Source organism: Pelophylax lessonae, assembly GCF_965119305.1.
Source record: "Pelophylax lessonae genome assembly, chromosome: 13".
Taxonomy (NCBI): domain Eukaryota; kingdom Metazoa; phylum Chordata; class Amphibia; order Anura; family Ranidae; genus Pelophylax; species Pelophylax lessonae.
The window spans coordinates 174,974,981-175,119,159 of NC_138780.1; the positions used below are offsets into that span (position 1 = coordinate 174,974,981).

The 144,179-nt window shown below is 42.8% G+C and overlaps 1 protein-coding gene across 1 annotated transcript; it reads left to right on the forward strand.

Annotated features, from left to right (window-relative positions):
* The first annotated feature begins 49,814 nt into the window (after positions 1–49,814).
* On the forward strand, positions 49,815–100,045 carry LOC309543361 (prostaglandin E2 receptor EP2 subtype-like). Its single transcript, XM_082242830.1, has 2 exons — positions 49,815–51,091; positions 99,512–100,045. Exons 1-2 carry the CDS (start codon positions 50,303–50,305, stop codon positions 99,830–99,832), a joined length of 1,110 nt encoding a protein of 369 aa, XP_082098956.1. The 5' UTR covers positions 49,815–50,302; the 3' UTR covers positions 99,833–100,045.
* The last annotated feature ends 44,134 nt before the right edge of the window (positions 100,046–144,179 follow it).

The window sequence follows — 144,179 nt, forward strand, 5'->3', positions numbered from 1 at the left end:
TCCCAGACGGCCAAGGCACTTGTGGACATCGCTGGATAGAGATGGGGCTCAGGTAAGTATTAGGATGGCTGAGGGAGGCTGCTGCACATGCATTCTATGCATTAGGACAAAAAAACCTGCTGACTTTACAACCCCTTTAATATAATGCCAAGGACATTGGAAGTAATGGATAAAGTATAAAATGTTCAAAATTTCTTTTTAAAAATGTATAATACTTTTTTATAAACATTTTATATTGTTATCAGCTGTCCAGGCTGCAGGGGTTGCAAATACAAAACTGTTACAAATCCATTGTTAAATGGGGACAACCTGAACTGGGGTAAAAAGTCTGTTAGGAAACATATCTATGTCAGTTATTCTCTTCCATTTATGGTTTAATCTTCTCTAAGTGGATGTAATTAATCCCTGTGCACACGGTGTAATTCTGTCTATACAGCGGAATCATTTTCACCCCACGGCACAATAGTTATGTGCTGACTAATAATATCCCACGCCGTTATCCTCTCTTTATACAATATTAGAGAAGATTAGCACCATCAGCACGTTCATGTACAGTAACAGAGAGCTGCCCATCCCACAGCTGCTGACTGTTTACCCTTATTTCTATAGAACCTTTGTCTGGGAGTAAATGGAAATATGTTGGTAGATATCACCTTTGGTACTGCTGAAGCTTGCCAAAAGCTAATCTGAAGTGGTTGTAAACCTCAGACATGAAATATGAACAAAGCATATCTCTCTATATTGTAGTGGTGTCTTCTGTCTGCTGCTTTTGTCCTTTGCTATCGGCATAAATCACTTCTGAGAATTTTTCCTGACACCGAGAGAAAAATGGTGACAGGGGAGGGATCACCAGCTTACTGACAGCCTCAGCTCTGTTCCTGTGTGCTGTTTGAAGAGGGGTGTGTCCCTTCCCTCCAATCAGCTCTCAGACCTCTCCTCACTGAGCTTTGCAGAGTGTAACTTCAGCTCTCCGCCTCCTTTTTTCTGAACCCTCAGACAAGCTTTATAATTCAACAGATGTAGAGGAGAGAGGGCTGCAGGGAGACAGGTTCACATTTTGTAGGACGATTTGTTTAATCACTGTGTATTACCTAGAGGCCAGTCACTTCACTGGATATATGTAAGGGTTTACAACCACTTTAATGGCTTTTTACAACCACCTGCATTGGGCAGTATTTCCCAATGCAGTCCCAAAGCAAGAACAAGACAATCTGAGTTTTACTCTATGGTTTCATTTCACACCAATGCACTACAGGTTGTATTTTTGTACGTTGTGACACACTAATGCAGGGATCCTCAAACTACGGCCCTCCGGCTGTTGCGGAACTACACATCCCATGAGGCATTATAAAACTCTTGACATTCACAGACATGACTAGGCATGATGGGAATTGTAGTTCCTGAACAACTGGAGGGCCAAAGTTTGAAGACCCCTGCACTAATGCATAACAATTACATATGGCTATGAAAACATTTTAACAATGCATCACAGCACATGGAAATGTTCATGCACGCCATTGCATGTTATGCATTCCTTAAAATTAGACTAAAGCTCAAACTTTTTTTTTTTTTTTGCCATATGTGTCTAGCCCATTGGGAAGATTCCCCTTCAATTCTCATAGCTACAACAGGAATTTTCTCCAAAGTGAGGAAAATCCCCTCTTAGAAAACTGTCACCAGTTTAGTGTGTCCATTGGAATATTTCATAGATTTCCCCACTATACCTGTTCTGGGGACAACTCAAAATTTGGGATTCTCTTTCACACCCGGTGTAATAATGGTCACCAGGACAAATGAAGAGGGTGAAAGTCTCTAACAGGAACAAAACCAGGTTTTCAGTTGCGCTGTAATGCACACCCACTGGTGTGAATGAGCCATGTAGACACATACAGCATTGCCATTAAGAAGCATGTATTCAGCCTACCTGGACTAGAGCTGAGGGGTGCTTTATATGGAATGTATAGTGGCTTATGTACATCATTTTTTACTTATTTTGGTCAGAACCAAATAACATTTACAAGATATATATTTTCTTATTCTTTTTTTTTCCAGATAAAACCTAAAATATACTTTTTCAATTTTAATAGTTTGCCTTTTTTTGGAGCTTTAGCCTATCTTTCATGCTTTCCATGCTCTCATTTTGATGACAAGCTGCTTACAAAGTTCACTAGTTTAAAGCAGAACTTAACCACTTAAGCCCCGGAAGATTTTACCCCCATTCCGACCAGGGGGTATTTTGCAATTCGGCACTGCGTGACTTTAACGGACAATTGCGCGGTCGTGCGACGCTGTACCTAAACTAATTTGGCGTCCTTTTTTTCCCACAAACAGAGCTTTCTTTTGGTGGTATTTGATCACCTGTGCGATTTTTTGATCACGCGCTATAAACAAAAAAAGAGCGTCAATTTTGCAAAAATAGCAATATTTTTCAAATTTTTTTATATGAAATTCCCCCCAAAAAAAATGTAAAAATCAAAATTTTTTAACATTTTCGGCCAATTTGTTTTATGCTACCTATGTTTGGTAAAAAAAATCGCAAAAAGCGTATTTTGATTGGTTTGCGCAAAAGTTATCGCGTTTACTAACAAATGGAAAGATTTGTGTCATTTTTGTTGTTTTTTTTTTTAACGCGTAATGGCGGCGATCAGCGATTTTTTTTGCGGTACTGCGACATTGCGGCGGACAGATCGGACCCTTGACTGACATTTTGACACTTTTGGGGTTACCAGTGACATTTCTACAGTAATCAGTGCTATATATATGCACTGTTACTGTAAAAATACACTGGTAGTGAAGGGGTTAACTTTATTTGGGAGGGAGGGAGGGGCTGTGTGTGTCCCTAGGGGCGTGCTTTCTACTGTGATTGGCTGTGGCTTGAGCTGTAAGGACACTGATCGACGGATCTACATAGTAGATCCATGTGATCAGTGTCTTTGCAGCGAGGAGAATGACAGGCAGCTTGTTTACACAAGCTGCCTGACATTCTCCCTCTCCCCCGCCGATCGCCGAGTGGCCGGCGGACATCGGGTCCACTGGTCACACGCGCGGGGGGGTCCGTGACCACGCAGGAGCGGGAGCGCGCCTCCGGGGGCGCGCGCTCGCTCCCTAGACCCTCACAAGCAAGCGACGTAGCCCTACGTTAGTTTGCCTGTGAGGGGCTGACCGCCGACGTAGATAGTCGTGCGGCAGTCGGCAAGTGGTTAAATGTATCTGACAAGCCAAAACCACAAACCAAAAAGGATATGTAATTCATTTTATAATATTTAAAGCAAACTCCCCCAACTATCCATGTCTCCATGCTATATTTTGCTGAGAAATCACTTTGAAAAACACCCCCTTGCAGCCATCTTGAGTAAGGGCATGTGATACATGTAGCATTTTACTTTCTGGAATCCAGCTGCTCTTAGGCCAGGCATGCAGGCAGGAGTGTGTGCAGAAACCAGAAAGTAACTGTAGAAATGTTATAAAGAAATTAAAACAAGTATTACATAGAAAGTTCACTATCTATTTACTAAGGCTAGAAGCATAAGGACTGAAATAGTTAATGTTGATTGAGAACGTAAAGTTCCACTTTAACCACTTGCCGACTGGCAGCAGTACATATACTGTGGCAGGTCGACTCTGTCCCGTGAAATGACGTAACTGTACGTTGCTTCGCAGGACCGCGAGTGGGGGCGTTCGCCACAGGGGAAGCTGCTGGGCACCCGTGATCGCTCCCCGTGGAGACAGAACGGCGGTCTGCCATTGTAAACACAACAAACCGCTGTTCTGTCAGCAATGAACACAGAGCTCCTGTGTTCCTCCTATTTAGGAACACAGGTTCCTGTGTTCATTCCATAAGTCCATCCCCGCACAGTTAGAAAGCATCCTCTAGGCACACATTTAACCCTTTGATCGCCCCTGGTATTAACCCCTTCCCTGCCAGTGTCATTATTACAGTGACAGTGCATATTTTTAGCACTGATTACTGTAGTAATGTCACTGGTCCCCCAAAAGTGTAAAAAATGTCAGTTAGGGGTCTGATCTGTCCGCCACAATGTCGCAGTCCCGCTAAAAATCGCAGATCACCGCCATTACTAGTAAAAAATAAATAAATAAAAAAAATTACATTAATCTTTCCCCTTGTTTGTAGATGCGATAACTTTTGTGCAAACCAACCAACATACACTCATTGGGATTGTGTTTACCAAAAATATGTAGCAGAATACAAATTGGCCTAAAATGATGAAAATATTTGATTTTATTTATTTTTTTTTTATATATTGGGAATGTTATATAGCAGAAAGTAAAAAATATTGGGTTTTTTTTGTCGTTCTTTTTTTGTTTATAGTGCAAAAAATAAAAAATCGCACAGGTGATAAAATACCACCAAAAGAAAGCTCTATTTGTGGGAGAAAAAGGACATTGATTTTATTTGGGTACAACGTCGCATGACAGCGCAATTGTCAGTCAAAATAACACAGTGCCAAATCGCAAAAAATGGTCTTTTCATTAAGGGGGGGAAAACTTCCGGTCCAGAAGTGGTTAAGTTCAAATTTACTTCTTCAAGTGAAGGTCTCATCTTATTGACCCATCCTCATTGGGTGGCTCAATTTCAATAAGCTTCAAAGCAAATGGGATCTTCCAGACTGTGTCTACAGTTAACCCACAATGATCTGAGAATTTCTTGAATCAAATAACTTTTAAAAACAAATTTCAATTGTTTCAAATATTATAAACTAAAAAAGAGCTAAGAAGACGAGCTCTGAGCTTATCAAATGCTATACAAATGTTTTATCCTAATTTGTAAATTCTGAACTAAAGAGTATCAGTTTTATCTGCCAATGTTGGTACATTTGGGGTCTCCATAATCACTTCTTTTAGCTGAATAATAGCAATCCTGTGCTATTTATATAGGCATACAATTCCATACATAACAGTTCAGTAACTACCCCCAACTTTTTCTTATACTTGAGTTAAAAAAAAAAAAATCTCCCAATGGGAGACTTCCCCTCCCTTACTGTCTTAGGCAGGCCATACACAATGCGAATTTCGAACGGAAATCCAAATCGCCAGTGAATTCGAGCGATTTTCGTATTGTTAGAGTGGTATGTGCGACATGCGATTTTCGTACGACAGCAGAAATCCACATAGCCAACATGTTGGGTTTTTCTGAGAAAATTGGACAAATTTCGTATCATTAGTGGTTGAGTAGTGCGATTCCACAGAACAACACACAACTGCGCATGATTCCTGAAAAGGTCGACCCGGAAGGAAAATACAACAGAAACACGAACGAGTGTTCGTCTGCAACATAACGGAATACATCAAATACTATAGGTTACAGCAAACTCTGCTGAGAGGCCAATATGTCTGCATGAAAAGTGGACTAAACAGAAAAGTATGTGTATTGCTAAATGACTTTTCACACCTTTCACACCTGAGAGTTTTTACAGTAGGGGAAGTGCCCAGTGGAGGTGTGGTTAAAAGGTCAAGACAACATTGCATCACTTCCTATACTTGCACAAGAAAATAGTGTTTGGTAGTAAGAATTTCGGATAACATTGATGGTATACTCGCATGATGTACACGAGTGCCCCTTGCGTTTATCGCACGATAAATCGATCTACATTCGCATCATGTGTGGCCTGCCTTAGTAATGATGGCCAACAGAATGACAAGTACCGGTAAGTGGAATTATTCCCAAAACTGACCCAGAAGGCAGCACCATATGACAAAGGTTTTAGCCCTTCCCAACTCTGTACAAAACTAAAAAAAAAAATCAAATATTAAAAAAAAAAAAAAAAAAAATGGAAAAATAATAAACAGAAGTGTAAGCAGAAATCTTTTTTTAGTAAGGAACAAAATTAGTAATTTCCTGTAGAAACTAGTAGTGGTGAAAGATCTGGAAAGAAGTGATAAGAGTCCTGTGGTAAGGGGGGGTTTACATGGCTACATAAATTATACAGAATATAGATGCTGATAATCAGATATTAGATGTTTGGTGCTGAAGATTTTCATGGCCCAGGGTCAATTCAATCTGCTGGGAGAATCTACATAAAGAAGGTACAGAAAACTTTGCAATTTGTATGGGTTTCTGAATTATTATTGTGTTATTGTCTAGCAGAAGTCGTGTAATCAGTCATACATTTGCTTCCTTAAACCTAATGTATAAAAAAACGAAATTTGCCATTTTAATTACCATCTTGGTCTGCTTCCCTACATGAAATAATTACTGTCAGTAATGACAAAAAAGGTCTAACTGCCGCTTCATGCCTAGGGACTAATACATTTTCTTTCTGAGTTATGAAGAGTGGACACCCTCAAAGCGCGTCAGTATTTTTAGAGGTCTTAATTTCAGGACTGCTTTTAACCATAAGACCATGCTGAATGGAGAACTTGGTGGACTTGGACTTTTTACTTTGCTTGTATTTCTTCTTGGTTTGTAAGTTTGCAAAGGATAATGCGCAAGGCTGGAGTGCCCTCTATTTTCAGTTTGTTTTTTTTTTACTGTGGGGATGTGTTTACACTTATAATAATGTGTATTGTACTTCATATGCTCGATGATGGCAAGTCTGCTAGTTAATTAGCTCAAGTTATTGAATCACTGTCATCTATCAGTTGCTAGTGGCAAAGTAGAATACTGTTTGTGTTGGTTGTTCTTTAGATATGGTAATTATATTTCTGTACACAATTTTATTTGCATATGATAATGTAATCAGGCACCTGACATGATGGGGTACTTATTCGGTGTGAGTTTGTTCAATAAATGTTCCAGATCTTATACAAGCTATTCTCGGCTAGTTTTGTATGGGGGCGGGTAGAATATCTGATATGTTCAAGACTGAAGGAAGCGGTATTCTGACGGAAGCACACAATCACATTGTGGGGTTGCAGTTCTGTTACTTTAACACAACATCTAGTTTGAGATGTTGATATGGCCTCTAAATTCTCCAGATCTCAATCCAATCAAGCATCTGTGGGATGTGCTGGAAAAACAAGCTTGATCCATGGAAGCCCCACCTCACAACATACAGAACATAACAGATCTGCTACTGACGGTTTGGTGTCAGATACCACAGCATACCTTAAACATACCTTTACCTGGAAAAATAAAGGTGACAGTGCTGTGTATGTACTTTTAATAATAATTCATCAATGACAACTGCTATATTCTTATCTGTCAGGTTGAGAGGGAGGTGATGCTGTACCACTTTTTTGGCCTATACATCCGATACCCAATGGTTATGCAACTTAGATCCATGCTATTTAATCAGTGGTCACTACTACGTTTTGGACTAACATCGATCTACTGTGGCAGTTCAGTAACCTGCCATTTTAATAACCTGTTACAGAGGAAGTAAACCCTCCTCTACAACCTTTACCTATAGGTAAGCCTATGATAAGGCTTACCTATAGGTACTGTAAATATCTCCTAAACATGTACCGTTTAGGAGATATTTACCTTACATGCAGCCAGTGACATCACTGGCGCATGCGCTCTGAAGGAACGGCCGCTGGTGCGCGGGAGTTACGTCACCGCGGCTCCGGCCAATCAGATGGCCGGATGCCGCGATCCCGGAAGACGGGCGACTGGACATGTCGCCCATCATAGAGGTGAGCGGATGGCACGGCGGGGGCTCGTTCTAAGGTAAATATTGCATAATGAGCTAGTATGCGATGCACACTAGCTCATTATGTGTTTCTCTTTCAGCTTGTAAAAAAAAAAATTGAACTGAGTTTACAACTTCTTTAAAGATAATATTTAGTGAAAATCCATTGTTATTAATATTGGGCCTTTCAGTTTCTCATATTCCCCTGTAGCCTCCATTCCCTGCATAAGGGATGGTGTTGGATTAGGTGCCTGACTGGTCGAGTGTTCAAACAAAATTATCTGACTATGTTTATCTCCCAAGGAAGCAGATTTATTATCTGAGAAATGCGTTAAGAAATGGCTTCATTCCTCTGCAAATATTGGCATGAAAATGTGAAGATAGTTAAACTTTAAAAACAATAGATCTAAAACATATGAGCTGAGCAGTAGGTTTTGGGACTATAGGAGGATATTGGGCTTGTAGTTATCTTTTTTAATGTTTTAATGTTAATGAGGATAAAAATCATTTTTTTTGCATACTTTGCGAGTGTGTTTTTGAATATTGGTACCTTTAAAGTCCTATTTTTTTTAGAAGCAAGTAGTGATGCTGCATTATCTTTTGCACACAATATGACAGCTCTATATGAATTAGGAAAGAGTATGATCAGAAGGAGGAGAGGTAGAATGACAACAGGAAGGAAAAGAATATCTGCAAAACACAATGACCTTATGTTTCCCATGCCCAGCATTGGGGCTACTGGAAAGGTGGCCTCATGTGCTAAAGGGCATGTCAAACCAAACTTTTTTCTGTAGTTTTGGATGGAGTGGCTTAGACCCCCTTACTATGTCATGAGATTCACTTCTCCAGATTTGTCCTGATGACCATTGTGGTGAAAGGAAGTGAGAGCAAATCAAAAATGTTACAGTTGCCACTGAAATAGGAGATGAGAGATAAGCTTCCAATGGGGACAACTGTGTAAGGGGAGATTTCCCACTTGCTCTGGGAAAGGTTCCTTGTACTCCTTTTTGTTCGAGACAGGACATGATGGAAGTATCCCCAATTAGACAACAAAGAAAAACCCAGACAGGCATTATAACTATTTAGTATTCCAGCTAAGGCTAAAAAAAGCAAGATTTGGCTTTAGATACATTTCAATAACACTATGAGGAATCATGTATTACCCTACTTATCCGAAAGTAAAGTTTCGGTTTTAGATTCTATGCCCCTCCCATCAGAGTTAGTTTCCTGCTTGATTGGCATGCGGGATCTTTAAAACTGGCCATAAAGGGTTCGATTTTTGTTTGAACGTTCGAAGGAAATTCTGAACAATCACTCATAATGGAGTCAATGAGTACTCTAAAATGAAAAAATACAGAGAGCGCACCAGCCTAGCGCATTACCTTTGTAACCATTTATTTTGATAAAAACATATACATCATACTCACAAAGGAGATGAAATGACAGGCAAAATAAAAATTGTAAATCCACCAGAAATCTCCACTGAGCATAATCCGCTGATGCAAACAGTAGTGGGATGTGTACCTCCAAATGTAGCTTACGTGTTTTGGGGGTGTCCCCCCCTTCCTCAGAGCTCTCCTTCCACCACTCAGATGCACTCACCAGAAGCCATATAGTAATATGCCTTGTATCCAATCCAACCGAGAGCTGGAAACCTGGTCTGTAGAACCAATCCCTCAGTCACCATGCGCTGGATACACTGCATAAAATGCTAACCAAACAGAGCCAAGAGTCTAGTATTTAATGGAATGCTTAAAAAGTACATGTATATAGATCAAACATGGCCATAAACTCACATTCAGTGAGTACTTGACGCCAGTGATAGGCGGATCCCTGTGAAAACATGTTTGTACAGGAAATGCGTTGGGAGGGGCCTACATGCTGGCGTCTTGACTGCCGTATCCCTGCTTCAGGATCGGCCGTCTCTCTATGTGAGTTTATTGCCATTTTTTGATCTACGTACATGTACTTTTTAAGCATTTTAATAAATATTACACTATAATAGGTGCTCTTTGCTCTGTTTGGTGAGCGTTTTATGCAGTGTATCCAGCGCATGGTGACTGAGGGATTGGTTCGATAGACCGGTTTTTCAGCTCTCGGTTGGATTGGGTACAAGGCATATTACTATATGGCTTCTGGTGAGTGCATCTGAGTGGTGGAAGGAGAGCTCACCCCAAGCAACTGCTTATTTCACGCGTGGTGTACCATTGTTTACTGCAATTTTTTTGCATAAGTCTGGTGAGTGTTCAGACACTGCACATATCATGCAAGTCTTACTCTGCTTTTAGGATTATGGACTATTATTTATATTTGGACTATTGATTTGGATCACAGATGTAGCACATTGTGTTTATCAATTCACTATTGTATATATATCAATAGTATTAGTGCTGCACATATTGTATACATTTATAAAGAGGTTATATATTCATCTTTCTTTGTGGCACTTGTTACAGATTCATAGCGCTCACTTTGCACGTGTTTTAGATTTTCTATTTTGGGTATATTTTAAGTTGAGCAGCTGTGATATTGTTATTATTATCTTACCATGGATATATTTGATGTTAGATCCCAACGACCAAAAATTTCAGAGGAAGTTTTTTCTATGGATTCAGATAAGGACAGTATACAGGGTCTATTTATTCAATTACGTAATTTGATTACCACAGAAATCAAGACTCACTGGGACATTTCCTTCCTTAATAAATATATTGAGGAAAATCCAGTTCCCAGGTCCCTGAGATGGGAATTCCCTTCTGCAATATATGCGGAAATGGGTGGTAATGATACTCAGTGGTTTAAGTATTTTAAACAATGCTGGAATTGATCTATTAAAGTTTCTAATTATAAGGAAAAAGAAAAAACTAGCACGCCTACACACTGACATTAAAGATAAGAGAGGCTTAAAAAGATAATGAAGAACACTGAAGTAGAACAGAAGTTTAAAAAACGAAATAAATATGTGAGAGATATCAGTGATTACAACAATGTTTTCAAATGGCAATCTTTTGCTTAGGATGTTTCCAATAACACAATGGTGTGTGATCAGGAATCTCAACAGGATGCAGCCACCAACAATACAATGACTAACCATCAAGGGTCGGATATAACCAGGGGAGGACTGGGCCAGGGGGCAGGGGGGCAATTGCCCCCCCGGGCCACTCTAATGCCCTGTAAAAAGACTGCACATGCCTTAAGGATTCCTGGTGAAGAGAATTAAAAATACCCCACCGCTAACCTACTGAGTGCGGGATGAAGACAAGGACAGAGCGCAGGCCTCCCCTCCAGCATGGATGGTGTAAACTGTGTCTGAGCAGAGGCCAGTTCCATGCACCACTGGAGAATCCCCCCCCCCCCCCGGCCAGCCCCGAGTTTGGTCAGTGAGTAGAGAGTACCTGGAGTGGAGCTTCAGCCTGGAATGGAGGTCAAGAGGAGGCCAGGAAGAGAGAGAGTAGGAGGGGGGGCCAAGTCGCTGCACCATGGGCCTCTGGTTTGTACTTGCCCCCCAGGCAGAAAGTTGCCAGTCTGCCCCTGGATATAACTCAACGACATAAAGAAAGGTTTATTAAGCCGAAGAGATTTAATAAGAAATCTAAGAAGGGGATTCCCCCCGAGGGACCATCATTATATGGGTGATAGGAACTTTCAGATAGGAATCGATTACTCTATTCCCATCTATAATAGATATAATGTCCTTGGCAAAGGTTATGACCAACCGTATAACGGTAGACATAACGGTCGAGTAACCCATAACAACGGAGGCCCTCACAATGGATGTCCTAACCATAATTTTAACACCCAGAATCTAGCTATCTACCATCCCCCATATAGTAATTCCCCCAGGGGCCCGAATAGATTGAATGGCAATAATCGTTACAATAATTATACACATTCGCCTTATAGACAACCATCTCATAACCCCCCTGGGAGGTGGAAATAGGGGAAACCAAAGGATGAAGAATCAGTATAACAATTATGTGTACTCTCCACATAGACCACCAACAAAGGGACTTCAGGTTATAGTCATCATCCCCAACAATCTTTTTACCGGGGTCCTCCCAGATATGATTACTACTCCCAACCACCCCATACCCTGTACCCTCTAGACAAGATGTGAATGTTGATAATTTTTTAGAGGAGAGCCGATCCCGCAAAAGAAGTATATATATATATATATACAGTGGGTACGGAAAGTATTCAGACCCCCTTAAATTTTTCACTCTTTGTTATATTGCAGCCATTTGCTAAAATCATTTAAGTTCATTCTTCTTCCTCATGAATGTACACATAGCACCCCATACTGACAGAAAAACACAGAATTGTTGACATTGTTGCAGATTTATTAAAAAAGAAAAACTGAAATATCACATGGTCCTAAGTATTCAGACCCTTTGCTGTGACACTCATATATTTAACTCAGGTGCTTTCCATTTCTTCTGATCATCCTTGAGATGGTTCTACACCTTCATTTGAGTCCAGCTGTGTTTGATTATACTGATTGGACTTGATTAGGAAAGCCACACACCTGTCTATATAAGACCTTCCAGATCACAATGCATGTCAGAGCAAATGAGAATCATGAGGTCAAAGGAACTGCCTGAAGAGCTCAGAGACAGAATTGTGGCAAGGCACAGATCTGGCCAAGGTTACAAAAAGATTTCTGCTGCACTTAAGGTTCCTAAGAGCACAGTGGCCTCCATAATCCTCAAATGGAAGACGTTTGGGACGACCAGAACCCTTCCTAGAGCTGGCCGCCCGGCCAAACTGAGCTATCGGGGGAGAAGAGCCTTGGTGAGAGAGGTAAAGAAGAACCCAAAGATCACTGTGGCTGAGCTCCAGAGATGCAGTCAGGAGATGGGAGAAAGTTGTAGAAAGTCAACCATCACTGCAGCCCTCCACCAGTCGGGGCTTTATGGCAGAGTGGCCCGACGGAAGCCTCTCCTCAGTGTAAGACACATGAAAGCCTGCATAGAGTTTGCTAAAAAAACACCTGAAGGACTCCAAGATGGTGAGAAATAAGATTCTCTGGTCTGATGAGACCAAAATAGAACTTTTTGGCCTTAATTCTAAGCGGTATGTGTGGAGAAAACCAGGCACTGCTCATCACCTGTCCAATACAGTCCCAACAGTGAAGCATGGTGGTGGCAGCATCATGCTGTGGGGGTGTTTTTCAGCTGCAGGGACAGGACGACTGGTTGCAATCGAGGGAAAGATGAATGCGGCCAAGTACAGGGATATCCTGGACAAAAACCTTCTCCAGAGTGCTCTGGACCTCAAACTGGGCCGAAGGTTTACCTTCCAACAAGACAATGACCCTAAGCACACAGCTAAAATAACGAAGGAGTGGCTTCACAACAACTCCGTGACTGTTCTTGAATGGCCCAGCCAGAGCCCTCACTTAAACCCAATTGAGCATCTCTGGAGAGACCTAAAAATGGCTGTCCACCAACGTTTACCATCCAACCTGACAGAACTGGAGAGGATCTGCAAGGAGGAATGGCAGAGGATCCCCAAATCCAGGTGTGAAAGACTTGTTGCATCTTTCCCAAAAAGACTCCTGGCTGTATTAGATCAAAAGGGGGCTTCTACTAAATACTGAGCAAAGGGTCTGAATACTTAGGACCATGTGATATTTCAGTTTTTCTTTTTTAATAAATCTGCAACAATGTCAACAATTCTGTGTTTTTCTGTCAGTATGGGGTGCTATGTGTACATTCATGAGGAAGAAGAATGAACTTAAATGATTTTAGCAAATGGCTGCAATATAACAAAGAGTGAAAAATTTAAGGGGGTCTGACTACTTTCCGTACCCACTGTATATATATAGGAGTAAAAGGATACAGAGACCACAAAAAAGGAAAGATGTAGCAGACAGTGGGGTGTTTAACCTTGGTAAGGCTACACTCTCGGCAGAGGAAACTCTGTTAAACAAGGGTTTGAAGTTTGCCCCTCAGGCCAAGCTTAACAAATCTCAATCCTACAGTATATAGATATACTTTGTACATAAGTTTGTCAGAAAGGTATCCCTTAACCACTTGCCGACCGCCGCACGACTATATACTGCCGCGGTCAGCCCCTCACAGGCAGAGTGACGTATCGGTACGTCACTAGCCTGGGAGGGTCTGGGGAGCGAGCGCGCGCCGCCGGCGGTGCGCTCCCGCTCCCGCGTGGTCACGCACCCCCCCGCGCGTGTGACCAGCGGACCCGATGTCCGCCGGTCACTCTGCGATCGGCGGGGGAGAGGGAGAAAGGCAGGCAGCTTGTGTAAACAAGCTGCCTGTCAGTTCTCCCTGTGTAGAGACACTGATCACACGGATTTACTATGTAGAACCGTTGATCAGTGTAACTACACCTCAAGCCACAGCCAATCACAGTTAGAATCACGCCCCTAGGGACACACACAGCCCCTCCCTCTCAAATAAAGTTAACCCCTTCACTGCCAGTGTATTTTTACAGTAACAGTGCATATATATAGCACTGATTACTGTAGAAATGTCACTGGTAACCCCAAAAGTGTCAAAAATATCAGTCAAGGGTCCGATCTGTCCGCCGCAATGTCGCAGTACCGCAAAAAAATCGCAGATCGCCGCCATTACGCGTTAAAAAAAAAACAACAAAAATGACAAAAATCTTTCCCTTTGTTAGTAAATGCGATAACTTTTGCGCAAACCAATCAAAATACGCTTTTTGCGATTTTTTTTACCAAACATATGTAGCATAAAACAAATTGGCCGAAAATGTTAAAAAATTTTGATTTTTACTTTTTTTTTTTTTGGGAGTTTCATATAAAAAAATGTGAAAAATATTGTTGTTTTTGCAAAATTGACGCTCTTTTTTTGTTTATAGCGCGTGATCAAAAAATCGCACAGGTGATCAAATACCACCAAAAGAAAGCTCTGTTTGTGGGAAAAGAAGGATGTCAAATTTGTTTAGGTACAGCGTCGCACGACCGCGCAATTGTCCGTTAAAGTCACGCAGTGCCGAATCCAAAATACCCCCTGGTCAGGAAGGGGGTAAAATCTTCCGGGGCTTAAGTGGTTAAGAAATATTGTGCGCAGAACCCTATTGTAAGAAATACATCTTCAACGTTTAAGAGCTCTGGTTTAGGAAATGCCTCACTTTTTATGTCAAGTAGCCCCCATATTAATATTTTTAAGGACATGGTCATCAAGGACCTGGGAAAATTGAAGGTAAAAACACTAAGGAATAATAGAAATGTTGAAAATAGCATTAAGTCCTTACTCGATAAAAAGAATCTTGTCATCAGGCCTGCTGATAAGGGAGGTGGTGTAGTAGTCCTGGATAAAACAGAGTATATTATCGAATGCTGTCAGCTACTCAACAATCAAGATATATATATTGAGCTCCCCCATGATCCTATCAGAAGATACAAACTTAATTTAAAACAACTGATTAGTGCAGGGTATGAAAGAGGGATCCGTAATAAAAAAGAAACAGATTTTCTTTGCCCATCAGCACCCAGATTACCGGTGTTTTATGGGCCATACACACTATAAGATTTTCTGAAGACTTTTTCCTTTAGATTTACCAAAACCATGTAATATGAGGTCAAACCTAAACACTTTCAATTTGTATGCAATCTGGCAGGCCCTTGCACTACATAGAAAAGGTAAATCTGAAGGAAAAATTCTTCAGAAAATCTTATAGTGTGTATGGCCCTTTATTGTCTGCCCAAGATTCATATACTGTAAGTCTAACACAACCTCCTGGCAGACCTATAGTGAGTTGTATTAATTCTTTACTCTTGGCGAATATTTGGATTTCTTTTTTCAACCTTTGGTATTGTCCACTTCTTCTTTTCTTAAGGACACAAAACAAGTCCTAAAATGATTTGAGGCATCCACCTTTATGGTCACAGCAGACATGGCTGCTTTTAAATAGTAACATTGCTCACCATGATGGTTTGGAAGTGATCAGGTTTTTAATAAGACATGGTAGAGGATATTCTAGTAGAGCAATGATTGTCCCTTATTGAACTGTTGAATTTTGCGATGTCACATAAATACTTCAATAGTACATTTTTCCTCCAAATCAAAGGAGTAGCTATGGAGGCCAAGTTTGCCCCCAGCTTGGCCAATCTTTTTATGGCCAGATGGGAAGAGGACATCATCTATGCCAGGGACTGGCGGGAACTCATGTTCTACCGTAGGTACATTGATGATGTCCTCTGCCTATGGAAGGGGGATACGTTTTCATTGAACAACTTTATGAGTACCTTAAACAATAACACACTCAACATAAAATTGACTCACACCTGTAGTCAGGTGGAAATACATTTTTTGGATCTTACCTTAATGAACAAGGGTTAATCCATTAGCACCAAGTCCTTTTTCAAACCCACAGACAGAAATTAGTATATCCCACTAAAAATTTGTCACCATCCAAACATGTTAAAGAACAATCCTGAGGGCCATTTTAATAGAATGAGACGCAACTGTTCTAATGAAGCAGATTTTTGAGATATTGATGTCTAGGTTCGTCGAAAAAGGACCGTATTTTGGAGGACTCACTACAGACAGGGGCAGGCATAGAAAAGGAGGATTTAGTTGGGGCCAGGGACCCTCCCAAGAATGGTTTTTGCCCTTTTATTACCATATATTCTACACAATATTTTCAAATAAAGAAGACACTTAAAAAGCATTGGGGAGTTTAGAGAAATTATTCTGTTCTCAATTCCATTCCACCCGCTCAACCCCAGGTGGTGTTCAGGAAGATCCCAAACTTAAGGGATAAGTTGGCAACAAATATAGTTAAGTGGCGGCTGGTGCTCCCCGAACCACACCAGGCCGCACACCATACCACCCCCCCCCCTTTCGCCGGCTCACTCACCCTGCCTGAATATGTGGAGGGAGGGCAGGCAGCAGCACTTGGTGGCAGCAGCTTCAGCTTCGGCTTCTTCCCCCTGTCTTCTGCGTCTCCTCCCTCCTCCTCCAGACTCGCTCCAGACCCGCTTCCTGATTGGCCAGGAGGAGGACCCCTGTGACAACAGAGAATATTCATTCGCTATTGTGACACAACTGGGTGGGCGCAGGGCACAGTGCTCTGTGCCCCGAGCCCACCCTTTTTTTTAGCCTATTAGAGCCTCTGGCTCTAATAACATGCTAAAAAAAAAAAAAAAATCCCCATTGAACTTCATGCGTCCAGCGCCCCGCAAGTAGATTAGGGGGCCGGATGCATGGATGGGGGGGTGGCGCCCCTGCACCCCCAATGCACCAGCCGCCACTGATATAGTTGATCCCCCCACTAGAACTTCATTCTTCATGGACATGAACGTTTTTTTCTCCTGCAGAAAGTGTGTTATCTGCAGAGAAACTAGAACTACCACACGTAAATATATGTCAATACCACACATAAAATCTACCCAGTAAACGCCTTCATCACCTGTAATACTAGATATGTTGTATACATGTTGGAATGTCCCTGCCGGAAGCCATATATAGGGAGAACTATCTCCGTGACCGTCTAAGGGAACATGTATACAACAAAAAAAAGAGGTTTCAGGGACCATCCTTTGTCTGCCCATTTCAGGAGATTTCATAGAAGGGATGCAAGCATGCTTAAGTTTGTTGCTATTGATATAGTGGAACATCATTGGACAGGCGGTCTCTCTATGTGAGTTTATGGCCATTTTTTGATCTATGTACATGTATTTTTTAAGCATCAATTCAGGTACTACACTATATAAGTATTCTTGGCTCCGTTTGGTGAGCGTTTTATGCAGTGTATCCAGTGCATGGTGACTGAGGGATTGGTTCTACAGATCAGGCCAGGTTTCCAACTCTCAGCTGGATTGGATACAAGGCACATTACTATATGGCTTCTGGTGAGTGTATCTGAATGGTAGAGGGAGAGCACACTGCAAGCGACTGCTTTATTCACTCGTGGTGTACCATTGTTTACTGCAATTTTTTTGCATAAGTCTGGTGTGTGTTCAGACACTTTGCATATATCACGGGAGTTTTACTCTGCTTTTAGGATTATAGACTATTATTTATATTTGGACTACTGATTTGGATCGTGGATATAGCACATCGTGTTTATCACTTCACTATTGTATATATATCAATAGTATTAGCGCTGCATGTATTATTGTATACATATGATTGAACAGGATTGTCAATTTGTCCCCATTAACCATTAGAAAATCGAATGAACCTTTCAAAAATACATTTTTTTCTAAGGCCTCTTGCACACTGCAGTTTGAAAAAGCTCAGTACAGAGTTTTTTTTTTTTTTACTGAACTAAAATGTAGCCCATTACTTAAAATATGCCTGTGCACACAGGCAGATAAAGAAGCGCCGACTATTCCTCAGTAAAAAAAAAAAAAACAAATCTGCACCTTTCGTAGTTGACAATCAACATTCAGACCCAGATGGCAGGTACCTGTTCCTCTCTGGTACATTGTACGGACGTCCAACCACATTAGCGAATGTATATTTCCCAAATAAGGCACATGTGTCCTTTTGCTCAAGAATTATTGATGAGTTGAAAAGTTTTGCCAGAGGTTGTATCATTTTAGGTGGAGACTTTAATGTCCCCCTAAACCCCCTCCAGGACACATCCTCAGGACATTCATGTATTAAATACCAATCACTAAAAAAAATCAAAAATGCACTAAGATCACTGAATCTGGTGGATTTATGGAGATCGCTACACCCGGACGACAGGGATTTCACCTTCTACTCGGCGCCACACAATAGATACACAAGAATAGACCACTTGTTCATTACTCAGAGGGACCTTCCCAATCTTCTGGATGCTAATATAGGGGTCATCTCTTCATCTGACCACGCTCCGATATCGCTCTCTCTCTCCTCAACCACACATTGCAAACCAGTATTCAATTGGAGATTAAACCCCTCTCTCTTGATAGACCCTAAAATACAAAATGAAATTCAAACAACAATCACAAATTACTTCAATGAAAACAAATCCCCTGATATATCTCCCATGACCTTGTGGGAAGCCCACAAATGTGTGGTGAGAGGTGAATTTATTAAATATGGGGCCAGGAGAAAGAGAGAGAAGGAGCAACAGATGCATGACCTGATCACAAAAATCTCGACCCTTGAGGCTCAACACAAAATGTCATTAACCAAAGAACACCACCAAGAACTATTATCTCTTAGGAAATCCTTATCCGAAATCTTAAATAACAAAATAAAAAGATCCCTTTTTTTTAAAAAGGCAATATACTACGAATTTGGGGATAAAGGAAGCAAATACCTAGCAAGGGCGTTAAAAGACACACAAGCCTCCACACATATCATGTCACTAAAGGACAACTCTAATAAACTAACACACGACTCGAGAAAAATAGCGGATTCCTTCCGATCTTTCTATGAGAAGCTTTACAATCTGCCCCCTCAGAACAGACCCAGCGACCTCATAGGTTCCAGACTTTCAATTATGAAACAATATATTGTTGACAGTGGCCTTCCCCAGATTTCAGACGGGGACGTAGAGGCATTAGAAAAAGAAATTTCCCCAGAAGAAACCAAATTGGCAATCCTAGACCTTAAAAATGGGAAGAGCCCTGGTCCAGATGGACTAACGTCTCAATATTACAAGATGTTTGAAGCATCTTTGACCGCCCCCTTGACAAACGCACTGAACATACTAACCAAACAGCATAAGCCATCACATGATTTTTTGACTGCTCACATCACAGTGATCCCGAAAGCGGATAAAGATCCGACTACCTGCGCCAGCTATAGACCGATATCCTTACTAAATCTGGATGTAAAGCTGTTAGCGAAAATCTTGGCAAACAGGTTGAGACCACTATTACAACAGGTTATGGGCCCTGAACAGGTAGGCTTTATGCCAGGACGTGAGGCTAGGGATAATACTATCAGATCCCTGAATTTAATACACGGAGCCCATAAATTAGGAATCGAAGGTCTGCTAATTTCAACCGACGCAGAAAAGGCTTTCGATAGAGTGGCTTGGGACTATCTGTTGATGATATGCGAACACGTAGGACTGAGAGGCCATATGTTATCTTGGATAAGATCCCTTTACTCTAACCCCACAGCCAAAGTAAAGGTGAATAACATCCTTTCCGCCCCTATTCATCTAAAGAATGGAACTAGACAAGGCTGTCCTCTGTCGCCCATCCTCTTTATATTGGCACTAGAACCATTAATTAGGCATATTAATAGAGATACGGATGTACATGGTTTCACCATTAAAGACAGAGAATTCAAAATTTCTGCTTATGCAGACGATCTCCTCTTCTATATATCACAGCCACATATCTCCATTCCAAAATTGAACTTACATTTCCGCACCTTCAGATACTTATCGAACTTTAAAATCAATCACTCCAAATCAGAAGCCATGGACATTTCACTCCCCGACAAAATAAAACAATTAACTAAATCTAATTGCCCCTACAAATGGGATTCGACCTCACTTAAATATTTAGGTATCAAACTTACTCCAACTCTAGATGCCCTCTATGAGACTAATTTTATTCCAATCCTAAAAAATATCACCAACGACCTGAGTAAATGGGATATCAAACACTTCTCGTGGTTCGGCAGAGTAGCCATCTTAAAGATGGTCATCCTGCCTAGACTACTTTATCTTTTTCATGCTTTACCCATCACAATACCTTCCTCCTTTTTCAGGAAACTGACGACTATTCAAAGGAAATTTATATGGGCCAACAAAAGGCCTAGGATACAACTGAAGTACTTGCAACTACCCAAGTTCAATGGGGGTATGGGGGTACCGGATTATTATAAATATTACCAAGCCACTCACCTCACTAGAGCGATCGACTGGCACTGCCATTCAAGTCAAAAGGATTGGGTGGCCTTGGAGAGGCATTGCTCTCGGTACCTTACTCAATTCCTGCTATGGACGGACCCACACAACTTCCCTCCTGAAGTGAGACACCATCCCCTAATTAACACCACCCTCACCATTTATCACAAGCTGGCGAAGTCACACAATATATCCACTAACCCGAGCCCTCTAACCCCGGTTTCCCACAATCCAGACTTTGTTCCGGGTCTCAATATAACATGCTCTGCTGACCATCCCTTGCTCATTAAACACTGCATTCGTGATCAAAAAATCCTATCTCTTCATGACCTAAACAACCTAAAACCCCAAAACATCTTTATGAACCAATGGAATTATATCCAGCTGCATAGCTTTGTTCAAAATATTAAAAAGAAAACTCCGTGGGCTAGACAACTAACTGCTTTTGAGAGGATATGTGAGAGACAGACCCCAATATCGAAAACGACATCGATGACCTATCAGTGGCTTATAGCCCCGTCGTCTAATTTTGTCGATAAATATAAGAAATTATGGGAACACGAGTTATCACGCAAAATCTCTGACGGGGAATGGGAGAAAGCCTGTGTATTTACACACAAATGCTCTTTGAGCACAAAAACTCAAGAAACATCATATAAAATCCGCACGCAATTGTACATAACCCCTGCGAAGATGAAGGCATGGTCTCCACAGTATTCTGGAAGTTGTTGGAGGTGTCTAGCTCACACAGGCACTTTTCTACATATTTGGTGGAACTGTGACCTAATCAAAACTTTTTGGAATAAAATTGTGCTTTTGATCAAACTTGTCACTGGTTCCACCCTAGAATTTAATGCAGCAAGTTGTCTATTACACATCAACAAACTCTCATATAGGTCATACAAAAAATCCCTAACGAGACATTTACTCAACGCGGCCAAATCTCTCATACCTGTATATTGGAACTCCAAATCCGTTCCCACGACTAAGAACTGGGTAGACAAGGTAACTTCCACATATGAGATGGAGGAAACTCTGGCCATCAAAAAAGAAAATAGTGGACCTTTCCATAACATGTGGAGACCATGGTTGATATTCACTCTTTCCCCGGATTTCAAAAAACTGATTGAGGATTAGTAATCTCATAACCAACTTTCATACCCCACCAGGACCTTCTGTTTACATTTCTAAAATGAGCTATCTGATCAAGTACCACCTGTCAATAATACTCCATCACCTCCCCCTCCCCCTCTCCCCTCTCTTGTTTCCATTTCCTTTTTCTTTCCCTTTATTCTTCTTCTTCTATAATTCTTATCTTCGCTTCCTTCACGGCCCCCTAGTGGCCCTCATTGAGGCAGGCACTTATCTTTCGGTCCTGCCTCTTTTGAGAGAGGGTATCGTGTTCGAATACCCTCATTGTACCTCTTGAGCTGATGTAGATATTTAATGTTGTTGCACTAATTTTTGATTCAACATTACTTGATGTCATAATTTATGTACATGTTGTACAGTTATACCATTTGTCTTATTGCTATTGTTAATGCTGTACATGTTTATTACAGTTGTTCAATAAAGCTTTTATTGAAAAAAAAAAAAAAAAAAAAAGGAAAATTTATGGTCCCGATCAGTTTTTTTGTGCCAGTAAGTGCAAATGCTTACAAATATGCGCATGTGAGCAGAAATATTAATGAATTTTCCCTAGGAAGGTATGGTGTGCACAAATGTGCAAATACGCATATACGTGCAAATACGCACATAAATACACACAAATTCACGCAAAACAAATACCTAAAATTATATCCAAAAAAGCAAAAGCTGAAACATCAGTACAGTGTGCAAGAGGCCTAAATAAGATTGTGTATAGCCAGCTTACTTTGTTTGGGGTTTAATTATAAAGCAGAGAATGTGACTTTTACAAACAATCTCTGATGGAGAACAATTCAGGTCCATGCATTTTAAACAAGGTTGACCAATTCTCCACCAGTGAACGTTTGTGAAAGTCACATTCCATCTATGCCTATAAAAAAACAAAAAAGACAATTGTCTTATGCAGGAAATTTTCAATAAATAGCTCTATCATAACTTTCACTCTGCTTAAAGACAACACAGATGTATGATCTGAATCATTGGAAACACAGCCCATGCCAACAACGCCTCCTCTTTCGTCATAGCTGGCTGCACTCCAATGCATCATTGCGTATTTCACCTTGTTAGCAACAAACAAGAGTTTGTATATGTTTCTACCGGATGAAGTCCCTCAGATAGTTACAGTCAGAATCAAATATTAAATCTTTGTATATACTGTATTTACCAGATGATATTTAAAATGTGAGCGAATGGTTCCTCTTTTTGGTCAGTGGCTCCTATTTTGGGTCAGTGATGCTCTTCTTTGGCAAGTTTTGTATGTCTTAGTAAAAGAGATCTGAAGGATTGACCAATGTTATCTACTTCAGCTCTGAAAGATTTTACCTCCTTCATGGCCAGGTAATTTTTTTCTATTCTGCACTGCGCTACTTTAACTAGCAATTGCGGGGTTATGCAGTGATATTCGCAAACAAAATTTATAACATTTTTTTTTTTAACCACAGATTGAGCTTTCTTTTGGTGGTATTTGATCACCTCTGTGTTTTTTATTTTTTTGCGCTATAAACGAAAAAATGCATACAATTTGAATAAATAAATACATTTATTACGGTTATAAGACCTATCCAATAAAAAATAAAAAAATAAAAATTCTTATTTCTTCATACATTTAGGCAAAAATGTACTCTGAAACATGTCTTTGGTAAAAAAAAAAAATATATAAAACTCGATTCGTGTATATTGATTTTTTTATTTTTAATATTTACTTTATTTTTATATAAAATATTTAAAAAAACAAATACTTAATTGGGGTACATTCCACCCTGTACTGCAACACAGCGGTATGATGCTTAACATGATGTGCGGAAGTTCCTCGAAACACCACATCATGCAAGATGCCCCTTACCCCAAAATGCATACAATTTGATATAAATAAATAAATAAATAAATAAATACATTTTTTACGGTTAGAAGACCTATCCAATTAAAAAAAAAAAAAAAATCTTATTTCTTCATACATTTAGGCAAAAATGTACTCTGAAACATGTCTTTGGTAAAACAATAAAAAATCTTGATTCGTGTATATTGATTTTTTTTTTAAATATTTACTTTATTTTTATATAAAATATATAAAAAAACAAATACTTAATTGGGGTACATTCCACCCTGTACTGCAACACAGCGGTATGATGCTTAACGTGATGTGCGGAAGTTCCTCGAAACACCACATCATGCTAGATGCCACTTACCCCAAAATGCATACAATTTGAAATAAATAAATACATTTTTTACGGTTAGAAGACCTATTCAATAAAAAAAAAAAAAAAAATCTTATTTCTTCATACATTTAGGCAAAAATGTACTCTGAAACATGTCTTTGCTAAAAAAAAAAAAAAAAAAATCTTGATTCGTGTATATTGATTTTTTTTTTAAATATTTACTTTATTTTTATATAAAATATATAAAAAACAAATACTTAATCGGGGTACATTCCACCCAGTACTGCGACACAGCGGTATGATGCCTAACGTAATGTGTGGAAGTTCCTCGAAACACCACATCATGCAAGACGCCACTTACCCCAAAAGCATTACCCATACTGAAATCAAAGCATGCAAAACATGGTACTATACAATTCAATAGGCAGCGGGTGTGATGGGAAGGAAGTGGTAAAGAGGGATAGGGGAGGAGAAAAGAGTTGACAGGCTCAAAGCTTTAAGGAAAGGATGAAGTAAGTGTATATTGATTGGTTTGATTGAAAGTTATACCATCTACAAACTATGGGATATATACTGGAATTTTTATTTTTTCATACTAGTAATGGCAGCCATCAGCGACTTCTAGCGGGATGGCGGGCAATCTGACACTAAGTGGAAACTGTCTAGCTGCTTTTACTAAGGAATGTGCCGGTTTTTATTCCCTGCTTTGTAGGGAAACAGAAACTGGTACTTTGCTGCTGTCAGAAGAGTACTTTGTCCTGTTTACATACACAAAGCTCTCCCTGGCACTCCGGCAATCGCCGGGTCCCGGCCATAAACCATTGGCCGAGAACCAGTGATCGGCATGTGCTGGAGCTCAGTGACAGCACAGCCGCACAGGCGCTACCTGAAAATGCAGAATCAGGTATATATACCTGATTCTGCGCAGCTGGCCCACACTGTAGCAGTAAAACTATAGTGCGCAGTCAGCAGGTGCTTATAGACTGGTCAGCCATAACGTCATGAGCACCCACCATACCCTGTCAAGGCATTGACTCCACTAGACCTCTGAAGGTATGCTGCGGTGTCTGGCGCAAAGCTGTCAGTAGCAGATCCTATAAGTCCTCTAAGTTGCAAGGCAGGAGGTCCATATAGATTGGCCTTGTTTTTCCAGTACATCCCACAGATGCTCGATTGGATTGAGATCTGGATATTTTGGAGGCTCCAAAATTTGAATTTATTGTTGTGTTCCTCAAACCATTCTTGCTCTGTGGTCCAGTTCTGATGCTCATGTGCTCATTGTAGGTGGACATGAGTCAAGTATGGGCACCCTGACCAGTATGCGGCTATGCAGCCCCATACCCAACAAACTGTGATGCACTCAGGGGCTGACTGGCAACTTTCGGCCCAGGGGGCAAGTAGAAACCAGAGGCCCATGGTGCAGCGACTCGGCCCCCTTCCCACTCTCCCTATTCCCATACTCCTCCTGACCCCCATTCCAAGCTGAAGCCCTGCGCCAGGTACTCTCTACTTACCGGCTGAATCCAGGTCCCCTACTTGGCCAGCAGAGGGCAGTAAGGGAGAGCTGGGACAGCTCGGTCGGGGCTGGCCAGGTGAGAAGAGTCTCCAGTGGGGCATGGAACTGGCCTCTGCTCAGACACAGTTTACACCATCCATGCTGGGGGGGGAGTCCTGCGCTCAGTCCTTGTCTTCATCCCACATTCAATAGGTCAGTGCCAGGGACATGCTGAACCCGTATCTACAAAGCACAAGTCAGGTCTTCCATAATCAGATCTCTATTGAATTACAGTTGAAACAGCCAAAGCTGAAGGAATAATGGAAAATCCACTTTTACCAGTAATTCGGCAGAGTGGACCTTCGTTATTCTCCCTGCTAGGTGATGAGGAGGGACAGACTGGCAACTTTTGGCCCAGGGGGCAAGTAGAAACCAGAGGCCCATGGTGCAGCAACTCGGCCCCCCTCTCACTCTCCCTATTCCCATCCTCCTCCTGACCCCCATTCCAAGCTGAAGACCTGCTCCAGATACTCTCTACTTACCGGCTGAATCTGGGTTAGGGGGAGCTGGGACAGCTCAGTCAGGCCTGGCCGGGGGAGGAGAGTCTCATGGAACTGGCCTCTGCTCGGACACAGTTTACACTATCCATGCGGGGGGGGGGGGGCTGTGCTCTGTCCTTGTCTTCATCCCGCACTCAATATGTCAGTGGTGGGGACTTTTTACTTCTCTTCACCAGGAATCCTTTAGGTATGTCTGTGGCAGAAGCAGTGCAGTCTTTTTATGGGGCATAAGAGCGGCTCAGGGGGCATTTGCCCCCCTGGCCCAGTCCTCCCCTGAATGCACTGTGTGTTACCTTTCTATCAAAAGCTGCATTAACTTTTTCAGCAACTGAGCTACACCTATTTGATTGGACTACATGGTCAGCCTTCACTTTCCACGTGCATCATTGAGCCTTGGCTGCTCATGACCCTGTGGATGGTTCATCAGTTTTCCTTCCTTAGACCACTTCTGGTATCTCCTGACCACTCCAGTCTGGGAACATTCCACAAGAGCTGCAGTTTTGGAGATGCTCTAACCCAGTCGTCCAGCCTTTACAATTCGACTCTTGTCAAAGTCAATCAAATCTTTACGCCTGCCCATTTTTTCAGCTTTCAGCACCCCAGCTTCATGTTCACTTGCTGCCTCATAAATCTCATCCACTTGCAGATGCCATTGTAACAAGATAATCAATGTTATTCATTTTACATGTCAGTGATCATAATGTTGTGGCTGATCAGTGTATAGCCCCAGTGAGTATTGCACAAGAGTTTGCAAACAGTGGGGGGGCTTTTACTGATCAATCTGGGCGATAGGACAATTGAAAGTAAAACCTGTGGAATGACAACGGGACAGTAAACCTACAGGACAAGAATTGACATCAGTGGCCCATTTACACCATTCAAATGCAGTGCCTTGTGGGAGTGCATACATTATAACACAGTTAAATGGAACACATGGTAATGTGCTAAAAGGTGAGTTTTACAAAAAGGAGTGGGTTTGGTACTGTTCTATTCATGTTCCACCCTCCAAGTACTGCAATAGGGGCAGTAACTGGGGATGTTGCAGCAGGAGAGAGTTTCTCAAAGGCATGCAAAGTGCCCGATGTCTCCACACGTGCCCCCCTCTTGTTGCCTCACTCACAAGAGATATCTCCCCTCAAAGGGGGTATCTAGCATCCGCAGCTCCACCTGGCTATATATATATATCCAGGGCCACCCCTAGGGTATTCCTCCTTGGTGTTACTCGTTCTCCCCAACAGTTTTAGACGTGCATGCAAATGTCAAAGACATGCTCCATAGCGTAATGCCGTAGATTACATTTTATTTAAATAAGCAATATTGCACTTAGATTTGGTGTAAAAACATTCAGCTTAGTGAAAACCAGGAAGTCCGGGACGTGATGCGCTCCACGCACCCGTAAACTGGAAGTGATGCAATGACGCTGTTGCTCCGCCCTATGCCTTTCGTCACACTGGCGTCATCAGGAGCAGTGCCATCTTGTTGCACCCTCCGGTTTATATTGTGTATGGTATCCTAGCAGCCCGAGGCACGTGACCCGCAGCCATCTTAAATCTCATGATTGTAATTGTGGACCGCAGCCTGTGTATGCTGTAACTTAGCACCTGGGAGAGCAGGTGTATATGCCTAGCCCCGCTCTCAGTACCCATTTGAGAAAAGTATATACAGTATCTCACAAAAGTGAGTATACCCTTCACATTTTTGTAAATATTTTATTATATCTTTTCATGTGACAATACTGAAGAAATTACACTTTGCTACAATGTAAAGTAGTGAGTGTACAGCTTGTATAACAGTGCAAATTTGCTGTCCCCTCAAAATAACTGAACACGCAGCCATTAATGTCTAAACCTCTGGTAACAAAAGTGAGTACACCCCTAAGTCAAAATGTCCAAATTAGGCCCAATTAGCCATTTTCCCTCCCTGGTGTTATTTGACTTATTACTGTTATAAGGTCTCGGATGTGAATGGGGAGCAGGTGTGTTAAATTTGGTGTTATCGCTCTCACTCTCTCATCATGGTCACTGGAAGTTCAACATGGCACCTCATAGCAAAGAACTCTGAGGATCTGAAAAAAATAATTGTTGCTCTACATAAAGATGGCCTAGGCTATAAGAAGATTGCCAAGACCCTGAAACTGAACTGCAGCACAATGGCTAAGACCATACAGCGGAATAACAGGACAGGTTCGCTAAGAATAGGCCTCGCCATGGTCGACCAAAGAAGTTGAGTGCATGTGCTCAGCATCATATCCAGAGGTTGCCTTTGGGAAATAGACGTATGAGTGCTGCCAGCATTGCTGCAGAGGTTAAAGGGGTGGGGGGGGATGGGGTCAGCCTGTCAGAGCTCAGACCATACACCGCACACTGCATCAAATTGGTCTGCATGGCGTCCCAGAGGAGAGCCTCTTCTAAAGATGATGCACAAGAAAGGCCGCAAACAGTTTGCTGAAGACAAGCAGACTAAGGACATGGATTACTGGAACAATGTCCTGTGGCCTGATAAGACCAAGACAAACTTATTTGGTTCAGATGGTGTCAAGCGTGTGTGGCGGCAACCAGATGAGGGGTACAAAGACAAGTCTGTCTTGCCTATAGTCAAGCATGGTGGTAGGAGTGTCATGGTTTGGGGCTGCATGAGTGCTGCCGGCACTGGTGAGCTAAAGTTCATTGAGGGAACCATGAATGCCAACATGTACTGTGACATACTGAAGCAGAGCATGATCCCCTCCCTTCAGAGACTGGGCAGTATTCCAGTGTGATAACGAACCCAAACACACCTCCAAGACGACCACTGCCTTGCTAAAGAAGCTGAGGGTAATGGTGATGGACTGGCCATAGTCTCTAGACCTAAACCCTATTGAGCATCTGTGGGAATTAAAAAAGCCCATTGACTCAGACGTACAGTATAATAACCGTTAGAATTCAGACTTCTCAAAGTTGATATCTAATGCCTGGGGAAATAACGGTGACTCATTGTATGCTTTGTATATTTTATTTTGTGATCCGAGCAAGCTGCATATACATTTTCAAACAACTTGATACATGTCAGTTTAACTGTATTTTATTGCTATGGTGATCATGTTGAGCATTTTGTTGAAATTGTTACTGTAACGCACAATTCTTTGTAGTGTAGCACCCTACAAGGTAGGTGCTAGGTAAAGTATAGTGGGCCTTGGCTGCCTAACAGCAGGGCCATGATTTTCAGCTGGGCTGTCATGTCATGGTGTGGCTGTTGAGACTGGGGAGTCTCCCCACTGTGCTCTATGAGAGGGTTCTCATTGGGCAGTGGAGGAAACCCAGCCAATGGCACACCCGGGCTTGTATCTATCCCAGGAGGGCAGATACTGCCGCACAGCATTCTGGGAGAGGGTATAAGTCTGAGGGGAGCACATGATGCAGCGTCTTTGGCGGGAAGCAGAGTCCCAGGAGGGAGGTGACGGCTGTCTCTCCTCCTGTCAGGAAGAATCAGGTGTCCCAGGGGGCTGGCATGAGTGGACACAGGGCTGAGCTGCAGTGAGGATCCAGGTGTGCTGAGGACCAGCTGAGGGTTGGGGTTGAGTTTCAGAAAAGCATTCTGCGTCGTGAGTACTGCAAACTGCTTCTGGGGGTCTGCCTAGCAGAGGGGACCACTCCGGAGAAGGTCAGAGGGATCCAGAAGCTAGCTAGCCGGTGCAGGATTATAGTAAAGGGAGTGCCAGTGATAACCCTGAAGAGTAAAGGGGGTGCCAGCAGGTGGGCCCTGAAGTGTAAATTGTTAAGTGTTGCAGCAGCATTGCAAGTAGCTACTGTACCTCAGTCAATGAAGACTACAGGGAGTAGTGTAAGGGACTTTTGAGCTGTGAGGAAATATCAGAAGTCAAGTTTCAATTCACAGACAGCAAATTAGATTCACAAGCGTCAGTAAGCGTTGGTTGGCATTCAACCGGCACCGAGACAGCGCTAGACGGCGTTTTTTTTCTCAAGTGTCCCATTCTTGTATCTAGTTGAGCCAGAGGAGTGTCCCACTCATTCCCTTCTCCCATCCCTATATAAAATAAAACTAAAAATGAAAGAAAGGGAATGGGGGGGGAGGGTACAGATGTAGAATTAGCCAGTTGAAAGCAAGTTTCAGAAAGCAGAAATGGGGGCATTAGCGGTAGGGTGTTCAGAGCTCCTAAACCCAGGGTGGGTACGGGGAAAAATCAAGAGAGCAGCCTAAAAACATCAAATGAGGATAAATGTAACCGATCAAAATTATGAGGCTTGTATACCAATGCCAGAAGCTTGGCCAACAAGATGGGAGAGCTGGAGCTGCTGATGTTTGAGGAGGACTTAGATTTTGTGGGGATAACTGAGACTTGGTTTGACAGCTCTCATGACTGGATGGCGACCATTCAGGGGTATTCCCTTTATCACAGGGATAGAGAGGGTAAAAAGGGGGAGGGGTATGTCTGTATATTAAGAACAGTATACAGGTAAATATGAGGGATGATATTAATAATGGCGCTATGGACGAGGCAGAATCCCTATGGGTAGAGCTTCAAAGGGAAGGCACGGTGGGGAAGGTAATATTGGGCGTATGCTATAGGCCCCCCAACCAGAGGGAGGAGGGTGAGGCGGACCTCATGTTACAGATAGGATTGGCAGCAAGGATGGAAAATGTCATTATAATGGGGGACTTTAATTATCCGGATATAGACTGGGCAGAAGGAACCGCGCACTCAGCCAAGGCTCGGCAGTTCCTAAATGTTTTGCAGGACAATTTCATGGGTCAGATGGTGAATGCACCGACAAGAAACAATGCGGTACTTGACCTACTGATTACCAACAATACAGACCTGCTCACGGATATAGAAATACGGGACAACTTAGGGAACAGTGACCATAGGTCAATTGGTTTCAGTATTAATTACAGTAATAGGAAACACAAGGGTAATATAAGGACACTGAATTTCAAAAGAGCCAATTTCCCTAAACTGCGCTCTTTGCTAGAAAATATCAAATGGGATAGAACCCTGGGAACAAAGAACACGGAGGAAAAATGGGAGTGCTTCAAGAGCATACTTAACAAGGGGGTGGGCCAGTGCATTCCACAGGGAAATAAATTTAAAAGAGCAAAACTAAACCCTGGGTGGCTAAACTCCAACATAAAAATGTATATTAGAGCTAAAGAAAAGGCCTTCAAAAAATACAAGACTGAGGGGTCATTGGCAGCATTTAAGCACTACAAAGAGTGTAATAAGAAATGTAAAGACGAAATCAGGGCGGCTAAAATAGAACACGAGAGACATATAGCGGAGGAGAGTAAAAAGAACCCCAAGAAGTTCTTTAAGTATATAAACAGTAGGAAAGCGAGGCCAGAGCACATTGGCCCCATAAAAGATGATAAAGGAAAAATGGCCACAGAGGACAGAGAAAAGGCGGAAGTGTTAAATAATTTATTTTCTTCAGTCTTCACAAAGGAATCGGGGGGCTACACGAACCTAGCTTGTAAGGCCGAACTAAATAATACACCTCAGGAAGTGCCGCCATGGCTAACAGAGGATAGACTTAGAGCTAAACTAGAGAAACTTAACATAAATAAATCCCCGGGACCGGATGGCTTGTACCCGAGGGTTCTTAAAGAGCTCAGCCAGGTGATTGCCAGACCATTATTCTTGATCTTTAAGGATAGTTTACAGACCGGTATGGTGCCAGCTGATTGGAAAAAGGCCAACGTGGTACCAATATTTAAAAAGGGGCCGAGATATATCCCGGGTAACTATAGGCCGGTCAGCCTAACATCAGTAGTCTGCAAAATTTTGGAGGGGATGATAAGGGACCACATACAAGACTTTAGTAATGAAAACGGTATTATAAGTAATAATCAGCATGGATTCATGAAAAATCGTTCGTGCCAAACCAATCTATTAACCTTCTACGATGAAGTGAGCTGCCACCTAGATAAAGGTAAGCCTGTGGATGTGGTGTATCTGGACTTTGCAAAGGCCTTTGACACCGTTCCCCACAAACGCTTACTGTACAAACTAAGGAAGGTAGGTATGGACCATAAGGTGAGTACCTGGATAGAGAACTGGCTCCAGGGGAGAGTACAGAGGGTGGTGATTAATGGGGAGTACTCGGATTGGGCGGGTGTGGAAAGTGGGGTCCCCCAGGGTTCTGTCCTGGGACCAATCCTGTTTAATTTAGTCATAAATGATCTAGAGGAGGGGATATCGAGTACAATCTCAGTATTTGCAGATGATACTAAATTAGGCTTGCCAATATCTTCTATGCAGGATGTGGAAACCTTGCAAGCGGACCTGAACAAAATAACGGGGTGGGCAACTACATGGCAGATGAGATTTAATGTTGAAAAATGTAAAGTAATGCACTTGGGGGCCAGAAACCAGAAAGCAAGCTACTCACGAGGGGGGGGGGAACCTCTGGGTGAGTCTAGGATGGAAAAGGACTTGGGGGTACTGGTAGACAACAGGCTTGGCAGTGGCATGCAATGCCAAACCGCCGCAAGCAAAGCCAACAGAATACTGGGTTGTATAAAAAAGGGGATTCACTCCAGAAATAAAGAGATTATTCTCCCACTCTACAAGACTCTGGTCCGGCCACATCTGGAGTATGCTGTCCAGTTCTGGGCACCGTTCCTCAGGAAGGATGTGCTGGAACTGGAGAAAGTCCAGAGAAGGGCAACAAAAATAATTAGGGGAATGGAGGACATCAGCTATGAGGAAAGACTACAAGCACTGAACCTATTCTCTCTGGAGAAGAGACGATTGAGGGGGGATATGATATCAATGTAAAAAAACTGTTCTGGCGACCCGAGCATAAGGAACAAACTATTCAGAGTAAGGAGATACAATAAGACACGTGGCCACTCACTAAAACTTGAGGAAAGGCGGTTTAACCTTAAAGTGCGTAAGGGGTTCTTCACTGTAAGAGCGGTAAGGATGTGGAATTCTCTTCCACAAGCAGTCGTATCAGCAGGGAGCATTGATAGTTTCAAAAAACTATTAGATGGACACCTTAAAGACCACAACATACAGGGGTATACAATGTACGGTTAAAAGCAAACACACACACACATCAAAGGTTGAACTGGATGGACTGATGTCTTTTTTCAACCTCACTAACTATGTAACTATATGTAACTATGTAACTATGTTCATTGTCTCAGATCTCACACTTGGGCAACAAGCTTAAATGCGCTGTTGGTGTTAACGGTAACCATGGCATACCCACATCAGGCCCAATGCCTGGAAATATTGCTACAAATATAAAATTTAGAAAATCTTATATACTGTATACTGTTTTCTTCTTCCACAACTTACCACCAGACCGGTCCACCAAACACCCACTGTCTGTCCTCAGTCCTCCTGTCACCTGTGTCTGCTGCAGTCACTGCCCCAGCCTGCCCTATGTGAGATGGAGCGCACACCACAATCATGTGAGGGACGTTCCCTGGAGGAGACGCTCCGCCTTCTCATACTCATCAGTTTGCACTACGGGCAGCAGTATGAGATGGGGAAATTCCGTCTGTAACACCCCACAAACTGATAACACAAAACTGCTGGAAAAAACATCTTGGGCGTCAATTTGCTGCCCCTCTCAAAGTTCCACTTGGGACCAATGGACCCAGCGGGACCAATGGTAGGGCCAGCCCTGACCACCCGAATGCCTTTTTTTTTTCTTTAAACGAACAGTTATTTTGCATAGAACTAACGTGCCACAAACGTAACCCAAGCATCTGGCTCACAGTTGTGGCCCAGCCCCGTTGTCTTGATGGATGAGTTTGCCAGGTGGTGCCACCAGTCAAACTCAATGAGTGGAGTTAAATTTGCTGCTCCGGCTGCCTTGTTAAGCTTTTAGTGGGCCTGTGTACACAAGGTCATAGAGAACAATTGTTTTATTTCACAATATTTTGCAAACTCACAAAACAGTGAATAGTCACAGAGTAGTTCTGGTCCCCATGCACACAGGGTGTTTTTACAGCTGCTTTTAGGAGCGTCAGGCCTTTTTTCTTTTTGCAGCTTAAAAATGCCTCTCTATGTTATTCTATGGCCTCATGTACACACAGGCTTTTAGGAGCTGTGAGTGGCATAGACGTTTTCAAGCTACAAAAAAAAAACAGGTTTTAAAGAAGTGTTGTCAAGGTGTGAGCTGTGGGGTCACCAGTGAATGCATTGTCGGCAGAGCGACCGGGACAGGTCATCCATTCCACGGTGCCCAGTACACCTCCAGTTCCTTCTTCAGTCTTCAGGGTGCTCCCAATTTTAGGTGAATCTGTCTGCCTGTGAAGGGGTAAGTACGGCTGCAACCAGGGGTCGAGCAAAAACAAGCAGAAACGGATAAGGCGGTGGTGCGCCTGTCCGATGCGGCGAAGTGTGAGGTTTATGTCTGCTTTGAGGGCCCTCTGGGGGCGCACCGAAGACCGGAAGTCAGAAAGAAAATATGTCAAGTATATTGAGCTTTTCTCGTTATTGCCATTAGAGATTTGGATAGAGTTAAACCAGATGAGACGAAGAAGGAAGAGGAGGAGAAGCGGCGCTATTAGTAGCGGACGTTTGCTAATTGGTTGCAGGCGTTCAGTATTTTGGCTAGTGTGATCAGGGAGAAATCACCAGGGTCTTGGAAGGCTTTGATGGTTTAAAAAGTTTGGAGAAGGAGGGGTGGAGCCCATCTTAGGTATGGGTGTACCTACCCTGGTAAAAAAACTGAAGTAATGGTTATTAGTCATTTGGCTGTATCGAGAGTGTCGTTGGGGCTGAGGGCCTGGAAGTCTATTTTGATGGTAGATACAGCCAGTTGGTTAATACAAGTTGCCTTCCAAGACCCTAGACGTTGACGAGGTTAGTTACTGTACTGAGTTTGGGGTATTACTGTTCAGATAAGTTAAGAGAAGAATATTATGTATTTTCATAATAAAGTTGTATTTTTCGTTTAATGAAATGGCTGCTATAGCCTTTCAAATCCAAAAGAATTACTGTTGTCCTTTGTTTATGGGTTTGCAAGGCGCAGGCTGGGTTTTAAAGGTAAAGCAGCCAAAATATCTGCAAAACCTCAGTCATGTCAGAAAACCCAGGAAATTCCTGTCTGTACGTTATCCAAGAGAGCTTTGCTCAGCTTTGTGGATATGTGAGGAGAAGAAGAGTACAGGGAAGATGGCTGCTAAGGGCTCACAGTAAACAAATATCATATATACTTCCCTTTGTGCATTGAGCTCTCGGTAGGGAGTCAACGCTGAACTGATGTTCATCCATAACTGCGCTTTGGGTAACTTTTCATTATACAGGACATTAGAAACATCCCATAGCTCTGCATGGGCCTCCACCACTGATGGTAGTTCTGTTTGAAAAACCTCGGCAGCCATCGTTTATCTGCTAAAAATATGTTTATTCCCTGTTTTTCTGAAGCCTTTTTAAATTTTTATTAATAAGCTTTGAGGCAGGGATATTGCTTAACTATTTTTTTTATAGCTTAATCTTATATTTTATTCTCTTCAGAACAACATTCAACATTGTGGATGAAAAGGAGAATTTGAAGGAGGCAGTGGAAGAGCCGCTATTAGAAGATCTACCAACCAGTGCGACAAACAGCACTGGCCTTGCATCCCCCCCTCAAGCAAGCCTGGCAATTGTGACAACGGATGATTTCACATATCAGGTAACTGTCTGTTCGTTATATCTATCTCTTTGTCTGTCTGCATGTCTATAAGATGTGGCATCAAGCAGCCAAGGATGTGGCACTGTACGTGCCCGTGGCTGCAGTCATTATGGGGAGGGGGTTGCAGTATTGGAACTCGAGGACAGGATACTCGCACTGCTGCAGAAGTGCAGCAGGAGAGGTGCAGTGTGGATGCCCTCTTGGACCCAGGCAACCCACGCGACTGCTTCTGCCGCACCTTATACCATATCCTGGAGGACTTTGAGGGAGACCAGGAAAAGCAATGCATGGATTGCATGTATGCGAATGCTATGCAATATTCACATGCAATATTAAGTGGTGGGCCACCAAGCAATCCATACAATGTTTTTCAGGATCCTTCAATGGCCCCAGACCTCCCTTTACACCCCCTTTTCAGGGGTGAAGAAGCCACGTGATGCGGAAGTGGCGTAATGCGTAGGGACGCTCGGACCGGAAGTGACGCATATTGCGGAAGTGAGGACTGCGATCCCACTCCGATGCTACTATATGCGCTTATTTTATTCAACAAATGTGAGTGTTTTTAACCTTATTTAAATAAAGCACCCTGTTTTTCCATGACATACTTGCACTATTTCGAGCCTTTGTTTTGAGATCCACTGAGACCGCTGGGAGCCTGGAGAGGGAGTAGGGAGCCAACCCACCCGCAGCAGCCCAGATATCTGGCCCTAGTGGAGCACGGTACAGGATTGGAGAGGAGTCCCCTGGATTAACTATAAGGCCTTTACCTTTAGACCTTGAGGTGAGCTGCTAGAACACTTAGAGGGGCTAAGGAGAAGCACCCCATCACCCCAAGCACGGTGTTAGGTGAAGGAGCAGCACCTGTGGATAATTTCCCCCACTTGAACACTTACCCTAATCATTTGGACTATATTTTCACCCAGACTGTTGTATTTTTGTGGAGCACAGAGGACACTTTATTTTTCCTAATATATTTATTTATATGCACTTGAGCACTTTATCTGTCACTATTACATTATTAGCACTATAAGTGGTGTTTTATTCCTTTATTTATTTATTACTTTTTGAGTGCCGTGTCAATATTGCAGTACTGTGTAATTATTTATTCAAGTACGGATGCACTTTGCAGTTTTTATACATAGCACCTTATTTATTTATTTAATCACCCATACATGCTATAGTTCCCTCCTTTCATTGTAATAGGTAGTATTACTTAGCACAGTTCATATATTTATCTACCCAGAAGCGCAGTACCCCCCACCTGTTTATGAGTTTGACACTGTATGGTTATCAGTTTTGGTACTAGCAGCTTCAGGGATCTACACCAACCCTTGTAAATCGTTCTCCCTAGAAAGCGCAGGACTCACCATACTACTCTCGAAACACAATTAGTGTTAGCAGACAGACACTGTTATTGTGTCACTATTACTTTTTACACTAATTATTGCGCTGATAAGTCCTAACCCTAACCGCAACCCTAACCCCAACCCTATGTCCTATTCATAACTCCTAACCCTAGCCCCTATTCTAGCCATATATATATATATATATATATATATATATATATATATATATATATATGTACATTTTTCTGATAAAAAAAAAATGTCACTTACCTGAGTTTCACAAGCAGTGACACACTGCTTGCCATCAAAGTGTCCATCCTTCTCGACCTTGGCCTTGGCCTGCGCCTCTGCAGTATGTCATCAAAGACAGGCACAGACATCCACATGAAGATATGGAATTTGGCTGGATGCTTGCGAAGTTGGGAACAAAAGATGTTAAAATTCCCCAAAGAGAGACGCTGTGATACTATAGGATGCGTCCAGGACCGGCAGGGATTGCTGCTTCTCTCTTCCTCCACTTGTCTTCTCCTCTGCAGCCTCCATAAGACAATCAACAGGACTGCCTCATTAATTTGCTGGATGACGGGATCCATAATCAAAAACTCCAAAAAACTACAAGAAACTCCAAAATACCCACAGCTACTCTCAAATGCTCTCTCCTCTCTCTCTTCAACCAAAATGGCACCGACAAATGCTATTTACATATTTAATTTTGGCATTGTAGGAAATTTTGGAGTGGAAAACAGAAGAGGGATGTGTTATTTAAAAACACTGCTAAGCCCTATCATTGCTAAACGCACATTTGACGCCAATGCTAAACGCTGCTAAAAGAGCATTTTTTACTTTTTTTCCTGGCGTCGGTACTAACTTTGCAGCTCTTTTTTTCAAACTCTCTGTGTGCATGAAAACATGTACACCACATACTAATATGCCTCTCACATGGTATATGCATTAACAACAAAAAGAGACAAAAAATAACCAGATAAGGATACCTCAAAATTGTTATAATCTAATAGAGTAATAGCGAATCATGCGCCACTCAATAGTTAAAGCCTAAAGACTGCGCTAAGCAAACAGTATTTCAGAAATCATCCTGTAAAATACCATGCAGTACCTGAAATTGACCAATGTCTGGCCTTCTCATGTACAAAAGGGCCTTACCCCACTAAAAGGTCAAAATAGGCTATAACATCAAAAGGGAAAGGAAAAATTTGACCTCAAAAGTATACCAAGAGAGCAGTTAACAGACTCAACGAACTGGCATCTGGTAGGAAATAACTGAAAATAAAAGGAAAGAAAATGAAAGAAAAGAAAACAGAAAGAACAAGAGGGTAAGTAAAAAGAAGCTGAAAGAGAAGAAAGTAACGAGAAGGTAAGCCCCGGCCCAGGGAATCCAAGACCATCTCCAGTAGGCTCGACCTAATTTCTTATAGGTCCAGGAAGCGGGAACACAGGCTCATCGCTGGAAACTGGTCCAACCAAGGCCACCAAGTTTTTAGAAATTGGTCCTCTAGTGCCTGCGAGTATCGCCGTAAGCTTAGCATTTGTCAACTTACCATGCACCCGTTGCTTCACCTCCTCAAAAGAGAAGAGAGGTGTTTCCATGCCTTCACAATGGTTTGTTTAGTGGACATTAAAATGTGGCGAACAATTGTTTTCTATGTGCCCTTGCACTGAGCCTGCATTGATGAATACACAATTTTGCCAAAATCCTTAACATGTTTGATAAATATAACTGGCAACAAACCTAGGAAAGTCTCATGTCAGAGTGATGTTTTGCACAATGTTACTTGACTATGTCAGTGTAGCACGAAACCACAAAATGGTTGCATGTGTGCTTTTATTGTGTGTAAGTTGACCGTGAAACACCCTTTAGTATGCGGAAATACAAATTTGACAGTTTCTTTGGGAAAAGCTCAAAGCTTTAAAATGGAGGTAAAAGTCAGAAACATGATTGTGTTTATAGTAAAGGACATGCAGTACTTAAAATATGTCACACCTTGGCTTCACGGCATTCCTGAACTGACTTTATTTGCTTTGGTGTGTATTGTCATTTCATGTTATACGTTCAGTTGTTGGATGGCAGTAAATTCTCTTTTTTCATGCTTACTTTTTGATGCCTATCTTCACCAAGACAAAACTCTAGCCACGCATATGGAACACCTTTCTGTTATACTGTATCCATTTTAAGTTAAAGCAGAGTCCGAGTGTTCTTATTTTTCTTTTTAAAACAGCCCTGTGTTGTTTGCATATAGTCCAATATCAATTGGCATTATTATTTAACGTAGCTTTTGTAAATGTTATGTATTTAAAAAAAATTTACTTAGCGGTCTTCTTCCAGCACGCTCCCATTTTCAGTGTGGGCAGCTGAAGCCCACTGGTACCTTATTCCAGGATACGGCGCTGCTGGCTACCCAGCATGCACCTCCCAAACTCGCGCATGCGCTTAAACAAAGCGCGGCGCAATGCTACAAATGGCGGCAGTGGCCGAGGTGCCTTGACTCCTGGAATTACACTCTTATACCAGGAGCCAATAAGTGGGTGGACATGACGTACAGTTACGGCGAGGTACTGCAGAAGTGGGGGATTAAAACCCCCCCAAAAAAAAGGTATTTGTACTGGTTCAAAAAAATACAAATTTCAATGATGAGAATACAGGAAGTGACCCCCAGGCAGGTAGGTTTATAAAATGCCTGGAACTCTACTTTATCCTAGTATAATTACATTGATTACAGCTGAAATCAGTCTTGCATTGGGCATGTAAGTAGATACATATGCAAGGAACTGACTTAGGGTCCTTTCACGCGGTGCACCGCCCGATGAGGTCCATTCTCTGCTCAGCGGGGGATCGATCCGCCGATCCCCGCTGAGCAGGTGGATGACAGCTCTGTCTCTGCTCTGTGCGCGGAGACGGAGCTGTCAGATCCCCGCTGTCCTCTATGGGGAGATTGGATGAGAACGGACCGCCTGTCCGTTCTCATCCGATCCTATCCGATCCCATCCGCCAGACGGATGGAAAATAGGGTTTCTATCCATCCGGATTTCATGGACAGGATCGGAATCGGATAGAAGCGGGTGTCAGCAGAGATGTCTCCGCTGACATCCGCTGCCCCATAGGGATGCATGGAGCATCCGATCCGGTCCCCCCGAAAAACTGACAGGTGGATCGGATCCCCCATGTTGAAGGGGCCTTAGGATGCCCTTCAGCAGCCTGAGAGCTCATGATGGGCTTTACCAGTGTGCTAACCTTCAGTAATTGTCTAAGAAAGCCTTTCTCAACCAGGGTGCCCAGGCATTGTTCAGGGGTTCCTTGGCAAAATGACTAAAAATTGATCAAAAATTGTATGCAAGGCAGCAGGTGGATAAAGCTTGCCTTTTTAGTTACACAGAGTCATGGGTTTTTATTATGTACCATTACGACTTTCTAGACACTGGCATCCTAACAACCAATGGACACCCTGGCATAGACAGAACTAGGGCTTCTTCACACTTGAATATATTTCTATGCAATACAAACGCTCCTTTAGCATTAGTATGGCATTAGTATTGGTGTTAGACTGGCATCAATGAGCTTTAGTATGGGGCGTTTTACAAGCGTTAAAAACACTCGCAAGAGCCGGTTCACACATATGCGATGACAGACATCGCATGTGATTCGGAGCGCACTGCTCTGCAAATCACATGCGATGTCTGTGCAATGCGAATTCAGCCATACAGATTGTATGGCTGAATTTGTATCGCATTCAGACCAAACTCGCACCAGAATCAGATCGCATGGGTGTTCACATCTATGCGATCCGATTCGTTTCCAAACTGATAGTTCGCACAGCAATATAGGAACTGATCTGGAGGTGTCGTTAACTTTGTATTGACACCCCCAGCAATTTGCATATGGCAGTGTGAACTGCCTACATGTCACGTGCGATGTGGAAACACACAGTGGATTCGCAGGATTCCCGCATCGAATATGTGTGAACAGGGACTAAATGTCTTATGCGTGGTTTTAAAGCATTTGATGAGCGTTAAGGGGTGTTAAAACTGCTCCATAATGGAAAGTGATGGAAATAAACTCATTTTAACGCCCCACAACCGCACTGCAACCATGCTGCAAATGCCTGTCAGAGCATTTGCTGAGTGTTACTGTAGCACCCTCCTAGGTAGGTGCTAGTGAGAGAGTACAGTTTTTGGCTCTGTCTGCCTATCAGAGGAGCAGCAGGTGAATTCTATATTTCTCTCTGCTTAACAGGGAGCAGGATCTGTGAGTTAGGTCTGCTCAATGTTCTCAGTGTGTGATTCATGTGGTCTGAGGGAGTGTCCCCACTTTTCCAATGGGGAGGCACATTGGACAGTGGAGGAAACCTAGCCAATGAGTACACAGGCTTTGATACAGCCCCAGTGATTGTCACAGACTGGTTGTCTTGGTGCACTGTGGGATGTGGTATAAAAGCCAGGAGCACATGTGCTCGGGGTCTTTGGCTGGTGTGCAGAGTCTCAAAAGGAGGGTGGCGGCTGCCTCCTCTTTTGCAGGAGTTTGTGAATGGTCACAGGCAGTTATCCTGGTGAGCCAGAAGTGAGGAGCTGAACCCAGAGGTCCAGAAGAGCTGACTAGGAAGAGTTGAGACACTGGAGAATCTGAAAAGCAGTATCGTGAGTACAGAGGATCGTGTCTAAGGGCCTGACCAGGAAGGGGGCCACTCCGGAGTAGAGTAGTCAGAGGACAGGTGTCAGCTGGTGGATAGAAAGGGGGTACTAGGCGAATGCCCCAAAGATAAGTGCTTAAAGAACATTACCTCAGATTCATCTAGTGGCAGGATGAAGCTGCGGCCTTGCCGCATTCTCATATAGAAGTCCTCAGGATTGTGAATAGTTCAAGTTTGGAGTATCCCACTCATCCCTTCTCCCATCCCCATATAAAATAAAACAACAAAACCAACAACCCCTAGACTGATCATTGACTGAGCCGGAAAGTAAAGTTAAGAAAAGTTAACATTCTGCATGCAGTTGTTATCGGTAACCCAGGGGGACCTGAAAGATGAAAAATCCAGCAGCCCCCAAGGGGGCAGTGCTACATTACCATAGACTTCAATGGGAGGCATTGAAGGGCTTCAAACTAGAGATCAACCGATTATTGGCAAAGCCAATATATCGAGGGCCGATCTGCACTTTCCCCGATATATCGGAATCGGGCACCAAGGTTACAGATATTGGAGATATTTCAGAAAAGTGCTTGTGCCGGAGTGATATCTGCAGCTAGAGGCATCACCCCGGTACCGGGGTCCATAGCCGATGGTCGGCTGTCTTGTAATGACAACCGATGCGGCGGAGAAGCCACTCGGCTGTCGTTACAAGGAGTGGGAGGGGACGTTTCCTCCCCTCCCGCCGTATTACGCGGCTCGCTCGGGTCTCCCGTCCCACCAGGAGACCCGGGCAACCATCCTGCACGGTCGCCGAAGAGGATCGGCTCTGATCGGGTCTCTGTGAAAAAACCCGTTATGACATCACTTCCAGGTACTCGGCGCCAAATTAAAAAAAATTACAGCATTCAAAACAGCCAAGCTTGGTGTTTTGAATGCTTTAAGTACAGAGGAGGGGTTTGATGTCTTTAGACCCCCAGATCCCTCCACAAGAGTACTGATATGCGATGACCAAAATAACGGTATCGGTAATAAAAAAACGATATTGGTCGATCACTACTTCAAACGCCTCCTGACTCGACATGAGGCTTTAATTTTGAAGTGAAGTGACACAACACTAACTCTTTATGTTTTTATAATGTTAACAGTGTAGTGGTGTGCCCCTTTATCCAGATGCAGGTGCAAGTCCCTTTAACTCAATTCCCCACAATCCTCTGGGCTCCCAGCATCCCCTGAGTTCCAGGACACGCCCAGGGAGTATAAATGCCAGCTCTGCCCAGCTTCCTGTGCTCAGAGAGATCCTGCCTGATGGGACAGCAGTGTCTGGGCAAGTGAGCTGTCCCCAGGTGCTGGGTCCTCATCTGATCAGTCTGGTGTGTGGGCCACCAGCAGTGAGCACAAGAGCATGCATCATCTATCCAAGCCCCAGTCACTGGAGAGGACTCTGTTACAGTCCATGTGGAGAAGCTGTCCAAGCAGTAGGTTGGTCCTATCTATGGCCCCCAGAGCCTCCTGACCGAAGTCAGCATCAGCAGTACCAGTATGAAGTTTGTGCCAGCAGGAAATCCCCTCAGCTCACAGTCTGCTGAATGAACGATTAATCTCTTGGAACATGTGAGAATCTTCAGCTCTTTATCCTATCAGTAAACTGAACTCAGATCACTCTGCTGCCATCTAGTGGCCATTAGTAGAACTGCAATAGAATTGTTTTCATATGTTTTATGCCTGTTTCTCCCTTCCTCATATTGCTGTTTTGTACTGCAAACCCCTGTCCACATGATCTCCAGTGTAATCTACGTTCTACATTGTTAAGTAAAGTAGAAATTGCACATCACCACTGGTCTGATCATTTGGCTGATACCGTTACATAACAACAGCACTATGTGCTGTCCATTGAATCATTTGCATAGGCGTTGGAGGGACATTTTTACCGTCCCTCCAACGCCTGCTTTTCATGCCATTTAGTGAGTGAACTCAGCCTAACAAACCCTATTGGCAGCTAAAACCTTTCTCTTATATAGATTTCATCTGTATATTTAGTGTGTTGTCTGGAATTCAGCCTTAAAGTGAGCTGTAGGGAAAAGGTGAGGCTTAGTACGAACCCCAACAGTCAGAGTATGACAATGATTGCAGGAAGGAGTCTCGCCCACACAGTGAATGTGACTCAGATGTTTTATGAAATGTGTGATTTGTTACGATAAGGGAAAGCCCTCTTGCAGCTCTGACACCCACTTACCAGTTTTTGAGCTTCTGTAAAATGAATGAGATTGCAATCCTTATTCTAGTCAGTATAGACTAATAACCGGTAACATCATTAACACAGCTTCTGTATTATAGCTTATCTTTGTACAGATACGAAAGGCACACATTAATGCATAATTCATTCATAATTTAATAATTCATAATGTAATCATTCATACATCATTCTTTTTTTTTTTTTTTAAAGCAAGCAGTGTAAGCACCTGCATGTGACCTGGTATCAGCCTATTTTAGTCCTTGTACAGCAGAGCTCTAATGTGAGAGGAAGAAGCAGCACAAGCTGCCATCAGTATAGCCAACAAAGATACCGATAGAAGGAGAAAGCATTGTGACAGAGATGAATTACAATCACATACATAAGAATTTCCCTCAAAGGGAAATTAACGTATGATTATCATTTTGTGGGAGTTCAGATTCTATCAAAGTTGACATATAAATGTTTACAGTTATAAGAGATACCAGCACATCTTCCCCTCCTGTTTCTAAATAGTGGGGTGAGGATAACCTGGGCTCAAGTGGGTTAAATGATGCAGGATGTCAGATTGAGGACATCTAGTGGCAGAGAAAACATATTGCAGGGGAAATCTCTGGATTACAATTGAATATTACAGAAACAAAACAGTTTTTTTTTTTTTTAATTTCATTGTTTAATGTGCTAATAATTTTTATCTCGTTTTTTTTGGCTACATTTCTGCTTTAGCCACTAGGTTATAATTGCTGGAACAAACCCAATCAGGAATTCTGAACTTTGATCGCCCACACCTTCACATTATTTGATATGAAAATAACTCTGCTGTAACTGAACACGAAACACTTGCCAAAGCTTTTCTTCTGGTTTTGGATGCAGTGTGGAAGGGTAAGGTTCCGTTCCCAAATTGGCATCTCAGGTCACGATCCTTAATCATTGCTAATCGCGGGACGCCCGTGCGATTTACGTGGCTTGTAATGGCACCCCAAATGCGGCACGATTTTGCCACGATTGTAGCCTGACGAATCGCCGTAAAAGCCCACAAATGGTTATCGCCCAAAATAAGTTCTGGTACACAGTGAATGTGCTGTGTTTTGGGTGCCATTGCAAGTCAAGGAATCACACGGGCGTCCCACAATTTGCAATGATTCAGGATCGCAGGCAGAATCGCGGGATCCGAGACACCAATATGTCAACAGAGCCTTAGAGAATCTGCAAAGTTTTACAGATTTTACGGTGCGCCCTCTGTGTGTTTTGTATGGTTGCAAAGTTTTACTGCTGTCTGTGTCCCTGCTGGAGAAATGTTAACATTACTTTTCGATCCCCTAATTGCTGTAGCCAGGACAGATAGTGATGGGTAATCTAATTTAACAGAATGAGAGTGGATGTCTCATTTAGGACGATACGTACTACAATGACAACTGTCAAGGGTGGGAATGCCATGGTTGTCCCACACATGTCTTGTCTGCATATGAGCATCCCCTTTGCCCTCACATAAGGCAGAGCTGCATATAGAGAGGTGATATCCAAAGATCCTCCACATTGATGGATCCTGTTGTTCTGGAAGATGAGAAGTTCCAAGACACAACAAAGTCACGCCTTCATCATCATCATCATCCCTGTGCCGTTATTCCAGGGACATTCTTCTGTAAGTGAATTTTCACTCAATCTAATGGAAAATTTACTGTAAAGCATAAATTTAGGGGTGGTCGATAAAAGAGGGTGGGGTTAGTAAATAGGGTTTAGCACGGTGAAACCCAGGTCCAAACTTCACACCAGGGGTCTCAAACTGGCGGCCCTCCAGCTGTTGCGGAACTACAAGTCTCATCATGCCTCTGCCTATGGGAGTCATGCATGTAACTGTCAGCCTTGCAATGCCTCATGGGAATTGTAGTTCTGCGACAACTGGAGGGCCACCAGTCTGAGATCCCTATATTATATAGTCCACAGAGCAGAGCGAATTCAGGAGCCATTGAAAGATAAACTCCTGCCCACCACCACCCAACACAAAGATCCATTTTGGGAGGATCTGCTTTTTAAATGCAATAATTAGCATTAAAGCGGAGTTCCACCTAAAACAAAAAAAAAATACATAAAAATACCCCCGGGACAGTCAGGGCTAGTGCATTACACAATGCATAGCCTCTGAACTGTCCCAGGTTTCACTTACCTTTTAGAAGAAATAATTACCTTGAAAATGTATTGTCCAGCGCTGCCATCTCAGGTGTGGGCAGCTGAAGCCAGCGCGATCCTCTTCTGCGTCCTCTTCCGTGTCCTCTTCGGTCCCACGATGCACTGCACCGGCCCCGCCATTACTTCCGGGGCTGCAGCATCATCCCTGCACAGCTTCTGGGCATGCCTAGAAGCTGTTTAGCAAGGTATGATGGCGCCTGCACCGGAACTGACGTCAGGGCCGGTGCAGGCGCATTGATTCCTGGGAGCAATGACGTTCAGCTCCCAGGAATCATTGCAAGCCAGGAAGTGACGACGGGCCGAGGCCGCAGGGGGAGGAAGAGGAAGTAAGGTAAGTATATTTTCTTTTAAAACAAGGTAAGTAAAAAAAAAAAAAATTGCGATTATCCATTTGTTTTTCAGGTGACCCTGAGCAAGAAGATGGACCGATGTTAAATTTTAGGGTGGAACTCCACTTTAACTTTCCTTTTCAATCTGCAGCTGTTGTAATTTTCTGAAAATGCAATGCAATATGGCCACCTGGAGCTGTTCTGTACAGAGAATGTATACTGACCACACCCCCAGAAACATAATTTCCTGCTTCTGTGATTGGCTCACAAATTTTCCCAGAAGTCTGCCTATGATACAAGTACGATTTCTGGCATCCCCTGCAACACAAATGTCATTTTTGGTGAGATACTCCCAATAGGAACACGTCTAAAAGGATGCAGGCCCAGCAGCTTTACTCATTAGAGCCCTGCAGCTGCCACAGCTGATAGATAATTATGTAACCACTCCCATTTGACCCACTCAACACAGAGGAACAAACAATAATTTCTTCATAATGACAAAAGGTAGGAATCTGCAACAAAGTTTGTTAAAATCCTTGCAATGTACAGAGATCACCCTGAGGGGAATGTTTTTTTTCTCAACAAAAGTGGAGTTACGCTTTAAAGTTTGAAAACGTATTTCTTGAAGAATCCCACACATTTACTTCCTTGAATTCTGTGACATGTAGTCACTATGTCCTGTGTGTAGGCACCGCTGTGTCAGTGTCACACATTTCACTGAGTCTAAAACAGGAGTTTTAGGAGGCGGAGTCAGTACAGGAATCACTGCTAGCAGATAGTAAGGTGCCATCGGATATTTTGTCCCTAGAAATCAAAAGTAAACCAAAGGAAATAAGAGAAGCTGCCAAGCATGCAAGGAGTCAAAGACTTGGTGGAAAAGATGGCCAGCAGACAGGCAGAACTCACATCATGAAAATTTTTTTTTCAAGTAAGCTTTTATTAGATTGTCAATAACAAGTATCAATGTATTACTATTACAATGCTGATGTTATAAAATGAATGTGTATGCTGTGACAATAGATCTCCTGTAATAATAGGTTCAAGCCAATAGCTTAGAAAAGATCAATTGATTTCGAAAGTAAGCTGAGTCCAATGTCCATTGCTATTCTCGTTTATCTGCAACACCGTTGGGAATTGAACTCTTTGAATTATGTTCATTATTCATACTACGCCCTTAAAGTAGGGGCATTCCCTTTGGTGCAAATTTAACTGCTTGCCGACCACATAACATACCTATACAGCAGCACGTACCTATACAGCGGCGCGTACCTAGTACATGATCCAGCACATAAGGGTAGGGGGCACGTGCCGCGGCTGTCTTGTGATTAGACACAGACCATGCCAAACAGTGGGTGCTGGCCAATAGATGTCGAGGAGTGAGGCTGGGTGGAGCTCTGCCTATGTAAACAAAGCAGAGCTTTGTCCTAACAGGGGGGAAGTGATGGATTTTCTTTCCCTGAAAAGCAAGGAATAAAATCCATTACTACCCTTAGTAAAAGCACCACACAAAATACACAAAAACACTGGCTAGGCACACACTTAACCCCTTGATCGCCCTAGATGTTTAACCCCTTTCCAGACAGTGTCATTAGTACAGTGACAGTGCATATATATAGCACTGATCACTGTATTAGTGTCACTGGTTCCCACAAAGTGTTGAAAGTGTCAGTTAGTGTCAGAATGTCCACCGCAACATGGTAGTCCCACTATAAGTTGCTGATCGCCTCCATTACTAGTATAAAAATAATAAATAAATAAAAATTCCAGTATATATCCCATAGTTTGTAGACACTATACCTTTTGTGAAAAGAAATCAATATACGCTTAGGGCTCATGCACACTGTGTCTGAAAGAAGCTGCTTCTACAGGCTTTTTTTTTCTGTCTGGAAACTTCCCTCCATGTTAGCCAATGTGTCCATGCACACTATGGATTTTTCAGGAGTTTACAGGCATATGAGCTGACCGGTAGGGAAAAAAAATCTCGCCAAACTCACATTTTTGAGAAGACCTTTTGAGCAGAAAAAGCACCCAAAGACGCACAAAAAAGAAGAAAAATTAGCTTGGGGGGGGGGGGGGGGGAGGTTGTGAAAAAAAAAAAAACATGTGAAAAAGCACAAGCTTCTTCCAGCTTCTATAAAAGCTCAAATGCCTGTAAAATAAGATTTTTTTTTAGCTGCAGTGGGCATGAGCCCTTATTTGGATTTTTTTTTTACCAAAAACATGTAGCAGAATGCAGATTGGCCTAAATTTATGAAAAAATTTATGTTTTATAGCAGATTTCACAATTGTCAGTCTTTTTTTTGTTTATAGCGCAGCGCAAAAAAAATATAAACCGCAGTGTTGATCAAATACCACCGAAAGAAAGCTCTATTTGTGGGGAAAAAAGATTACATAAATTTAATTTGGGTACATCATTGCATGACCGCGCAATTGTCAGTTAAGAAAAAGCAGTGCTGTATCACAAAAAATGTGGTCATGAAGAGGGAGTAAATCTTTCGGAGGTCAAGTGGTTAATCACTACTATGTAATATTTCACAGATTTTATTAGTTCAGCTGCAATAAACACATACAAATATTTTAAAAAAATTGTCTTTATGCTCCTAGCATGTATAAATGCATATATCTATATTAACATTTTTACAAAAATACATATATTTGTATCATATATATATATATATATATATATTTGTTCTTATGTGTTCATACTTTTAAAAAAAATTGTCAATTTACATTATTTGTATAATTGCAGTCTTTGTACAGTATATGGTCTCATCTCTATGGACAACTGTAGATCAGAACATCAGAACAGATATATATAAAAGTGCAAAACAGAATAAAAAAAGTTATTAAAATCTCTCCAAATCACATTTCTTTAGGTAAGCAGAAGCTCTTGGGTTGTTTAACCAAATTTGCCATTTCTTTTTAAATTTATTAGTAGATGCATTTTTGTATGCTAAAAGTATAAGAGCCCATTCACATTGAGGCGACACGACTTTGGGGGGCGACCTGTGAAGTCGCGTGCACCGTGACTTCGGCGCGACTTGCAGAGACTTCACATAATGGAAGTCTATCCAAGTCGCTCCGAGGTCGCCCCAAAGTAGTACAGGACCCTTTTTCTAAGTCGGAGCGACTTGTGTCGCTCCTATTAGAACCGGTCCTGTACTACTCAATGGTCCGCGACATACCGCGACTTGTCAGGCTGACAAGTCGCCTGACAAGTCGCGCTAATGTGAATGGGCTCTAAATCTCTATTATAGTTAAGATCAATCGGTTACAATGTACCATCCCTAATAAACATTAGTACACGGTAACCAAATCCGCTTACAAATACTTCCCATTGGGGGTAGGCGGATTGGGCACTCTGTGTTTTATTTTATTTATTTTTTTCCCTTAATTGTTACCTTGTACTCCTGTCATGTTCTTCATTTTCCTAACTGTTGTTACATGTACCAAGCAATAAGACAGAAGTAACAGATAACTGTGAATGTTATTGTTGAAATTGTTAAATTAAAATTCCAATAAAAATTTTGAAGTTGAAAAAAAAATCTCTCCAAATCAAAGTTCCGTAACTTGTCTGGAAAGTCAAATCCTGCAAACGACTCTTTTAGCTGCCCCCCAGCTACAGACTTTCCCAGGTCACATAGTCATAAAAAAACTGCTACCATTCACTGCTTGCTCTGAATAAAGACCAGGCTGATGTTGCTCACTCTATAGGCAGGAAACTTGCTATGGGTAAGGATCTGGGAGGGACTAGATGCAGCATGGATTTGTTTCGCATGCAGCTGCTGGAGTACTTTTCATATGTCACAAAGGGATACAGAGAAGTAGCACCTTGGCTTTACAGAGGCTTGCTGACCCAGGAAATCTGGCCATGAGCAGTGTAAGTGTCCTTGGTTAAGACTTTTTCAATTTTTCCGTCTTGTAGAGTCCTAGGATATTGACGCATACACAGATCAAGTGGTTCATCTAATATTGTGTCTCTTTGTGTTTCCTTTCCTCCCTCCCTGTGTGCTCTGGGGAGGAGTGAGAATTTGTATGATGTCACAGGCTTCCCTCTTTGCCGGGCTCAGTGAAGTCTCACTCTGCTGAATTCCAAGTCTGCATTTGCTGCCATGTGTCGATCAAGGAAGACCAAATGATCTAGCAGTGTCTTACCCTGAGGGCTGAATTTTCAGTCCTGCATCTCTTTGGACTATGACTGAGGAATCGGACTGCAGAAACCTTACCCACCTAAGCCCTACCGATAGCCCAGCCATCTCCGCCGTGATGTTCTCTGCTGGCGTGGTGGGAAATGTGATTGCCCTGGTGCTGCTGGAGACTCGACGCAGGGAATTCCGAGGGAATATTTCCTTATTCTTTATTCTGGTCTCCGGACTGGTGGTCACAGACTTACTTGGCACCTGTATGATCAGCCCTGTAGTCATGGCCTCTTATGCGAAGAGGCTTTCATTAGTGGAAATGGGACTTTGTAAATATTTTGCATTTGCCATGACTTTTTTCAGCTTGGCCACCATGATGATCCTATTTGCTACGGCTTTAGAGCGAGCCCTGGCCATTGGGCACCCCTATTTCTATGAGAAGTACATCAAGAAGCGGTGCGGGGTCATCACCTTCCCGGTAATCTATGGCTTCTCCATCTTCTTTTGTCTCTTCCCAGTAATGAACTTTGGGGAGTTTATCCAATACTGTCCCGGCACTTGGTGCTTCATTGACATGAAGAGTCGAGATACCAATTCCAATCTCAGCAATGTCTACTCCATGCTTTATGCCACCCTTCTTCTCATCCTCATCATCGCGGTGTTGACCTGTAACCTTGTGGTCATTGTCAGTCTGGTCAGGATGCACAAGAGGCAGAAGACCCGAAGGATTGGTTCCATTACTGCCAATAAGCGGGACAGGATTTCCATGTCTGAGGAGATTGACCACCTTATCCTGCTGTCCATCATGACCATTACCTTCATTATCTGTTCGCTACCTTTTACGGTAAGTTGCAAGGTTATTTACTAAGGGATATCCATTATAGTTAGAGTTGTGTGTTTTTCCTTTTCTCCATTTTACTTGTTCACACAGCTCTACACACCTGTACATTAGGGTTATACTCTGTTAGCCATTTCGCCAACAATGATATTTTGCAAAAGAATTACAGATGGTCCCCGGGTTGCAAACAAGATAGGGTCTGTAGGTTTGTTCTAAAGTCGAATCTGTTTGTAAGTCAGAGCAGGTAAATTTTTCAAGTGTAGCTCCAGCCTAAAGTATAATTTTTACGTTTTTTGGATATCACAGGGAAGGGGCAACACCCTTGTAACATTTGTTTTGCTGTCTGTACCCTTGTTAAGAAGATGTCCCCTCACTTTTTGTCCCTATGACAACTGGATTTTGAAAATTTTGGGTTGTTGTAGAAACAAGGATTGGTGATAAAGCTTCAGTGGAGACACCTTTTTCCCGTGATACCTCTTACAGGAGTGAATTTCCTTTCCTAGGGGGAGATTTCCTCTAACTTCTTGTTGTCTCCCTCCATTTGTAAGTAGGAGTCTTTGTAAGATGGATGTTTGTAACCCGGGCAGAGTTGTATAAAGTACTCGAAACCCATACTTGAGTAAAAGTACAAGTGCTCGATCAAAAAGTGACTTGAGTAGAAGTGGAAGTGCTCGTTAAAAAAGCGACTTGAGTAGAAGTACTAAAGTATTCAACATTTTTTGTACTTAAGTATTGCATGTCGTTTTTTTTTTAAATTTTGCTACTCAAGTACTGAAAGTAAAAGTACAAGTACTGTGTTATGTAGTTATTAAAGAAAGAAGTCAAAAGTTTGAACATCATATTGTTTTTTATTATTTCAAATGCAGCTTTTATTTATACATACAGTAGCATTTATTTTCGTATGCGCTGATAATACACATGTTTTGAGTTTCATGAAACCGGCCATCTACTGTTCTGGCAGTGGTAATTTTTATAATAGTAACGAGTATCTATGCAGCACAAAAAACAAATATCGGAGTAGAAGTATTGAAATCATCGAAAAAATGTAGTGAAGTAAAAGTGGAAGTAGTAGAGAAAAAAATTCTACTCCAGGAAAGTACAGATACCGCCTTTTGGTACTTAAGTACAGTAGTGAAGTAGTTCTATTTAGTTACTATACATCTCTGAACCCGGGGATCACCTGTATAGGGAGGAAAGCAAGAGGCTTCAGCACTGCACAGCAATGAGAAACACAAGGCTCCGTTTACTACGACGGTTTTCTTAACTCTCCTCTACTTTATCTCACAATCATTTTCTCCTACAAATGTCCCATACACAAACATCAATTTGGTCATTGTTGTTGTTAGTTTTCTGACTGAAACAGGCATTTATCCAACTTTTTTCCCTCATAAAGTATTGTTTTATGATATTTTATGACTAAACACCTCATTTTCTTGTTTAATAGACACTTAATAAAACACACATTTATTCCCATCCCGAATCTAATACCATTTCACACAGTGATAATGTGCAGTAAACTTTGAGAATTTTCTTATTTCAATGTAGCAACAGTTAAAACCTCTCTCTGTTAAAATAGAACTAATAGTACTATAACACTACAAGGTAAGATCCTTTCAGATAGCGGTCCTCCATTCCCTTCAGCAGAGGATCCATGAACAGATTCCCTGCTGAATTTGAGGCGAATGGAACGGATGTCACCCTTGTGTCACAAAAGTGACATCCATCTACATTCTTCTCCACCAGCTTGCGATCGGAGACAAATGCACCCAGGTTAGGTCTATGGGCAGGCTCAGTAAACAGATGAACATCTAATCCATCACTTATGTTAAGAAAAAACTGAATCGGACCCAAACTTTTTTTTTTTTTTTAAACCTAGAAGGACTCGAAGGTAATTGGATGTAAATGGACGCATATTCATTTGTATCCCACTGCCTTTAGATTAAGATTGAGCTTCCAAACAGGTCTGCCTGTTTGATAGGCTGATAGGTGGATCGGATTAGATCACTTGTGGAAAAGGACCCTTGCCGAACACGATATATAAAGCATGTTAAGCACTTTTATGAGTTGAGGTCATAGAGAGGAACAAGGGAGATGCTTTTGGTCAATACATTTAACCTTCATTCTGTGCATGAATTTGGATCAAAGCATTACAGCAAAAATACCTTATATAACACATTAGGAGCCAGCTGAAAAAGTGTAGCCACCAGGGTTTCTATAGGCTCTTTTCCCTCCAGGGATCATAACCATAGTTGCCAACATTTGAAAAAATTTTCCAGGGACACTTTGCAGCACAGCTATCAATTACTTACCACACCCACTTCCCTGAAGCCCCGCCCACTCCACATAATTAATCCGCCTACTTATTATCAGATTATAGGGTCTACTCAATAAAGAGAGAATTACAGGAAATTGAAAAGGGAATTTTAAACTTAAGGCCAAAGTAACAGAGTTGGAATAATTCTCCCATTCAGCTGCACTACTTCTGCCTAAAGTTTAAAATTATCATCACAATTCCCTGCAATTCTAAAGTATCAAATGTGCTCAGGTGTGACCATACAAAAAATGTAATATGTAAATATAAATAAAGTGCAAAGTGTAAATAAGTACATTGCCGGGACAATGTAAATTACCTGGGACAGGCTCCTATTTACCGGGACTGTCCTGGCAAAAACGGGACGGTTGGCAAGTATGTCATAACGACACTTGGATAATTTTTCAAGTTTAAACTTCCTTTCCTTGCTTATTATAAACCTTTTAAATATTGAGAAATTGTTCTAAAATTCAACCAACCATATAGATATCAAATCTAAAAGGAGTAACTTAATCTTTTTTTTTTTTTAGTGTAGATTTGTGTGGAGAGGGTTAATAGATAATTGGCTGAACTGATAAAATGGTAAATAGCATCAAAGCTGGGCGCAGACATTAAAGGGAGCCTGATATAAGGGAAAGATTAGATTGCCAGCAGTCTGTTTATTAGAGGCGGTAACAAACATGAACGCACATGCTGCCAAACACCTCTAATGCCAGCTTATCTAAGCATAGACAGTAGTGAAAGCGACCCATTGTGGGCCCTAATTCTGGCCATATACAGTATATATCAGTTTTCAGGCAATACTGTTGATTGATAATATTATTGAAGGTTATGGGGGCAACTTACCGGCACCAGCAAATTAAAACGGTATAGTCCAAACATTTCTAGTTTTAAATAGAGTAGGGTAGAATTAAAGCCCAGTCCAGCTTGTTTGTTGCTGTCTGCGTACCATTAGGGACATTTCCCTTTACTTCCTGTCCAAGTAAACACAACAGGAAGTTAGTAAAAGTCTCCCAAAAGTATAGGAAAACTACACTCTTAGATGGTTTTCCACGGAACAGATGGGTTTTGCAGAGAACTCTAAGGCTCCATGCACATTAGACTTTTTTTAAGTTCCTAGAAGCTTTTATTAGCATTTTTTTTCCTGCTCCTAGAAGCTAAATAGTGTTATCTTATGTGTCCATGCGCACTACTTTAGGTTATAAGTGTTTTTGCAACTTCAGCGTTTAGGAGCAGAAAAATAAATGTTTTTGTAGAGTTTCTTGGAGCATTTCTCCAGCAGAAACGCTACTAATAGCTTTATTTTTCCCTTTTAGTGTCGGTTCACACTATGGCGATCCGACTTCGGGGGCGACCTGTGAAGTCGCGTGCACCGTGACTTCGGCGCAACTTGCACGGACTTCACATAATGGAAGTCAATGCAAGTCGCTCCGATGTCTCCCCGAAGTAGTACAGGAACTATTTTCTAAGTCGGAGCGACTTGAGTCGCTCCTATTAGAACGGTTCCCAAAGCACAGAATGGACCGCGACTTGTCAGGCTGACCAGTCGCCTGATAAGTCGCGGTAGTGTGAACCGGGACTTACTGCAAAAACGCTACTTAAACGCTAACACTTCTAAATGCTTTTAAAACGCTACTACAATAAGCTATTACCAGCGTTTTTCGTCCAGCGTTTTTTCCAGTTTTTTTTTAGCCGAATGTGCATGGAGCCTCAAATATGTGATTTTGCATTATTTTCTCTCTTGTTGACAATGGTCACCAATACAAAGAGAGGGGTCAATCGCCCCAATGAGGACATATACAGCATCAAAGACTTGACAAAGGGTCTAACCCTTCCAAAAACCAAAAAAAAAGGTTTGTCCCCAGAGATACAATTTAACTCAAGTTTTGTGGCTTGAAAAAGGAATAATACAAAATTAATACAAAATTGCAATCAAAAATAAATTCACTGAAAATAAAAAGCATATGAAGCAATGTGATAGAAAGTGATCGGCCTTTAACCACTTAAGGACCGGAAAGGTTTTACCCCCTAATGACCGGGCCATTTTTTGCGATACGGCACTGCGTTATTTTAACTGACAATTGCACGGTTGTGCGATGCTGTACTGAAATAAAGTTGATGTCCTTTTTTTTCTCACAAATAGAGCTTATTTGCTCACCTTTTGCGGTTTTAATTTTTTTGGCTGTAAACAAAAAAAGAGCGACAATTCTGGAAAAAAAAAAAACAATATTCTTTACTTTATGCTATAAAATATTCCCAATAAAAACATTTTAAAAATCGAATTTCTTCATCAATTTAGGTTAATATGTATTCTGCCCCATATTTTTGGTAAAAATAAAAATCCCAATAAGTGTATATTGATTTGTTTGCGCAAAAGTTATCACATCTACAAACTAGGGGATAGATTTATGTAATTTTTATTTATTTTTTACTAGTAATGGTGGCAATCAGCGATTTTTAGTGGGACTGCGACATTGCAGCAGAAAGTTTGGACACCTAACTGACACTTTTGGGGTGACCAGTGACACTAATACAGTGATCAGTGCTAAAAATGCGCACTGTTACTGTACTTATGACACTGGCAGGGAAGGGGTTAACACCAGGGGGGCGATTAAAGAGTTAAGTGTGCTCCTAGGTAGTGCTTTCTAACTGTGTGGGGGTTGTACTCACTGGATGAACACAGAGACCTGTGTTCCTAAATAGGAGGAATACAGAATCCCTGTGTTCATCTCTGACAGAACATGGGTCTGCCTTGTTTACAGTGGCAGACCTCCGTTCTGTCTCCATGGGGAGCGATTGCAGATGACCGGTAGACATCTCATCCGCTGGACCCGCTGATTGGCTCCCCCTCGCGGCAATCAGCGTGCTTGCGCGCGCGCCCTACTATCTGTTATATGAAGCGACGTTCAGGTGCGTCGTTTCGCGTAAAAGAGCCGGCCTGCTGCAGTAAAACTACGGCCGCTGGTTGGCAAGTAGTTAAATCATGTTTGGTTCTTTTATAAAAGTTTGATGATACATTGTTTGAATTGGATTTCCAAATATATGGCCAAATTTTTGTATAGCTTGCGGTGCCCACGTGAGAAATAAAATATTTATTCACTATAGGTATTTCTATAGCAGCACCAACAATTTATTCAGCACTTTAGATAATGTACATATACATCAGTCTCTGTCCTCAAGGAGCTTACAATCTAAGGACTTGTACCAGCATACATACACACACTAGGGACAATTTTAAGACAGCAAACATTTAACCCATCAGTATGGAGTGTGGGAGAAAACCAGAGTACCTGGAGGAAACCCAGGCAAGCTCAGGGGGAACATAGGAGTTTATTTACAAAAAGGCAAATAGACTGTGCACTCTGCAAGTGCAGCTGCTCCAAAGCTTAGTAAATGAGGTAAAGCTTCACTTTGTAAATAATACCCAATCACATGCAAGGAAGATAAAAAAGAAAAAAAACAGCATTTTTGCTTGCACATGATTTACTAATCTCTGGAGCAACTGCACTTTGCAAAGTGCAGAGTTCACTTTCCTTTAGTAAACCAACCCCATATTGTCCTGACTGGGATTCCAACAAAGGGCTCTAGCACTGAAAGGCAGAAGTGCTAACCACTAAGGCGCATTTCAATACAGCCAGTTGATTAAACCGTGACTTAAAGTGGTTGTAAACCCACTTTAAAGACTTTTACCTATAGGTAAGCCTTTAAGCCATTAAGGCTTACCTATAAGTGCTATAAATATCTCCTAAACTTGCACCGTTTAGGAGATATTTACAGTGCATGCAGCCGATGACGTCATCGGCGCATGCTCTCTGAAGAAATGGCCGCTCGTGACGTTTCTTCAGAGCCCTGTTCTGTGACTGGCGGCTCCCGCGCGCATGTGCGGGAGTTACGTCACGCAGCTCTGCCCAGTAATACAGCCGGAGTCCGCAGACCCGGAAGAAGACAGGTAAAGATGGATGCGCCCGGCAGCAGGGACAACGCGGGCTTCATTGCAGGTCAGTGTCACATAATGTGCTAATATACGATGCATACTAGCACAATATGCATTTAATTTGCAGGGGGAAAAAAAAGAAAAAAGTTTTTACAAGAGTTTACTTCCTCTTTAAAGAGGAAGTAAACCCTCCTCTGCAAGTTGTACCTATATGTAAGCCTATGATAAGGCTTACCTATAGGTACTGTAAATATCTCCTAAACATGCACAGTATAGGAGATATTTACCTTACATGCAGCCAGTGACATCACTGGCGCATGCGCTCTGAAGGAACGGCCGCTGGTGCCGTTCCTTCAGAGCCCCGTGCCGTGACTGTCGGCTCCCACGCGCATGTGCGAGAGTGACGTAATCGCGGCTCCTGCCAATCAGATGGCCGGATGCCGCAAACCCGGAAGATGAGTGACAGAACATGTCACCCATGAGAGAGGTGAGCGGTCGGCACTTTGGGGCTTCGTTCTAAGGTAAGTATTTCATAATGAGCTAGTATGCGATGCTATGCTAGTAGTAGTAGTAGTATGCTACTCATTATGTGTTTGTCTTTCAGGTGTTTTTTAATTTGGAGGTTTACAACCTTTTTAAAGAGTAAAACCAGACCTTTTTCTTCTTTTTATAAGACTGCTTGTGCCATTTCTGTCTTGTTCTATACATCTACAACCTTCAACAACACTTTCAATAGAAACCTATTTAACAAAGCATTCAAAGTGCAATAATGTACCTATCCCACAACAAGCAGGTAATTTTATCTTTCATTAGCCTAGCTTCAGATCAGTAAAAGAGGACTGGTGATTGTTGTTTAGGGTCAGTGCACTTTGCACTTGCAGCACACTATGGGACAGACACGTTTTACTGTAAATTGTGCAAAGTTTACGAGAACTGCTCTCATCATTTCCTCTTTCATCCTGCACTCTCTAAGTATTCTTGTTTTGCACGTCTCCCTCGTGTCAGTGCAACTACTTTCAAAAGAAGAAAGTAAATGTGCATATTTTTATATGTTTTTATTATGTTTGACGTGAATAAAAAACACTGCATGAAATGAAAATTCAACACCACTCATTTAGAGTCCATTCACAGTAGCGTGACTTGTCAGGCGACCAAGTCGCCTGACAAGTCGCGGTTCGTCGCTCGCCATTGAGTAGTACAGGACCCGTTCTAATAGGAGCGACACAAGTCGCTCCGACTTGGGAAAAGGGTCCTGTACTACTTTGGGGCGACCTGGAGGCGACTTGCATTGACTTCAATTATATGAAGTCTCTGCAAGTCGCGCCGAAGTCGCCCCCCAAAGTCGGATCGCGCCAGTCTGAATGGGCTCTTAAAAGATATGCCCACTTAAAGTGTTACTAAGCCCACAACAGTTAAATCAGTCTGTATATGCAGTAAAGCATGATTTATATTCTCACTACGGAAACCTAAGGGGTTAACCATCTGCATTGCATATAAAAGCAGTATGATCATATCTTCTCTGATCCTCCCCTTTTTCCACAGTCCCCAAACCATCTCCTGATAGAACAGGGCTTTGGGGACAAGCTGCACATGCTCAGTTTGGTGTGTATTGCTAGAGAGTTTTTTTTTTTTTTTTCGGGAGGGTGCATGTGATCAGTACAGGGCCAATCAGCACTGTCCAGACAGAGGGTCAGGGGTCCTGCAGCCTCATAGGACAATCAGGGTGAAGGAAAACTCCTCCTACAAGCTTTAATCAGATACTTATAGAAGTCACAAGACTGCTATATACTGCTGATGAGAAAAAGGTATTTAGCAGTTTATATTTACTAAAAAAAATTGCATTTCCATGTTCTGTGTACTGTGGGAGACCAGATATAGTGACTGCAGGCTCCTGGGTTTACTTACATTTGCATTTACTTATTTTTTTACTTAGAACCCTGCAGAACATTGCACCCCATGATCCGCAGATCGTGGGTGCAATGTCAGGCTCCTGCAGACCAGTGTTAATTTTGGCAGCAAATTTCAATTTAGTTTTAGTCTTAGGACTAAAATGGCATTTTAGTTTTAGTCCCATTTTAGTCTTCTGCAAGTGTTTTAGTCGTATTTAGTCGACTAAAACTGCAGTACATTTTAGTCGACTAAAACTCATTTTAGTCATCTATAATCGAATGGGTGTATTTCAATTGTAATTTGTAATGCATTATTTAAGCATTTCTCTACAATTTACAAATTCATTATATACTACTGCTGGTCCTGGAGTGAAAAATTGAATATGTTATTATTTATGGTATTAGGCTTTGAGCATGCACCAGCACAGCACTACACCAGTGTTAATTTTGGCAGCAAATTTCAATTTAGTTTTAGTTATAGTCTTATGACTAAAATGCCATTTTATTTTTAGTCGTATTTTAGTCATCTGAATTGTTTTCGTTTTAGTCGTATTTTAGTCTACTAAAATTGTGTTCATTTAGTCGACGAAAATGTTTTAGTCGGTTTTAGTCGACGAAATTAACACTGCTGCAGACACTCAGTACAGCTGTCTGCCCATACCTCCCATACCGGCAGGCAGTTACTGAAGTACAGGAGGATCAATGAACTATGAGAGCGTTCACCAGCATCCTCGCAGTTCAGTGGGAACTATAAGCCATCTGCCGCAGTGTAAGACAAGACTTGTAGTCTATTTATTCACAGAACCTTGTAAATGAATGATGCAGCTGTGTGGGCGGAGCCCAGTACCCAAGTTATATTTAATCTGTGACAGCAGGTCCAGGGGGAGGATCCTGCATCTGCTGTCACAGTGGAGGATCGGGTCAGGGTGTGTCCAGGTGCTTTAGTAACATGTTACATTATACATGTTACACACTGAATATGAAAGTGTTATGTTGCTAAAAGTGAACTCATCCTTTAATCATTTCTGGGAGAATTCTCCCCAACTTTAGTAATCCTGCAAGCTCCTCTATTAATTGTAAACATGTAAATTGGCAATGAAAGGCAAAGCAGCAGATTCATGCGTTCATCTCTCTGTCATTCTGCTCTCTCCACCTATCAGCATGTTCCTAGTTAGCACATGAGCACTACAGGGCTGCTATTGTCCCTTCTCCCTGTTTGAGCTCTGCTGTACACAGACTGCAAGAGGCTGATACCATTCAAATGTAGATATTTACACTGCTTGTGCTTCAATTCCCAAACATGTGACTGAACAATGAAAGGAGAAGCAGCAGATTGAAGAGTTCATCTCTGTAACTCTGCTGTCTCCTCCTATCAGCATGCATACTGCTAACACAAGAGCAATGCATCACAACTGATTGGCTCCTTATGCTGCTTCTCCCTCTTTAGTTCTGAGCACTTACGGCAAGAGGCTGATACCAAGTAGAATTTGGGTACTTACACTACTTGGTGTATTATACCTGTTGGGGTCGCGCCACTGGATAGGCCTATATATAGTATATATCTTTTATGCAGCAGCTAGGGGGTATATAGTATTGAAGGGGGAAAAAAGGGGCTTCCAGTAGGGGAACCTCACCTTAGCGCTTGCTGTATGTGAGCAATATGCAGTGCTCAAAGTGAGGTATGTGCAATAATTGACAATAAATATATGAACCATATATGTGCAAATTCTGCTTATATGTACCTACAGTACTTTGCTGAATTTGAACACATGCATTTGTAATATTTACAAAATTGCACGTGTTGTACAGCATATACCGTAAGCAGAATTTGCACATATATGGTTTATATATTTATTGTTAATTATTGCACATACCTCACATTGAGCACTGCATATTGCTCACATACAGCAAGCGCTAAGGTGAGGTTCCCCTACTGGAAGCCTCTTTTTTTCCACTTACACTACTTGCATTTAAAAATAATAAATGCATACTTGCCAACATTTAAAAAGAATTTCCAGGGACACTTTGCAGAACAGCTATCAATTACCAAACCCACTTCCCTGAAGCTCCGCCCACTCTGCATAATTAATCACGCCAATTTATCAGATTATAGAGCCTACTCAATATAGAGAGAATTACAGGAAATTAAAAAGGGAATTTTAAACTAAGGGCCACAGTAGCAGAGGTGGAAGAATTCTCCCTTTCAGCTGCACTACTTCTGCATAACATTTATGGGCAGCCCAATTAACAGGCGCTTCCAGGGACAATATAAATTACCTGGGGCAGGCTCCTATTTGCAGGGACTGTCCCAGGAAAAAAGGGACAGTTGGCATGTATGTAAATGTCATTTTTTTTATTGGGCGTAGAGCTGCAATCATTGTGTTTTTGATATATTGTCTGGGGTTCAGAGTTACAAAGTCAGCTGCATATTTTCCTTATACAAAGGCAGCAGGGAAGGGCATGTGCCTGCCTGTATTGGGTTCCTTCACACGTACCAAGTTAAAATTCTTGGATAAAAGAAACAAACGTCACACTGAACACGGCAAAGGGTTGTATAAACTTGCTAATTACACAAACCTACATACTGCAGTCCGGTCAATCACAACCCGTCAGGCTTGCTTGCAGCCATCTGGCAATATGACAAACCGGATGTCATATAGATGATAAAACACTTGACCTGTCAAATGTTATTTCCTCTTACAAGAGAATTACAGTCTATAGGAAAAGATAGATGTTCCCAAAATATGTTATAAATACTACACAAAAGAAGGTATTACTGTTCTTAGAATGAATGTGAGGATAGAATTTCTATTGTCTGACACCTGGAAGTTTGTGCCTGTCCCCGTCACACCTGCTACTTTATGTTGATGGATAAGGGAGAGTTTTTTTTGTTTTTTTTTAACCTGGTTTAGATATGCTTGGCTGATTTTAACCTTTTGTAAAGTACCTGATAGCTAGAGGCATGGGAACTCTGTAGACCAATGTGTTTCATTTTCACCATTTAAAAAAAATATCTATCTATCTATCTATCTATCTATCTATCTATCTATCTATCTATCTATCTATCTATCTATCTATCTATCTATCTATCTATCTATCTATCTATCTATCTATCTATCTATCTATCTATCTATCTATCTCTATCTATCTCTATCTATCTCCCTATATCTATATCTATACTTATATATATATATATATATATATATATATATATATATATATATATATATATATACAGTGCATTGCGAAAGTATTCTGCCCCCTTGAACGTTGCGATCTTTTGCCACATTTCAGGCTTCAAACATAAAGATATAAAAAACTGTAATTTTTTTGTGAAGAATCAACAACAAGTGGGACACAATCATGAAGTAGAACAAAATTTATTGGATATTTCAAACTTTTTTAACGAATAAAAAACTGAAAAATTGGGCGTGCAAAATTATTCAGCCCCCTTAAGTTAATAATTTGTAGCGCCACCTTTTGCTGCAATTACAGCTGTAAGTCGCTTGGGGTATGTCTCTATCAGTTTTGCACATCGAGAGACTGAAAGCTTTGCCCATTCCTCCTTGCAAAACAGCTCGAGCTCAGTGAGGTTGGATGGAGAGCGTTTGTGAACAGCAGTTTTCAGTTCTTTCCACAGATTCTTGATTGGATTCAGGTCTGGACTTTGACTTGGCCATTCTAACACCTGGATATGTTTATTTGTGAACCATTCCATTGTAGATTTTGCTTTATGTTTTGGATCATTGTCTTGTTGGAAGACAAATCTCCGTCCCAGTCTCAGGTCTTTTGGAGACTCCATCAGGTTTTCTTCCAGAATGGTCCTGTATTTGGCTCCATCCATCTTCCCATCAATTTTAACCATCTTCCCTGTCCCTGCTGAAGAAAAGCAGGCCCAAACCATGATGCTGTCACCACCATGTTTGACAGTGGGGATGGTGTGTTCAGGGTGATGAGCTGTGTTGCTTTTACGCCAAACATAATGCTTTGCATTGTTGCCAAAAAGTTCGATTTTGGTTTCATCTGACCAGAGCACCTTCTTCCACATGTTTGGTGTGTCTCCCAGGTGGCTTGTGGCAAACTTTAAACGACACTTTTTATGGATATCTTTAAGAAATGGCTTTCTTCTTGCCACTCTTCCATAAAGGCCAGATTTGTGCAGTATACGACTGATTGTTGTCCTATGGACAGAGTCTCCCACCTCAGCTGTAGATCTCTGCAGTTCATCCAGAGTGATCATGGGCCTCTTGGCTGCATCTCTGATCAGTCTTCTCCTTGTATGAGCTGAAAGTTTAGAGGGACGGCCAGGTCTTCGTAGATTTGCAGTGGTCTGATACTCCTTCCATTTCAATATTATTGCTTGCACAGTGCTCCTTGGGATGTTTAAAGCTTGGGAAATCTTTTTGTATCCAAATCCGGCTTTAAACTTCTCCACAACAGTATCTCGGACCTGCCTGGTGTGTTCCTTGTTCTTCATGATGCTCTCTGCGCTTTAAACGGACCTCTGAGACTATCACAGTGCAGGTGCATTTATACGGAGACTTGATTACACACAGGTGGATTCTATTTATCATCATTAGTCATTTAGGTCAACATTGGATCATTCAGAGATCCTCACTGAACTTCTGGAGAGAGTTTGCTGCACTGAAAGTAAAGGGGCTGAATAATTTTGCACGCCCAATTTTTAAGTTTTTTATTTGTTAACAAAGTTTGAAATATCCAATAAATTTCGTTCCACTTCATGATTGTGTCCCACTTGTTGTTGATTCACAAAAAATTACAGTTTTATATCTTTATGTTTGAAGCCTGAAATGTGGCAAAAGGTTGAAAAGTTCAAGGGGGCCGAATACTTTCACAATGCACTGTATACCTATATATATAGATATATATATCTATATATATTGGGACACCGGCCTTTACACACATATGAATGTTAATGGCATCCCAGTCTTAGTCCGTAGGGTTCGATATTGAGTTGGCCCACCCTTTGCAGCTATAACAGCTTCAACTCTTCTGGGAAGGCTGTCCACAAGGCTTAGGAGTGTGTCTATGGGAATGTTTGACCATTCTTCCAGAAGCGCATTTGTGAGGTCTGGCACTGATGTTGGACGAGAAGGCCTGGCTCGCAGTCTCTGCTCTAATTCATCCCAAAGGTTTTCTATCGGGTTGAGGTGAGGACTCTGTGCAGGTAAGTCAAGTTGCTCCACCCCAAACTCGCTCATCTATGTCTTTTTTGACCTTGCTTTGTGCACTGGTTAAAACCATTTGGTGGAGGGGGGATTATGGTGTGGGGTTGTTTTTCAGGGGTTTGGCCCCTTAGTTCCAGTGAATGAAACTCTTAAAGCGTCAGCATACCAAGACATTTTGGACAATTTCATGCTCCCAACTTTGTGGGAACAGTTTGGGGATGGGTCATGGCCCCTTCCTGTTTCAACATGACTGCTAACCAGGGCAAAAACAAGGTCCAAAAAAGGCATGGATGAGCGAGTTTGGGGTGGAGGAATATGACTGGGCAGAGACTGCAAGCCAGGCCTTCTCTTCCACATCAGTGCCTGACCTCACAAATGCGCTTCTAGAAGAATGGTCAAACATTCCTATAGACACACTCCTAAACCTTGTGGACAGCCTTCCCAGATTAGTTAAAGCTGTTATAGGTGCAAAGGGCGGGCCAACTCAATATTGAACCCTATGGACTAAGACTGGGATGCCATTAAAGCTTGTGTGTGTGTAAAGGCAGGCGTCCCAATACTTTTGGTAATATAGTATATATATGTTTTTTGTTCTGCCTAGTCCCACTCCTGGAGGAAGCAATATAACCCAGTAGTTATGATTTTTTTTGGAGCTCTGTGTATTTCGATGAACGATAGAGAAATATAGATTAACAGATTACAATTCAGAGGGAGCTCTGTTGCGATAAGGTGGGCCATAAAGGGAGTGCATTGTTTTCAGCGTGTTGGCTGACTCATAGATTTAAATTGTATGAAGAGGCAGTAAAGCACAACCACTGGGTTGCACTGCAAGGCAGGAAGCAGAGTATGTAATGAGCAGATACATCTACTCCCATGTACAAATGTAAACACGAACTACAGAGGTAAAAAGATCAAAACATCAACCACTTGACCTCTGAAAGCTTTTACCCTCTTCACGACCAGGCCATTTTTTGCTATTCAGCACTGAGCTAGTTTAACTGGCAATGGGGTGATCATGAAACACTGTACACAAATGAAATTTATATAGTTTTTTTTCACACAAATGGATCTTTCTTTTGGTGGCATTTTGTCACCACTTGGTTTTTTATCTTTTGCTATATAGGCGAAAAAAGACTGAAAATTTCTAAAAAAAATTTTTTTCTACTTTCTGTTATAAAATACATCCAGTAAAATCAAATGCCTTCATTAATTTCGTCAAAATGTATTCTTCTACATGTCTTTTGTGAAGAAAAAAAAAAAAAAGTCCCAATAAGTAAATTAATTAGTTTGTGTGAAAGGTATAGTGTCTACAAACTATGGTTTATATATTTGAAAATAGGTCAATCCTAATGTACTGATGGCCTGTCTCATTTCTTGAGGCCTTTAACCACTTTACCACCGGAGGATTTTGCTGTCTTACGTCTGGGCCACTTTTTGCGATTCGGCACTGTGTGATTTTAACTGACAATTGCGCGGTCATGCAATGCCGTACCCAAACGAAATTGACGTCCTTTTTTTCCCACAAACAGAGCTTTCTTTTGATGGTATTTGATCACCTGTGCGATTTTTACTTTTTGCGCTATAAACAAAAAAAGAGCGTTTATTTTGAAAAAATAACAATATTTTTTTTATATGAAACTCCCCCCAATAAAATGTAAAAATCAATTTTTTTTAAATAATTGGCCAATTTGTTTTTTGCTACCTATGTTTGGTAAAAAAATCACAATAAGCGTATTTTGATTGGTTTGCGCAAAAGTTATTGCGTTTACTAACTAAGGGAAAGATTTCTGTCACTTTTGGTGTTTTTTTTTTTAACGAGTAATGGTGGCGATCTGCGATTTTTTTTGCGGGACTGCGACATTGCGACAGACAGATCGGACTCTTGACTGACATTTTTTACACTTTTGGGGGTACCAGTGACATTACTGCAGTAATCAGTGCTATATATATATATATGCACTGTTACTGTAAAAATGACACTGGCAGGGAAGGGGTTAATTTTATTGGAGAGGGAGGGGTTAATGTATGCCTGGTGCTTACTAACGTGTGTGGGGGGAGGTGACTGAGTGAGTCAGGGACAGATCGCATGTTCAGCTATGCTGAACCATGCTATTTGTCCCTGCCTGTCACTTAGGAGATCCGCCCGCTCTGTTTACACAAGCGGGCGGATCTCCACACTCGATTCCCCGACGATCGGGGAAGAACAGCGGCGATCGCCACTGCTCCTCCCCTGGCCTGACTCCCGCTGTGACTGAAAACAGAGGGAGCGCGCCTCCGGCGGCGCGCGAGCGCCGCCTACAGGGGGAGGAGTCCAGCGACGTAGGTCTACGTCGCTGGACGATAACGAGCCACATTGCTGCAGTAGCAGCAATGTGAGCAGACGTCAAGTGGTTAAAAAGACAGGACAGTGCAAATTCCCCCCAAATTACGCTTTTTTTGGAATTTAGACAGTCTGAGATATTTAGTAAGAGACAAGGCAAGTTTTTTGAAGTTATATTTTTTGACACTAATTTACACATAATACATGAAATGGAAATGTTTTTGGGTTCTATTTGAATCCGATGGCAATATACATGTATTGGCTCTATGACAGGATATATGTCAGTGAACGAAGCCAGAGTTGAGGGGTTATCACTGAGCGGGGAAAACGCATACCAGCAGAGTCTGGGAAATATCACCAACACAAAACAGGCCTGTTGACTTATAAACAGGAAATAATATCTTACTAACTGCTTTTCCATCATTCTACTAATATTAAGTCTGTAATGCCAGATGTAGTCAGCTTAATTTTAAAGGTAATTTTGTTTAAATAAAAAAATAAAATAAATTGTGGCATCCAAGTAGACCCACCCTACCTACCTTAACAAGAATTAAAGCTGAACTCCGAGAAGTAACAAAGTTAGTAAATATTCCCGCCTTTCCTAAGTATATCCTCCAACGATCCATTCCTCATTTTGTCTAGGGCAGGTTTACTGTCCTTCAGACTTTAGGGGGACCAAACTGTGGACAGTTGGAGTAAACAATGCCCCATCTTTGATATTAGGGGGAGAAATAGTTGATGTCTGTGGGAGTGCATGGGGGGAGGGGCAGCGGCGTTATCCCACGGTACATAGTCTACAATGTAACTCAGCCAGGCTTGATGGAAAACCTTGAAAAGTTTATTTATAAAAAATATATAGTGACGATTAAAACATTATAGAATGTGTTCCAAACCAGATCTGTGGCGTTGCTAGGGGTCACAGGATGACCGAGCCGCTGGGTGAGCCGGAACTGTGTAGATGATCACAACAGGGAACCAGGCAGGAGGGAGAAGGATCTTATGTGCCAAAAGCAGACCGGACCAGCTGGCAGGGTGGCGTGGCTTCCTCCCACCCGATAGTGTGGCTGCTCGCACCGGAGCAGTGTAGACGTGCCGCGGAGCCGCCACTCGGAGGTATCCACAGCGGAGGCCGCTACTCGGAAGTGACGTCAGCAAGCACCGGGACCCGGCCTGGAAAGCATCAGGGTTGCCGTGACAACATGTTTCGCACTGCTGTGCTTTGTCAAAGTCAAAGATCTGGTTTGGAACACATTCTATTATGTTTTAATCATCACTATATATTTTTTATAAATAAACTTTTCAAGGTTTTCCATCAAGCCTGCCGGAGTTACATTGTAGACTATGTACCGTGGGATAGCGCTGCTGCCCCTCCCACCATGCACTGACTTATGCTGAATCAGCATTAATTAGCAGCAGCACCACACAGTAATTTGACTTTATTCATTCCTGAGAGTGAGAGATATCACAGTTAGCACTGGAACTCCCTTTGTTGTTCGATGTCTGTGGGAGTAATAGTGCCCAATTGATAATGTCATTGGGAGGAATAGTGCCCCCATTGTTGATGTCAGTGGGAGGAATAGTGCCCCATCGTTGATGTCAGTGGGAGGAATAGTGCCCTCATTGTTGATGTCAGTGGGAGGAATAGTGCCCCATCATTGGTGTCAGTGGAAGGAATAGTGCCCCATTGTTGATATAAGTGGGAGGAATAGTGCCCCATCATTGGTGTCAGTGGGAGGAATAGTGCCCCATCATTGGTGTCAGTGGGAGGAATAGTGCCCCATCATTGGTGTCAGTGGGAGGAATAGTGCCCCATTGTTGATGTCAGTGGGAGGAATAGTGCCCCATGATGGAGTCAGTGGGAGGAATAGTGCCCCGTGTTTGGTATCAGTGGGAGGAATAGTGCCCCATTGTTGATGTCAGTGGGAGGAATAGTGCCCCATCATTGATGTCAGTGGGAGGAATAGTGTCCCATCATTGGTGTCAGTGGGAGGAATAGTGCCCCATCATGGAGTCAGTGGAAGGAATAGTGCCCCATTGTTGGGGTCAGTGGCAGGAAGAATACCTCAAGAACCGTATAAAGTTTAGCAAAAGGCCGAAGTTTGTAGACCACTGGTCTAGGGCATAAGATAGCAGAGCAGTACTTCCCTTAACCCATGGTGGTGCTCCGGTCCCTTTCTCTTCAGTGCTGGAGCATCAGTGGGCCCTCTACCTCATCATTTACAATGCAGGATCAGATATGGTTTCTGGTCTTCCTTTTTACATGATGTAGGCGAGGGAGTGAGGACAAAAATCAGACAGAGACTGGTAAATGTCTTGATGGGACTACCCATTACAACCAGAATCGATGAGGAGGAAGACCACAGGACCCTTAATTAAGGGAGGCAATGCTCTATTTTTAACTCATCCCCTAAACAAAAGAAGCATTAGACTCTGTATCACCTGAGAAAGGCAGAGGCAGGCATATTTATTATTTTTGGTACTTTCCAGAGTTTAGCTTTAGCCGGTTCACACTGAGGCGATCCGACTTTGGGGGGCGACCTGTGAAGTTGCGTGCACCGCTTTGCACCGCGACTTCGGCGCGACTTGCAGAGACTTGACATAATGGAAGTCTATGCAAGTCGCTCCCAGGTCGCCCCAAAGTAGTACAGGACCCTTTTTCTAAGTCGGAGCGACTTGTGTCGCTCCTATTAGAACGGGTCCTGTACTACTCAATGGACCGCGACCTACCGCGACTTGTCAGGCTGACAAGTCGCCTGACAAGTCGCGCTAGTCTGAATGAGCTCTTAAAGGGAGACCTTTAATTCGATTGCTACAATTAGCGGTATTTACCCTCATCACGTTTAGAGCCCTTTCACACCTGTGCATTGCGTCAACATAAAGTCTGTCTTCTAATGCACATTAACACTACACATGGTAAATGTGTGTTGCCATTTATTTTAAAATGGCACACCAATGCACATATAAAACAAAGGGAGATATGCCATAATGCACCACATTGCACACATGTGAACGCTGTGTGTGTTGTGGTGACAAAAATTAGGTCAGGTAAATCTTTGTGTGTTGAGGCTTTGTTATTGCCCATTTCAAGTCGATGGGATGCCTTAAAGAGGAAGTAAACCCTCCTCAGGAAGTTGTACCTATAGGTAAGCCTATGATAAGGCTTACCTATAGGTACTGTAAATATCTCCTAAACATGTACGGTTTAGGAGATATTTACCTTTAATGCAGCCAGTGACGTCACTGGCGCATGCGCTCTGAAGGAACGGCTGATCGTGCCGTTCCTTCAGAGCCCCGTGCCGTGACCGTCGGCTCCCGCGCGCGTGCGCAGGAGTGACGTCACCGCGGCTCCGGCCAATCAGATGGCCAGATGCCGCGATCCCGGAAGACGGGCGACTGAACATGTCGCCCATCATACAGGTAAGAGAGCGGCACGGCGGGGGCTCGTTCTAAGGTAAGTATTTCATAATGAGCTAGTATGCGATGCATCCTAGCTCATTATGTCTTTCTCTTGCAGGTTGTAAAAAAAAAAAAATTTTTCTGAACGAGTTTACAACCTCTTTAATGAAAAGTACATAAAAGTATTAAAAAACACACATTATTGTGTGCTTTTACACACATGAAAGGGTGTGAACATACCCATAATGTGTCTCAAAAACAGCCAGGAGGGAGCTAGGATGAACACTGTGCATGATCTAAACCAGGATGGTGGTCTTCCTGGTACAGACTCCATACCCTGTCAATGCATAGATGCTTTCCTATTACTGGATTCTATATATGCATAGATGCTTTCCTATTACTGGATTCCATAGGTGCTTTCCTATTACTGGATTCTATAGATGCATAGATGCTTTCCAATTACTGGATTCCATAGGTGCTTTCCTATTACTGGATTCTATAGATGCATAGATGCTTTCCTATTACTGGATTCTATAGATGCATAGATGCTTTCCTATTACTGGATTCCATAGATGCATAGATGCTTTCCTATTACTGGATTCTATAGATGCATAGATGCTTTCCTATTACTGGATTCCATAGATGCATACATGCTTTCCTATTACTGGATTCCATAGATGCATAGAGGCTTTCCTATTACTGGATTCTATAGATGCATAGATGCTTTCCTATTACTGGATTCCATAGATGCATTGATGCTTTCCTATTACTAGATTCCATATATGCATACATGCTTTCCTATTACTGGATTCCATAGATGCATAGATGCTTTCCTATTACTGGATTCCATAGATGCATAGATGCTTTCCTATTACTGGATTCCATAGAGTGAGAACGGAGAAAGCTGTGCTGGCTCTGACAGGCTGGGCAGTGTGAATGGGAAATTGTGGTGATTTTCAGCAGGGCAGGCAGATCTATTTAAGTACTGGAGTTATTTTATTCTATAACTTTCTATAAAACTGCAATCATCCTTTAAAATTTCACAATTTGTTGGAAAATGGAATTTATAATGGAGGTACTTGCTTTCCTATTACTGGATTCTATAGGTGCTTTCCTATTACTGGATTCTATAGATGCATAGATGCTTTCCTATTACTGGATTCCATAGATGCATAGATGCTTTCCTATTACTGGATTCCATAGATGCATAGATGCTTTCCTATTACTGGATTCCATAGATGCATAGATGCTTTCCTATTACTGGATTCTATAGATGCATAGATGCTTTCCTGTTACTGGATTCCATAGATGCATAGATGCTTTCCTATTACTGGATTCCATAGATGCATAGATGCTTTCCTATTACTGGATTCTATAGATGCATAGATGCTTTCCTATTACTGGATTCCATAGATGCTTTCCTATTACTGGATTCCATAGATGCATAGATGCTTTCCTATTACTAGATTCCATATATGCATAGATGCTTTCCTATTACTGGATTCTATAGATGTATAGATGCTTTCCTATTACTGGATTCCATAGATGTATAGATGCTTTCCTATTACTGGATTCCATAGAGTGAGAACGGAGAAAGCTGTGCTGGCTCTGACAGGCTGGGCAGTGTGAATGGGAAATCGTGGTGATTTTCAGCAGGGCAGGCAGATCTATTTAAGTACTGGAGTTATTTTATTCTATAACTTTCTATAAAACTGCAATCATCCTTTAAAATTTCACAATTTGTTGGAAAATGGAATTTATAATGGAGGTACTTGGAAACCTGCCATTCTTCTGTAATTATGTGTACCAGCGAACCACCCAAAAATTGTGAAGAAGCCAGTAATCTGGTTACATAATCCGATTTAGTCATATGCAACAAAAAATATGTATATATATGTTTTTTCTTTTCATTTCTTACACATGTGGGATTCATTTTAAAAACAGAACCTGTCAGGCTAAAACTATGCAAGCTGCCATACTGGACTTGTTTTTAGAGGTGAATCATCTTCACCCCTGTGTGCCTGCCTAAAACGAGCATGCACATACAAGGTGCACAGATCAGCAATATCATCTACCACATTTCTATTAGGACAGGCTCTTTGTAAAGTGGATCTTTCACCTGTGAGTTAAGGTAATAATGTTTTAGAGCAAACTGAGAAAACATGGAAACCATTATCGTTGCACAGTAATAGTTAGTAAGAGTAAGTCATTTTTTTGCTTTAAGACATACTGTCACCTTGTCCATGCAGAGCAAAGTGACAATGTCACTATAGGTGACCAAACCTAATCTCCATATACTCACCTTACTTCTCACTGCTGCTTCCTTCTCCGAAGTCAGCCACACCACCGGAACTTCAGCATATTGAGGAGCATCAGGTCTTTTTACCTTTGAAAGTGCTTGAGTCTAGGACTTTATAATACACAGAGCGCTGGGCACAGGACTACATAATACACAGAGCGCTGGGCACAGGACTACATAATACACAGACCGCTGGGCACAGGACTGCATAATACACAGAGCGCTGGGCACAGGACTGCATAATACACAGAGCGCTGGGCACAGGACTGCATAATACACAGACCGCTGGGCACAGGACTGCATAATACACAGAGCGCTGGGCACAGGACTGCATAATACACAGAGCGCTGGGTACAGGACTGCATAATACACAGAGCGCTGGGTACAGGACTTTATAATACACAGAGTGCTGGGCACAGGATTGCATAATACACAGAGCGCTGGGTTCAGGACTGCATAATACACAGAGCGCTGGGTTCAGGACTGCATAATACACAGAGCGCTGGGTACAGGACTACATAATACACAGAGCGCTGGGTACAGGACTACATAATATACAGAGCATTGGGTAAGGAAGGAAGGAAGTGCAGGTACAGTAATGATCCAGGGGGTCAGAGGGGGCCCTTTGCAGTCATTTTGTCTTGCATGGTCAAGGAGAAAGGGTCTCTTTAAAATATATATCTGGCTTTATTTGAAAACACTTTTAGGGATGAGAAAGTTGAACATTTTTGTGTGAACATTTGGGTGAAGTTCACCATTATGACATAATGCATTGCTGCCATTGAAAATATAGGGAGGGAATCTGAGGGCTAGGGAGATTCCTTGTATTTTATCTACAAACTTTTTTTTTTTTTTTTAAGTATTTGTTAATTATATATACTGGCAGCTTATGTCCATGAAACTCCTTTGTTACACAAAGCCATGTCAAGCAGCAAACATTTCTGTTTTTGCCAATTCTGTCTAACAGTGTTAAATGGCAAAACTAGATGGCAAGCTCAACAAAATTTTGGCAAAAATTAAACCGGTAATTCACTATTAAAAGTTCAGCCAAAACAGTCATTTACCCCTTAAGGTCATTGTGACAGACCCAACTAGGACAGAGGCTTTTGGAGGGGATTAGGGGCAAGCCTCCTACCCACTGATTACGGCCCATGGAGGAGACTGGGGATTTTGTCTGCTTCTCCCACTCAGAGCATGGTAAAGAGCTCAGTTCAGCCTCTGATCCCATGGTGAGACCAGATCATTCTCTAATGAGTGACAACAACATGATGAACGCTGAGAGCGAGGCTTGGATTAATTCTCTGAATAAGGACAATAAATGTCCCTTCTGGAGTGGATGGAAAGGTGTATTATTAATCTTCGTGGCCCTCCTGCAGGCGGAGTTGGAGAAGTTCCTCCACTTGGGACAGAAATATTTAGCAACAATATCCCTCAAGAAATCTATGAATTGTCATATAATGACTTGTCTAGTGGACAGATTACACAAGTGAAAGTTGGTTAATGAGATTTGGATAGCGCTGGGTCTTCTTTCTGGGGAACTGGTGCCGAACTGTCTGGGTGGGCATTGACCTGATTCACCTAGGCTTGTCTAGGTGACTTATTAATTAGGTGTAAAGTCAGAAGGTTTTTTTAACTTAATGGGGACATTCTCTGTCCAGTGATGTCCACGAGTCTCTCGGCTGTCTGGGACTCCCGCTTCTGATTGGCTGAGACACAGCTGCAGCGCTATTGGCTCCCATGGCTGTCTATCAAAGTCAGTTAGCCAATCAGGAGAGAGAGGGTGCAGGGTGGCAGCTCCGTGTCTAAATGGACACACGCACGCCGTAAACAGCAGGAGTGCAGAAAACATACAGGTATGTATTTCGCCTGTAGGAGCCACCGCCCCGCAGTACATATATGTGGGGCAACTGACAAGTACAAATTTAGTTACTGTTTATGTTAGCTGTTCATTAGATGTATTGTTAGATGTACTCATGATATTACTGTCTACAGTTTGCATTGTTTAGGATAATGTGATCAAGCTCTTACCTGATTTTGTGCGGTATATATTCAGTGTGAATTTACAATCAAGTAAAGTAAGTCAGTTCCAGTTTGCACCTAAGCTAGTGTCGTCTAGTTCTTGGTTCAATGCTCAGCTATAATACCTGGTTCCTGGTTCCAGAGTAGAGAAAGCTGTATCTTGGCAGAGGCACCCGAACGGAGTGCCAGGCGGTCCGTCACAGTCATGTTAAAGTAAATTAGGGCTCATTCACACAACACTCTTTGCTCATTGGCCACGTAAATTCTACAGAGGTGCTGAGGATCCTGGAATGCGTAAGGATGTTTTATGAGGAAACGTGCAGGAAAGTTGAAATGAGATAACAGAAACTGTTATATTGCCAACTCCCCTACCCCAATTACCCTATACTTAGACTATACACACTACCTTATCAGTGCTCCAATGCTGTATCTGCCACTATAGCTGTCTCCAGTTTGTAGATGTTAAATACCACTAATCCTAAAATATATAACTAAAGGCAAAACATTTTTTAGTTTTGGACAGAGTGAAGATAAATAAGAATACCTGTTGGGTTTTATTTCTCTCTGTGTTCCTGCTAGCGAGATTCACTTTATTTGTCCTGTTTACTATTATCATTGAAAGTGAAAGTAAAAGAAAACCCCACATTTTGGGTTGTCCCCAAAGCAATAATAGAGGGGAAATCTTCCAATGGTAAAACTAGTTCTGGTGACCAGGGGAGAGATTCTCTTGATTTGCAGGGATTCCTCTCATTTCCTGCTTTGGACAGGGTTATAGCCCTCCCTTACTCTATCCAACATGAAAAAAAAAGAGTTTTGCCTATAGTACTACTTTAATAGGAGTGCTGAATGTCACTATAAGCAAGCTTCTAGCTGGATTCTGTACGCTTCATTACTACTTGAAACAAAATTAAAGTCTGCTAAAACATGCAGTAGCCTTGTTAGCCACTTATTTAAACTGACAGTCAGCACTCTCAATAATACAGTATCTTACTTTAACCAGTTCCGGACCGCCTGCTGCAGTTTTACGTCGGTATTTTGACGTTAAATACCTGTATCTGCTGCCATAACACCAGTATTTTCTTACAGGGCCGGTGGTCCTCTTTTACATAAAAGTGGTCCCAGCGGCAGATTCGCTGCAGGATCACTTTTATGGGCGGAGGGAGAGGTGCTCTCCCCTCCTCCCACCGCTTCCCGGTTATTTTTCCCACTTACCGGAGCCTTCGGTAGCGGGAAAATGATCCCGTCCTCTCGGGTGCTGTGCAGGAAGTTGAGTGAGGGCAAGATGAACTCTACGTCTATGTCGCTTTCTCCCAACGACCTTAAAGCCTCCATTTTACATTTTTTTTTTTAAGTGTTGATGTGAGATCTGAGGTCTTTTTGACCCCGGATCTCACATTAAAGAGGACCTGCCCTGCTAATTTCCATTACAAGGGATGTTTACATTCCTTGTAAAAGGAATAAAAGTGATACGTTTTTTTTTGTTTTTAAAGGAACAGTGTAAAAATAAAAAATAAAAGGTAAAATAAATAGGGGAAAAAAAAAATTTAAAGCGCCCCATCTCTCCGAGCTTACGCACAGAAGCGAACGCATACGCAAGTCATGCCCACATATGTAAACAGTATTCAAACCACACATGGGAGGTTTAGCCACGATCGTTAGAGCGAGAGCAATTTTCTAGCCCTAGATCTCCTCTGTAACTCTAAACTGGTAACCTGTAGGAATTTTTAAAGCGTCGCCTATGGAGATTTTTAAGTACCAATGTTTGTCGCCATTCTACGATCGTGTGTAATTTTGAAGCATGACACATTGGGTATCTATTTACTCGGCGTAATTTTATATTTCACATTACAGAAAAAAATTTGGCTAACTTTACTGTTTTCCTTTTTTATATTTAATAAAACGTGTATTTTTTCCAAAAGGAATTGCGTTTGTAAGACCGCTGCACAAATACTGTGTGACATGAAGTCTTACAATGATCTCCATTTTATTCTCTAGGGTCTCTGCTAAAAAAAAGTATATATATATATATATAATGTTTGGGGGGTTCTAAGTAATTGTCTAGCAAAAAATACTGATTTTAACTTGTAAACAACAAGTGTCAGAAATAGGCCTGGTCCTTAAGTGGTTAATATCCTCAAACTACAGCTGAGGGTGCTTTACAACAAAACTATTAAAAGTTTTCTGAAAGCCGTACAGATGCTCTGTATAAACTTGCTGCACACACCGCTCCTATGCAAGTTGAAATCGGTGTAACTAGGCTGAATGAGCATTTTATTAGACCCATTTCAGGATTGGCATTTGAAAGCTGATTGGACAAGAAGTATCCCTGAACAGGAATCCTCCAATCAGCATCCAGACATCTCAGCAATATTTTCATTCATAACTCTGACCTGATTCATAGCACCGCCTGGATAAACTCCAATAAGACCCATCGCCAAGTCTAAGGCATGCCAATATCTTGCCTGAGCAAGAGCTGATATTTCCTGGGATTATGGCACCAAAGACATATGGTTTCAAAAGACAGCATTGTGGTTTCTAGATCTGGGAAATTAAAAAAAAAGTTCCTTCGGGCAGAAAATGGTTTATTCAAATATTCTTGCTATTACATAATCATGGGACATCGAATAACATGACACGTCTTCCTGTGTGTCACTACATACACATTGAGAAAGAGCAGACTGAAGCCGCCCGACCTTGGCTGTTAAACAGTTCCTCTCCATCTGCATATTTCATTTCCATGCTTTTATTACAGGGATCATTTTTGGAATTTTTCTTGGAGACAAATCAATCTTTCATGTGTTGCCATGCTCTGGTGTGATTATAAAGCCTTTAATTTTCTATACAGTCTCCTCTTGCTGACCTTAAAAAAACAAGTTCCATTCCATGTAATCTGGAAATTGTCCCATACAACAAGCAGAGGCGCAAGTAAAAGCGGCAGAACCCTGGTGTAAAATTGAAACAGGGTGCGTTTATATACAAGACCTCAACTGCCCTGTGGCTTTTTCAGTAAACCTATATTTAAAAATGAACTCCAGGCAATTAACGCAGCTATGTATTTAAAAAAAAAAAAAAAAAACACACAACTATCTTTTAAAGCAATTTATACCGATCTGGTGTCAACCTCGTGCAATTCCCTGTACAGCATTGGTCAAACTACCCGAGGAAAGGACAGGATTTGGGACCAATCACGAGTGCTCCAGTGCTCATGCTAGTGTAGCAATATTTCCAGGCATTGGGCCTGATATGGTTCTGCCATCGTTACCGGTAACACTTCCAACATATTAAGTTGAGAACCCAAGTGTGAGAACTGAGACAATGACCATTCCGGCATCTTTGGTTTGTTTTGTTTATTTTGTAATGGGGATGGGAGAAGGGAATGAGTGGGATACTCCTCTGGCTCAACTAGGTTTAACTGGGACACTGTACAGAAAAATGCCTGTAAGCGCTGTCTTGATGCCAGCTGAATGCCGACCAACGCTCCCTGGCGCTTAAAGATACTGTTCTGCTGAACTGTGCTGAAAATCCAACTTTAATACTCAGATTAACTCAGAAGATCCAGGACTGGAAGACATTTGACTCTTGGCACTCTGTTTAGCTCAAAAATCCAAACAGCTCCCTCCAGCCCTTCACTGACTGAGGTAGCTCCTTGTAACTGCTTGTGCTGCTGCAAATCTCAACACTGTACACTTCACATTGTACACTTAACTCTTCAGGGCCCAACCGCTGGCACCCCCTTCTACACTTCACGGTCCTCTTGCTAGGCACCCCCTCTACACTTCAGGGTCCTCTTGCTAGGCACCCCCTCTAACACTTCAGGGTCCTCTTGCTAGACACCCCCTCAAACACTTCAGGGTCCTCTTGCTAGACACCCCCTCAAACACTTCAGGGTCCTCTCATTAGGCACCCCCTTGACACTAGCTGGCTCCCGGATCCCTGGGACCTTCACCGGAGTGGTCCCCTCTACACTTCAGGCAGAACCTCAGCGGCAATTCACAGTACTCACGAACTTGGCAGGCTTTCCCGGAACTGAACCGCTCTATCTCCACTGGTCCTCGGCACACCGGATCCTCTCTGCAGCTCAGCTCTCTCTCTGGACTCTCAGGCAGCCACCCGAGACACCCGATTCTTCTGACAGGAGGAGACACAGCCGTACTCTCCCTCCTGGGACTCTGCTTCCCGCCAAAGATGCTGCGTCATGCGCTCCCCTCAAGCTTATACCCACTCCCAGAATCCTCTGCAGCAGAATCTGCCTTCTGGGGTAGATACAGGCCTGAATGAGCCACTGATTGGGTTTCCTCCACTGCCCAATGAGAATCCTCTCATGGAGCCAGTGGGGAGACTCCCCTCTCAGCAGTCACACCTGGGAGACATGATGGGCTCAGCTGAAAATCATGGCCCTGCTGTTAGGCAGCCAAGGCCCATTATGCTTTTACCTAGCACCTACCTTGTAGGGCAGTGGTCCTTAACTCCGGTCCTTGGGGCCCACTAACAGGCCAGGTTTGCAAGATAACTAAATTACATCACAGGTGATCTCATTTGCTGCTCAGTGATTGCAGTATTCTAGTCTGCATCTCCGCAAGGTAATACTTAAAATCTGGCCTGTTAGTGGGCCCCGAGGACCAGGGTTGAGGACCATTGTTGTAGGCTGCTACACTAGCAAGGAAGATGCTGAGAGTAGGAGAGAGCAGAGTGACAGAAATGGAAACACATCAGTCTGCTGCTTCTCCTTCACTGTCCATTCAAAGGCCGGGGATGTGGACTAGACAAGTCGTATTACTTTACTGCAGCAGAGAATATTCAGGCCCCCAGGCTGATTAATCTATGTGGCAGAGCTTTGTAAATCTCAACAATGAATGAACAGATATACTGCTTTCATAGATGTATTTTATCTGCCTGAAGTTCAGCTTTAAAGCCCAAGTCTGGGTTTTTTGTCACTATAAAATAATTTGTTCGAGCCAAGCTGGCCCAAAGTCATTTGACGACTGTAAACAAAGTATCATACTGTAGTAGCATCATCTACATATAGCATGCAGCGCTGTGTTCCGCAGCAGTACAGGAACTCCCTGTCTGCCGCTGGAGCAAAAATCAGTAGCTGATGCTACTACAGTATGATTCAGTCCTCACAGCTGCCAAATAACTTAGTAATGGAAATAGTTTCTTTTTGCCAGCTTGGCCCAAACAAACCATTTAAAGTGCCAGGAAACTTAGAGTACAGATTTAAAGCATATCTAAAGCCAAAATATTTTTTAGCCTTGGCTACAGTCAGGCCTTTACTGCTATCAGGGGAAAATCTTCCTCTCTGTGTTCCAGTAACAATGGCCATCGGGATAAATGATGTAATGGGAAATTCAGAGTATTACCACTGTCAACGGAACACAAGGAGATTGAAGAGGATCTTCTGATGAAGACACCAGTTGCAGTGACTGCTGTCCTTGTAGAGATGTCCTCTGTCTCTCTTTAAACAGGTTTAAATAATTTCCCCATTCCATACAAAAAAAAATCAGCTTTAGATATTAAGTACAACTAAGGGTTGCAGCAGTAAGGCCCCTTTCACACGGGCGCACCGCCCGACGGAGTCGGTTCTGCTCAGCGGGGGATCGGTCCGCCGATCCCCGCTGAGCAGGTGGATGGCAGCTCCATCTCCAATCTGTGTGCAGAGACAGAGCTGTCAGATCCCTGCTGTCCTCTATAGGGAGATCGGATGAGAACGGACCTCCTGTCCGTTCTCATCCGATCCTCCAGACAGTTGGAAAATAGGGTTTCCATCCGTCCGGATTTCACGGACAGGATCAGAATTGGATAGCAGTGGGTGTCAGCGGAGATGTCTCTGCTGACATCCGCTGCCCCATAGGGATGCATGGAGCATCTGATCAGGTCCGCCTGAGAAACTGACAGGTGGATCGGATCGGATCGCCCGTGTGAAAGGGGCCTTTAGCTTGCAAAGAGGGATATTAGAGAAACAATTAAGTGTTATGAGTTTGCTTTTAAATACAATTTTGCATTCACTTACTTTAAAGTGTACATCCCCTTTGTATCAATGCAGATTCATAATACCGGTGTCTAAATGCTATAGCACTTGTTAATAAACACGTGATGATTAATCATATGCCTCTTTATGCTTACCAGCAGTTGTATATGTATTATGTGTATACTGGCCACATCTATGGGCTTTCAGTTGGAGTGAAGTACGAGAGTGCCGATTACGGCACTCACAGTCCACGGTAGAGGATGGGACTTATAGTCTTACAGTTCATTTATTCACAGATTTCTGTGAATGAATGACAGGGCTGTGAGAGTGGGATGGGAGGCAGATGCACCACGTTACACCCCAAATATGGGTGATATGGTGCAAAAGGTGAACTTAGCCTTTAAAGATGACATTTAATGGGCTTATTGTTTGCCTTTTCTGGTTCCTGCCTCCAACATTTTTAAATAAAACCTTTCCATTGCCATTACCTTATGTGATGCTATCAGTGGGTTTCTGTGCTTCTCTATGCAGTGCAGGCTCTTGGGAGGAGTTATGCAAAATATCGAAATGCTTTGATATTTGGGTGAATGGGATATCAATGCGGAGGAGTGAGGGTTCCTGTACAGGCCGTGTTTGCATGCAGACCACCCAAGGTAAAGCTCAGGTTAGGCTGGGCCTCCATGATTTAAACAAAAATCAAATAAATAAAAAAGGAGTGGGGGTCAGTCAGGCTGGACACTAAAAACACTAAAGTTAGCCCAAGTTTTTTATATAATGTGAAGGATGATGTTACTCCGAGTAAATAGATATCTAATATGTACTGCTTTAAAATTGCGTCGGTCCGCGGAATGGCGCTAAACTACGGTACTAAAAATTCTCCATAGGCAACGCTTTGAATGCCTTTACAGGTTGAGAGTTGCACAGGAGGTCTGGTGCTAGAGTTATGGCTCTCGCTCTGATGTTTGTGACAATACCTGGTTTGATCACTGTTTACATATGCATGTAACGTATGGGTTTCCATTTTCGCATAAGCACGGTGGGACGGGGGTGGTTTACATTTTTTTGTTTGTTTGTTTTATTATTTATTTTATACTCTATGTTATGATTACCTTTAGACCCCGTTCACACTGGGGCGACCTGTCAGCTGTGGACCCTTTCTAATAGGAGCGACACAAGTCGCTCCGACTTAGAAAAAGGGTCCGGAGCTTCTTTGGGGTGACCTGGAGCGACCTGCATTGACTTCAATGTTATAAAGTCCGTGGCGGCCGCTCCGAGGTCGCGGTGCGAGCTGCGCACCGCGACTTGTGAGGTCGCCCCGGCAAGTCGGATCGCCCCAGTGTGAACGGGGTCTTATTGCTATCACAAGGGATAAACAACATCCCTTGTGACAGCATGGGCCGTGACAGGTCCTCTTTATGGAGAGATCTGGGGTCTATTAGACCCCAAATCTTTCCTCTAGCCTCCCATGCAGCCAATCAGACACAGATCGGTCTGGGGGTTGAGGGTAGATACCAGCGCTATGGAGCCTTCAGTATGTTAGTAGCGGTGATATTTAGAGATGGTGATGAGCTGTCGCCAACCTGCCAATGAGGCAGTGGGTAATAAGAAAGTGCAAAATTGTTGGTGCTAGGCGCTATCACCCAAAAAACTGTGCTGTGCGTTTTTTAAAACGTGCAAATAAAATGTGAAAATAAAATGTATGCTGTGCGTTTTTATAAAACCTTTTGTGTTTTAAAACCTGTCCTGTACACAGCATATGTTTTAAAATGCACAGCACAGGTTTTAAAACACAAAAGGTTTTATAAAAACGCACAGCATACATTTTATCTTCACATTTTATCTTCACATTTTAAAAAACACACAGCACAGTTTTTTTGGGTGATAGCGCCTAGCACCAACAATTTTGCACTTTCTTATTACAGATCGGTCTAATTGGCTGCTTTTCTGGCCACTGGTGGCTGCTGGTAAACAAACTGGAAGTGAAAACATAACTCGTCGCTCCTGGTTTCCGGTGTTACAGAGAGAGAGAGAGGAACGAAGTCAGTTCCTCTCTCTCTGTTTAGGGCAGCCATCGCCACCGCCTGCTGTGCTCCCAGGCACCGCAATCGTATAGTATTGCCTGGGAGTGGCGGCGGTGGCAGGAGTGGGGTGGAACCCCCTTCCGCCACCCGCAGAAGTGATCGGGTGGCTAATTAGCCACTCGGATCACCTGTGTGAAAGAGAATCGCTGTCTGAAAGCACACATACCAGAATGATGCCTGTAGGTGCAGGCATCATTCCAGCATAACCACTGAAACCGGAGGACGTCCATGGTATGTGTAAGTATGAATGAGAGTTAGGGACCTTATATTGCAAGCTCCTTGAGGGCAGGGACTGATGTGAATGTATAATATGCATGTAAAGCACTGTGTAAATTGACGGCACTATATAAGTACCTGAAATTAATATCCGCTTATAGTTCAGCTTTAAGTGCAATGGAGAGAGTCAGGCCTCTGCACTGTCTAGCAAAGGTACCTGGATCACAAGATTGGCCAACCAGGGCTAGAAATAGCAAACTGGCTTACCCTGCTTTTTCAACCAGCGCGCCTTGAGGTTTCTTCAAGGGTGCCTTGGCAAATTGCACAGTATAAAAGCGGGCATGTGGATAAAACCTTTAGTTACACAAAGCCACAGGTTTTCATTGTGCACCGTTACAAACTTCTAGCCGCCGGCGCCCTAACGACCAATGGCATCATCAGTTGATAAAGAGGATGTCAGTAGCCTGCGTAGCATCCTTGTTTGACTCTTCCCTGCACCTCTCCATCAGCATTGAGGACATGAGCTGAGCTATGGAGAAAAATTCTGAGGGAGAAGAGAAACATTGGAATACTAGCAGTGTTAATTTTGGCAGCAAATTTCAATTTAGTTTTAGTCTTAGTCTTAGGACTAAAATGGCATTTTAGTTTTAGTCCCATTTTAGTCTTCTGCAAGTGTTTTAGTTGTAGTCGTATTTAGTCGACTAAAACTCCAGTACATTTTAGTCGACTAAAACTCATTTTAGTCATCTATAATCGAATGGGTGTAGTTCAACTGTAATTTGTAATGCATTATTTAAGCATTTCTCTACAATTTCCAAACTCATTATATATACTGCTGGTCCTGGAGTGAAAAATCTAATATGTTATTATTTATGATATTTAATGTGCTAATTTTACATGCTCTGGATTGATTTGTATTGCCAATTTAGAAATGGACAGCAGAGGAGAGTTAATTTTGATTATGTCAATTTTCAATTTAGTTTTAGTTATAGACTTATGACTAAAATGCCATTTTAGTTTTAGTCGTATTTTAGTCTTATGACTAAAATGCCATTTTAGTTTTAGTCGTATTTTAGTCTTATGACTAAAATGCCATTTTAGTTTTAGTCGTATTTTAGTCATCTGAATTGTTTTAGTTTTTAGTCGTATTTTAGTCGACTAAAATTGTGTTTAATTTAGTCGACGAAAACATTTTAGTCGTTTTAGTCGACGAAATTAACACTGAATACTAGTCAGTATCAGTGTGCAAAAGTGTATTTGGAATAATAAATCACTTCTAACATTACGTTTCCTACTTGTGTGGATGTTGCCGCATTATGCAAAACTGTTTGAATAGTTTTACATTTTAGAATCGGGTGCCTTGAGAGAGACTGTCCATAATTTGTATAGGGTGCCTCAACTGAAAAAAGATTGAGAAACACTGACCTAGAACTACCAGAAACTGATCTTTTACCAAGTACAACCCCACCCAGTATATCTGTGTATGCACACACATGTACAGTACGTATGCAGGAATGGGATAAAGAACATATTTATGTTGATTCTTAAATGCTGACAGGGCAAGTTCATTATCAGTGGAGTCATAGCAAAGTCATTGAAGGCTTATAGAGTCAATCTGTTTGTGAAGAAGACGCTGTATTGTTAATTTATAGCTACCATCTGCTGCTCTGGTGGGTGGCCACAGCCTGAGACATAAAATGGTTGTAAAGGTAGAAGTTTTTTTATCTTAATAGAGCCTATGCATTAAGATAAAAAGCCTTCTGTGTGCAGCAGCGCCCCTCAGCGCCTCTAATACTTACCTGAGCCCCAACTACATCCAGTGATGTTGCAGGAGTGTCTTGGCGGCCCAGGACTCCCCTCCTCGTTGGCTGAGGCAGTAGCTACTGGCTCCCGCTTCTGTCAAAGTCAGTCAGCCAATGAGGAGAGAAAGGGGGCGGGGCTGTGGCACGGCTATGTGTCTAAATGGATACACAGAGCTTGGCTTGGGTGCCCCCATAGCAAGCTCCTTGCTGTTGGGTCACTCAAAAGGAGGGGTGGGCCAGGAGCACAGAAGAGGGACCAGAGAAGAAGAGGATGGGGGCTGCCCTGGGCAAAACCATCACAGGTAAGTATGACATGTTTGTTATTTTAAACAAAGAAAAAAAGAGACTTTAGTATCACTTTAAAGCCCCCTTTCACACTTATGCGACTTGTCCTGCAACTTGAGACTGCAAAGTAACATGACAAGTCTTACTCCATGATTTCCAATGAGTTCCATTCATATATGTGTGACTTCAAGTCGCAGCAAATTCAAAGTAGTCCCTGCACTACTTTGGTCCAACTTTGATGCGTTTTGGAGGTCCATAGGCCTCAAGATTACACAGGCATTCAAGTCCAGTCAAAGTCCTGGCAAAATCATGCAACTTTTAGGTCGCACAAGTGTGAAAGGGGCCTAAAGTGGACCTTCTCTGCATCTAAACATCACAAACCAAAAACACCATATCATTTTTACTATTCAAAGCAAACTCCTCCATTCATTCAGGTCTCGATGCTTTGTTTTGTTGAGAAATCACTTTGAAAAAAAAAAAACCTGCAGCATTTCTGGTGGTGGCCATCTTGAGTAAGGGCAAATAATTAATGTAGCATTTAGTTCCTGGAATCCATCTGCCCTTACCTCAGGCATGCATGCAGAAGAGTGTGCTTAAGTGGAGTTCCACCCTAATTTTATACTTACCTCCATCTTCTCGCTCCGGGTCACCTGAAAAAGAAATGGATAATCGCATTTTTTTTTTTTTTTACTTACCTCGTACCGAAGAAAATATACTTACCTTACTTCCTTCTTCCTCCTTCCTCGGCCGCGGCCCGTCGTCACTTCCTGGCTCTGCAATGATTCCTGGGAGCTGAACGTCATAGCTCCCAGGAATCATTGCGCCTGCACCGGCCCCGACGTCAGTTCCGGGGCGCGAGCGTCATCCCCTTCTAAACAGCTTCTGGGCATGCCCAGAAGCTGTGGAGGGATGACGCGCGCGACCCGGAAGTGACGTCGGGGCCGGCGCAGGGCATCGTGGGACCGAAGAAGGCGGAAGAGGACCCCGAAGAGGATCTCGCTGGCTTCAAGCTGCCCACATCTGAGATGGCAGCGCTGGACAAGACGTTTTCAAGGTAAGTATTTGTCCTAACAGGTAAGTGCAACCCGGGACAGATCAGAGGCTAGCCATTGTGGAATGCACTAGCCCTGTCCCGGGGGTATTTTTAAGAAAAAAAATTCCAGGGTGGAACTCCGCTTTAGCTAAAAAAAAAAAAACTCCTCCTCTCCTCCCCTCCTGAAGACTCCTGGGATGTATGAATGACATAATTTGCCTAGGCAAGAAACCAGGAAGTAACTAAAGAAATGTTAAAAAAAAAATGTTTAAAACAAGTAAATATGATATACTTTCCCATATATATACTAAATGTTATCAGCATGAGGATGAGGATTAAAAATAATCAATGTTGATTGGGAGAGTGAAGTTCTACTTTAACCACTTTAAGACCGGAAGGATTTGCCCCCTTAATGACCAGGCCATATTTTGTGATTTGACACTGAGTTACTTTAACGGACAATTGCGCGGTCATGCGACGCTGTACCCAAATAAAATTGACGTCCTTTTTTTCCCACAAATAGAGCTTTCTTTTGGTGGTATTTGATCACCTGTGCGATTTTATTTTTTGTGTTATATAAACAAAAAAGAGCGACAATTTTGAAAAAAAAAAACAATATTTTTCACATTCTGCTATATGACATTCTCAAAAAAAATGTAAAAATCAAAATTTTTTAAACATTTTAGGCCAATTTGTTTTCTGATACATATTTTTGGTAAAAAAAAAAAAAAAAAAAAAATCTCAATAAGTGTATTTTGATTGGTTTGTGCAAAAGTTATCGCGTCTACTAACTACGGGAAAGATTTATGTCATTTTTATTATTATTATTTTTTTTTTTACTAGTAATGGTGGCGATCTGCGATTTTCTGCTGGACTGCAACATTGCGGCGGACAGATCGGACCCCTAACTGACATTTTTGACACTCTTGGGGGGCCAGTGACATTACTACAGTAATCAGTGCTACAAATATACACTGTTACTGTAATAATGACACTGGCAGGGAAGGGGTTAACAGTATAGGTGATCAAGGGGTTAAATGTGACCCTAGGGGAGTGATTCTAACTGTGTGGGGGCGTGGCTTCTGAGATGACCATAGAGACATGTGATCCTATATAGAAGGACCACATGAGCTCTGTGATCATTTCAGGGAGGACGGTCAGCTGTGTTTACAACAGCCGACCGTCCTTCTCTCTCTGAGGGGAGTGATCGCAGGTGTCAGGCGGCAATCGGAGCCGCCTGACACACGCATCTGCTTCCCAGCTGACGATCGGGGGCGGGAGCGCCCCACCGGCGACGCGCGCTCGCCCCCTAGCTGCCACCAGGTGACCAACGTACCAATATGTGGTTTTGCCTGTAGGAGTCACTCTGCCGACGTACATATATAGTAAACGGTCAGCAAGTGGTTAACAAGCTAATTCTTTCCAGATATCACTCGTGTTCTAAAGTCACAAAATCACATAATCTTACCTTTTTTTTTACTTTTAATTGCAGTCACATTGCTCATAGTGACCAGATTTGTTCAGATAGGTTTTTAGAAACACATTTCAAAGTGTAAGGCCTCATGCACAATGATTTCCTGTAAATGCTGATTATCCCGACAGGAGAAAATCCGCGTTATAATCTCACCTCGCACAGATGCATTTTTTCAAAACAGTTTAGCTGTGGTTAACAGAGTTTGCAGTTTGGACATTTATTGATTTCATTGGCCAGAAATGTATTCTGGCTATTAAAATAAATGCCGAAGTGCTAAAGGAGCCCAGCGTTTATGAGCGTTTAACAGCGTTCAGCGCTTTTTATGATAAAAATTACCTCTCCTGAACGCGGTTTTAGACATCCTCTAAACTCCCCTGCTACTAAACTGCTAAAAATGTCCATGTGTGCACATAGGATAACAGACAGGACTTTAAGGGCAGAAAAAAAAAACTGCTGTCTTTGTGGGTTTAGGTGGTAACAGCAGCAGTGTGCATGAGGCCTAAAAGTAAGTCGGATGGCCTTTTAATTGTAAGCCTTTTAGAAAGACAATCTGCTTCCTGGCGTTTAGATAAACCTATCTAACCTCTCCATACTTTGCAGATTGTGGGTTCCTAACATTCTATCCATGCAGAATTCTGCAAAAAAATGTTTTTTTCTTTTTTAAGAAACGTCCTTTTTTTCTTGACAAAGTAATGGAATAGCTTAACAGGGGGATTCATAAGCCTGGCTTGGGAGCGAGCCCCCACAGCAAGTGGCTTGCTATGGGGGCAGACAAAGAAGAGGAGGAGCCAAGATGGCCAGTGCAGGACTATTCTCAAAGCACCGCGTGAGCTCTCTCATGCACAATGGGAAACCAGCTGTGGCTCCCCCAGGAAGCTGAATGAAATATTATAAAACAGCGCTAACAGGAGAATGTAAATGAGTAAATACAATCCTTCAATAATAAACAATATAAAGTGCACTTGGTGATGAAAGTATGGCAATAAAAATTAATATATATAAAAATATATAAAAATACAAAGATCAAAAATGCTTTGGTACTAAAGTGAATTAGTGCAAAATAAAGTGCAGTCCAAAATTATGAGTCCATTAAAATATTCAGATAAAGTGCTGGACAGAAAGTGGTTGATGTGCTCCACACAGTGATATAAGTGCTCCAAACGGCCCCTTTTGGGGATCCACTCACCAGATGCTAAAGAGTAATCAAGCCTCAAGAAGCAGTAACTCTTCAAAACAGTTCTGGGGATGGATGGATCTGTATCCCACCAGACGAGCCTCCAAACTTTGCTAATGGTCTCTCTCAAAATAAAGAGGGGGAGCCAGACATAGTGAAGCCCGTAATGACTTTTATTAAATAAATATAGGCAAAAACAACTACTCACAAATGTAGAATGAATTGACAGCGTTTAGATAAACCACATAGGAACGTATCATGCGTCCACTTCCTGGATCGCTAGCCGGCTTGCGTTCCACGAGATGGAGGAAGTGACGCCGTGTGGTATGCCCTCAACAGGAAGTGCGTCGACGCGTTTTGCCCGCCTTCATGGGCGTTTTCATAGACATCCCCCAGGAAGCTGCTGTCCCCACAGCCAGTTCCATTATCCAAGATGGCAGTTCCGGAGACCTTCAGTGGTAAGAAGAGCTGGCTGTGGGAAGAACCCCGAACTGGTAACTATCTGATTTGTAAAAGTCAGAAGCTATAGTGTTTGTAGCTGCTGACTTTAACCACTTTACTGCTACAGGGTTGGCGCTCTGCGTAGAATCACGTATATATATATATATATATATATATATATATATATACACACACACACATGATTCTGCTCTTCCAAGTAGGGTGTGCACCACTTCTGCTGTGATTAGTCACAGCAGGAGCCGATTAGAGGGTGCCAGACAATGGACGTCCACTAGCAGCCACTGATCAGAGAGGAGACAGACTGGATGCAGCTCTGCCTTCTTTACCTACATCTGTCCTGTCAGTGGGGATGTGCTGGATTTTGCTTTCCTGCAAAGCAAGGAATAAAATCCAGCACATCCTTTAGTGAAAGCAGCACATAGTACACACAAAAACACTGGTTAGGCACAGATTTAACCCTTTGATCACCTTAGATGTTTAACCGCTTCCCAGACAGTGTCATCAGTGCATAATTTTAGGGTCACTGGTTCCCACAAAGTGTCAAAAGTGTCAGTTAGTGTCCGATTGTCTACAATACAGTAAAACCTTGGATTGCGAGCATAATTTGTTCCGGAAACATGCTTGTAATCCAAAGCACTCTTATATCAAAGCGAATTTCCCCATAAGAAATAATGGAAACTCAAATGATTCGTTCCACAACCATTTATTCATAAATCCTTCAGTTTATAGTCCATATAAAAAGATTATAGCATTGTGATAGGTTATATAACCATAAAATGTCCATCCACAAATAGCCGCTTCCACAAGGGGATTAGAAGCAAAATCCAGCAGGAGCTACAGAGTATCAAAGAGAAGAGAGGCGCCTCTAAGTGTAGCAATATGGTTCCATTTAATTAAGGTACAACATTTAGCAACTCACATGGTTGATGAATAAAACAGGCACACATAAGTATGCAGGCATCCGGGGTAAAGCTGTCCACATAGACCATCTTCTGCACCGCCGGCTGCCAGTCTGTAATCCTGACTGGGAAGACCACCCTGCAGTAAAGCGATCTGAAAGCGAGGGGCAGCATGGAAGGGATGACGTAGATGGAGGTGCGGAGGATGGTCTATGTGGACAGCTTTAGCCTGGATGCCTGCATCCTTAGATGTGCCTGTTCCAATCATCAACCATGTGAGTTGCTAATTGTACCTTCATTAAATTTAACCATATTGCTACACTTAGAGGCGCCTCTCTTCTCTTTTATACTCAGCTGTGACTTGAGGCTACTTGTATATCAAGACATCGCTTGTATATCAAGTCAAAATTTATTTGAAAATTTTGCTTGTCTTACAAAGCGCTCTTAAACCAAGTTACTCTCAAACCAAGGCTTTACTGTATCTCAATCTTGCTATAAATCGCTGCCATTACTAGTATACAAAAAAAAAAAAATCCATTATATATAATGCTATACCTTTTGCACAAACCGATCAATATACACTCATTGGGGTTTTTGTTTTTTATCAAAAATGCGTAGCGGAATACATATTGGCCTAAATTTATGACGAAATTCGATTTTTTTATTTATTTTTTATTGGATAGGTTTTATAGCAGAAAGTAAAATATATATTTTTTTTAAATTTTCAGTCTTTTTTTGTTTATAGTGCAAAAAATAAAAAACCCAGTGGTGATCGAAAACCACCAAAAGAAAGCTCTACTTGTGGGGGAAAAAAAAGACATACTGTGCAGTTAATGTTTGTACAGTATTACATGACTGCGCAATTTTCAGTTAAAGTAACGCAGTGCCGTATAGCATAAAATGGCCTGGTCATGAAGGTGGGTAAATCTTCCAGAGGTCAAGTGGTTAGAAAAAAAAAAACAGAAGTTCCTCTTTAAATACAGCTTATGTTAATAGAGAGTTTTTAAAATGTGTCTACTGAGAACAGCAGAAAGGAGCCAACTGAGCTGGTGATAGAATAATGAGAAATAATGCTTTTAATACGTAAATGTCCTTTTCATGCAGAAAATAATGATTTCACACCCTTGAGACATTTATAATTATAAATTGAGCATTCTGAAGAGAAAAATATTGTGAGAAATAAATGTAGGATAATTAATGGCAGCTTAGAGAACAAACACTATAGCTGTTGATTGTAGCCTAGCCAAGGACTGCCAGATGTACAAAAGTATTTGGAGTAACGGAGCAATTAGAGCGTGCGCAGACATAACTGGATTTGCTTTGTGCACTGGTGTGCAGTCATGTTGGAACAGGAAGGGGCCATCCCCAAACTGTTCCCACAAAGTTGGGAGAAAGAAATTGTCCAAAATGTCTTGGTATGCTGACGCCTTAAGAGTTCCCTTCACTGGAACCAAGGGGCCAAGCCCAACCCCTGAAAAACAACCCAACACCATAATCCCCCCTCCACCAAACGATTTGGACCAGTGCACATAGCAAGGTCCATAAAGACATGGATGAGCGAGTTTGGGGTGGAGGAACTTGACTGGCCTGCACCTGAACCCGAAAGAACACCTTTGGGATGAATTTGAGCGGAGACTTTGAGCCAGGCCTTCTCATCCAACATCAGTGCCTGACCTCACAAATGCACTTCTGGAAGAATGGTCAAACATTCCCATAGACACTCCTAAACCTTGTGGACAGCCTTCCCAGAAGAGTTGAAGCTGTTATAGCTGCAGAGTGGGCCAACTCAATATTGAACCCTAGAGACTAAAGGCATAAAGCTTCGGCCGACGACCGATCTGACGATTGTAGGCTTGTTAGTATGATGCCTCCGACAGCCGTCAGCGCACATTCGGCCGAAAAGAATCTGTCTTGCAAGCATTAAAATTTTTGTATGCCGACACCAGAGCGGCCGATTGTTCGCCAGTCAGTACAGAATTCGGCCGACAGACCGCAGATTTGTAAGACTGGGCATGCTCAGAAAAGAAAAAACACAGGGAAAGTTAACCATCACATGACATCACTTCTGCAGTCGGCTGTAGTCGGCGGACAAAATTCATGTGCAGTCTTTGCACTTTTCAACAGACACCGACAGCCCGGGGACAAAAGACGGCCGATCGTTCGCCGACGATCGGTACGTGTGTACGGGGCTTTAGACTGGGATGCCATTAAAGTTCATGTGCGTGTAAAGGCAGGCGTCCCAATACTTTTGACAGTATAGTGCAGCTCAGACATCCACCCGTCTCTATGGCCACACAAAGCTCCACTGAGATTCTGACTGGTAGCTACAGCAGCAGAATTTTGTAGCACATACTTGGGACAAATGAGGCCCAGTGCAGATATCTCAGATAAAAGCTGCATTGTGAATCTGGAAGGATTGGGGTGACGTAGAAACAAATGAGCTGGATAAGCCCTTTCTGTAAACTTTTCTTTAAGTCTTCAAGGACAATATTTACACGGGACAAAGTACAAATCTGACTAACAAATAACATTCTTTTACAAGTTACAACACAATGAGAAAAAAAAAAACAGTTTCAGAAGAATATTAAAATGGCATTGCTTTCTTCAAATAGTCCAATATCCTGTCCAATGCAACGAGCCAAATCAAATTCAAAAAGCCGTGTCTGCGTGTTTTTATAGAGTGGGAACATTTTTTTTCCAATTTAATTTGAACCATTTGCTTTAGGAAAAACATTACTGTTCCTATCATAAGGCAAGTTATGAAGCCTCAGGCAGTTCCCTCAAGATAAAATTCTTATGATAGGAAAACAGTACATGCTATAGTAAATCTGTATCTTGGTACTGTTTATTTTCAGCTTCCACACTATCAGAAACAGCCAAGAAAGAGAGATGAAAGGGATAATTATGGGGCTTAAGGGTTTGTGTCAATAGGCTTTGGGTTTGTGTAGATTTGTGTCTACATAAATTTGAAACTCTGAGATCAATTAGAATTCACAGATCGATAGAGGGCTAAAGCCTGCTGTTGGCTAATGTCACAGAGCCGGTCCTAGCTAATGAAGCAGCTGCCAAAATGACAGCTGGCTCCGGCTCTAAGCACGCAACGAGAGCAAAAGCCAACTGCGCCCCCCCCCTCACCAGCCTGGCACTGAAAGGGCAGAACAGAGAGTGGTGACTAACAGTCACTGCTCTCTGCTCAGAGCTGACTGAGAACTGAACAATCAGCGTTCATGTGATTGCTCAGTTCTTGAGCTTAGAGCTGGTGGAGGACAACTGCAGATTCACACTGATGCTGCAGCATGGAGGTTAGTATGTAACTTCTCCCTTAAAGTGGTATAAGAGCCAGTTCACACTACCACGACTTTTTTGGCGACTTGGTCGTCTGACAAGTAGCGCTCCATTCTGTGCAATGAAACCGTTGCTCCGACTTAGAAAAAGGTTCCTGCACTACTTTTGGGCGAAGTCGGAGCGACTTGCATTGACTTCTGTTATGAGAAGTCGTTTGCAAGCCGCGATGAAGTCGTGCTGCACGGGCAACTTTGAGTCGTGGCAGTGTGAACCGGCTCTTAAATTTTTGTTTTTAAAATAACAAACATGTAATATTTACCTGCTCTGTGCAGTGGTTTTGCACAGAGCAGCTCTGATCCTCTTTTCAGGTCCCGCGCCAGCGCACCTAGCCTCTCCCCCCCCCTCGAGCAGTGCCCCCCAGAGAAAGCAGCTTGCCCTGGGGACACTGTTGCGTGCTCGCTACCGAGCCACTGCTCTATGGGTCCATAAGATACCCCCCCCGCTCTCTCCTTTATTGGCTCACTGACAGCCAAGACTAACGTGAACATCATAGAATGCATGCAGGTAAAAAAACTTTCAGCCTTTACAACTACTTTAAATGGGTTTTGAATTCCCATAGATTAGTATTGACATTCAAAACTTGATTGACGCAAGGAAAAAGCCAGTTGACACATGTCCCTAACACGGGTTCCCTAGCTGAATGTAGGTATGCATTCTGAATGCTAAATGGCTAAATGTTTCCAACCTCAGTTGGGACTGTTCTGGCAATGCTCCCCCATCTGTAAATATCACATTTGGGTAGACTGTGCCTTTAAAGGGTACCGGGCACCCCTTATAGCAATGTTTTTATTAAAATTGGGAGGCAGCTGCATTTGTTCAGTCAACATTTAATTTAGGAACACCTTGCAATCAATGCAAGAAAGGTTTGATGTACTATAGCAAGGTAATGATGGATATAATAAGTCCACTCCTATCTTGTTGAAGACTGCAGCATTTTGTACGGAAAATGTTAAATGTTCTAGTAGGCTTTATTGCTCATAGGAACCAAAATCCTTTTTATGCATACATGATGGCAATTGTATTTAGATGTTTTTTTCATTCTCAATTAACCTACAAAGGCAATTTACTTGTCAGTCCACTGTCCATTATTTATGAGTTTTGTTAAACTAATGTTTGAAAAAAGATAAATGTTATCTAATGGCTACAGAAAGCCCTATTCTGAGACCAGGGCTACTTTAATATTGATTAGACCATGGGCAAACATTTTTGTTGGACCCTCCTCCCCTGAAACGTACAGTAATTAGCAGCTAGACTCATAATGAGTTTACTGTAGAAGATCAGGCAGCGGTTGGTTGCCAGACGTTACAGCATATCATTACCGCTCACTGAATGGTTGCTAGAGGTTACAGCACATCATTAACGCTCACTGATTAGTTGCTAGAGGTTACAGCACATCTTTTCTGCTTGCTGATTGTTTGCTAGAGGTTACAGTACATAATTTATGCTTGCTGATTGGTTGCTAGAGGTTACTGCACATCATTACCGCTCACTGATTGGTTGCTAGAGGTTACAGAACATCATTACCGCACACTGATTGATTGCTAGAGGCTACTGCACACCCTTACTTCTCAATAATTGGTTGCTAGAGGTTACAGAACATCATTACTGCTTACTGATTGGTTTCTAGAGATTACCACAAATCATTATTGCTTTCTAATTGGTTACCAGAAGTTACTGTACATCACTGCATCAAATTGTGGGTGTGGCAAAACTGCACTAACATTAAGGGGTGCCCTATGTACAGAGTGCAGGGTTGAGGGGCGCACTATGTACAGGGGGCAAGGTTAAGGGGTACGCTAGGTACAGAGTGCCGAGGTGCGCTATGTACATAGTGCAGGGTTGAGGGGTATGCTGTATGCAGAGTGCAGGGTTGAGGGGTGCGCTACATGCAGAGTGCAGAGTTGAGGGGTGCACCACATGCAGGGTTTGGAGGTGCGGGGGTGTACAGAGTGCAGAGGTGCGCTATGTGCAGAGGGCAGGGGTGAGTCATGTGCAGGGGTGTGCCATGTGCAGGGCACAGGGGTGCGCCAGGTGCTGAGTACAGGGGTCGGCTAGGTGCAGAGTGCAGGGGTGCTCTAGTGCAGAGGGCAATGCCCTCCCCCACCTACCAATTCCAGTACAGAGTTCCACTCCCCCCCTCCAAGTACAAGGCTCTTCCCCCCCCCCCACACCCCCCTATTCCATCCCAGAGCTCTTCAAACACCCCCTCACCCCCTCCCCATTCCAGTACAGAGTCCCACTGCCCCGCTCCATCCAAGTACAAGGCTCTCCTCCCACCCCAACGCTGATTCCAGTACACAGTTTTCCTCTCTCACAAATCCTAATCACAGCATTTCCAATGTACCTGCAGCCTGCAGGTTTCAGGAGAATCTTCCCCTGTGCAGATTCCCCGCTCCCTTCCTCCTCTGCTCTCATAGAGATCGGTGTAAACTTATGCGATCTAAATGGCTGCCGGGAGAGGAGCGCTTTCACTTGTAAATACAGAAGCAGCACTTCTGTATTTATAAGTGACAGTAGGCGAGCAGCTGGTGGCCAAACTCTGGTGGGCAGCGTGAAGTTTAAGGGGCGGGCAGCACGGGGTCCCCCCAACAATGACAGGGCCCTGGGCAGATTCCCCTTTATCCCCGCGTTAAAGATGGCCCTGCCTGAGACCATGTAGATGGTTTAAAGATTGACCAGAATTAGCTTTATGGCTAATTTCAGGCCTCAGAATGGTGCTTTTAGGACCGCAAAGTGGTTCCTGTGCAGATGTTGTAAAGTAGGAAAAATGAATCACCCTCGTTATTTATTCATGATGAAGTAAGACCCAAACACTAGCACTTTGCTGCATAATTTTCAAATTCCAGCTTTACAGGGAAGGTTGCAGAATAAGTTATTTTTGCTATTTCCTGTAAAACATATACCACTTGACATGCTAAATGTATTCGTAGTAAAAAAGCAAACAGTAAAGAAAAAAAAATGAAATCATCTCTAATGCAATTTTAGAAAAACTATACTTTTTCTATAGAAAAATAGCTAAGAATTTGTGCAGTTCCAATAGAGTCATACATGTGAAAAAATTCTAATTTGAAATTTCGTGTGGTCGCTCCTCCTCGCTAATAGAAGGGCAGGCCCAGACACAACATGGCTCTTACTGACCGCAGGCCATTGATAGTTTCGATATGGTTTAGTAGGTGAGCTAATCTGCGGTGCATACGTATAAATGAAATGTTACGCTTTGACATTTCAATAAAGGTAAGAAAAAAAAAAAGTGAACAGTGAACTATGCTTTAAAAGCAAAAGGTGCCATTGAAAAGGATCTCTATAAACCCAAGCGCTCACGTAGTTAGGAACCATAGGCGTACTGCTCTCCTCAAGTGCGGAAATTACAGAATACTTCAAACAAACAAAAAAGGAGGCGCAAACGTCGAGTGCATTACCTTTTGACACCTTTAAAAAATGTTATTGAAAAGCCAAAAACATACTCACAAAACATGAAGAATAAAATTGCATATGGGAAGGGAACTTGTCTCCCAAAACGCATTAGCAGTCCAAGCACAGGGACGTGTCCTACTCCACATAGGAGTCCAAGCACAGGGACGTGTCCTACTCCACATAGGAGTCCAAGCACAGGGATGTGTCCTACTCCACATAGGAGTCCAAGCACAGGGACGTGTCCTCCTCCACAAAGGCGTCCAAGCATAGGGACGTGTCCTACTCCAGATAGGAGTCCAAGCACAGTGACGTGTCCTACACATAGGAGTCCAAGCACAGGGACGTGTCCTCCTCCACAAAGGAGTCCAAGCACAGGGACGTGTCCTACTCCACATAGGAGTCCAAGCACAGGGATGTGTCCTACTCCACATAGGAGTCCAAGCACAGGGATGTGTCCTACTCCACATAGGAGTCCAAGCACTGGGACGTGTCCTCCTCCACAAAGGCGTCCAAGCATAGGGACATGTCCTACTCCAGATAGGAGTCCAAGCACAGTGACGTGTCCTACTCCACATAGGAGTCCAAGCACAGGGATGTGTCCTCCTCCACAAAGGAGTCCAAGCACAGGGACGTGTCCTACTCCACATAGGAGTCCAAGCACAGGGATGTGTCCCACTCCACATAGGAGTCCAAGCACAGGGACGTGTCCTCCTCCACAAAGGAGTCCAAGCACAGGGACGTGTCCTACTCCACAGAGGAGTCCAAGCACAGGGACGTGTCCTACTCCACAAAGGAGTCCAAGCACAGGGACGTGTCCTCCTCCACAAAGGAGTCCAAGCACAGGGACGTGTCCTACTCCAGATAGGAGTCCAAGCACAGGGACGTGTCCTACTCCAGATAGGAGTCCAAGCACAGGGACGTGTCCTCCTCCACAAAGGAGTCCAAGCACAGGGACGTGTCCTACTCCAGATAGGAGTCCAAGCACAGGGACGTGTCCTCCTCCACAAAGGAGTCCAAGCACAGGGATGTGTCCTACTCCACATAGGAGTCCAAGCACAGGGATGTGTCCTACTCCACATAGGAGTCCAAGCATAGGGACGTGTCCTACTCCAGATAGGAGTCCAAGCACAGTGACGTGTCCTACACATAGGAGTCCAAGCACAGGGACGTGTCCTCCTCCACAAAGGAGTCCAAGCACAGGGACGTGTCCTACTCCAGATAGGAGTCCAAGCACAGGGACGTGTCCTACTCCAGATAGGAGTCCAAGCACAGGGACGTGTCCTACTCCACATAGGAGTCCAAGCACAGGGACGTGTCCTACTCCAGATAGGAGTCCAAGCACAGGGACGTGTCCTCCTCCACAAAGGAGTCCAAGCACAGGGATGTGTCCTACTCCACATAGGAGTCCAAGCACAGGGACGTGTCCTACTCCACAAAGGAGTCCAAGCACAGGGACGTGTCCTCCTCTACAAAGGAGTCCAAGCACAGGGATGTGTCCTACTCCACAAAGGAGTCCAAGCACAGAGACGTGTCCTCCTCCACAAAGGAGTCCAAGCACAGGGACGTGTCCTACTCCACATAGTAGTCCAAGCACAGGGACGTGTCCTCCTCCACAAAGGAGTTCAAGCACAGGGATGTGTCCTACTCCACATAGGAGTCCAAGCACAGGGATGTGTCCTACTCCACAAAGGAGTCCAAGCACAGGGACGTGTCCTCCTCCACAAAGGAGTCCAAGCACAGGGACGTGTCCTACTCCACATAGGAGTCCAAGCACAGGGACGTGTCCTACTCCACATAGGAGTCCAAGCACAGGGTTGTGTCCTCCTCCACAAAGGAGTCCAAGCACAGGGATGTGTCCTACTCCACATAGGAGTCCAAGCACAGGGACGTGTCCTACTCCACATAGGAGTCCAAGCACAGGGACGTGTCCTACTCCACATAGGAGTCCAAGCACAGGGACGTGTCCTCCTCCACAAAGGAGTCCAAGCACAGGGATGTGTCCTACTCCACATAGGAGTCCAAGCACAGGGACGTGTCCTCCTCCACAAAGGAGTCCAAGCACAGTGACGTGTCCTACTCCACATAGGAATCCAAGCACAGGGATGTGTCCTACTCCACATAGGAGTCCAAGCACAGGGACGTGTCCTACTCCACATAGGAGTCCAAGCACAGGGACGTGTTCTATTCCACATAGGAGTCGATATGTGATATGCTATTTTATTCTTCATGTTTTGTGAGTATGTTTTTGACTTTTTAATAAAATTTTTTAAAGATGTCAAAAGGTAATGCACTAGACGTTTGCGCCTCCTTTTTTGTTTGTTTGCACCACTGACAAGAACCCCGCCCATACCCAACACTTTACAATGCAGATAGTGTAAATCAGACTGTTTTTGTTTTTGTTAAGGAGAGAAAGGCTAAACCCTCTGCCAAGTTTTTACTGAAGTCTATATCCCCACTGGTTGAATTTACCCTTTCATTTGTCTTGGTGACCATAGTACCCGAGACAGAAAATTGATGAACAGTCCTAAGTTTTAGAACTGTCACTGTCTTCTTACGGATACAAAAGTTTTTCTGACAACGATCTTGCTGAGAATCATGAAAATGTCCCTCACTTTGTGTAGACTTCCCCTCACATTCTCTTGCATCTCCAAGACAGGAATGGAAACCCAACTATCAAAAAAAAAAAAGACACCCTTTTCCCTTTTCTATTCAAAACTAGAAAAAATAAATAAAATAAAAAAGTTTTGGCTATACACACACTTTACAAGTCCAGGTAAATATGACCAGCTACTACTAGCTGTGAAATATCATGCATAAATATAAACTTTCACGGACATTTGTGATAAATAACGTTTTATTTTTTCTTTCCAAACTGCCAATTTTTAATGCCACTGTTGTGTTTTACTTGTTTTGCAGATCAGGGCATACATCAACAGAGCTGCCGGTGACAAAGGTGAAGACACACTGGACCTTTTAGCACTCCGATTCCTTTCTGTGAATTCTATTATAGACCCGTGGATTTTCACTGTCCTGCGACCCTCCGTTCTCAGGGTGATGCGTTCAGTTATATGCTGCCAGACATCTTTCAAGAACAAGAGTATCTCAAACTTCCCTTCTCTCAATACTCATCTAACAACGAACACCAAGATAAATATAGAAACTACGTATGGGAGTGCTCAGGAGAAGGGTTTAGTCGATGGGGATAAGATTGCATGGGGAGAAAAAACAGACACATAGGAACAATTATTTTTGTCTAAGAGGATAGATGCAAATTGCATCCGAAAAGCACTTCAGAAGGCATTTGAGCACTTACAGAAGTAGATTCTGACTAAAGTTGGTCAAAGTTGTAAAATTCTCTGTATGGGAATGATATGAAAACATGGAATCTACTCGGCAGATACCTGTGGACAGTAGGGCATAAAGAAAGACCATGACATATGGTTTAACTCTACACCAAAAACACCGCAGTTTGGCACCCTGTTAATGATGGTGTTGCTTGGCTGTTTCCACAGCTAGTAGTGATAAGCTAAATTAAGAGGTTTCTCTTCACCAAAAAGTCTTCAAAAATGATCATGACTGATGAGGCGCATATGCCTAGGAAAACCAACTTAACATATGAAACTCCCTTGCTCTCTCCCCAGTAGAAAACACCACACTAAAGCCTCGTACACACATAGCGATTGTCGGCCGAACGATCGGCCGTCTTTTGTCCGGTGCTGTCCTGTCGGTTGAAAAGTGCTAAAGACTGCACACGAATTTTGTCGGCCAACAACAGCTGACTGCAGAAGTGATGCCATGTGATGGTTAACTTTCCGTGTGTTTTTGTTCTCTGAGCATGCCCAGTCTTGCTCATCTGCTGTTTGTCGGCCGAATTCTGTACTGGCTGAGGAACAATCGGCCGTTCTGGTGTTGGCCAACAAAAATTTTAAAGCCTGCACACAAGATTCTGTTCGGCCGAAAAGTCGCAGTCGGTTGTCGGAAGCATCATACTAACAAGCCGACAATCGGCCAATCGGACGCTGGCCGAATATTTACGGCCGACAATCGCTACGTGTGTACGGGCCTTTACAACAATTTAATTGGAAAGGACAAGGCCACAGCTTTATTTAATTTCCAACACAGACCATGCTAACACTTTAAACCAGTGCCGTCCACAGTTGCACTGTGAGCACGTGTAACAATCAATTCCAAAATGGGGCCTGTCCTTACCATAAGTGCTGGACAGACTAACTTCAACGTCCAGTCAAGGGCATAGCCCATTACCAAGATTTATTACTGGCAAGGTCAAAAAAACTGCCGCTAAAGCTGTGACATACCATCAAAAAAGAGGGTGGTCAGCTTTTCCTCCATGCGTTGCATCCAAAAGACCCAGCATACCATGGGGAGAACAACTTTTATTGAGCTCAGGCCCGACCCCTCGTCCTGCTGACCAATCTACTGCGACCACCTCTGCAATGACTCCCCCCCCCCAAAGGGCTGAACTTTCCTGGCCATGCCCCATCAGTCAAGGCTCTCTTTCCCAAGAGGATCAAGAGGCCTTCATTTTGGCTAAATCTATTGAAGGCAATTGGAAAGGCAAAAATGAAGAATTAAGGTGATTTTGGTTGGTTTAAGCCCTCAGTCACACCAGTACAACTTCAGGCACGACATTGGATTTACAAATCGTACCTGAAGTAGCATCTAATGTGTTTCTATGGCTGTGTCTTAATAGATACGATTTCAAGTAGTACAATTTGAGAAGTAGTTTATGTATTACTGTTTCAGGACTTCGGCATGATTTTACTGTCATACAATAATTGTAAATCGTGCTGCAAATCATATCTGTGTCTATATCAGCACTGCTTGAGCCCTGAAAAAAAGTTAAATATTAACCCTTTGCTAATTAAACTTTTGTTCATAACATCACTGTTCACTGTGACATGGACAGCCCCTCTCACTGAAGTCTTATCAAATCCTAACAAATCTAACAGAAGTAGTGCTGAAAGAGGATCTCCACCCAAAAGGGGAACTTCCGCTTTAAGGCCCCCTGACCCCCTGGCATGCCACATTTGGCATGTTTTTTTTTTTGGGGGGGGGGGGTACCTATGTTTGACAGGTACCCGCTCCCACTTCCACTCGGGTTGCCTTGGCGGCTCAAGCAAAAGTTCTCCTCTCCCCCTCCCTCCCTGCACTCTTCTGGGACATGTCAGAGGTCCCACAAGATTGCCCGTCCACTCAGGACATGCAGTGCACACCCGGCTGTGAAACCGCAAGCTGTCACACACTAATGACGCCAGCGCCGCAGGGAGAAGAGGGAGAGAACTGAGGTTCTCGCCGGCCGCAAAGTCGGACCGTGGGACAGGTGAGTGTGTGTTCATTAAAAGTCAGCAGCTACACTTTTTGTAGCTGCTGACTTTTAATAAACACAAAAATGGGTGGAATTACACTTGAAGTAGTGCTGAAGTCAAACTTTAAATGGCGTACCTGGTGTGACCGCAGGCTTAAGGATACATTAAGCTTGAAATGGCTTCTCAGGGTTATAGAGGCACGTTTTCTTTAACTTTTTTTTCATGCGTATCTGAACCCAAGAACAATCTTTTACAGCTTACCAGACCTTAAAAAAGGCTGCTGGGTTTCTTTTTCCAGCCTTTTTTTTCATCTGATGATCCAGCCAGTAACATAATTCCTGTTTTAGGGTGGTTCCACTCAATAGAGGAGTATTGTCAATCTGGTTGGAGTTTAAATACACTAGCATCTTTGGATAGACTTGACTATCAAATTCAAGCAGAACTCCAGCTAACACATTTAACTAGCCATTTAGCTAACCTTAACTAAGCGGTTAAGGCAACTTTTTTTTTTTTTCCTTTCAGAGTAAGACCCCTTTCACACATTAGGTCTGTTCAGTTCATCAGTTAACCGCTTGCCGACTGCCGCAAGTACATATACTGCGGCGGTCAGCCCCTCACAGGCTGAGTGACGTATCGGTACGTCACTAGCCTGTGAGGCTCTGGGGAGCGAGCGCGTGCCGCCGGCGGCGCGCTCCTGCTCCCGCGTGGTCACGGACCCCCCCGTGCGTGTGACCGGTGGACCCGATGTCCGCCGGTCACTCGGCGATCTTCGGGGGAGAGGGAGAAAGGCAGGTAGGCTGTGTAAACAAGCCGCCTGTCATTCTCCCCTGTGTAGAAACACTGATCATTCGGTTCTACTATGTAGGACCGTTGATCATTGTTCCTACACCTCAAGCCACAGCCAATCACAGTTAGAATCACGCTCCTAGGGACACACACAGCCCCTCCCTCTCAAATAAAGTTAACCCCTTCACTGCCAGTGTATTTTTACAGTAACAGTGCATATATATAGCACTGATTACTGTAGAAATGTCACTGGTAACCCCAAAAGTGTCAAAAATGTCAGTCAAGGGTCCGATCTGTCCACCGCAATGTCGCAGTCCCACAAAAAAATCGCAGATCGCCGCCATTACGCGTTAAAAAAAAACAACAAAAATGCCAAAAATCTTTCCCTTTGTTAGTAAACGCGATAACTTTTGCACAAACCAATCAAAATACGCTTTTTGTGTTTTTTTTTTACCAAACATATGTAGCATAAAACAAATTGGCCGAAAATGTTAAAAAATTTTGATTTTTACTTTTTTTTGGGGAATTTCATATAAAAAAATGTGAAAAATATTGTTATTTTTGCAAAATTGACGCAGGCCACACTAGCCCGCACACCATAACCCCTCCCAGTTGCCGACTCACTCACCCTGGACATGTGGAGGGAGGGTAGGCAGTAGCAGCGGCGGCAGCAGCTACTTCCCCCTTAGTCTCCTGCATCTCCTCCCTCCTCCTCCTCCTTCTTGGCCAATGGCATGGCTTCTCCTTTCAGCCAATCAGGAAACGGGTCTCAGGACCCGCTTCCTGATTGGCCAGGAGAAGAATCTGTGTGACAATAGCAAATATTCATTCGCTATTGTCACACAACTGGGTCGGCTCAGGGTGCAGTGCTCTTTCCCCCCTGAGACCACACTTTTTTGAAGCCTATTAGAGCCCCTGGCTAATCACGTGCTTTTAAAAAAAAAAAAACCCCATTGGAATCCATGCATCCGATGCCCTGCATGTAGATTAGGGGGCCGTTGCATAGATGGGGGGGCGGCGCCCCTGCGCCCCCAATGGACGGGGCGCCACTGCTCCCTGAGCAGCAGCACTGTTGATTAAAGTGGTATTAATGTCTTGTTTTTTATACATAACAAACATGTTATACTTACCTGCTCTGTGCAGTGGTTTTCCCCAGAGCAGCCCAGATCCTCCTCTTCTCGGGTCACATGTCATCGCTCCTGGCTCCTCCCCCCTTCCAGGTGCCCCCACAGCAAGCAGCTTTCTGTGGGGGCACCCGAGCAGGTGTGCTCCTGACCCATGGCTCTGTGTATCCATTCACACACGGAGCCGTGGCTTGGCCCCACTGTTTCCTGATTGGCTCACTGGCTGATTGACAGCAGCAGTACCAATGGCTCCTGCTGCTGCCAAAAGCCAATCAGGAATGCAAGTCCACAGAGAGGCAATGCTCTTGTGGAAATCGCTGGATCAAGAGGGGCTCAGGTAAGTATTAGGGGGAGCTGCTGTACACAGAGGGTTTTTTTTACCTTTATGCATAACCATTGCTGCACTGCTGCTGTGACAGCAGTGTAAAAAGAAACAAACAAAACAAAACAGCATACAGGGCCCAAAAAATGTATACAACCTGTTGGATAGGACATAGAGGTGCTGTTGAATTTTCTCCACGTTCCCTGGACTTAACACCGCTCAATTTCTATCTGTGGGGAACACTAAAGGATGTGGTGTACCATAGAAAACCACCTATACTGACTGCACTACGGGAAGAAATAGAAACATCATGCAGAGCATGAAAACAAGTGTGTGGATGCTCCCGTGACCACTTTGAGCCTCTAATGTGATTGCATAATTCAAACATGACTTACAGCTACCCTTTGATATTTATATAAATCTAGTACTGAAAGTGTTATGCATATATTTTTCATGTTGAAGTGTGTATACATTTTTTTGGGCCCTCTGTCTCTATTACATTCTTACAGTATATATGCCGTCTGACTGCATTATAGTAATAAGTCATGAGGGTTCAAATGGGCTTTAAATAATTTTTTTCTAGGTACACTTCGAGTTGTTTAACAAAGTCATGTGGTCTCCATGTCAGCACTGACATAACGTTCAATGGGTTTGTTAGAAACAACTGTAAAAGCTGGGGCTATCTTTAGGATTGGCATTAATGTGTACATAATGCCAATAAAATGTTATTTTTTTTCCTTTTTGGTTTTGGATGTGGCGAAGGATTACAACCCCGGTCCCTTTTTTGTTACTGGCTGTGTCCCTGCTATGTTCCCCTCTCTGGCTTTCCCCAGTGGCCATTGTCACTGGGACAGAGTATTGGAAAATCAAAATTCTTGAGTTGTCTTTGGAATGGGAATTCTCAGAAAATTTTTCAATAGGGGCGCTTGTTCCAGTGACAATTATAAGAGGTTTTCCGACACTTTGGATAAATTTAACCTGGCCATATACCGAAATTCGATCCAAGATTAAATCCATCTATAGGCAGGCTGATTGTACCCAAGTCGATCCAATCAGCCTGTCAGATTTTTTACATGTGATTACTGCTGATGGCTATATCCGCTAGCAGTAATCGCTGTGTTCTGCCAGCTGGGAAGGCTCCTGTCCCCCCCCCCCCAGCAGAACACAGTAGGCATTCCCCCAATAACACAGTCAGTGGAGGGAAAGAAAATCAAATCAATGGCCTGCTTTATTTTCACTTTCTGCTGGTGTTACAGTACAGGAAATGAATGCATTTAACCCTTCTCTGCTTCATCCAAAAGGAGAAAAAAAAAGTTTCAGCCTAAAGCTGGCCTTAGATGGATCAATATTTGGCCAGTTCAGCAGGGACCGGACCGATTTAGATCCATCTATGGCCATTCCATTTCTAGAGAAACCGATCCAATGATCAACGTCTCTCAAACTGGCTTGATGGGAATTTTTTGTCGATCAGCGCTGCAGCCAATCAGTGTATTCTGACAGCAGACGAGTTTGTGCTATCAGAATACAATAGTGCACTGGAGAGGATTCCTCCATCCTCGCTTAAGTAGATATGGGAATCCGTTCAGTTTTTGTTTTTTTTCTCGATCATCTGCTGGCTGATTAAAAAGAAAACTGATCCCCATTTGTCCAGCCTTAGATGCTCTTAGCTTTGTTTTTATTATGAATTTTTTTCCAAGCATGTTTCACCTAATCGGTCCACATGATGAAATGTAAGGCCAATTTCAGCAACATTTTGGTAAATATAAAATTGGTAATTTCATGAGTAATACAAGTTCTGAAAAATTTCTTCTCATTCCAAGATGTGAGCAATGACTTTATTAACTTTCTCTACTGGTGCAAAACAAAAAACAAAAAAGATGCCTTATGATGTAGGAATGCTCTATTTTGTGTTTTGATTATATTCCAAAAATGTGTTTACAACTGTTATTTTATGGAGGAACCAATATCACCTGACACTCGATGTATGTTAAATGCACTTACATTCCAATCTATCTATGGACGGATATTTCAATGATATGTATAGCAAGGGACAAATTTTATTTAATTAAATACAACTTGTGTTTATTGTTTGAATTTTGTAATAAAATATATTAAATCAATTATTTTGTTAAGTGTTTTTCTTATGTCTGTTTTGAATAATTAAAAGGGCAATCCAGTACAGTAGCTTCCTGTGTTATCTTAACCACTTCTGGACCGGAACATTTTCCCCCATTGTCCTTTTTTCCCCACAACTAGATCTTTCTTTTGGTGGTATTTGATCACCTGTGCGATTATTATTTTCTGCGCTATAAACAAAAAAAAGCGACAATTTTGAAAAAACTAACAAGAAAAAAACAAACAATATATTTTACTTTCTGCTATAAAACATTCCCAATAAAAAAATTAAAAATCTAATTTTTTCATCCTTTTAGGCCAATTTGTATTCTGGCACGTATTTTTGGTTAAAAAAAAATCCCAATAAGTTTATACTGATTGGTTCGCGCAAAAGTTACCGAGTCTACAAACTAGGGGAAAGATTTAGGTAATTTTTATTTATTTATTCATATATTTTACTAGTAATGGCGGTGATCTGCGATTTTTAGCAAGACTGCGACATTGCGGCGGACAGATCGGACACCAACTGACATTTTTGACACTTTTTGGGGGGGGGGGCACAGTGACATTACTACAGTAATCAGTGCTAACAATTTGCACTGTTACTGTACTAATGACACTGGCAGGGAAGGGGTTAACACCAGGGGTGATCAAAGGGTTGAATGTAAGCCTAGGTGGTATTTTCTAGCTGTGAGTGGGATGGGCTTATGGAATCAACATAGGGACCTGTGTTTCTAAATTGGAGGAACACAGGAGCCCTGTGTTGATTACTGAGAGAACAACGGTCTGCTGTGTTTACATCAGAAGACCACCGTTCACAGGGAGAGATCGCTGGTGCCCGGCGGCAATCGCAGCCGTATGCCCCATGCATCAGCTTTACCTGTGGCGAATTGGGGCGGTGCACGTGCGCCCCCAGGATTGCTCCTGCCAACGGCCATACAGGTACGGTGATTCGCTGGAACCTTCCGCTATATAACTGCATCGGCTGGTCGGCAAGTGGTTAAAGATTCCTGTGAAGAAATCTCCCCACCCGGGAGATTGGTGCCTTTTTGCCTTTCATCTTGGGAGTTTGTTTGGTTGTTCAATGTACTTTTGGTACCCACTTCACAAATGCTCTTTTGGCTAAATGGGCCCAAATTCTCACTGACACATTCCAAAACCTAGTTATAAAACCGTACCAGAAAAGTGAAGGGTCTGCTATAGCTGAAAAGGGGATGGGGGTGGGGGGAGGGGGGTGTATTAGGCCCGTGGCTTTGGAAAGCACAATATCACATCTCAGATTTGGCCCAGTTCATTTATTGAACTGAATTTGTTTTTACACCAAACACCATGTCTCTTGGTATCAAAATCATACTTCTTTTGACTAAGTATGTCAAGATTTTTGGCAGTAGCTGAACATGATGCTTCCAGATCCCTGATACCACTTTAAAGTAAATCAAAACCTTCGGATTTAAAAAAAAAAAAATAATAAACATGTCATACTTACCTGCTCTGTGCAAACCTCAAATCTCCTCTTCTGGGGTCCCCCACCGGCACTCCTGGCTCCTCCTCTTCCTATGGGGGATACACGTGTGGGCTCGATCCTTAACCTCACTGCCTGCATCCATAGACACAAACAGCGTGGCTCAGCCCCCACTCTGCTCCTCATCACAGGATTTACCAGCAGCAGGAGGCAATGGGCTCCCACTGTTAGCTCTCTGTCCTGTGAAAAGAGAGAGAGATAGAGACACTGCTCCCAGGCACAGCTGTACATAGTGATGTGTAACTCAATGGATACCGCTTGTCCTACTTTAAATTTTCCCAACAGGTCCAATTTTCTCCACAGCCCCGAAAAAAAGCTAAAATAAAATTCTAGCAGGTTAATGGAGAGTATTTGTATACCCAAACCATGAACTGTAATGTGTATTACTTTTTGTCTGCTAATATTCCAGTGCATTTTTTCATCATCTGTTTCATAAGTGTATGTAAATTCCTGTTGATCCTGCCAGTATGTGGCTCTTTGTTTTAACAATTGACAACACTAACAAAAGGTTTGTAATACTACAGAAGTGGTCAGCCTGCTGTACATGCCCCAGCATTGGGACTGTAGGACATAGTGCTGATGCAATGCTTTCCTGCAGATTCCCATTTTTAAGCAGCAATGCCTTTCTGCCTGAGCCGAAGTGATGGGATTTGTCATTGGGGAAACTGGCATTTTAACAATGGTTGGATGCTTTGGCTTTTACCACACACAGTCTTGGTGACCACATTAGAAAAGCAAGATATAGAGTCACATGACCACTGAATAAATTGTTTTAAGTGTTTTAAGACATTTATTAGCTTTTTTTTTTTTTTTAACAGAAAATAGCTCTATTTTTATTTATTTAAAAGCTATGTTCTTGCCAGGGACCCCCTGCCATAAAAAAAAAAGTTGCCCCCACCCCTTTCTAACTTATCCCTGGGTCAAGTTTTAACAAAATCCTAAGGAATGCCCCAAATACTAACATAAATCTGTGGCCATGTGATATCTTAGGTCCCAAATCCTCTCTTGAAGTTAGGCCTGCGGAATATAATCGTCGGATCGATGCATTGCGATGCGACCCTTCGCGATTCTGCATCGATTCGGGGTGTCGTCAACATCGATTAGAAAATGACGCCATCAGCCGTGGCCACGCCCTATCGCGCTTGGGAGAAAAACGTCACAAGAACACAGCTGATTGGTGGATTAGTGCGGGAAGTCACAAGAACACAGCTGATTGGTGGAATAGTGCGGGAGCTTAATAAAAAGGCTCCGCCCCTCCACTTCCCTCTCTTTGGCCCCCGGGCCGAGGCGCAGCAAGAACATCCCCGCGTGTATCAGCGTCTTACCTGCGGCCTTGCAGCCAAGAAGCCAGCCAGCGAAGCCAGTCCACACAGGAGCCCCGAGTGTTGCAGCCATCTAGGACCTGGAGCACCAAGCGTCCCCATCGCAGCCAGCCAGCGCCGCCCGCCTCACCGTGGTCGTCCCAGGCCCAGCCGCCAAGCCACATGCCAGCCAGCCACTGGAGCCCAGAGAGCAGAGCACCTGTCCTCCTCTGCAATGCAGTGCACAACAACCCTCACAGTCACACAGCAGGTATGTTAAGTCAGAACGAATAATTATATTTATCATGGGGGTCTCTCTGTATCTCTGGGGGGGATGTCTGTGATGGGGGGGACCTGGGACAGGGGACGGTCGGTCGGGGGTAGTGTTCTGCGGTGGCTGGGGGGGTCTCAAACTGTCAGTGTCAGTGGGGGTGGGGTCTCTGTCAGTGTCAGCTGTGGGGGTCTGGGGAAGGGGGGTCTCTGTCAGTGCTGTGGGGGATTGGGGAAGGTGTGGGAAGGTCTCTGTCAGTGTGTCAGCTCAGTTGTGGGGGGAGGGGGGTCTCTGTCAGTGTCACTGTCAGGCAGCTCAGCTGTGGGGGAAGGGGGGGGGTCTCTCTGACTGTCAGTGTCAGTCAGGCAGCTGTGGGGGAAGGGGGGTCTCTGGCTCAGTGCAATAGTGCATGCATAAAAGGGACTGACAGATAGACACACACACAGTAATATTTTATGAAAGATGTTGCTTGCTTGTTGCGGCTTAGTTTACAAGTGCTTTTTTTTACGAACACACAGGGAAGCGTGAGTTGCAGAAGACACACGCTGTGTTGTGTGTAAAGCCTGTCACACAAAAATTAAATACCTAGGGAATACTACGAACTTGAGAAACCATGTTAGCCGTTTTCACTCTGAGTTAGTAACACCTGTCGCCACCAGCAGTGCCACCACTGCCAAGGAAAGACTACTAGACCCAGATCAGCCAAGAATTGATGCCATACTGTCAACTTATCCACCCAACTGTGAAAAAGGGAAGAAACTAACCAAAGCTATGGCAGCTTTCATCGCCAAGGAACTACAGCCTTACTCTGTTGTGGACAACCCTGGGTTTCGCTATCTTTTGAAGACGCTAGAGCCACGTTATAAGATCCCGTCACGCAGTCACTTTACAGAAAACGTTATACCTGCACTCTACCACAACACCAAAGCTCAGGTACTTGCGTCAATGAACCAAGCCAGTCGAGTCGCAATAACATGCGATTCATGGACTTCAGTCACAACGGAGTCCTATGTTACAATAACGGCACATTACGTTACTAAGGACTGGCAGGTCTTGTCACATGTGTTGCAAACGAGAGCCATTTATGAGCCTCACACAGGTGCTCATCTGGCAGAGCTACTGTCTCATGTCGTGGAAGAATGGCAGCTGTCTGATAAATCTGTAGTGCTTGTGACCGACAACATGGCGAACATGATAGTTGCAGCTCAAGTTGGTAAATTTCCTCATGTTAAATGTTTTGCCCATACACTCAATCTTGCATGTCAGCGGGCAATGAAAGGGGCCACGCTCTCCAGGCTTCTCGCCAGAGTGCGACGAATATCCACATTCTTTCATCGCAGCACTAGATAAAGCCACTGTCTAAAAGAGAAACAGAAATGTCTGGGCCTGAAGAATCATAAGCTAATAACTGATGTGCCAACAAGATGGAACAGCGTATATGACATGTTCGAGAGGTTCTTAGAACAAAAACCTGCAGTTTGTGCCACCTTGCTGTCTCCAGAAGTCAGAAAAGGAGAGTCTGATCTCTGCACTCTCAATGAAACAGATGTGTCAAATGCAGAGGACGCTGTGAGTGCATTAAAGCCAATGAAGGATGCAACCTTGCTGATGTCAGAAGAGCGCAACCCAACAGTGTCTCTCATTGCCCCTCTAAATGCACAACTGCTCCAGAGCATGACAGACACCATGGGAGACACACCCATGACCCACGAGATCAAGAATGCCATCAAAACAGATCTCCTGAAGAGGTACAGCAGTGAGGCAGAGAAGAAGATCCTTCATACAGCCTCTGCACTGGATCCTCGCTTTAAAGGACTGCCTTTTATTCTCACAGAGGAGGAGAGATCGGAGATATACAGACGAGTGACTGAGGAGGCTGCATCTTTGGAGGTAATTAGAATTACATCATGTTTCCTCCCAGACAGCTTGAAGCTCAGCTACATTGTGTTGTGTGTTAAGCCCTGATTCACTGATGCGGTGTAGGAAGTGGAACTGTATGGATTACCGTGCTGTTTCCCACACCTCATCAGAATGAATCACACTCTTAGGCAGTTCAGCTCTTCTTATACTATTATCTTTTGTTCAAACACAGATTACATCTAATAGAAGGACAAATGTGGATGAAGTGCCCAGGGAAAAAGCAACTGTGGAAGAAGAAACACCCATTGAGGACAGCCATTCTCCTCCCAAAAAAAAAGCCACAACTTTGCTGCTCATGACTTTGGTGGGGCAGTCTTTCACTGATGGTGCAATAGAACTTAAGACCCCCTATGCCAAGGCAGAAGACGAAATGGAAAAATATTGTAAAGCCCCACCTCTGCCTCTCACTGAGGACCCTTTGAAATGGTGGCGTGAGCATGAGGTCATATTTCCCCTCCTCTCTCAGCTGTCAAAGCAATACTTGTGTATCCCAGGTACAAGTGTATCTGCAGAGCGGGTTTTCTCTACTGCAGGAGATGTTATAACTGCAAAAAGAAGCAGTCTGAAACCTGAGCATGTGGATCAGCTAGTGTTCTTACAGAAAACCTTACATGTTCCCAAATGCTAAGCACTGCAATAATTACTAATTCATGTTTTTAATGAATTAGTAATTAGTTAATTCAGTCTGCCAGTCACACCAGTGTTGTTTTACAGCTTTATGGCACTGATGGTTTGTTTTTGAAGATTGTCCTGTCCAATGTCCATTGCCAATCCATAATCCGTTGCTTCACACTAAAAGTGTCTAGGGGTTCATTTAACCCTCAACCAAATAAATAATATTAAAGTGTATTTTCTTCTAGACAACTGACACCAAGCCACGGTGCCAGCATTATAGGAAGGAAAATCATTGAGAGAAATAACTTGTACATTGAAGCTTAACCTCGAGTAAATCTTATCTTATTGGATCACAAATAAATACACAAATTTTGGGTTCTTGTGTAATATTACTATGTGAGTTTGTGAATGTGACCCCATAAGGATTTCCTCAAGGTTAAGCTTCAGTTGACAATTTATTCTCTCAAGGATTTTCCTTCCTCTAATTGTGGCTTGTTGGCTAGCTTGGCTTCAGTTACAGATGTAATCGACGTGGTAGAGTGCAGTGCAGGTTTTCTTTCTGTAACGTGACTGACTGAGTGTCGTGACAACTCAAGAGCGTATAACGTAGCTCTAGCATTAACTCAACACACACAGTGCGTATAAGCGTATAAGCTTTTGAGTTGTCACGGCACACACACACTGTGTGTTTAGTTGACTGGCAATGGCAGGGGCAAACACAATCACAGTGAACCTGGAACATTTTATATTTTTTACAGCTTTTCTGGCACTGGAGAGATGGAGAATGGCTTGTTTTCAAAAATGGTCCATTCACATAAGTGAATTTATAAGCTTAAAGCTTATATTTATATAACTCGCCTCTAGCAGCCATCAACTCACTTGAGTTGACTGGCAGTTGCAGGGAGAAACAAACATCACGGTGAACATGGAAGTTATGCAGCAGTGCACTATTGCCAGGTTCACCTTGATGTTTGCTGCTACTAGTCAGGAAGTGCTCTGTTTTGTAGAGGACATGTTATGGCACACCTGGAATTTATTGCAACGCATGTCTGTCTGTTGTACTCTGTAGCAATAGCAAGTGTAGGGGTTCCCTCAACCAAACAAATACTAAAAGGTAAAAGTGTATCTATTCTAGACAACTGAAGGCAGGCCAGCCACGGTACAGGAAGGAACATCCTTGAAAGATTAAATCATACATTGAAGCGTAAAACCTTGATTAAATCTTTACTGGATGACAAATACACACAAACCTGACCTAACCTCATATGCCTTGAGTTGTACCAGTGCCAATGCCAAACCTTTCTCATGATTCTGATGCAGACAATCGTGTTGTGTGTTTTGTGATCCCATAAAGATTTACTCAAGGTTTAAGCTTCAGTTGATGATTTACTCTGTCAAGGGTTTGACAATGATAATCATAAAAACACAGGACAAATAGAGGGGGTGAATCTCTCCAGCGTGGGACAACAGAGACAGCTGTATTAGAACATCTGTCAGTGTTTTACTGCTATGGACTCCAAACTATGGCCCTCCAGATGGCAGATGTTCAGGAACTACAATTCCAATCATGCCTAGTTATGTCTGACTGTGTGATGTGTCATAGATGCTTCATGGGAATTGTAGTTCCTGAACAGCTAGAGGCTAGGGCCATAGTTTGGACACCCCTGTTCTAATACATCTCCTCTCCTCTATCCAAATCAAAAAAGTTTTGCCTTTAGTTGTACTTTAAAAGGTGGTAGACCTTATATTAATATTTTCTTTTATGAAGCAGTAAACTGCACTACTACAGTTTTTACTAATTTTACTGTTACTTCTAGTAAATACTAGTGTTGTTGGCTGTCTCTGCTATGCTATTTTCATTTTCAGACCTTCCTATATGTTTGCAGTGCAAGTGCACTAAAGTATGCAGGGCTTGCAGGCCATGACAGGGTCCAGGGAAGTGTCCTTTAAAAGCAAATGAAAATAAAAATGATTCTTTCATTTGTGACTGCTTGATTGTTTCTTTTTTTTTTTATAAAGTTTTGAAAACCATTGGGCAGTGGGCTGGGCATGGGCATTGGGCAATAATCGTGATGCATCGTGATGCATTGCGGAATCGAATCGTATCAAATCGCGACCCTAATAATCATAATCGCATCAAATCGTGAGGTAAGTGAAGATGCGCAGCCCTACTTGAAGTGGTAGTATACCAATTTTTGTGACTTTTACCTACAGGTAAGCCTATAATAAGGCTTACCTGTAGGTACAATTAATATCTCCTAAATCTGCACGGTTTAGGAGATATTTGCACTGCATGCAGTCGCTGGCGCTAGCGGCGCATGCGCTCTGAAGGTCCGCCGGACCTTCAGAGTTCCTTGCCGGGAAGTTGCCGGAAAGTTAATCCCCCGCACGCATGCGATGCATACTAGCTCATTATGCCTTTGTCTTGCAGGGTTTTTTTTTTCTTTTTTTTTGGAGTATACTATCGCTTCAATTGCTGCAGAGTGGGAGGGTCCTTCTTCCAATTTCCACATTCCTGCCTTGTGACATGGACACTTTCTATTGATTGGATCCTCACAGGTCCTAAAGAATCCAACAGCATCACGATGTCATGAGGAAGAGCCACGGCCGCGCTAGTCAGCGGCAGGTCCAAAGTTCTGTGCTTGATGACTGATCCCAATTAGTGGAAGTTGAAAATGTGATGGCTGAATTAAGTTAAAAAGGGGGGGGGGGGACTTTTTTTCAAATGGTAAAGGGGTGGGAATTTCAGTTTTGCTTTAGGTGCCTGAATTCCAGTCTAAAGCCTTCCAAACATTTGGGTTCACATAGGCTTTCACTAACTTCCACCTAAACTGGTCCTATTATGTGGCATGATTATATGTGTAATATGATGATGGGGGGCAAGGCTACACTTCAGACTCCTCAGGGGCAGGTCCTGATGTGAACTGTTTTTTGTACTTTATAAATTACTGCAGTAAATGTTGCCACTTTAATTGGTATTTCATTGTTAAATAGGTAAGATAAATAAACAACACTCTGAATGACTCACAAACAGGATTTCACTGGGAAAAAATATTTTAAAATCACAAAGCCTGCTGACTTTGTTCCCTAAACAAACGGAGACACTTTCATTCTGGTCCGCTGCACACGAAGCTTGTCAATTATCTTCTCATTTTCTCTGGTCACGTTCCAAAACATGTTACCACATAAATTCCACATGTGGTATCCTACCAAAGCACAAATGTTTGTCATAAACATGCAGTTATGTGATGAGATACAATTCCTGGTGTCAGCGTGAGTTCTGAGAATAATCGGAAATGTGTGTGCTAGGGTGTAGCTGTTTACTCTTTAAAGGAAATCAATTTGTTTTTTTCCAGAAATTTTTTGCAAAAAATGAATAAATAAATAAAAATTAAACAAAAGTATCATTGTCATTGTAGATGTCTTCATTGTAAGAATACTAGCAAATTTTAATGCGGAAAGTTTGGAAACTAAAGAACATCTATGGACAAAATGTAAAATCACATATTTATTTCCACATTGTTTTGGAATTATTTCTCATTTCCGGAACATTTGGCTTCCCTAGATATCTTTTTAAAAAAAACCCTGATTTTGCAACCTTATCATCCTAGAATTCCTTCACCTGACCTTAAAACCCCTATATTTATTTATTTTTAATATATAGTATTGGACATCTTATCGACGGGCCCATGTCGTTATTCCCTTTTTTTTTTCGCTCACTTTTCTTTGCCTTTTTCTACATTTACTTATGGTTTTCAATGTTTCTTCAAGTACAATTGTAATTCTATTTTAACATTTTTTTATGGTCATTTATGTTAAGATCCATAGATTTATCTCCAAATATATTTAAGTCACCAATGAGCTTTACTGTATATTCCTTTTTTTTTTTTCCAAATACTGTATATTACTATGTTGATTGTATCTTTTTTTCCTCTGGAATTTTTTTAATAAATTTATGTGATGAAAATTTCAATAAAAAATATATTAATAATAATAAAAAAAAAAGTAAAACCATATTTATTTCCACATTGTTTTTCAATTATTTCTAGCCTACTCCTAATAATTTAAACAACCTTTGAAGTTTGTAAACCTACTTTTTGAAGGCCCCCACACATTTACTTACTTGAATTCTGTGAAAAGTATTCACCATGGCCTGTAAGCAGGCACTGCTGTGTCACACATTTCACAGAGCCTGCCTTCTGAACTACAGATGTGCCGAGAGGAGGAGTTTCAGGAGGCGGAGTCAGGACAGAAATCATTACACAGACTGCCATTATCTGGATGGTCATGTTTTGTATTATAGGTGGCATTGCGCTTTGTGGCTGTATATACATAAACACAGTGTTTTAATGTGTACATAAGTATGTGAGGTTAGCACATGGCTGGCAGACAATTTTCATTTTACATATTAATGGTCAAAAGAAGTTATCTACAGGGGACTGTAAAATGTAGATTTATCTGATCAGACTTGAAAGGAATAGTAAAGGTACATGGGGGTTCTGAATGCAATTTGGTAAGAATGCAATTTGACCAGAATCTAATGATTACTAGAGATGGGTGAACTGTTTGGGTCAAGCATTGATTCGGCCCGGAACAGTGCCTGTTTGGATGTTCGGGGCACTCAGCAGGATGTTCGCCCACCGAGCGCACAGTGAATAGCTGCCGGCTGTTAAGGAGTGGGCCAGGAAGCCGGCCACCGCGTCCTTAACAACAGATGAGTCATCAGCTGTTAGTGGGCTTCCCTGCTGACAGCTGAATGGGAAAAAAAAAAACATTGTGAGGCAATCTAAAAATTTGAAAAAAAAAGCGTGCCCCCCACTCCCCAAAACCCATACTAGGCCCTTTTTCGAGCATGCAGCCTGGAAGGACAAGAAAGGGGGGGGGGGACGAGCGAGCGCCCCCCCCCCCAAACCATACCAGGCCACATGCCCTCAACATGGGGGGCTCTGCACCTTGTTGATGGGGACAAGGGCCTCTTCCCCACAACCCTAGGTGGTGGGTGTAGGGGTCTGCGGGCAGGGGGCTTATTGGAATCTGGAAGCCCCCTTTCACAAAGGGGGCCCCCAGATCCTGCCCCCCCATTGACAGTTTTTGTCAATTCCTTTATTAAAAATAAAAAAGTGTCCCTCGATGTAGCTTCATAGTCAATCATGATGCCTGCAGCACCGCCAGGACCCGATCGCTGAGGTCACAAGAGAGCAGTGCCACCTGGTGACCTCGCCAGGTGGCTCGGCTCCTTACCTATTTAAGAACAGTCAGCCGGCGAAGCAGGCAGTCGGCGGTTAGCCTTCGTTGAGGACGGAGTTTTTTTTTCGGGTCTGGCAGTGCAGTGGGCGTCGTGATTGAAGATGGATCTACATCAGGGGACATTGTTTTTTTTTTTTTAAATAAAGGAATTGTCAAAAACCGTGTGTTTTTTTTTATTTATTTACACTTTTTATTGGGGAATGAGTAGGGGTACCATGTACCCCATACTCACTAACATGTGGGGGGGGGGATCTTGGGGCCCCCTTGTTAATGGTGGCTTCCAGATTCCGATAAGACCCCTGCCTGCAAATCCCCACAACCACCACCCAGGGTCGTGGGGAAGAGGCTCTGCCCTTGTCCCCATCAACATGGGGATAAGGTGCTTTGGGATGGGGGGGCATACTGTGGACATGATATCTATTACTGTGATTGGACTTGTATATAAGCATGTCGTTTTTTGTTAATTTTAATATATTCTATGGACTATGTGATATGGGTTTTGAATTTGGGCCCCTTCTCATTTTCTGGATGGGTATCTACACCAATTGTTGATATAATTACCTTCTTCCTGATATAGCATAAGATGTATTCTACACTTACCAGTTGAATTTCTTTCAAGTAAGCAAAACGCTTATAAGATTTAGTCTTTTACTTTTAGTTGTTCACTTCAGGGCTCTATATACTATTTAAACACTGTTGTCTTTATACATAGGTTTGGAAATATTTTATCCCATCAATCTTTATAACTCATGTCCAGTTGGCTGTGCAAGCTACCTTGACACCCTGTATTTATCACCTTCTCCTTGTTATATCTCCCAAGCCTTGTGTAAGTGGCACAGATGATAATACACAATGTTATAAAAGTATGTGATTGCTTTGCATTTATTTTTTTGTATGTTTTTTTAGTTAGGCAGATTTTCTTTGCTGCCAAGGTCCTAAAGAAGCTTATTGATGTGAAACGCGCCAACCTCTTGGGCAATTCAGCAAAGCTAAATTCACTAATATATATATGGCTTCAAGTGATTGTAAAGTATTGTTTTTAAAAAAAAAACAAACATGTTATACTTACCTCCTCTGTGCAGTTGGTTTTGCACAGAGTAGCCCGGATCCTCCTCTTAGGTCCCTTGTTGCTTCCCCTGGCCCCTCCCTCCTATTGAGTGCCCCCACAGCAAGCAGCTTGCTATGGGGGCACCTGAGAGAGGCTGCAGCTCCGTGTGTCCATTCAGACATGTAGCTGCCATCCGGCCTGGCCCCCTCTCTCTCCTGAGTGGCTAACTGACTTTGATTGATTTTTTGTCACAGCCTGGGAGAGTCCCCGGCAGCTGAGGGACTCCTGGACATCGCTGGAGAGAGATGGGGCACAGGTAAGTATTAGGGGGGCTGATACACCCAGAAGGTTTTTTTTATCTTAATGCATGAAATGCATTAAGATAAAAAACATTCTGACTTTACAACTCCTTTATTGTTTTTGTTCCTATGTGGTTTTAACACATTTTAATATTTCTAAGATTTATTATTTTTGTACTTTCTGTGTTAGACCTTTTCTCATACCATTAAAGTTCAACATACAAGGTTCTTTTTGAGTAGAAGAGAAGCTGCAATATATGTAGGGAATCCAGGAAGTTGTGGCAAGAGAGGCAGCACTCACAACATGAAATAAGATTTTTTGAATAATCTGCAACCTCCTCCCCCCCCCCTTGTTTCTGGCCCCACCTTGTCTCAGCAGTCAGCAGCAGAGAGGAGGACAGAACTCTTCAACCAGATCCTGCTCTTCTCTGTCCAGCCACAGCGCCCCCTCGTCTACTCCTCATCTGGTGTCAGCATTTAGGAGACTCTGACAGCTGACTTTAGCCCTCCCTTGGTCCTCCTGCAGACCCTGCAGTTTCTGCTGCCTACTTCAGCACCCAGCTTTTTCCCAGCAGCAGAACAAGGTAAGGGGGGTGCACTGTGATGCAAGGTATGGTGGGGGGACTCTTGACTTCTGATTGGTGGGGGGGCTCGTGACATCTGATGTAAGGCGGAGAGGGGTGCTCTGGACATCTAGTCTTACAGATACAACCGACCCTTTGAGGGCAACCATAATGCTGATGTGGCCCATGATGAAATCGAGTGGACAACCCTGCTTTACCCTGTTACTGTCACTGCTCTGCCTCTCCACCTTGCCCAATCAGAGAATCAGAGGACACTTTGCATTCATTGAGAAAAGCAAAGCATTCCCTAAAAAGTTGCCTCTGCTGAGCTGCTGACCTCTTGTGTTCAGAATTGAACAGGGCACCTGCTCAGCATGGGACCTGAAAGTTACTGGAGATGACTAGAGTTGCTATGTTTACTACAGTGATTTTCACCTTACACAGGGATCCCACAGGTATGGTATGTACAAAATTACACTGGTCAAAGCTATACAAATGTTATTTATGTAGCCAAGCCTGGACTACTATATATATATATATATATATATACTGCAAACATATACACTGAGGTTTACCGTTATTGTTGATGTTGCCAGAGTGTCCCTTTAAGGCTGTTTGTAAGGGAGGATCGGCTTTGTCTGGGGATGGATGAACTGGATTGTGGGATATGTAGTCTAGAACTGAAGGCAGACTGTTGTTTGAATGGCCAGAGGAACTATACTCCCAAGGAGCCACAGAAGAGTGAAGGATGATGGAAAAGCGGATATACCTATCTACGTCACAGAGCGTGCACTCTCTTGCTTCCGGGACTCAGTGAGGGAGGTCAGCCTGAGCGGTGTGCTGGGACACTTTTGGTGACGGAGCCCCAGAGCGTGCGGCCTAGAGAGAGCGGAGTCCATCCTTAGCGGTGCGGATGCTGGTAATCACACAACGTTGATAGATCCAGAGGAGCTGAGTAGATACAGGGTGAAGCTGAACTGACTGACCGGGACAGCCGTGCGCCCATTATCCCTAGTGACGCAGGAGCGAGGGAGAGCACATCGCCCGGGTTACAGGATAATCACAAGTGGACACTGACAAACGGAGGACTGCCTGGTGAAATCCTAATCGCAAGTATAAATCTTCATCTATGACACACTGACTGCAGATAGGAACATACATACACTGTTACCTTGGTATTACAAATATAACGCTGAAGAGTGATAAGAGCTCCAACTGCTGGTGAAGACTTAGCAAGGCCTTGCTAGGAAAGAGACCTCAGCACAGGCTGTCTTAAAGGGGACCTGTTATTATAATACTGAGTCATTATTAGCTAGGATTAGATATTGCTAGACTTGATTTCAGAGGTTTTCAGCTAAAATCATAAGCTAATATATGTTGCCATAATGCATCAGTGACCAGTGGCAATACATTACCCCCTCATGCTGCATATTACAAATATCATTAACAATGAACCTCCCCACAACCTCAGCCTCTCTCCTCCTCCCCCCCCAATCCAAAGAGGTATTGCTTACTTATGCCATACAAACTCGGTTCCTCTTTGCGCTCCTCTGGCAGCCCTGGTAGCACACTCTGCTCCTCTGAGTCCTCTCCCATCCCGCCGGCGCCGGCATCTCAGTGACATCACGCCAAGCCGGCGCCTGTGTCAGGGGGAGGGTCTTTTCTGACAGGGAAGGGCTCTGGCTCTGCTGTTCTAGGCTTGTGCCGAGTGCAGGGGCGCACTCGGCACATCATTGCAGCTATGTAGCGGATGATGTAGTGTACAGTCATACACAAACAGTGTATTCTGCGGGCACGTCACCTGCTCCCCCCCTCCTCTAGTAAATGGTACCACCCAGGGCATCCTCCCCTTCTGCCCACCCCTTGTACCGGCCCTGCACACTGCCATAATTGTAGATGGGGTTTAGTCTCTTGCTCTCTTTACTCTCTGACAAGATGACTTGGTGATTGATAACTTATCTTCAGGACACTCATTCACTAGCATCCCCTCTCAGCTGACACCCTTCCACTGACTATCCTAGGAGAAGGGGTGGCCCCCCTCAGGTCAGGCCCCTTGACACGAGTTTCTGTACTCACTGTACTGCAGAGACAGATTCTCCAGTGTCTCCCCTCTCAGTCAGTTTCAGTGGACCTCTGGGTTCTGCTCCTCTCCGCTAATCTTCCGGCCCTCAGGATGACCCCCTGAGGCCATGTGGCACCTCCACAGAGGAGGAGGCAGCCGCCCCTCCCTCCGGGATTCCGCTCCCCAAGGAAAGACCTCAAGCACATGTGCCCATGGCATTTATACAGTATCCCAAAATGCACCGAGGCGACTTTCCCTCTGCCAATCATCAGGACTGTATCAAAAGCCCATGCACCCATTCGTCAGGTTTCCTGCCACTGTCCAACATGCCTCCCTATTGGACCAGCGTGAAACACTCTCTAGACAGAATGAGTTGCACTCTGACCACAATGAGCAGACCTCACTAACAGATCCTGCTCTCTGGTAGGCAGAGAACAATATAGATTTACCTGCAGCTCTTCTGGTAAGCAGACAGAGCTCAAACTATACTTTCTCTGTAGCACCCACCTAGGAGGGTGCTACACTGGAACTCTTTAATTGTTTTTACCAATTAAAGAATCCCATTGTACTTTAGGTTTTATTTATTTAAAAAAAAGTTAATCTTTTCCCCTGAGGCTGGCAAGCTTCTTATTTGATGATACCAGATGTGAGCATCCAGCAAAAAACAAACAATACCACATGTAGTTGGAGTGTAACCAAGTTCTTCTATATATAACATAATGAGCACTCCTAGTTCTTTCAGACATTTACTTTACACTAAAAGCTAAATCACGAATGTCAGTTTAACCCGTCCGCTGCCAGGTCTATACATGATACAAACCTAAGGCCCCTTTCATACATACGGTCCGTTCAGTTCATCAGTTCAGTCACGTCAAAATGTATCAGTTTTCCATCCGTTTTTTCATCCATTTTTCATCCGTTTTTCGTCAGTTGTCATCCGTTTTTCATCCATTTTTCGTCAGTTGTCATCCGTTTTTCATCCATTTTTCGTCAGTTGTTATCTGTTTTTCATCCGTTGTCATCCGTTTTTCATCCATTGTCATCCGTTTTCATCCGTTGTCATCCGTTTTTCATCCGTTGTCGTCCGTTTTTCGTCTGATCCGTTTTTTTGACGGATGAAAAATAGGGCATTCATCCATTCAAAAAAACAGACATTGACGGAAGCAGATGAAAACGGATGTTAACTGATGATCGTCCATTGTCATCCTTTTTACATAGAGATACATTGATGTCTGTTTTCATCTGTCAACGGACAAACGGACAGCATGTGTGAAAGGGGACTAACAGTGGGGGGGGGGGGGGGGGGGGTTTACACACATTCCCAGTGGCTACTGCCACCTGGATTGTGTGTAAATCTGACAAGCAGACTGTCAGATGGAAGCCTGATTACGTCCAAACACTGGTGGGTTGCCATTTTTCTAGTCGGAGGGACCCTGCATTGGGTTTCCTTCTGTCCCCCAGTCTTTTTACATCACACAAATGCCCACTTACCTGGCTGTCATATCCTGGAAGTTTCCAACGTAATTTCAAAACATGTAGATACTGTCATCTGAATGTTCCTACTAAGTAATTTAATTAATCTGATTCAGGTGAAAGTTTTGCAATTAAACAGTATATTAATTGTGGGACTCGGTATGTAGTGTATCTGATATATTGTGTTTTTTGTAAATAGCAATACGTGGGATGCAGTACATGAGCCCTAAGCACTAGAATAGATGAACATTATTGCGACACTGCTAATCCCAATGCCAAACACATTTCAAATGTTTCACGTCATTTCAGAGAATGTCATGCTGGGGATTTGTCCCCTTCTAGGTTTACTGGTATACAAAGATTGACTCCAATGCCCAGGGGTGGGGACAAGAGTAGGCGACTTTTGAATAGAGAAGCTAGGTGGATTTTTAGGCTTAAAACCCCCAGGGGTTAAACCTCAGGTGGGACCTGGATTTACATTTACCTTAATTATACAATTTTTCCTTTTCATTTTTTCCAACCTTTCTCATATTCGGCTGTCTTTCTCTTTTGATTTCCTCTTTTCCCCTTGGTCATTTACATTTTTTTCTATTTAACAAATCAATTATTATGATTTTGGATTATATATGTGTTTGAATGTTATTCCTGTTTTGTGGTTTGCTTTTTTAGAACTACTTTTAACCCTCCTTTCCTTCTTGTTCCATTGTTTCAAATTGAGAATCATTAGGTTAATTGGAAATTTCTGTGACCAATGAGAAAAGGGGGTGTTCTAACTATATATTCTGTGCTGTTTTTGTACACATTTGTTGTGAGCAAGGCCATTATGGCGATATAATAAATTCTGACTTATTTAACCTCTTCAGCTCCGGAAGGTTTTACCCCCTTACTGACCAGGCCATGTTTTGCAATACGGCACTGCGCTGCTTTAACTGACAACTGTGCGGTCGTGCGACACTGTACCCAAATAAACTTAAAGTCTTTTTTCTCACAAATAGAGCTTTCTTTTGGTAGTATTTGAAGTATCACCTCTGCAGTTTCTTTTTTTTTGCACTATAAAAAAAGAACCACAATTTAAAAAAAAAAAAAAAAACTATATTTTTTACTTTCTGCTATAAAATTTACCCCCCAAAAAATTTAATTTCTTCATAAATTTAGGACAATATGTATTCTGCTACATATTTTTGGGAAAAAAAAATCCCAATAAGTGTATATTAATCGGTCTGCGCAAAAGTTATAGCGTTTACAAACTATGAGATAGATTTATGGACTTTTTTTTTCTAATTGTTTTTACTAGTAATGGTGGCAATCAGCAGTGTTTAGCAGGACTGCAACCTTGCGGCTGACAAATCTGACACGGGGTGACAATTTTTTTGGGACCAGTGACACCAATACAGTGATCTGCGCTAAAAAAAAAAAAGCACTGCCACTTTCTAACTACGGGGGGAGTGGATGCACTGGACGAAAAGAAAGATCTGTGTTAGCTGAAACACAAGAGCCCTGCCTTGTTTACATAGTGTAGCATTTGGGGGGTGTTTATCTTAAGGGTATAGCCTACCAGTGAGCTGAGTCCTTGCCAGTTGTGCCATTTAAGGGCATGTTAGCCCACTTTTATTAAAGGAAAAGAAAAAACATAGTCCATCCAGGATTCCCACGTAGGGGTTTCAACTTTACACAGCAAAAAAGAAATAATAAACGAATACTAACAAGCCACCTGGCTCTCTGGTCAGCACTGCAGCTCAGGCTTTGACCTTGGTCCTCTTGACCCTGTAACATTGCTCTGTTTGGTACACTCTCTGTACCCCTGCTGACACTCTTTTTCAGGCTACGTTCACATGTGGGCGTAGCGGATCGCCGCGATTCTGTCCGCGATCCGGAATCATTGCAAATCACAGGATGCCTGTGCGATGCCCGTAATTTGCAATGGCACCCCAAACGCTGTGCGATGCTGCCACGATTTCCGCTGCTGAATCGCGGTAACATCGCGCAAACAGAATCGCGGGACGCCTGTTGCCCAAAAAAGGTACAAGAGCCTCTTTTGGGCGCCAGGCGTCCCGCGATTCTGTTTGTGCGATGTTACCACGATTTGGCAGGCGGAAATTGCGGCAACATCACACAGCGTTTGGGGTGCCATTGCAAATCACAGGCACCGCACAGGAGTCCCGCAATGATTCCGGATCGCGGGCAGAATAGCGTTGATTCTGCCCGTGATCCACTACGCCCACATGTGAATGTAGCCTTACAGCTTCTTTGCTGCTCCAGCCCACAGGTTTAGGCCCTCTGTCTGCTCTGTTAGACTGAACAGTGCAGACATGCACACTTCTCCCTTGCATACCAGGACTCCTCAGGAGGGTGGAGCCCAGAACCCTGATCCTGTCTCTACTAAAAAGCCCAGACCCACCTGCACAATTGCACTGATTGCTGACACAATAGCAACCAAGATGTTGAAGTTTGTAAATCAGAAAAGTATGAGATAATACACAGAGCAGTGATTTTACACTAAGGCCCCTTTCACATGGGAGTCTGCCTGCTCAGCGGGGAATCAGTCGGCTGGTCCATATCGGCTTTGCTGATGCAGAGAGGACACAGACACAGCCCACTCTACTCTATGGGCAGTCAGATGTAAACCGACCACCTGTCCATTTATACTGGACAGTCATCAGATCCGATCCTCCAGACAGATGGGGAATGGATCCAAAGCCACCTGCTTTTAGCGGACAGGATTGGATCAGATGTTGTGGGGTATGAATGGACACGCCACTACTCCATAGAATAAAATGGATGGTCCGATCATTTCTGCCTAAAAAACTGACAAGTGGACACATTTGGTCTGCTCATGTGAAAGGGGCCTTACAGTGCGTATCTGCCCAAAATACAGTTAAAGAACTTTTATAATAAAACAGAGGATGACATTGTACCAGATTGAATGTCATGAAGATGCGTATGATTTATGATGATAAACACATACATAAATGCATTATTATATACAGAAGGTAGAGTTACAACTGGCAGGTGCACTGTTAAAAGATTCACCTTTAGGGATTAAGTATCTTAACCTAATCTAAATACTTTTGTTGTCTACCATATGTCCCCCTTATCTCTAACCAATAATATACAATCAACCTATGTGCTTACAAATAGACCTGGTTTGTTTCTAAATTCTAATTAGTCACGTACAACATCCGCATTTAAAAAGGTAATTCCACTTTCATAAGCTAATAATAATAAAACATAGTAAAGCATATATACTATACAAACCATTTTGTAAATGAATGTTATTAAAAATTACCTTTCACTTCAATCTGAAGCTGCCGTAATTTTTAAAAATGATCTAAATTTTTAATGGAACTTTAATTATTTAATTCTTCTCTGATTGACTCACTGATTTTTCCAGAAGTCTGCACAAAAATACAAGTATCCTCTGCATTAGGTATTTCATTTTGTTGGTATACTCCCTAAAGGTTAAATAATTCTAAAGGGATGTGGACACTGCAACTTTACCTATTAACACATTAAAAGTGCACCAGGGAGTTATAATGAAGACTTTCCCTTCAATTTGGAAATAAGTCTTATGCTGCCAATACACATACAGAATTTCGGCCATTTGCAGACTGAGCGATTATTCTTCGGTCGAAAGCGAATTGGCCACTAACTTACAGAATAAACTCTTTTACATAATCGTTTTCATGATCATAATGATCGTTTGATAATATGCACAATATGAGTCAGAATATTATTTTCATTTCAATGTTACCATACACATAAAAACTTTCGTAGAAACTATAAAAGTTTTCGCTATGGATCCATCGACATTAGCCGGGCACATGATCGAAATCGTCGGGAAAACTTGTGTTCACTAACGGCCCGATTTTCGAACGATCTTTCCTAAAACGACCATTTTCGGTCGAAATTCTGTGCGTGTATGGCCAGCATTAGGCTGGCCATACATGTTCAATTTTCTTGTACAGTTTTCCTTTGGATTTACCTTAAACTATGTAAAGCGAGGGCCAGCCTAATTGGATACAATTGAAAGTTGTTTAGTTTTGACCTCATATTATATGATTTTTGGTAAATATAAAGGAAAATTGTACATAAGAATTGAACATGTATGGCCAGCCTTACAAGTACATAGTGGAACAAACAGATTTTATCTTCAAAACAGAGAACAGAATCTGCAACAAAGTTTGTTTAATGCCCTACAATGTACATAGATCACCCAGAGCAGATTGTTTTTTTTTTTTCCCTCAACAAATGAAGTGTAAAGCCTAGTACACACGGGCCGATTGTTGGCCATATCCCTGTCAGAACACAATAGAACAGCAGGAGAGATCGATGTACTAACGTTGGGTAGTTTGTTCAGCGACACCGCTGGGTTAATTGAAAAAAAAAAAAACTACTAGTGTGTATGAGGCTTTACACTTTAAAGTGGAGTTCCTCCCAAAAGTGGAACTTCCACACATCTACTTCTTCCTCCGGGTGCCTTTTTTTTGACAGGTACCCTTCCCCACTTCCGGGAGACAGCACTGCGGCGCTGTCCCACTGCAGTTTCGTCCCCTTTCTCCTTCCCCCGCCGCCGAGCCAATGAGAATGCGCAGCCCACTTCACGCATGCGCAGTAGGGAACCAGCTGTGAACCTGAAAGGCTTAATTGCTGGTTTCCCTCGGCAGCAACCGGCAGCCAATCCGAAAATTGGCTGGGGTGCTGACATTGCGGGCTCCCTGGACAGGTAAGTGTCTATATATTAAAAGTCAGCAGCTACAGTATTTGTAGCTGCTGACTTTTAATTTTTTTTTTCCACAGCTGGCACTCTGCTTTAAGTGAATGTAAGAAAGAATAGTTATTCCTAAAGAACCACAGCACCCAGTGTGAAATGCGTTACCTGACACACCCAAAGTGTTGAATAGCAGCTGCACCTGTAGCTCTTTAAGAGGGTTAAAGCCATATTAAACCCAAAAGCAAACAATTATTATATTACAGCTTACCGATTTTTAGATGGGATGGCTGTATTCGTTTCCTTTTTTTTTAAAGGCTTTCTTTCTTCTGTTCATCTGGTGAGCTAGCAAGTCAGTTGTTTTTCAAAACCTCAAGCTCTCCAGCAGAATGTATCAGTTTAGATGGATGAGACAAATCACTTAACACAGGCAGGGGTGATTAAATGATTAGCCTTTATTTCCATACAACCAATTTATTTGCTCTGGGACTTTAAATGAGGCACAGCACATACCACCTATTCCAACATTCATTAATAAATGAATAAATATTGCATACAAAAAGAGGATAACATAGTAACAAGCTGATTTGTAATGAATCCAAATTCTTGTATTTCAGACATAATTAAATGTAATGTTGACCATATACAACCAGCCTTTATTTATTCATGCAAAACCTTTACCCCAAAAGGAGAAAAACTGCATGCTGTAACTGATTATAAAACGTGAGCTTGAGTTTTTGTTAGTGTATGTAAATCTGCTAATACATTCAACGCTACTACCCCCCCCCCCCCCCCCCACCAGACTGATATGTGTGCTGTGCCTCCTGTTTTCATTCATCCAGAGTTATCTCTCACTAATACAGGAGGTGTGTTACTGGCCAGATCACTAGGTGAAAACAGAAGGAAAAAAACAAAACAAAGAAAAGACAACTAATGCAGCCACCACATCTAATGATTAGTAAGCTGCAATATATAATATTTTTTGGTTTTGGGTTTAATACCGCTTTAAGAATGCACATGCCGTCTACTAGAGAGGTAAGTGTTAAACTTCTTCTTTTACAGGGTGCTGCCAATTCAGATTTTTTATACAAGGTCAGTAGGGATTTGCTTATTATTTCACAGTAGTTGCAAAAAACCCACAAAGGTTCAACCTCCAAAATGAACAAAGAATTGCTGTTTTTTTTTTACTGCCAGTTTTTGATTGCATAACATCTCAAAGCAATAAAAAGACTGCCTTCTGCAAGATGCTGTGACTGCAAGTGTGAACAGGGATCGGATAGCTATATCCTTTCCAACGTGTTGTTGACTGCAGATCCTACTCCAACTAATGCAGAGGCGTAACTAGAACCTTCAGGGCCCCAGTGCAAGAAACCATAATGGGCCCCCCTCCCGGCCGGGGCCCTTCCTTTCAAGCCTGGGACTCTTCCAAATGATCCTGGGGCCCTTTACTCTTGTTGTGGGGCCCTTTATTACGGTCCCGCAGCGGGACCCTTTCACAAGTTCTGCAGTGGAACCTCTTCCTTCTTTCTTGGGGCCTCCCCACAGCAGTGGAATGCCAGGGCCCGGTCGCAAGTGTGACCTTTGCGATCCTGGAAGTTCACCCACTGGTGTCACTAGTTTTTATTTTTTGGTATTTCAATTGTATTATTTTTGTATCATTTTATTAAATTTTTTTACACTGTCCCTGACTATAACTCTGTCCATTCAGAAAAGGAAGGAGCTGGCAAATTACATATTTACCGACCCCTTCCTGGTTCTCTTTTGTGACATATCCCCTGCAGCAGGAGAGGGGAGGGAGAACAGTGGGGGGGGGGAGCACAGTGGGGGGGGGGGGCAGGGGAGCACACAGGGGCCCAGAGACAGCAGAACACAAGTGAACTGGATAGGAGGAGTGGCGGGGCAGCATACAGAGGAACCATCTCCTCCATTTTCCTCCTGCAGCTATAAGAGGAAAAAGGAGGACAGTGATTTCTCTACATGCTGCCTCCATCACCCCTCCTATCCAGGTGTACAGGGGAGCCGCACAGGCCCCCTGGAGCATGGGGCCCGGTTGCAACTGCAACTGGCCATCTGCCCAACATATCCTAACAGTACTGACTTGGAGGGGGTTGCAGAAAGACATCAAGGTAATCTTAGAACAAATTAGGGTCAAATTTAGGACGACAGTCAGGACAATAAGTTAAACTAAGAAAACTTGTTGGCTTTAGCAGACCTGCTGTGCTTGTATCGTGTTCATAACTCACAGATGAGTCTCTCTCTTCTTGACTTGAATTTATCAGTCAACGTCTTGACTTGAATTTAAAAAACAGATTTGTCACACAGGACAGAAGATCACAGCGCTGTACGGCAGGTTGAGGCAATGCAGAACTCACTTTTCTTTCTACTTTTAAGATTTATACTTCTGTTTCCAAACTCTACTGTGAGAACTTGCTTCAAATGTAGAGCTTTAAGGACTCAGCCACTTGCTTTCTTCTTCTTCTCCACTTTTATTAAAAGAAAGTTCAGCAAAACATCATAACATGAATTTTCTCTTACAGAGGTTTTCAGCATTTATCTTCCATCAAAACAAACGAGCATTCAGCCTCCAGGCTTATAAATGCAGCACTCCTGCTCTGGCCTTACCCTTAAGGCCTTTGTCCGTCTCCTACAGACCAACTTTTACACAACTCTGTGCACACAGCTAGCAGACCCTTGCTACACTGGATCCCAACTCTCTCCTAGGTAGAACTCTCCTGACTCCTGGGCAATGACCTCCTGTCTGCCGGGGTGGAGCCCAGAGCCATGGTCAGGTCACAACTAATAGCCCAGCACACACCTGACCAATTAGGGTGCTGGTGGTTCTGAAAGCCTCGACCCAGGATTGGAGATTTCATCACACCCTGATCACTTTGAAATCTCACGGCTTTACCAAACACTGAGAAGCCTAAAAAGTGAAAAGCCAGCTTCCTCTCCTTGAGGCTGGGTGCACACTTATGCCAATTGGATGTGGGTTTCCCCGCATCCAATTCGCATGACAGGAGACAGTGACTGGCTCTCAATGGAGCCGGTTCACACATCTCCGGGGTGGCTGCAGAGCGAAATGTCCCTGTGCATATTGGCTCGGTTTCAGGCAAACATTCAGGCCTAATTCATCCCTGAAACAGAAAATAGGGATGCACTGGACCCCTGCTGTGAGCCACTTCCGTTTCAAGTGTAAACCTAGCCTTATGCAAACCCCCTGGAGCTCCTCAACCTGCCTGGCAGAGAATTCTGGGTTATAATCTTCATTTAGACCCTGGCAGGGCAACGCTCTGCCACACTACATAGAAATCATATAACATTTAAAGAAACAGATTTACCAGTTGCCGACCACCCGCCACAGTTTTACTATGGCAAGGTGGCTCGGCTGCGCGAACCGACGTAACTGTAGGTTGGTCATGCACGGGGCTAGGGAGCACGCGTCTGCCGTCCCCTTGATGTGCTGATTCAGTTCAGAAACAATCAGTCATCAGGTCCAGGCCAATGATTTTTGGCCTGGACCTGATGATTGGTTCTGACTAATTGCAGAACGTCCTGTGCCTGTGTAATGTGAACACAGGACAGGAAATTATAAAATCTTCTCTCCTGGAGCCCTTTTCGGTTCCAGCGTGAGAGTAGAGAGCATCAGACAGTGAGTACGCAAGCACTACACTGACACCAGTACACATAGACACATATTTAACCCCCTGGTCACCCCCCCAGTTAACCCTTTCACAGTGTCACTATATACAGTATACAGATAATTTACTGATATTAGTGTCACTTGTGACTTCAGTTAGTTTGAGAGGCAGTTAGTGGAAGTTAGCGGCAGTCCCCAGATTTGCTCTCAGCATATACGTAAATCAATGATTGCAGCGCTGTAGGAAGTGATTTCACCACCGCAGTTGAAAAAAAGAGCATATATGATGAAGCATAGGGGATGGGGTGGACACAGAGGGCGGATCTTCCCTATGCTTCACCATATATTTTTAACTTTTCTTGGCAGAGATTTTTTCATCTACATTGTACGATGCAAATGAAGGAATCTCCTTAGTTCTTTTTTTTCCTTCAGTCCATGGGCTGAACGGAAAAAAAAAAAACATTACATGTATGCCCATCATTAGAAGTTGCCGGATGTTGGGAGGTCTAATGGTGGGCATACCACACACTTTCTGGCAGAGATTTCTTCATCCACATCGATCGATGTGAATGGAGGAATCTATTAGGTTCTCTTTTTTTCATTCAGCCCACAGGCTGCATGAAAAAAAGAACCTTAAAATATATGCCCAACAAGGACTAACAATGTACTGGTACATTGCTGGACTTTGAGTGGTCATACCAGGATGATGCCTACAGATTTAGGCATCATTTTGGCATCGTTTTCTACAACCAGCGGCTTTCATGTAAAAGCAATCCTATTGACTAATTACCCGCTAGACTGCTTTTGCAAGCAGTGGGAGGGGACAACCCCCCGCCCCCTCCCTCTGCCTTCCATGTTTTTCTCAGGCTCTCCTGTGCCACCCGGTAACCCGAGACTGCAGCCGGTGGTTCCGTCAGCTGACCATATAGCTGATTGGAGTCCAGAATGGCTCCAATTATCTCTATGGCCTAAGATACCGTAAGCTACGAGCATTTCATGACTTTGATTTCGCCAGATATAAACATCGCCATTGGAAAGTTGGGAAAACATCTTATCACACTAATATTCGTGTGGTCAGATGCTTTAAGGGCAGAGGAGAGATCTAGAGTCTAATAGACCTTAATTTAAAAAAAAAAAAAAAAAAAAAAGAGTACCTGGCACTACTTATTGCTATCATAGGGGATATTAAAATTCCCTGTGATAACAATAGAAATGATTAAAAAAATAAAAAAATAAAAAATAAAAGGAAAGGTGTCAAAATATAATAATAAGGCAATATTAAATAATAATAGAAAAATAAAAAAAATTCAAGCACCCCTGTTAACCTGTGTTTGCGTGCAAAGGCGAACGCAAGCATCAGTCTGGTGTCATATGTAAAAAGCAATTGCAGCAAGCATGTGAGGTATCGCCGCGAATGTCAGATCAAGGGCAGTAATTCTTGCAGTAGACCTTCTCTGTGAATCTAAAGTTGTAACCTGTAAAGGCTTTTGTAACCTGTATAGTTTGTTTCCGCTGCACCGGCGTTCACAATTTTAAAGCATGTCATGTTTCTTATCTATGTACTTTTTATATGTTGCCAAACAATTGGGCAATATATAGTGTATTTATGTATTAAATTAAAAAAAAAAAATTTTCCCAAAAAATTGCGTTGGGAAAATCCCTGCGCAAATATCGTGTGACAAAAAAATTGTAACACCCATCATTTTGTATTGTAGGGCCTCTCCTTTAAAAACTATATATAATGTTTGGGGGGTTCAAAGTAATTTTCTAGTAAAAAAAAAAAAAAAATTATTTATTCATGTTAAAAAAAAAGTCAGAAAAAGCTTGATCTTCAAGTGGTTAGAAGAATGGGTGATGTGTGGGATAAGCTTCTAATATTGGCCATAAAATGCCAGGACAGTTCAAGCACCCCCCACAAATGACCCCTTTTTGGAAAGTAGACACCCCAAGCTATTTGTTGAGAAGCATGTTGAGTCTATTGAATATTTGATATTTTACCACAAGTTTCGGGAAAATTACAATTTATTTTTATTTATTTTTTTATCCAAAGTTGTCACTAAATGATATATTGCTCACAAATGCCATGAGTATATGTGGAATGAAACCCCAAAATACAATTTGCTGCTTCTCCTGAGTACAGGGATACCACATGTGTGAGACGTTTTGGGAGCCTAGCTGTGTACGGGACACCGAAAACCAATCAATGCCTTCAGGTTTTCTAAGGGCTTAAATTGCTTATTTTACATCTTAAAATCAACAATTTACGCCCTTAGAAAGCCTGAAGGCAGTGATTGGTTTTCGGGGTCCTGTACACGGCTAAACTGGCAAAAAGTCTCACACATGGGGCATCCCCATACTCAGGAGAAGGAGCAGAATGTATTTAGGGGTGATTTTCACATATACCCATGGCATGCGTGAGCAATATATCATTTTAATGACAACTTTGTGTAAAAAAAAAAAAAAAATATATATATATATATATATATATATATATATATATATATATATATATATATATTTTTTTTTTTTTTGCCATTTTTCAAACACCTGTGACAAAAAAATGAAATATTCAATGGCCTCAAATTCCTTGGGGTTGTACTGCCCTGCAATTTTAGCACTATAAGAAATAAGATAGGGAGTCAGAAAGTAAAAGATGCGTAAATTCCAGTATATACACCATAGTTTGTAGATGCTATAACTTTTGCGCAAACCAATATATGCTTATTGAGAATTTTTTTTATCAAAGACATGTAGTTAAATACATTTTGGCCTAAATGTATGACAAAAATTTCGTTTATTGGATATTTTTTATAGGAAAAATAGAAAATTTAATTTTTTTCTCAAAATTTTTGGTCTTTTTTTGTTTATATCGCAAAAAATAAAAACTGGAGAGGTGATCAAATTCCACCAAAATAAAGCTATATTTGTGAGAAAAAAAGGACATAAATGTTGTTTGGGTACACCATTGCATGACTGCGCAATTACAAGTTAAAGTCCCGCAGTGCAAAATTGCAAAAAATGGCCTAGTCATTAAGTGGTTAAACATTTTTAAAAACTTACCAGAATTGAAGATAATTGAGATAAAGATCTGTTCTTGTGGAGCCACAGATCTGGTCCCAGTGTGAAAAGTTTCAGAGGACCCTTGGTTTGCCTTTTAGAACCTAAAATGACCGGTAACAGAGGTTATATTAAAAAGGTTTTATAGTAAAGTAAAAGGTCAATTTTTTCACAGGAATTTAGTCTCACATTGAAAGTCAACAAAAGCCCCATGTATGGTTTCATGGTATAATTAGGTAATATAATAATTATGGAGGAATTAATGCATTATATATGTAGCACTGCCCCCGTAAGGACTGCCAGTTATTCTCTCTATGGGTTCCCCTGAGTTACTAGCACACAATCATGACAGACACAATTTTGTAATTCCTCCACTCGGCTCACTCCAATAATCAGTCCAGGGGTATTTAATTGTTTTCTGGTTTATTTTAAATTGGGATAGGAGAAGGAAACAGCAGGATACTCCAATTTAACTATAGACAATGTTGAGGACTCCCATCTTCTGATACAGCCAGGCTGTTGAGTCACCCTGCCACCATTGATGAATTTGGATTGAGTCTCTTTTCCTCAGACAACTCGGTGAACAAACAATTATTTTCAGGACACTCTCCCCAGTATCCTCTTTCTCTTTCTCTGCTGACACCCGTCCACTGACTATCCTACACGCAGGGATGACCCCCTTAGGTCAGGCCCCTTGACACTAGTCCCTGTACTCACGATACTGTAGTCCCAGGGTCTCCAGTGTCTCCCCTCTGAATCAGCTCTCCTGGACCTCTGGGTTCAGCTCCTCTCAAACGCTCCTCTGGACCTCAGGACGACCTCCTGCGACTGCATGCCACTTCTACAGAGGAGGAGGCAGCCGCCCTCCTCCCTCCGGGACTCTGCTCTCCAGCCAAAGACCCTGCAGCACATATGCTCCTGGCTTTTATACAATATCCCAGAATGCACCAAGGCAACCTGCCCTCTGCCAACCACCAGGACTGAATCAAAAGGCACAATTGTGTAGTCATGCAGCACTGTGCCCATATGAAACGTTATCTTTTTTTTTCACACAAATAGAGATTTCATATGGTTGTATTTAACCACTTTTTTTGCTAAACAAACAAAAAAAGACCGAAAATTTTGAAAAAAACAAAACATTTTTCATAGTTTGTTATAAAATTTTGCAAATAGGTAATTTTTCTCCTCACCTGATGAGGCTGCACTGATAGGCACTGATGAGGCTGCACTGATGAGGCTGCACTGATAGGCACTGATGAGGATGCACTGATAGGCGACACTGATCGGCTCTGAAAGGTGGCACTGATTGGTGGCACTGATTGGTGGCACGGGTGGGCACTGATTGGCAGCACTGGTGGGCACTATTGGGACTGCACTGATAATCAGGACACTGATCAGCAGTGCCCTGATTATCAGTGTCAATGTCCCTTTAACACAAGCCAGTTATCAGCATTAGGAAAGAAAAGCCGATGACCAGCTTGTGTTGACATCAGCTGTTTCATTGGACACAGCTGATCATGTGGTAAAGGGCAGCTGTGATTGCCACTTTACCCCGATCTGTGATCAGCTGAGTCGGCTGAGAAAGATTTGGCGATCACAGAGCAGGCTGCCCGTGCACCATAGGGGGAAGTGCAATCACGGGAGGACATCCATATACGCCCTCCCGGCAAAGTAGGCTGGCGCTGTAGCCTTTTTTCAGCTATAGCACGGACAGGAAGGGGTTAAAAAGGAAAAAAGGAAATCATATATACTATGGACACTGATTTTCTTCTTGTTCTTCTTGGTTTTATGTGTTAAGTTCTTTAAAATAGATTATTTTGCTAAAGAACTGTGTAGCAGAATCAATTCCACTTACTTTTATGTTAAAGGGAAACTCAAGTCAAAAATGAAATTTTTCCTATTAATAGTATGTTAAATATCTTTATCTTTGATATTATTCATTTTCTGGCTAGCTGCTTGTTTAGCTTAGAAAATCTTATCTAAGCTAGACAATCAGATTCTTCCTGTTCCTCACCGACAACGCTATCTCCCTTTATCTGAACTTGCTAAGCTGTCTTTCACTTCCTGAAAAGGTTGTTGGTCTTTCTTAGACAGGCATGCCTAGACCTGCCCAGTCCCACCCCTATCCCTCCTATCCTTCACAGAACATGATCTCCTGTCTTCATAGTCTCGTTTAGGCTAGCAGCTTCTCCTGAGAGTGGGGGGGGGGGGGGTACAAGACTGGTGCAATATATGAAAGAAATAAGATACAAAAGAACATTTTTGAAAGTTTAGAAGGATACCAATCGATTTCTATTGCTCATTACATGTGAGTAATGAGTTTTAGGCTCTGCTTCCACTAGTGCGACTTGTCATGCAACTTTGGACACATAAAGTAGCATGATAAGTCACAGCCCATTAATTTCAATGGCACCCGTTCCCATCTCTGGGACTTCGAAAATCATCGACTTTGAAAAGGTGTCGTCGCTACTTTGATGCGACTTTGATCCAGAGTGTAAAGTTGGATCAAAGCTGCACTCAAAGTCACACTCTAAATCGCACAACTAGGCTAGAGTGCAACTTTGGAGTGCGACTTTGATGCAACTTTGAGTGCAGCTTTTATCCAAATTTACACTCTCTGGATCAAAGTAGCATCAAAAGTTGCATCAAAGTAGTGCAGTTACCTTTTCAAAGTTGCTGATTTTCAAAGTCGCATAGATGAGAACGGGTGCTATTGAAATCAATGGGCTGTGACTTGTCATGCGACTTTGTGTGTCCAAAGTTGCATTACAAGTTGCACTAGTGGAAACGGAGACTTAGTGTGGTTGCCCGTATATATGTGAATTATTTCTTCATGAATTAGGATGTACAATGCATCCTTATTGTTGGGAGAACACTGGGCGGGAACCTATGATCAGCTCCTCCCATCCTGTATACACCCACTGACTACACAGGAACAGTGTCCCTCCCTGGAAGTGATGTCACAAGCTTTCAGTAACCACACCCACTTGCTGCTCTTAGACTCAGCAGGAAGAGGAATTGAAGTCATGTGACAGCACTGAAAACTGCAAAATAAAGGGAGAAAAACTGGGATTTTTTTATTTTGACACATAAGGCTGAACTCAGCTTACATTAACCACTCTACTACCGCTCACAGTAATACTACTGCGGCAGAGTGGCTCGTTCCCGTCCAGTCACGTAGTATTAACGTGACTGGACTCCTCCCCTTCTGGGCGGCGCTTGCGCGCCGCCGGAGGCTCGCTCCCGCTGTTTTCATTCACAGCGGGAGTCGGGCCAGGGGAGGAGCAGCGGCGATCGCCGCTGCTCTTACCCGATCGTCGGGGATCGAGTCTGGAGATCCGCCCGCTGTGTGTAAACACAGCGGGCGGATCTCCATAGTGACAGGGAGTGACAGATCGGACTGTTCAGCATAGCTGGACATCCGATCTGTCCATGAATCACATAGTCACCTCCCCCCCTACACGTCAGTAAGCACCAGGCATACATTAACCCCTCCCTCTCCAATAAAATTAACCCCTTCCCTGCCAGTGTCATTTTTACAGTAACAGTGCATATATATAGCACTGATTACTGCAGTAATGTCACTGGTACCCCCAAAAGTGTCAAAAATGTCAGTCAGGGGTCCGGTCTGTCCGCCGCAATGTCGCAGTCCCGCAAAAAAAATCGCAGATCGCCGCCATTACGCGTTAAAAAAAAAACACCAAAAATGACAGAAATCTTTCCCTTTGTTAGTAAACGCAATAACTTTTGCGCAAACCAATCAAAATACGCTTATTGCGATTTTTTTTACCAAACATATGTAGCATAAAACAAATTGGCCAAAAACTTTTAAAAAAATTGGTTTTTACATCTTTTTTGGGGGGAATTTCATATAAAAAAATGTGAAAAATATTGTTATTTTTTCAAAATAAACGCTCTTTTTTTGTTTATAGCGCAAAAAGTAAAAATCGCACAGGTGATCAAATACCACCAAAAGAAAGCTCTGTTTGTGGGAAAAAAAGGACGTAAATTTCGTTTGGGTACGGCGTCGCACGACCGCGCAATTGTCAGTTGAAGTCGCACAGCGCCGAATCGCAAAAAGTGGCCTGGACGGAAGACAGCAAAATCCTCCGGTTGTAAAGTGGTTAATGATTGCAGAGGAGAATTTAAGGTGTTCGGTTGTACTTCCGCTTTGCATTCAAATTTTAGCTTTTCTATCCTCTTTTGAATCTTACTGCTGCCCATGATTGTGAATTTAAAGCGTTTGTAAGCCTAACAAAAAAAATGATATATCCTGTTCATTTAAAGCATGGTAAACAGCACAGTGTTTGTGCTGTGTAATTTGTCCCTTTGTATAATGTAATATACCTGGCTGATCCTGCCTGCTCCTGTGTCCCCCTGTCTCTCTGCTGACCACGATAATCATGGCTCCTGATCCATGATACAGTAGTCAGCTTATGTACCTCTGTCATCACGCTCTTTCCTCTTTGCTGTCTCTCCCTCTCCCCCTCCCTCCCTGCCTGTCAGTTCCCATGCTTATATGTGGGAGCGATCCCCCTCTTTGCCCCTCCCCTCCTACTGCTCTTCCCTGTCACTTAAAATAGCTTTTAAAAGTTGCTTGCAACACCCCTGTTTTATCAGGATCTAAATTGCTAGATGTCCATTTTCTTAAAACTCTAATTTTATACATACGTATAAACTCCAATAAATGCCTAATCTCACAGTGGTCACATGACCTTCCTCTGCTGCCCGGCTGATGTCAGAGGGTTATCTCAGTCTCATTCTTTACACAGGGAATATCGAGCAGAGGAATGTCACTGACAGCAAGCCATTGCTTTGAGATAAGGTCATTAAAATTATAATTTTAAAAAAATGGACACATAGTGCTATACATCTTGATTAAACAGAGGGGATGGCAGTGTTTTATCATCCTGACTTTACAACCACTTTAAGCCTGTTTTAGCCACTTCTTGTCAACAGAAATCTTTACTCTGGACCGGTGTCCTGCCGAAAACTCCAACTTGGCGAGATCTCAAACGACATTATTTTCAGTGAGTGTACACCAGGAATAATTGGAGATTTCAACAACTTGGTGTTTTCACAGAACACCGACAGCCTTTACACTCCAGTAGATGCTATAATTAGTGCACATTGTTAGTCCGCCTGCTAGTAACCAAAAACATGGCTGCCTCCAAGGCGGCGACAACTAGCGGGCAAACTAACAATCTGCACTAATTTATAGCATCTACTGGTATGTAAAGGCTGCCGGTGTTGTGTGAAAACATCAAGTGGTCAAAACCTGCAATTGATCCTGGTGTACACTCACCAGTAACGTAGTTGGAGAATTCGGGAAGTTGGAGTTTTCAGCAGAACACTGGCTTCCTGATAGTAACAACAGTAAACCATTGGGGCATATGAGACACGTTGACAACACAAAAGGCCAATTGTCCCCCAATAGCAGAAGGTACCTGCACAAGGGTCTTTGTGGATCACCGGGTTGAAAACAACTTTTTAAATTTCATTACCACCTTATATCTCATTAGGGGTTGTAGCGATTGGGTTTAGATCTACTTCAAGTTATAGGGGGGGGACTATATACTAGGCCTCTATAGAGTCATAAGATTTCTGCTTGGGCCCCTGTTCCTTTGGCACCCAGCCATTACTGTGGTTTACATTTGAAGCTTTTGAAGAGTTTAGCCCATTCTGTATGTACTCAACAGTAAAATAAGATCAGCATCAACATTGTTCTTTTTACAGCCTTGGGAAGTTATTTGAGCTTCAAGCTGGATGAAATTAGGTTGTTCACCCTTGAACAACATCTTGACTTAATATTGCAGGTTTCATAATTTTGTCATTGGGAACTTATTAAATATCATAAAAGAAAAAAAGAATAGTGAAACAATGTGCTTACTTAGGTAGGTGAGTGTATTGCTCTGTATTCTTATAATGCTGATAATAAAGAAAAAAGACAGCAAATTCAGCCACCATAACATAGGGTTGGTAAGCTGAAATATAATACATTTTATTTTGGGTTTAGATACACTTTAAAGCGGAGTTCCACCCAAAAGTGGAACTTCTGCTTTAAGGCCTCATTTGACATGTCATTTTTTGGGGGGGGAAGTGGGTACCTAGGTTTGACAAGTACCCGCTCCCACTTCCACTCAGGCCACCTAATCGGCTCCAGCAGGAATTCTCCTCTCCCCCTCCCTTCCTGCAATCCTCTGGGACACGTCACAGGTCTCAGAAGATTGCCCGTCTACTCAGGACGTGCAGCGTGACTCGCTCATGCGCAGTGAGCACCCAGCTGTGAAGCCGCAAGCTGTCACAGCCGGGGTCCAAACTAGAGATGCCAGTGCTGCAGGGAGAAGAGGGAGGGAATCGAGGCTCTCACTGGCCGTATAGCTGGACCGAGGGACAGGTTAGTGTGTGTTTATTAAAAGTCATCAAATACACTTTATGTAGCTGCTGACATTTGATAAACACTAAAACTGGTGGAACTCCGCTTTGCATCAAATTACATGATTCTGTGCAGTGCCACCTCTCTCTGTCTAAGGTTGCTGCAGTCTTGGATAAAAAGAGGTACTGGAACTCTTTGACATGCAATTTCACAAGCTCAGTCTAAGCCCCCCGTTAACATCAGGGCGATTTGACATGGGATTTGACATGTCAAATTCCATGCCAAATCGCAGCCTATTGCTGCACGAATCGGTGCGATGCCGACTTTGTGACGCTGCACCAATTTCCAAAAGTACTTCCTGCACTACTTTTGGCGACTTTGGGCGTTATTTTAATAGACATCTGTGCATGAACCTGCACAGATGTCTTTCAAATCACCCCTAAATTTGCAATGAAATGCGGGATCAGCTGAACACACACGATATCAAACAGTCTCCAATGTGAAAGAGGGCTCAGTGCCATTCAGTAGATGGGGATGATTTTCCTAGAAGGGCAGACATGTACATAAGAGGTGTTATATGGTTAGATGAGTAAAATATCTGAGTCATTTAAAGTGGAGCTCCACCCATTATAGAAAGTTCTGTTTGTCTGCCTCCTTCCTCCCCCCCCCCCACCAAAAGGTGCCAAATGTGGTTTAACAGGTGCCCTCTCCTACTTCCGGCTCAGTTTGCTGCGGCGAAGCGAGCCAAATTTTAACCCCTTCCCCAGCAGCCGAATGGCGCATGCACAGTAGGAAACCAGCTGTGAGGCCACAAGGTGGTGGTGCCAGCACCCGATAGCTGAATAAAAAATCAGCTCGGGTGAGGACACTGTTGGATTCCTTGACAGATAAGTGCCATAATATTAGGTCAGCAGCTACAGCTATTTTTGTTGTGGGGAGCGCAGAGCTCCTTTAAGATAAAAAGAGTAAATTAAGACAGACTTAAAGCAGAAGTACAGCCTAATACCTTAAATTCTCCCATGCAATCATTAATGTGAGCGGAGTTCAGCCTTATGTGTCAAAATGAAAAATCCCAGTTTTCTCCCCATATTTTGCAGTATTCAGTGCTCAATCCCTCTTCCTGCTGAGTCCAAGAGCAGCAAGTGGGTGTGGTTACTGAAAGCTAGTGACATCACTTCCAGGGAGGAGCATTGTTCCTGTGTAGCCAGTTGGCATATACAGAATGGGAGGAGCTGATCATTGGTTTCCACCCAGTGTTCTCTCATCAGTAAGGATGCATTGTACATCCTAATTCATGAGAAAATGAATAAAAAATTCACACAGGGGGAGGGGCACATATATATGTAGCACCCTCCCAGGTAGGTGCTAGTGAGAGAGTCTCGTTTTTGGCTCTGTCTGCCTATCAGAGGATCAGCAGGCAAATCTATATTGCTTTCTGTCTAGCAGAGAGCAGGATCTGTGAGTGAGGTCTGCTCAGTGTGCTCAGTATGTGATTCATCAAGTCTAGACAGTGTTTCACATTGGTCCAATAGGGAGGCATGTTGGACAGTGGAAGGAAACCTGACCAATGGATACATAGGCTTTTATACAGTCCTGGTGATTGGCAGAGATGGGCTGTCTCGGTGCATTATGGGATTGTGTATAAAAGTCAGGAGCACATGTGCTGCAGGGTCTTTGACTGGAGAGCAGAGTCCTGGAGGGAGGGTGGCGGCTGCCCCCTCCTCTGTAGCAGTGGCACTTGGCATCAGGAGGTCATTCTGAGGGCCAGTAGGAACGGAGTGCCTTGGTCACTCTGTATTGATGGGGACACTGGTCACTGTTCATTAATGGGGGCAATTGCCACACTGCATTGGATGGGGGCACTGGTCACTCTACATTGACCAATCATGGTTCAGGGCCATGCCCCACACTATATAAGGCTGCTGCTTACACAGCATCCATGTATAGTGTGTTAAAATGGAGATTAGGCAGGTAGTTAGTGGATAGTGTGTTCAGTCAGTTTAGTGCAGTCAGTGGCGTGTACAGGCATACCCCACTTTTAGTACACAATGAGACCAGAGCATGTATGTAAAAAGAAAATGTACTTAATATGAAGCAATACCTTTTTTCATTTCTCAATGCATGTACTGCATTGCAATAGTAATTTACAGGCATAACTGGTTATCTAGGCAAGCTAGCCAATCCCAAAATCAGATATGTTGTGGTCCTGGGTCCCCTGTTGGTTAAGGTGACCAGATTTTTAAAATTAAATCCGGGGACATTTTTTATTGGCAAATGGTAAACTATTTTATAAGCATACTTTCCTTTTTATGATATATATACGTTATTTCTCACATTTCGTCCATGAGATAAAAAAAAAAGATACTACTTAAATTTTTTTGAGATATGACTACCAAATGTTATGAAGATAAGATAGATAAAAAACAGGGTGTAGAGTTCAGGAGTGCGTTACATAAAGAATGCAGGGCTAAAAAGCGTGTTACATAAATAATGCAGGACTAAGTAGCGCTCAGGAGCGTGCTACATGAAGAATGCAGGACTTAGCAGTGCACTACATAAAGAATGCAAGGCTCAGCTGTGCCCAGCAATGCAGCCGGACCAGTGCCCTTCCCATGCAGCCTGACCAGTGCCCCATCCCGTGCAGCCTGACCAGTGCCTCATCCCATGCAGCCTGACCAGTGCCCCATCCCATGCAGCCTGACCAGTGCCACCATCCAATGCAGAGTGACCAGTGCCCCCATTAATGCAGAGTGACCAGTGCCCCCATCCAATGCAGAGTGATCAGTGCCCCCATTAATGCAGAGTGACCAGTGCCCCCATCAATGCAAAGTGACCAGTGCCCCCATTAATGCAGAGTGATCAGTGCCCTCATTAATGCAGAGTGACCAGTGCCCCAACAATGCAGAGTGACCAATGCCCCCATCAATGCAGAGTGACCAGTGCCCCCATCAATGCAGAGTGACCAGTGCCCCCATTAATGCAGAGTGACCATTGCCCCCATCAATGCAAAGTGACCAGTGCCCCCATTAATGCAGAGTGATCAGTGCCCTCATTAATGCAGAGTGACCAGTGCCCCAACAATGCAGAGTGACCAATGCCCCCATCAATGCAGAGTGACCAGTGCCCCCATCAATGCAGAGTGACCAGTGCCCCCATCAATGCAGAGTGATCAGTGCCCCCATTAATGCAGTGTGACCAGTGCCCCCATCCATGCAGAGTGACCAGTGCCCACATCAATGCAGAGTGACCATTGCCCCCATCATTAAGGAGTGACCAGTGCCCCATCAATGCAGAGTGACCAGTGCCCCCATCAATGCATAGTGATCAGTGCCCCCATACAATGCAGAGTGACCAGAGCCCCATCAATGCAGAGTGACCAGTGCCCCCATCAATGCAGAGTGACCAGTGCCCCCATCCAATGCAGAGTGACCAGAGCCCCATCAATGCAGAGTGACCAGTGCCCCCATCAATGCAGAGTGACCAGTGCCCCCATCTAATGCAGAGTGACCAGTGTCCCCATCAATGCAGAGTGACCAGTGCCCCCATCAATGCAAAGTGACCAGTGCATGGGGATTAGAGAACCTCCTGATTACAAAAAGCAAAGTTCTTCTGCTTACCCGGTGCGGCAGGGTCTGGTATGGATTTGGGGGGGGGGGTAACCCTGCGCCGTTTTTAAATTATTATTTTTCTAGCTGTATTGCCGGCAATACATTACAGCTGCAAGCAAGTTTAAATTACATTTTTTTCTTTACAAATGTCAGTTTTGCTGCAGCTGGCTCTATACATTGTACAAATGTGCCACTTTACAGGC

Bases quoted from the DNA above. Each gene is read 5' to 3' on its own strand.
- LOC309543361 (XM_082242830.1), top strand. From the start codon at position 50,303: ATGACTGAGGAATCGGACTGCAGAAACCTTACCCACCTAAGCCCTACC. The intron at 51,092-99,511 runs GTAAGTTGCAAG...CTTGTTTTGCAG, and splicing joins TCTGTTCGCTACCTTTTACG to ATCAGGGCATACATCAACAG.